Source organism: Thamnophis sirtalis, unplaced genomic scaffold (genome assembly GCF_051295495.1).
Source record: "Thamnophis sirtalis isolate CommonGarterSnake01/CBP01778 unplaced genomic scaffold, rThaSir2_p1.2 scaffold_11, whole genome shotgun sequence".
Taxonomy (NCBI): domain Eukaryota; kingdom Metazoa; phylum Chordata; class Lepidosauria; order Squamata; family Natricidae; genus Thamnophis; species Thamnophis sirtalis.
Genome location: NW_028261391.1, coordinates 26,756,696 through 26,900,874, shown reverse-complemented (window position 1 = coordinate 26,900,874; position 144,179 = coordinate 26,756,696). Strand labels below are relative to the sequence as shown.

The following is a 144,179-nucleotide window of genomic DNA, read 5'->3' as shown; positions in this document are numbered from 1 at the left end:
TGTTCTCTTGGGAGTGGAGCATGATCTCATTTATAAATCATTAATTTATTAATCCAGGTTGCTGGTATGTAACTTTCAGTGGTCACTCCAAATTCCTATCTCTGTCAAAATAAACATAATTATTAATCCCTTCAAAGTCAGAAGTTCTGTTCTTGGATTTAATGAAAAACAACTACAAAACTTTTTTTTACAAAAAAATCCTGTTCAGCTGTGATATACCTTGCAACACACACATACATACAACTTCCGAGATTCATATATACTATAGAATAGAATAGAATAGAATAGAATAGAATAGAATAGAATAGAATAGAATAGAATAGAATAGAATAGAATAGAATTCTTTATTGGCCAAGTGTGATTGAACACACAAGGAATTTGTCTTTAGTGCATATGCTCTCAGTGTACATAAAAAGACATGAAAAGATACATTTGACAAGAATCTTAAGGCACAATACTTAATGATAGATATAGAGTACAAATAAGCAATCAGGAAACAATCAGTATCAATATAAATTGTAGGGATATTCGGAAGATACACTGGTATGATGTAATATTTTTGAAAAAAGATATTGAAACAATATTCTGAAGAAAAATAAGAACAAACTATTTCTGCATTGTTGCAAAGATAACTCTATGAGTATGGCTATGTGATTACTTGAAATCAGCCTTGAATTAAATTTAACTTTCCTCTTGGCCAGGAAACTGTAAACATGTAGCGTTTACTGGTAGACTTTCACTTCTCTTCCTTGACTGTTTCTTGTCTTGTTCAGTCACTAAGTCGTGTCTTACTCTTCATTAGCCCATGGACCATAGTATGCCAGGTCTCCCTATCCTCCACTATCTCCTACAGTTTGCCCAAATTCATGTTCATTGCATCGATAACACTGTGTCTAACCATCTCATCCTCTGCCATCCCCTTCTCCTTTTGCTTTCAATCTTTCCCAGTGTTAGGATCTTCCATTGATTCCTTTCTTCGGTCAGCTTCTAGTGTTTGACATCTACCTACCTGATGTATCTGCCAGTGGAGTACTTGAAAAGAGGAATGGCTTTACCATCTTCTCATTGTTGGGACTTGAAGAATAATGGGCAAAACTCTTCTCAATTTCACCTGGTCTAGAAAAGAGGGAGGAAGGCAGAGATTGGCTGGTTGATTGTGGCTTCCATCAATGAATTTATTTTTAAAAGCCCAGCCTTGTTGTGTTGTGCAATAAACATAGATAGGAAAGAAGCCCTTGGGCACCAACTTGCACTGAGATGCTTCCTACAGCATCTAATGTGTAACACTTTTAATAAGCAGTTGCCTAAGTTACCAACTTCAGTCATATCCACAGCCCATTCAGCATTTCCTGGTAATGATAAGATCAAATTCAATCATTTCTGGCATATTTTTGCCAATATTTCATAACTACAAGCAACAGTTTAAGCTGTCTGCCCATGACAGTTTATGCAAAGTTATTCTGAGGGTTGGGTCTGCCAAGGTTAGAACCAAGCATCCTGAAACCAGAATGATCTGTCACACTAATAAGAGATAGGTGATGGATTAATTGCTCTTCTGGCCCCAAAGCAGGAACATCTTTGTGGGTGAAAAAAAGAGAGGCAAGAATACCTTGCTTTTCCTATAAATACAGCTTTTATTTTATGCTTAGTAATTGTTAGATTAATTATTAAATTGTTTATTGAGAGTTTCAATAGAGTTTACTATTTGTTCTTGAACCTCCATTTGAAAGTCTAATTTCACTACCGTTTGGGTGAAGCCTAAGTGTAGGAACTCTAACCTAAACACTAATTTTAAGTTAATACAATCTTGCATTCATCTCATCAATAAGGAAGTAAATGTAACATGCTAAATACACTCAAAATATAGAATACAAATGTACAATACAAGATTTATTTTTGCACCAATGAAATAATTATATAGAAAAAAAAATCAAGTAGAACTAAAACTTGATAGCACAAAGTAATTGGCCATACTAATAATTTTAAAAATGCTAGTTCTCATTGGCCATTTAGTTGTTTTTTCAGAGATAACATTTCTGCATTTCAAGTACATATTCACCTGTAATGTGCCCAGAGGAATTAATTCAGAGAAATGCATAATATAAAAGCAAGGGGAAAAAAATGAGGAATATTAAAATTTAACCATTCTTAAAACAGATCTGACGAAATCAGTGAAACCGAAGTTCACTAATATCAATGACTCAGTTCATTTGACATTCTTGGATGGGAATTAAACAAGTGTGGCATACAAACCCACACAATGGGTTCCCTTGTGATTAAGATGGATCTTCATGATAGATTGACACATGATTCATCATAGGTTTATTCCCGTCATCTTCCAGGAGAGAAGGTTAACATGAAATTAGCTGTTCCTTCTGATCTCTGAACACAGGGTCAGGAGACCAGAATGTCTGCTAAGTCCAGCATCTTTTCTATTCTCATTTTCCCACACACACTTACCAGGAGTCCCCAACTCCAGTATTGATCCATGGCCTGTTAGGAACTGGGCTACCCAGTTGAAGGTGAGAAGCAGGTGAGCAAGAGAAGCTTTACGTCTTCCTAGAGCAAGCAAAACACCTCAGCTCCACCTCAGATCATCAGGCATTAGATTCTCATGGGAGCATGAAGTCTACTGTAAACTCTGCATGTGAAGGATCTAGATTGCACTCCTGCTCTCGCAGTCCATGGAAAAATTGTCTTCCACAAAACCAGTCCCTGGTGCCAAAAGGTTTGGTGACTGTTGCCCCACACTTCTTCATAGATATTAAGAGAGGGGGAATAATTGGAACAACATCTTTCTCCTACCCCCTTCTTTAATTCCAATTGGTCTGAATAGCAGCTGATCAACCACCTCAACCATCGCTAAGATACTACCTAACCATTGTGACTACATGGCAAATCAGGACTGACTTTGTTTTGATATGTCATTGAATATTAAATTAATGAATAAATAATTGACATGCTCATGCTCTTCTGTAAATATGAGTAAATATAAGTCAAGATGCAAAGTAGGTTCATCCATTAATCACATTTTATATTTAAAACAAAATACAATTTAGCTTTGCTCCTTCCAAACTAGAAAAAGAGAGAAATATTTTCTTTATGATAATGTTGCATTCTGTACAAACAAAGCTGAAAGTTGAAGGTTGATAATCGGCGCGGTGAACAGGAGCCCAAGGCGCCCCAGACTTTCTTCACCTCCATAGACGCGGGACGCCTCTATGTCGGACACAGTGCCGGGGCATCCAAAAACCCCGGCGCTGTGTCCGCCATAGAGGCGGGATGCCAACCCGGTGCTAGAGGCAAAAGCCATCCTGCCGCTATGTTCAACTTAGAGGCGTCCCACCTCTATGGTGGACACAGCGCTGGGGCATCCAAAAGCCCTGCCGCTATGTCCAAAAGCCCTGCCGCTATGTCCAAAAGCCCTGCCACTATGTCCAAAAGCCCTGCTGCTATGTCCAAAAGCCCTGCCGCTATGTCTGACATTAAAAAAGTACCAGCCCGTGCGCCAGCAGAGGCGGGTAAAACACACATACACACACAAACAAAAATTACTTACAATAATACAATTACTTACAGATTACATTAATTTTGAATTCCTCCCCCTGTAAAAGGAAAAAGGCAAGAGCTGCTGAGGTCAGGCTGGGTTAGCTGCTGCCAGAGTCTCCAATGGATGACTCTGTTTAACTGTTTAAAAAAGCCTCTAAAAAACGCCCTCTACAGGAGGAGGCGAAAGAACCACGTGCCTCATCTACATAAGGAACTTTTTGGCTTTTAACCCTTGCTTAACTCTGCTCAAGTGATCATAAAATCAGACTAAATGAGGCACATGGTTCTCTCGCCTCCTCCTGTAGAGGACACTTTTTTATAGGCTTTTTTAAACAGTTAAGCACTAAGCAGAGTCATCCACTGTGACTCTGGCAGCCTTTTTCCTTTTAATTTTTTTTTCTTTTCATGATGACAGTGGTGAGGCCCTGTCTCCCCTGACTGCACGTCACTGGTACTGTCAGATCCACCATCTTCAGCTTAGTGCCTCACTGGTATCCTGCCATCAAAGCACTGGGGAAGGGAGGGGGAACAAATGGGCTATAAAGCTGTATGTGTCTGCTGGAAATTTTTTTTGGGGGGGAGGGGAATTGAAGAAGGGCAGAGCATTTTGGAATCCGGTTCATGCCTGGCATCTTCAAGGCCATTTGTCTTGAGGGTGGAATTTCATCAGCCTAAACACGTCAGCATTTCCCAAAACATCTTGGCGATGTTGGATTGGCTAAAGATGGATTGGTCATGGGCAGAGGGATGGGAACCAAGCTGTTGAATATCCAGGATATTCTTAAAAGGCCAGCAACAGCCTATGCTGCGCCCTGATTGGCTGGGACGCAGCATAGCCTATTGCTAGCCAGCTACCAGCCCCTGATTGGTTCTGGCAGTTCTAACACCTGATTGGTTTTGACAATTCTGACAGTTACAGTTGCTAGTATAAATACCCTGGCGCGTTACCGGGCGTTTTGAATCGCTGTCATCTCTGTATTCAATAAACATCTTGTTCTTGAACATCCTGGCTCCTGCGTCTTCCCTCAATACACAAAACAAGCGACATTTTTTGTTGTTGTTGTGTGGGAACTTTAGATTCCACCTGGCCTTATGCAATCAGCATCTCTTAGTAAAAGTACCTTTTGCTTCAACCAAATGAAATTGAGAGTTTTCCTTCCCTAAGGGTTCAGACTGGGGCAGGTCTGATAAATACATACATTCTGTTCACTCAAGGTTGGTCTAATTATGGTTTTGTGAATAAATTACATACAACACAAACATTTGATAGATGATCCTAAACCAAAGTGTCCAAGCTGTATTTACGTAGGATGACATTTCCACAGGGTTGTAGTCCACCTTTTTAGAATAAAGGTTAAGAAATGTATAGATATTCTTAGCCTTCTTTTTCAATATAAAAATTCTATTGGACCATGTAGAAAAAGTACCTAACAAACCTTTGATCTGCTTACTCAATTTCCCTATCATTCTTTGCTTTTACAGCTTTTATCTTGTTCTTCTTTCAAAGATCCAAGAGATTATTAGAATGCCACCCATTAAAATTAGTGAGTAATGTAATGATACATGAAGTAATCATTCATTTTTATTTGCATTGTGGATAAGAATCTGATATCTTTTCCTTTTTTTCAATCTAATGAGAGAGAAAGTTCGCCAGCCCAAATCTTCTATCATCAGCGGGAAGAGAAGTTACAATCATCTTCCAACGATTGACTTTCTTGGGGTGGATAGTAGAATATTAACAGAGCCTCTGGTTGTCATGACAAATTCAGAGGCTGTTCTGAACATAATCTCATTAGGGAGGGAGGGATGCAGAAATATGAGATCATGACATTGTTAGGCTTATAAATTGTCAGAGCTCTGAGCTGCTGGCAGACTGAACTCTATGAAAGAAAGTGGAATCAAAAACACAAGTGGGTTGAGGCTATAAAATTATAAGAAGACCATAAGAAACTTCTGCTAAAAATTACATCAAGATCCAAGGAAAAGTCTATCTTTTTAGTGGACTTTGCAGTACAATTTTGAAATATGTGTTGTGGAGGATGTGCCAAGTGTCTTGGAGTTACTCTCATTCCTTTAACTATACTATGCGTTCTTGCCAATATTCTATTATTTTTTCCTGGAGGAACAATTGAAATTAGCGACCATATTTCAGATGAAGTTTGGTACCTTGGAGGAATTTTGGGTTCTGGTGTACTGGTAAGTATATCGAGTACCCTGTTCTTTTTCTATTTATCATCAAGAGTTTACAGGCTTTATAGAAGTTCATCTATGGATACACAGATCTTTGTTGCGATCTATCATTGGAATTAAATTATTATCTGATGAATAAACCGGATTGAAATTAAAAATATAAACTGAATATGAATTAAATCTGTTATTAAGAGAACAGATGCCGATCTGATGATGCAGTAACAACAACATATATATCTAGATGTTTTTGATGAATAAATAGGTAAACATCATTTTGTTAGATCAAACCAACACTTTATTAGCCTAGCATTGTTTTGTTAGAGCAGTAACCAATGCAGATTAGAAATGAATATAAACAGATTTCTATAAAATGTATTACTGGTTACCTTTCCTCTTTTTTCTATTTGGTTTTTCTTTGTGTGTTGGGATATTTCCAGTCAGAGGCTAATCGTTAAACTTGAAAGTGATTCCCATTGCATTCAGTGGCTTTTTCCAGTTCAATGTGCTTACGGTGACCACATCATTGGACTAGAATAATCCTGTTGCTTACACAATTGTAAAGCTGTTGGTTGCAATGATGACATTTCAGCAAGAAAGAAAAAATAATATTGTAGCATCCAGATTAGATGCAACTAACTAGAGAAAGATTATGGCCTCATTGTGATTTTCTGTTTTATCCAGATGGTGTTTCCTGCTTTGGTCTTTTTGGGTCTTAAGAATAATGATTGTTGTGGATGCTGTGGAAATGAAAGCTGTGGAAAAAGATTTGCGGTAATTATGGAAGGAATAAGAACCTCCAATCCCAATCTAATGATTAAGAAGAAAATATATATTCCATTCATCATTACACTACCATTGTAGAGGATGGCCTTGATAATTAGGCTCCATTTGAGCCTGTTTCACCCAAAGAAATACTTAAGAAAAAAGCATTTTAGATTTTAGATAATATTAGATTTCTTAGATGCACTCTGTATTTGGAAGTTTTAGGATGGCAGAAAATTCTATAAAGCAATGATGTGGGGTAAAATTCCACATCCCTTGTTAATAAATTGGGTGAGTCTCCATTGTATTATCATCATAGAAAAGGGATTTTATAAATCCTTTTTCTAACCATTTTCCATGTTGTATCTATGATTTTATTATCCTGGATCATGGTTCTACGCCTTGATCTTTTTGCTGTCTTTTTTCCTAAAATAGATTCCATAGCCTGACTCTTTTTTGACCCTTTCTGTGACCCCCAAAGGGATTGGGGCCAGGACAAAATATGATTTAATTAAATGGAATACTGATAGTAATAAGCTAATACATTAATTAGCTAGTTAGTACAGTTTCCCCCTATATGCTTAATCATTTCCCCCTTCTGTTAGATTAACAATTGTAATCTAATTGCAACATGTGGTGGGGCTTTATGGGTTTACACCAGTGGTGTGTTGCCAATATTTTTACTACCGATTTGTGGGCTCAACACTTCTGTGCATGTGCAGAAGTGTTTGGGCGGGTGAGCAGAGCCTCCCACCACCACTACTACCAATTCACCTGATCTGGGCCAGACCAGGAGCAACCCACCTCTTTACATCCAGGACGTTGAAGGTTAAATTGGTCAAACTATCTTAAGAATTATTTTTGGGTAAAACGAATTTTTATGAATCATAAACATGATTCATTAAAAGCAAATCAAATGTTAAAACTTCTGGACTGAAGCCTTGACTAGAGTATACCACTCAGCTTTCTTATAATGCCAACTACTTTAGCCCCTTGAATTTAATTTGTAAAGATTTTGAAGTTCATGCCTTATCGTGAATTTCTGTCATTAAGTTCCATATGATCCCCGAACTAAGGAAATTTCAGTAGATTTAGAGATAGTGATTTCTTACTTTTTCATATGCCATTTGTGACAAAAATAAACCAAGTAATTATATAAACCTGCAAGAGTCAGATTTGATCTAGTCTTTTCTTTTTGTTGGCAGATGTTTAGTTCTATAATATTTGCAGCAGTTGGAATTGTGGGAGCTGGATACAGTTTTGTTGTGTCAGTTTTGGCTTTGAACAGAGGCCCGAAGTGTAACACTGACTCCAATGATAGCAACTGGACGTATCCGTTTAATAATGGGTAAGATACTTTTAACCCTGTTATTGTTAAGTACATGTTTCATCACATAGTCAGCCAGATGTTCAGGGTGGGTTTAGCATTTTTGCCAGCCTATGGTGTCTTTCCCAAGGATTTGGGATAGGCACTATTATTATTGCTATTCTTATTTAGCCATTATGTAACAACATGATTGAGATTGTGTGATATTATTGAAAGACAGCCTTTTTCACTCAATGCTCTTCACATATGTGGGGCTACATCTTCCTCATGAGGGAGGTATCGTATTCCTACTAATCTGAGGACACCTTGTTGGGGATAGCTGTGGAAGGCATGCTTTAAATTCACTTAAAAAAATAAAAAAATTATGAGACTGTATAGAAAATATTGGTTATCATTCACGAGTCAGTGTTGACTTTTAATGACCACATAGATCAGGGGTGTCAAACTCAAGGCCCGGGGGCCAAATTCAGCCTGCTGGGTGCTTAGATCTGGCAGGCAGGGCCACCCTGGAAACAGCAAAGGACTAGTCCGCAGTGCCTCTGCCAGCGAAAATGGAGCTCACGAAGGCTGTGTGCTGCCCTTCCGAGCTCCGTTTTCACTAGCATGGGGTTGCAGGAGGCTGTACTAGCCAAAAACAGAGCTCAGTAGCCCGTTTTCACTGACAGAGTGCTCAAGCCATCACAGGTGCCCCCCCCCAATACGAGTGACATCATGTTGGCCAGGCTCACTACCCCGGCCCCCTGAGGTCAAACACAACCCTGATGCAGTGCTCAATGAAATTGAATTGACACCCGTGACATAGATAGACCATGTCTAGGATGTTCTATCAATAAATTGGCCCTTCAAGTCTTACACAAATGTGTCTATCACTGCTGTAATTGTGTCCATCCACCCTGCTACTGGTCACCCTCTTCTTCCCATTCCTTCCACCTTTCCCACCATTAAAGACTACTCAGGAGACCACGTCTTTGCATAATATTTTCAAAATATAGTAATTTGAGTCTGTTAGTTTGTGTTTTAAGTGACAACTCTGGATTGATTGGTTCTTTGAATATAGAAAAGAAGCCATAACAAAAAATATGGAATGGCAAAGTACATTCTGTGTTATGTGTAACACAGAAAAAAATTAATAAAAATGGCTAGTACCTTCCCTGAAATTTATCATTCCAAAACGACCTTTTGGTAGAAAAGTATCATTATCTGAGTTCTGCTGATCGGACAAAATAAGGTTATGCTAATCGGACAAAATTTTAAAAGAAATACATATTTCCATACAAAGTCAGAAGTACTATGCCAGTATTGTGGACCACAAGATTATTCTCAGCTCTCAAAATCTGTTGGAAACATTGAGCTATAATTATTTGCAAACTCCAGGTATTGTTTTCTCTTATTGATAATGGCTTCACGTTCCCTGTCATTGTATCTAAGTGAACATCATTAGATATAGCCATAGATTTATTTAAAATATTTATTTATTTTAGCTTATGAATTTGCCATTATTAAATCCCTTAAAAACTTTATTAGACTGTTTCATTCTTATTGATAAATAAATTAAGAGAATAATTCTGGTGAATCCTTCAGCCAGCAGACCATCCCATTTTGACAATAAAGGAACTTTATTCCTGTTATTTCATTGCAGCAGTCTTTCCCTTGTTACATCTTTTCTATCCTGCTCTACAGAGCAGAGAGTTGGTCTCTGACAGAAAACCACTTGAAGAAACTAGAAGCATTTGAAATGTGTATTTACAGATAGTTGTTACGTATAAACTGGGTTGACAAAATTACAAATGAGGAGGTGATAATTCACCTGGGAAAGCAAAGGAAAATCATCAAAGCCATTAAAAAGCAAAAGAATATTTCAGGTGTGATATCTAGAAAAATACAGCATAGTTCACTTAATCCTCCAGGGAAAGATTGAAGGCAAACGAGGTCCAGGCAGAAGAAGAACATCATGGCTTCAAAATCTAAGGGACTGGTTTGGACAAAACTCAGCAGCCCTTTTTCATGCGGTTGTTGATGAAAATAGGATTGCCAACATGATCACCAATGTCCGATGGTGGATATGGCACAAAGAGAAGAAGAAGAAATCTTTCCCTGACTAGGCACTTTCTTTTCAGATTTTATGGGCCGCATTTTTCATAAATTAAACTTGGCCAAAATGTCACTGAAGTTTTTTTTTTTTTTTTAAAGATCTGTTCCATGCAGACTATATGGAAACAATTCTCAAAAAAAATTGTTGAGGGGGAGGGAGATATTTCACCAGTCATATACTTCTGGTAATCCATTATGTCTAGCAAGATACAACTTAATCCTTTCTTAAATGGGTATCAGTTTTATTTTATTAGAACCCAGGGATTACCATTAGATCAATACTATTTTATAATGTGCATTGATCTGTCCTGGGTTATGGCACATGCATATGCTAGGAAAGTAAACATAAAATGTAGGCAATGGCTTCTATAACAGAGACATATTTTTTTTCTTCCCATAGGGATTACCTTGCGGATCATAGTTTATGGGAGAAATGCCGGTCCCCAGAATCCATTGTGCCCTGGAATCTGACACTCTTCTCTCTGCTTCTAATAATGAGTGGAATTCAACTGGTCTTGTGTGCTATTCAGACAATCAATGGTCTCTTTGGAGCTATCTGTGGTGACTGCAAATGTTGTGGGTGCTGTGGGGTAAGAATGCTTTCATATTCCAGTAGGCCAGCTTCTCATTTTCCCTGTTGAATTGCTATTATTTACTTATTGTGTTTTCTTAAATACTTATGACAAATTGACAAATTGATACTCTTTGAGTATCAGAAAAGACCTTATGATGGTAAATTCAAATTATGGTGGAATCTAAGAAACTGAAAGCTTCTCTTTCACTGAGTCTATCAACTACTGGAGTCATCTCTTAGTAATGCTTTAATTTTTATTCTTATAGGATGAAACTCAGTTGTCTAGATGAGAGTTCTAAATCTATAATTCTATTTTCAGAGAGAATACTTAAGCCAGAGCGCAACCACTTTCTTGTTGCTGTAGCTTATAAGTTGCTAAGTTGTGTAGAAGTGTTCTAAGAAAAAAAATACATATTTGCTGCCACAACTTTGCAATAGAATTGTTATGTTATTTATCAGACTTTTTTTAAAAAAAGGCATTTGAAATTTATACACATGAGAAAAGCCAAAATGAGTAATTACTGCCAAGCATGTTCATCTGCATATATATATTATTTGTGCCATAATTAATGATCATAATTTAGTTTGTCAGCCTAGGTCTTAAACGAACTTCTAGTACTGTAGTCTATTTTAATGGCATTCTGAGTAGCCATTAGTATGTGGCGGTGCTTGATCTCCTTTCACACAAAACGTCCTTTTCCAATTTGTCCATGCTAAGCCTCTATCCAAGAGAATTCACAAGGCAGGTTTACCAGACATTAAGAACTTGTCCTCATACCACCTGGGGGCCATCCTGCTGCTTAATCCCAATCAGAGGAGCATTAGAACTCTTTTCTTTACTTTTTCACCCTATAGCAGTGATGGCGAACCTTTTTTGGCTCGCATGCCATAAGCGGGGGGAGTGCAGGGGGGTCGTGTGTGGACATACCACACCCATAATGCAATTTACGACACACACCCCTGGTGGGCATGCGCGCATGACAGGCACTCCCCCCATTTTTGCATGCTTTTTTTGTCCTCCCCAGGCTCCAGAAGCTTTATATTACCTGAAGCCTCCAGAGCACAAAAAAACAGCCCTAGGGCAAACCAGAAGTTCGGGAACATACTTCTGGTTTGCTCGTAGGGCCGGTTTAAGCCCTCCAGAGCCTTCAGGGGCCTTCCGGAGGCTTCCGGAGAACAAAAAACAACAAAAAACAACCGGAAATCCGGTTTGCTCGTAGGGTCATTTTTAGTCCTCCAGCGCCTTCAGGAAAGCTCCTGGTGCCTCCGGAGAACTTCTGGGGGGAGGTTGTTTTTGCCTCTGGAGCCTGGGGAGGGCGAAAAATAGCTTTAAAAAAGGCAGAACTCAGCTGGCCAGCTGACAGAGATATGCCTCGTGTGCCGTGACAAATGACCCCATGTGCCACCTGTGGCACACATGCCATAGGTTCGCCATCCTGGCCCTAGAGCAATATTGACTTATTCTGCAGGGTTGATTTTCCCACCAGTAACCTCTGCTGTCTCTTTCCACAAGAATACCTGTCCTTTCTTCCATGCTTTCTGGAAAGCATTGGGGTTGTTATGGTGGAAGGTGGTAAAGGACCCATTCTTGGAGGTTTTGGTGGAAAGAAGCAGCAGCAGAAAGTGGACAACACTTCACTCCCCTGACCCCCAGTGGTCAAAATCATAACCCCAGCCCTTGTGTAAGGATGTCAACTTTGCTGACCTCATTTTCAAGGCAGGATGAAGGAACCACTGGGAAGACAAGGTTTTGCCACATTAGGACTATTTTCACATTGGAATTTGACCCTCAGACTCACATTTCAGGCATAAAAGAGGGCTACTAAATTAGGACTTACAGGGTGAATTTTACCTGGGTTTCTTAGTGCAATAAATGGTGTATAAATGTTAAACTATGACTAACAGTAGCCAACATTTATTTTTCTTTGTTCTTTAGGGAAATGGAACAGTTTAAAGAAGATGATTGCAGAATACCAGCTATTATAACACAGAATATCCCTTTTTGGACTTTCCTCTTGATATGAAGGGCCACATGTTTTTACCTGAAACAGGCCCAGAATGAGGAGTCTTTTCCCATGATGTAGCAGAACCACGTTTTCCTTTCTGCACTTATTTTTCCTCACATATTTAGCACCAGTTGGGCTAGTGCATATTTATTTTTATAATAAATTCTTCTCCAAGACAAAGTCTTTGAAACAACACCGGTTGCCATTTTTGGCTCCTTTCAAGAAGCAAAATTATACATCATTTGGCTATGGTTTATGGGAAGATGGTCTATGTTGGAAATAAGTCATATGAATGGAATAATAATAATTTGTAATTACAGTTACATCCGTACTGACCATATCTTTAATACCATTAAACAACATCTGCTTAGCCCTGATACTTGGAAAGGATTCGATAAATGGATAAAAATACCACGTGCAGTCTAAACATTTGGATGACTGTGCAACCAACCATAGTAATAATAATAATTTATCGGAATATGAGATAGAAGCTCATATTTGGAATGTTTATAGATTCTGGAGGTTTTTTTAAAATTCTCCATTATTGCCTATTGTTTCTTAAATACTGTTTTTAAGAGTTGTATGTTAGTTTGCGTTCCTACAAGTCAAATGTTAAACTCCATCATAGTTGTTTTTGTTTGTTACTATTATGTATGTTAGTATATAGAAATATTTTGTTTTTTCAATGAACATTACTTTGAAACAAATGATATAAAAATAATAAACCATAATGGGATTAAAAGTTTGTGGTAGTATAAAGTGGACTGCATCTGCCTAGAACAAATCAGAAAAATTGAGTGGCTGGTTCATTAGCCATGTAGTTTGAAATAGAAGATTCAGTGGTTGCAAATTCATGCTACTGGGCTTTTAGCTTAGCAAACATTTTCGTTTTCTGTCAACAACTCTGTTAATTTGTTTTTTCAAGGCTGCTATGATCACCCTATTCAGAAGTAATATAGGCCCAGTGGTGGGATTCAATTTTTTTACTACCAGTGCTATGGGCATGGCTTGGTGGGCATGGCAGGGGAAGGATACTATAAAATCTCCTTTCCCTCCCCACTCCAGGGAAGGTTTCTGCAAAATCCCCATTTTCTCCTGACCAGCTGGAACTTGGGAGGCAGAGAATAGATGGATGCGGGGCCAGTCAGAGGTGGTATTTACCGGTTCTCTGAACTACTCAAAATTTCCGCTACCGGTTCTCCAAAACGGATCAGAACCTGCTGAATACCACCTCTGCATAGGCCTTATTGCAGTTAGCTAATTAGAGTTGCAATGTAGAAATCAAAAGATGTAGCTTTGCTTCTTTCTCACTTTTTTCCATTTTTTTCTTCTTACTTTCTGTCTCATGTGAAACATACCACAGGATAGAGGTCTTAGCATTAAAATGGTGACAACTTTCAAGTATCTTCCTCTTTTCCCTTCCTACAGTAATGATAGTATTTTTAGAAAATATATAAATGTTACACTGAGTTCTGTATCACTCTGCAGCATAAATATGACCAATATTGGTTTATCAGATTAAAAAAAACCAGTGACTGTTATTCCAGAATTTGTAGGCTTCCTGCCTGCACTTGGCATAGCTCAATAACTAAGTTAGTTTGCCCCATTTGGAAGTAAAGCCATGGCTTATATTCTACTAGTCGCAAGTTTTGGACAGCCTCATATTAAGAGAATTTGGCAAAGATATCCTCATCAGTCAAAAGAGAAGCCAAGGCCCCTGAACCAAACCTATCACTCTTCTTGTAAAGACATAGATGAATTGAATTGCTTTTGGCTCAAAAGAAAACCTTATTTATGATTTGCTCTGTTTTCAAATAAGAAACTTTTAGCTGCTTAGTTTCTTTGTCTTGAAATGACTTTCAAGATACAAGAACAAGGGCAGATATGCTGACAATCTCCAACCAGCATTTTGAATTAACACTGATACAACTTCAGTGTTGTATGGAATGTATCTGATGGAATTATCAATATCCAACCTTGTGTTTTTTATCTAAATATTTCTTTTTTTTTTACATACCCTTTCCCCCTGAAAATAAGATCTCCCTGGATAATAAATTCAATTAGGCTTTTGAGTGCATGCACTAAAATAAGCTCTCCCCTGAAAATAAGCCATCCCTGAAAATATTGCAACACAGCAGCAGCCATGAGGTGACCATGCTCGCTGCCTCCTGCACCTCAAAAATAATTAGATCTCCCTGAAAATAAGGCCAAGTGCTTATTTCAGGGGTCAAAAGAAAATAAGACCCTGACTTATTTTCAGGGAAACATAATACATATGAGTTTTATTGAAGCTTTTAAAAATAAGATAAAAACTAATATACAGGACAGAAAAAAGAGAAAGAAATAAAAAAAAACAAAAAGTTCAAGACAAGAAAAGAAATTGAAGAAAAATAGAAAAGAAAGAAAAAAAATACAATGAAGTGGTTTTCTATTTTCTTCACAGCAGTTATATTATAAGTCCGCTTTCTAAAGCTATGCCATATTGCCCTTCTTTCTATAATCTGTCCCATTTAATCATCATTTTTTATCCAAATATTTCTGTGTAAATTAAGAATATTGTGCTAAAAAATATTCTGCAAATTATTAAAGTGGTATTGTTGTTTTATGTAAATTGGTTATGTGCGATAGTTATACCTTGTGATTCAGGTTTTCCAAAAACAAACCCCACTGCTTGAGTTTGAAAACTTGTCAAAGGTCATTGCATATTAGTCCAATAGAGTTTTTTAAAAATATGGTCGATTAATTTCAGTGGACCATATTTCCAATTGCATTTCAAGTAAAATTATGGCTTTAATATCCCTATCCGTCATAAGTATGCATTCCTTGCTTGCCATCATGCATTCGAGAATTGGATCATTTTGGGAGGAAGATATACTGTTTGTATGCACATAGAAAGTATGTACATAATTAAAAATACATGTGATGGAAGAAAATTCATTTTAGCATGTTGTGAATAGTGTTCTTCTGACTTGGCCCTGTATCTGTTACTAAAATCTGTACACCTTAATAAGGCCAATATTTTGAAGAAAATAAAATCTCCAGTTTTACAACTCTGCTGTACATAGTTATCTGTTCTTTTTATTTGCACTATTTATTTGGCTAGCCTGAGTTAGCTATGCTTGATTCCACAATTTCCTACAGAATATTACCTAACTACTAACTGTTTTTATGCAAACATGTTTCAAAGTCCTTGCTGTAACAAACATTCCTAAACGTGGATAACCAGAAGTTCAGTACCTTCAATGACGTCACCATGTTAATATTTCAGAAAAAAAACCTAAACTTCTAAGAACACATCACAATAGAAACTTTGTATTAACTTTACAACTATTTAGATTTCTATATTTCGTTAAAAGAATCTGGGTAGTTTGCAGAGGGGCCTGGAATTCTGTTAATGGCTTCTAATAACCTGTCTATAAATCTTTCATTATTACTTCCCTTCTGGTTGGGGCAGCTCTTAGTAATTTTGGCTCATTCCTATATGTTGAGACCACAATTCCTGGAGTTCCTAGCTAGCATAGCTAAAGACTATATGTAATTTAAACCGGAGGTGGGTTGCTACTGGTTCGCACTGGTTTGGGTGAACTAGTAGTGGAAATTGGCACTTGGTCACTGAACTAGTAGGGATGGCAGGCTGGACACGCCCCCGAACCAGTTTCCCGGTTGCTGTGGCTGTTGCCAACTTGCTTTTTAATCATTTTTTGATGTTCTGCACAAGTGCAGAACATTAAAACATGATTAAAAAGCAAGCTGGCGGAGGAGCCTCTGACGTCACAACAACACGACATGGATCTTGGAACTCCAAGATCGCAATTGATACTTCTGCTGCTGGACGGTCCTTTTGGACCTAAACTGTCCCGAAGAGATAGTGATAGGGAAGAGTATGTCCTGCTGATCTCAGGGACTCCACAAAGTTGCTGATTGATCCAGGAGAATCTCTTTTTGCTGGTGACAGAAGCGCAGCCATTGAAGCTGCTAAAGTTGGGACAGATCCGGAACGGGAGGAAAACGGAAAGAGAAAGTGTGTCCATCTGGTAAGGAAATCTTATTATTATAAAAGAGACTACCCCTCCAAAAAATTAAAGATAAATTAAATTTGAAAACAGAAGAGAACAAGTGGCAAAATTAAGCTACATTAGACAGTGTGTTATCCATTTTTTAAAAAATTTCTTTTACGGATGGAACTTTTGCAAATGTTTCCCATTCTTTAAATTGAATGGATTAGTTTATCTTCTTCTTCTACTACTACTACTACTACTACTATATATATTATACCTATGGATTAAAATCTTTTTCTTTATTTTTATAATGCTGGATTGGATGGTTTGTTTGTTTTTTGCTCCATTTAAGAATTTTGTTTTCTTTAAGTCTGGAATATAAAGAAGATACAAAAGGAATACAAAGAAGGCTGTAATAATAGAGGGAAAGGAAGTAACACTGCCACTTGGAGGCTGGAGGCTTGGAAAGCTTGGAAATATTGTCTTTTCTTTTTCTCTTTGATTATTTGATTTTGCATTTCAAGGTTCCTCAGCTTGTTTACAGAGAGTGATAGTGAGAAGAGCATGGGTTGTTTATACAGATGCTTTTCGGGAGCTTCATTGGCAGCTGGAGTGGAGTGAAAACAAAGCCTTGTCTTGAAAGATTATAAATGAACTTGCTTTAAATTTAATAAAAAGTTTTGAATGCCAGAGTGGCAGTGTTTACAAGTTGGAAGAATGGCACAACATGAAAAAGAAACCTTAACATTGCAAAAGATTATGTTTGAAATTCAAAAATTATTAGAAGTAACAGAGAGAATTGAGAAGAGATTGGAGAACATAGATCCTAGAACAAAATTTGATGGAAAAATTGAGGCTGTTCATCAAATGAAGGAAGTGGAGGTCAAAGTTCTAAAAACTGAAGGAAAAAATAAACAAAGAGATAAGAAAATTGTTGATACTGACAGTGAACTGAGCATTAGAAATGGAAAGAGTGGAATATGGAAAGGGGAGATAGATGGACTGGAGCACTACCCCAGATCTCAAAGTATAGAAGAAGAAAAGAGAGAAGAATTGATGAAACTAAGGAGAGAAATTTTGTCAGAAGCACTAGTGATAGCCAAAGATAAGCTGATTGAAGAAGCAGATGGAGGGTTTCGAGCTTATACAAGATATGCAATAAGCAATAAATTGCGAAGAGAAGTCCATACAAAACTTACTAAGGAAATAATCAGAATACTAATGCCACAAATGGCAAGAGACATAAGACTGCACTATTACTGGAAAGACACTGGAATTACTGGAAAGTTTTTGTAACCAATCGACACACTTTCTACAATTTGTAATGGAAAATGGTTTTGTGGGTTTTTGGAGGTTTTTGAGGGTTTTTGTGTGTGTTTTGTCTGTTTGTGTTTATTCAAAAATAAAAATAAAAATTTACAAAAAATATTCAGATGCTTGGCAACTGACTCATATTTATGATGGCTGCATATCCCAGGATCATATGATTACCTTTTGCTATTTTCTGACAAGCAAAGTCAAATGTGGCTAGATTTACTTAACTGTGTTACCAATTTAACAACTGCAGTGATTCACTTAACAACTGTGTTGAGAAAGGTAGTAAACTGGGGCAAATTTCACTTAACAAATGTCTCACTTAACAACATAATTTTTGGGCTCAATTGTGGTCATTAAGTCAAGGAATACCTGTACATGTTGTTTCTTTATGAATATATTGGTTCAGCATCAGTAAAGACATATTTCTATCATGCCAATATATTACAGAATAAATTCACTGTTCCCATATTCTGTCTTTTGAAATAAGCACCCAGAGCCCCCAAAACTCAACCCAGTGCTTTTTCTCAGTCTTTCTCAAAACCACGATCTGGCTTTTGTATGTCATCATTTTAAATCCAAAGAAGAAAGAAGGCAAAACTTTCCATTCCTCTGAGGCCTCCTGGCTTGATAACATAACCAGATCTTGAAGGACTTGTGGAATGTTGGGAAGGATGGAGCTAATCTCACTTCCAGGGGAGAGAAGATTCCATAAGGTTGGCACTATGGTAGAGAAGACCCATCTCCTGCCATCTGTCAAATGTAATTCCCTGGCAGTTATGAACTGCAGCCTGATGCAGCCTGTTCTCTGCCAGACCTGATGAGGACGATGCAGATGTAATCAGAGAGAGGTAATCTGAAGTAACTGCCATGAAGCAGTTAGCAGATAGAGGTGTAAGGTGTACTGTAATAGGGACACAGATAACTGCCTGTGCTGATGCATTTTGCACCAGCTGAATTTTTTGAATATTCTTCAAGGGCAACCCCATGTGTGGCGCATTATGGAAATCCAACTAGGCGATGACCCCAAGGGCATAAGTGAGATTTCTGCTTCGTATTTGTTCTGCGCACATGAGACTGTGCTCTGCTGACATGAAGGCATAAATAATTCCCTCTGGATCTAGAGACTGACTAGATCTGATGCCATACAAACACATACATTCGTGATGCAAATAACAAATGGAAAGCACCGAAATGGTATAAAAATACAGTCTGACCATTTGCAATATCAGACATGCCATCATATCCAGTGGTTTTGGTAGAAAGTGCTTCAAAGAAAGACATTTACTGCCCTCTTGTGACCAGTTCATAATCCTAGTTGTGTTGAGAGCATTTTATGATTCTCTGGTAGTTGTGTGTTTTACGTTGCTTTTTATTTTAGCAACTTTATGCATTTTTTTATTTATTTCAAAGGGGTTTGGGGATGCTGTATTCCATGTATAAGATGCACCCAGATTTTCAGGCTCTTTTTTGAGGGGAAAAAAGGTCTGTCTTATACTCTGAAAAATACAGTATTTCAGTTTTATAAACCAAACAGAAAAAAAAATGGAAGGCGGGTTTGCTGATCCACCACCAGTGGCAAAGGACAAACTGAAGTAATATTTTGCTGAATCCTTCAGGGAGGGGAGCACAAGGTGGGTTGGAGCCATTTAAGGTCAATTCTACTTATTTTTCTTTGAAATTAGTGAGAAATGAGCCATAAATATTCAGAGTTATTTCAGTGGGTCTCGGCACAAACCAGCTGTCAGGATGGAACCAGTGGCGGGAATTCAATTTTTTTTTTACTACTGGTTCTATGGGCATGGCTTTGTGGGCATGGTGTGGCTTTGTGGGCGTGGCTTTGTAGGCGTAGCAGGTGAAGGTTACTGCAAAATCCCCATTCCCTCCCCACCCCACTAACTTGCTTTCCAGCTCTGTTCTCCTGTGCAGAGCAACAAAAGAAGGTCAGCTGGGAAGCTGAGAGGCATTGGGGGCAGAGCCAGCGTATTTGCCAGTTCTCCAAACTACTCAAAATGTCCGCTACCGGTTTTCCAGAACCTGTCAGAACTGGCTGAATACCACCTCTGGATGGAACCCAGTGTCCTTCCTTTTCTTCTATTTATATAGCTTTGATAGGAATGCAATTTCATTAGTATTTATCCCAGTGATGAGAATTTGTAGTACTCCGGATGAAACAATGGCTTCTGATTTCAGCTGATGTGCATAGGATTCAAATATAGATTAGCATTGTGTCCAAGTAAGTTTCCATTAAGACATTACTATTTTGGCTCATTCACCTTGCTCTTCTCTTCTTTATCTCATGCTTGATAATGTCCTAAACATGAGATGAACAAGAGAACAGCAAGAGGATTGAACCAAAATACCATGTTCTTATATGGATTTTTATATGTGTTTGTATAACCCACTTGGCAGGAAAGCTTTGATCATGAGCTTTCTATTTGTAAAAAAGTTACTACTCCCATCATGCAAGGGTTCTTTAACTAAGGTTCATGGTTTAATGCAGTGATGTGCAGTCACTGGAGGCGGGGCCTCACCAGTCAAGCAAGGAAAAGGAAAAGATTTTTAAAATAATTAAAAAGGCCAGGGTAGTTGCTGCCAGACTCCAAGTCACAGTGACTTTGAGTCTGCTTAGTGTTAACTGTAGGGGGAGGCTAGAGAACTATGGGCCTCCTTTGCATAAGGAATTTTTCGCCTTTTAAGAGTTAAAAAGTTAAAAAAAATTCGTATGCAAAGGAGGCACGTGATTCTCCCGCCTCCTAATCTGGGAGCAGCGAATCATGCCTTGCAGTTGAGTGACTGCACAATCTAGCAGCAGGAGCCTTGCTTGTAAAACGCGCCTGTGTTGGAAAAGTTCATACTCCGAGCAAGTTCAACTCTCCAGCGTGCAAGTAAAGTTTCTTTGGTTTTTCCAACCTTTTACCATTATGTCTACGGAGAGGTTCTCAATCATTCAGATCTGCGCTTTTTCCAAAGGTGAATGGACTTTCTGGGATCCCCCCCCTTTTCAGACGTTTCTCTTCTCACGCAAGAGGATAGAAGAACTGAAAGCTTCATGGATGAGAAGCGAAACGTTTTCAAAGGGGGGGGGGAAATACCCCAAGAAAGTCAACTCGCCTTTTGGAAAAAAAAGCACCTTTGGGACCACTTCTTCTTGGGTTAATGTGCCTGGCGTTTGGGGACTTTAAAAGGATACATGTTTCTCTCTTGCATTCTTTATATTTCGCTACGTCCTTTGTTCAGTGTATTGGTATTTCCATTGTCTGATAACTGCCAGGACGCTTTTAATGTTTTGTTACAGCCACCCATTCCAAAACGCGATATTTCACATATTTTAAAGGAATAGTCATGGCAAAGCGAGAGGTTAGTCCACTTTAAGCTCCAAGGTGGGGTTTTGCTGTTTTTGAAATGCGTTGCTGCAATCCGGTGGGGCGCATCATATTTCCCTCCCTGCCTGGGCAAACCATTAAACAGCATTTTGTCGGTGTCAGCTGACAGGGTGCATTGTAAATGGTGATCGACTGCAAATGGATGAACCATTAGGCTGGCGGTTGCTTTTCCCATTGGGCTTGCTCAAAAACACATGGTGGGTTTTTTGTTTGTTTTGCTTGGCTTGGAATAGCGAGGTGTACTCAGAAGGTTGGCTGCTTCTATGTCAGAGGCAATCAGTTTGGGGGAGACTCAAGTTCACATTAAAAAGAATTAGTAATATATCGTTGCTAAGACTGGCCGCCCACAAAGGACCTCCCCAGACTTGTTTTGATGAGTGTGGGGCGACTGATGGTAGTTTGTGCTGGCCATGCCCGCTCAAACTAGCCTCAGGCTAGCCTCAGTCACCCCGTGTTCAGTAAAGCAAGCCTGGGGAGGTCCTTTGTGGGCGGCCAGTCTTAGCCGCTTGTGCCCGGCACTGCAGCTGAAGTGAAGCCCCAAAGCCCCCGCTGCCACCGGAATATCTGCTGCCACCTCCTCCTCCTCCAACAGCACTGCCGGATTTGCCGCCCGACGCTGCGGCTGAGGTGAAGCCGGTAAAGGTCCCACCGGCACCCCCGCCCATGGCAGCGGCGTAGCCCCCTTCGCTTGGAGCACCTGAGCTGGGCTCCACGTTACCCCTGCCCCCTCCACCTCCGCCATGCTTTTGAGGAGCCATGAGTCCGTGGGAGGGACCGCGAGCAGGAAAAACGGTCGCAGCGCCGGGCAGCAAATGTGGTGGTGCTGTTGGAGGAGGAGGAGGAGGCAGCAGCAGTTATTCTGGTGGCGGCGGGGGCTCATCGGCATCTTCAGTGGCAGCCCTCCCCCCTATGAATAAAGCGAAGTGGAGCTGATGACATCATCGCAACATGACTGGAGGAGGAATTCTGGGAGTTGAAGTCCACAAATCTTAAAGGTGTGCCAGGGCTTCAGCGTGGCTTTCGTGCTTGCGTCACCAGCCATTAAGCTCACCGCACGTCACTGATTTAATGTATGGTTCAGAAATCCACTATAGCCACCATTCTGGATTGTTTTAATTTGCAACAATTTATAGTACACAAGTCGAAGCTGATGGTCATTTAGGATTCAAATGAAATGATAAGCCTGATGTCTTCATTAATGAGCTATGCATAGCAGAAATAAGGGTTCACACTCTTCTGCCATTCTTGGATTGACTGCAATCTGATTTTTGCTGGCCACTATATCAGGTTCAACGAACCAAAATGACACCATGAGCTGGTCACAGTTGCTAATTGTTGCTGATTGGTTTACAAGAATCTCACCAGCCAGACTGCATTCTCTTGAGAACAGCCAGATAAGGGTTCCAAGAATTTCCCTGCCCTGCAATGACTCTAAACTCACTAGTCTCTTCATTCCTTCCCCTATTTTAGCTGGAGATTCTACCATACCACCAGAGAACATACAAGCTGGGCATCCCAACACAAAATGACTGATAAAGTCTTGTATAGGAAAAGGTCAGAAAGCTGTAGCGAATCAAAGTTGGAATCATTACTAGATTAGAAGAATATTAAAGTACTAAAGACCATCTACTTGATGAGATTTGAGGTGAGTTGGGTTAGAAAAAGTTGAATTGGAATTTCAAAACATGGAATAGATTTGTGATAGTAATTGTAGTTATTAGTTGCGAAGTTGTGTTTGATCCATCGCAATCCCATGGACAATGTTCCTCCAGGCCTTTCTATCCTCTACCATTCTCTGGAGTCCATTTAAGCTTATGCCTACTGCTTCAGTGACTCCATCCAGCCACCTCATCCTCTGTCATTCCATTCTTCCTTTGCTCTCAATCATTAATGCCCTCCAGTATTAGTCTCTTCTCCTTCCTTCTCATTAGGTGGCCAAAGTATTTGTTTTATCTTCAGGATCTGGCCTTCTAAAGACCAGTCAGGGTTGATCTCCTCTAGGACTGACTGGTTTGATTGCCTTGCAATCCAAGGGACTCTCAGAAGTCTTCTCCAGCACCAGACTTCAAAGCAATGCTCCCTCTAATTTTTTTTCAGTGTGTGTGGATAAGTATATGTTTGAGCGGCACATTTACATGCCTGAGCACCTGAATTTTTTTTAGCCATAATTGCCATCAGAACAGATGTTGGGGACAGGAGCAAAGAGGAAAAGGGTCCCTTCCCTCTCCCTCAGACCCCCAGGAAGGAAGGGAGGGAAGGGAAAGGAAATGGGAAAGAAGAAAAGGAAAAAGAAAAGGAAATGGGAAAGGAGAAAGGAAATGGGAAAGGAGAAAGGAAATGGGAAAGGAGAAAGGAAATGGAAAAGAAGGAAAGGAAAAAGGAAAGGAAAAGAGAAAGGAAAAGAGAAAGGAAAGGAAATGGAAAAGAAGGAAAGGAAAAGAGAAAGGAAAGGAAAAGAGAAAGGAAAGGAAAAGAGAAAAGAAAGGAAAAGAGAAAGGAAAGGAAAAGAAGAAGGACAGAAAGGGAAAGGAAAGAGTAGAATGGATTGGTACTGCTCAAAAATCAAGTCTCAAGATCCTGTGGACCCCTTTGGCTCAGGCAGTCCAATTCCACGCTGCTTCCCTCTCTCCCCAAAGTGAAGGGATCGCAGAAAAACTGCCAAGCCCAGAACAGGACTTCAGATGACGCAATGCCTGAGAAACCCCGGATGTGCAGAGAAACGCAGGCTACAACCAGTGAATCCTGTTTCCCCAGGAACCGACGAAGCCCCAGAGGACCAATGGGAATTCTCCCTCTGCAGCGTCATCGGTCTCCGGGCAGAGTCTTCTTTGATTTCACCAATCACCAGATGAGGAGAGAGTTCGGTGGAGAGAGAGAAGAGAGGGAGGGAGGATATTTTCAGTCACATTTAAAGACATTTTAAAAAGTGCGCTGCAGTTTAAAACTTCTGTGGGTGTTTTCTTGTTACCTGCACGGCCGCGCAGGTGCACACTTAGAGGGAACATTGCTTCAAAGGCCTCAATTCTTTGGTGCGCAGCCTTCCTTATGGTCCAACCTTCACAGCCATACATTGCAACTGGAAAAACCATAGCCTTAACTATCCGCACTTTTGTTGGCAGGGTAATGTCTCTGCTTTTTGGTATGCTGTCTAGATTTGCCATAGCTTTCCTCCCCAGGAGCAAGTGTCTTTTAATTTCTTGGCTGCAGTTCCCATCTGCGGTAACCTTGGAGTGCAGGAAAATAAAATCTGTCTCCTGTGATGCTAATGGAGTAAACTAAAAGTGTGGGTTCCCTCCCAGTTCTTACCAGTGTTACATGACCCTACCCATTGTCTTTTTAATGGCAACACCCTTATCTCTATTCAGTAGAGTCTTTTTTCCCCTCTTTCCAAGGAATAAGTGAAACCAACACACAGGGCAGGAAGTTTAAATCAATTTCTATTTATTTATTTATTTTCTTGTACAATAATAAAGAAATACTTTGTTTTAAAAAAAGAAACAAACTCTGGATATAACTGTTTGTTCTGATTTTCAAGCATACACATATGTATGCAAATTATTCTACACTGAAAACAAATGCTCACACAAGATGGCATATAGCATAACAAACTGATGTAAATAAAAAAAGTAGTAAAGTATTAGCACATAAATGAATGTAGTGTATTAGGAAAACAGAAATATTGGTTTTACCATCCATTTCCATTCTCAAAAATAAGCATTTAATTTGTCCAGCTGTTAAAAAAAAAAACCATTGGCTTCTCCAATGCTTTATTTTCAGTTAATTTAACGTCCAATACAGCAGTTTTTAAACATCTGCCTTCAAAGAACTCATTTGCACTTGGCATATTAACTCCTTCCAGTGGTTTAGAGGGATAATTTTCAAGTGCACACACCATTAACACAAGGCACTGTCCAGCCCTGTGGGATCTTACTTTTCCCTTTCATGAACTTAAAACAAACTCCGCAGTACAGTCAATAGGACAGCCCCTATTACAACAGGAAATGTTTTGTTATTCTACTCCATTTCTATCCCACCATTTTGCCATGGAGTTCATGGTAGCATATAGCACTTTCCTTCCTTTAATTATCACAACCACGCTGTGGTGTAGGACAGTTAACAAACAGAACACAGCTAGATGCTCAAAATACATCATCAATGAGTATGAACCGGGATCTGAGTCTCCTGAGTCTTAGTTCAGGAATAGCCACTAGAGACCATGTTCATTGCACATCAGCAGGGCAAATTCATTTCAATGAAAGTTTATTTGAATTGACATTGGAATTCTTAACCTACTTCTAAGAAAGCTCAGAATTCCCTAGAACGCGGTTTGAAAAACAATGACCCCAAAACTTCCCCTCACTCAAGATTACAAGCTGTTATCCATATCCCACAACTTCTATGTGGTCAGCATTGAAGGGGGCCTTTCACTAACCTAAAATCCTTGAATGGCAGCATGATTGCTCTACTGTGATATATTTTTACTGCTGGCAAATGTAATTTAGTGTAAAACATGAAGTAATTAAATACCACAAATCATAGTCTTACACTGAAAATTTATGAAAAACTATTAGATCAGTAAGAAATGATTAAAAATTAAAGCAGGACTTTGCAACATAAAATAGACTTATTCATTTATTTCCCCCATTTTTGTGATGACTGGCATCTCCCACCCCCACCCCCCAATCTCTACTATTAGATGCTTCATTCCTTAAAAATCATATCTCTGGCACTTTAAAACAAGATTGGCTCCTTTGTTCTAGTTGTTCTTTGTTCTGCATGATGCCTTCATAGGTTAACTTATTTGCTCGATTTATCTGCCTTGTTCAAAACCAGCCTTGGATCTGCTAACTCCCTGAATTTTAATTGGTCCTATTGGACTGAATTCTGGAAATCAAATCCCAAAAGACTTACAGGGCTGTAAAGTTGTCAGGCAAAGTATCTATGCACACCTATTCAGAAGTGATTCCCACGGAGTACAAGAAGTCGTAGGGCTAGGAAACTACTGAGAGCCTTAAACATAAGGTATACTGCTAGTTACAATGCAGCTTCCTCATCCCCCCACAACATAGAATGGTTCAGCATTATTTCTATTAACCAGATCTGGGCTCCCAAAATCCACTTGGTACAAAATATACAGAAAACGGTAGCTCTTTTGCTGTCTGCTAGTCTTCTAGTTTTTTTTAGTGGGCAGCTAGATTTTTCAAACCTTGTTCTGATGGCTCTAAGCTTATAGCATTTACTTTCATCATGGTGAGGAATAAGGATATGAGTATTATTTTCTCATTGTGTCCCCCATTCATTTATGTACTTCAATTCCAGAGTGATCACAGGTGTGGCAATAACAAGCACCCCTAGTGATCTCTTCTAACAAGGAAGTATGCACAGAATTCCTTCTTCTATTTATAAAAATTATTGGCTTACTAGTTTACATTGGAAAAGCCTAGATATAGATCATTGAATGGTAGCCAAATATAGTGTTTTCCATATTTCCTTGCTACCATTTAATGGTCATTTGGATGTTTGCGGTTTGCTACAATTTTCTACAGTAATGTGTTTCAAACTGTGGAACCCTCAGTGTTCCATGAAGATGTAATGGAGTTATTTCTGTGTACAAAGACTGTGGTTAATCCCCTTCCCTTGAAACATTCAAAAGAGCCATTTTTTAAATTACTAGTGTCTCTTGATTTTTTTTCTAGGGGTTCTGAGAATTTTTTAAAATTAATAGGATGTGAGCCAGAAAAGGTTTGAAATTTCTGCTCTAATGCTTTAATTTTTGCTTCTCTGCCCATTCCTCACTCCTAGATCCAGCTGGGGCCTGGGTGAAGTTTAGTTCCTTCTCTAAGCTATTTTCACTTTAAATTGAAGTCATTCTAATTTGTGCAGGCTAATTCTGGAAAATCAATTCAAAGGAGGTAAATCATACCACTTACACAACTTGGAAGAGCTCCTTTGGTGGCTGTTTTTGGTTGTACAAAATGGAACACGATGTTGGCTACAAATATGTGGGAAATGTCACTTCAAATATTAATATACACTATTGGATCTGGTAATTTTTTAGAATAAGTGAGCTACCTTTGATTGAAGCCTATTGCCAGCTAGAAGCCCAGTCTGTCACAGCGAATATTACTATGTAATCTGTAAATCTGCAGAAGTCCAAAAATTGCCAAGCAGTCTGGTGCTGAGTGAACAAGAGATCTACGGCAGTGTTTCTGCAGTTTCTCGATGAGCACAAGAGCACTGGCCATACAACAAAGTAAGATTTGGATCTGCCATTAATAACTTCCTGTTTTTCTAAGCAGGTAAGAAAAAAAATCAAGAAAGAAGAAACTTGTTCACATAGCTAAAATAGTAAACATCGTAGGAGTGTCTGGTTTTCATATCATGGCTGATAACCTTTAAATAGTGAAAACATGCAATAACATTGCTTAAAGACAAATCTCTTGCTCTCTTAATGATTAATCCTATATGTTAAGTGAGCAAGCAAAATGAAAAGAAATGAAAATAAAAGGGAAAGAATGCCCATTGATGGAAAATATTTTTAGTAGGTGCAAGAATCTGCTAAAACAAACTAATCTACTTACTTATGTCTGCCTACCCATCCCTGCCTTTATAAAACAAACACAAAATATTTTCTGGGTCAAATATTAAAACTTCACAAATATTGGATTTTGTTTTTGAATCACTCATGATTAAAATATTGTGAAAAGAAAACTATCCTGGTGCATTCAGAACAAATACCTTCAAGTAACAATTCTACCACAAAATAGTGTTCGCCAACATTTAATTGATTCACTGGGGTAATCCCCAGAATTGACTTTGTAATACTCCAGCATTGCTATCTGCATTCTCTCCTTAGCCACTCTTCAACCTATCTTATTGACTTCAAACTAACATTTATTTCACCTGCATTTTTTCTTCACCAAGTACAGAACTGGCCAGTTCTGTAATACAATGATGACTGTTTATTTGTATGCTTGAAGCCTAGCAGTGTGCTTTACCTTTTTGTTTGGTTTGCATATCACTGATTAAAAGGCCTGTATTAATTATAATGCCTTCCATAAAAAGATATTTTTTTCAATATAAAAAAGCTTAATGTTCATAGATTATAAATAAAAACAATTTAAAATACTTAATCTTAGGACGTCATTTGCATTTCAGGCAAAGTGAATACTTGAAATCCTTGATGCATTCTCAGTCCCAGATATCAACTATTTAATAATCTTTATATGAATATAGCTAGGAGTACACCAACAATAGTCTTTTGTCTCATAGGCCAGAATTAAAAAGCAAATGGCTAAAAAGTTAAGTACTTTTGCTACACTGACCAAGAGATATTGGTTTTCACCTAACTGATAAAGTGAAGCTATTATTTCTAGCTTGTAAAATCTGATCAACAAAATGTAATATTGCTAAAAAGAAAAAATATATAATGAGGTTCAACAAAATTGTTACTGTATTCAATAATGTGAGTTTTTCTCCAGAATTCTGAAATTCGATTTTACTAGATATATTTTTTTGATTTGTGTATAACACAACAAAAAAAGTATTGTTTTTATGATTCACCTTAAAATAGTTTTTAAAACAGCTACATATAAAGTGTACTTCTTTAAAATGAAATTAAAAAAGAATGTAACATATATAATTGCATTTTTTCATTTTCTATATAGTTTAAAAATGGCAGCAATTAGTATCAACCTGGTTGATTTTATAATGTAGTGGTAGTGTAAAAACAGCAGCTAAAACATTTCACTTTTGATTACTAGAAACCATGTAGCAACTGAAAAAGTCTCAATGGTAATGTTTGTGCTTTACAGGTTTTTTAAAAAAGTTGCTCTCTGGTTGACTTGGAATTGAAAAGAAAGAAAGCTGTATTCCCTACAATGTGAGTTTATTTAAAATAATGATGATTTTTAAAACTCTTGTAAATAACAAGCATTTGGTGCAATTAAATATGACCACAGAGCTGTTATTTGAGTGTATGCTAGGTTTTCAGAACCAACCTAACTTCTGCAGTCTAAAACTTCTTACAGTCATCATGTCCTTAATTATACACTTAATTGTGTGTAACTGATGACCGTTCAGTTTAGACCTGGTGCAAAAAAAAAACCCTACCCCTTTGTGTCCTCAAAACACATCTAGGAGAAACTTACATTTAATATCTATAAGCAATTCTACTCCTTAAAACTAGGGATGTGTGTATCTTGTATGTGTGTACATTTCAAATGTAAGTTATTGTCAATGACATCCTGATCAAGATTCATTGACCTATAAAGGGGCTGGAAAAGTCAGCAAAGGATTAGGCTGGTTAGCTGAAGGACTTGAGGAGGCTTGGCCTTAAATTCTAGAGGGAAAGGAAATGTTGGGTTATCAGTTACAACCAGGTAAGAAAAGGTTCGTTTTTGTTGAGGACTGATTCCACATCACTAAGAATTGGGATCAGGTCTTCAGACTCTAATGTCCCAAGGTCAACGTTTGTTCCTGGAAGACAGTCAAGGAAGTCAGGAAAGCGTGTCTGTTGGGAGTTGATATTCATGGAAGTCTGCGCTACATTTTCTCCTGCAAAATAAAAAGAAATGAATTGAGTAATAGTGTCTAAAATCATAGGTTACTTGACCCAAACTTCATTACCCATATCTAGATTTCAGTCCAAAAAGCTAAGGGTTTTATCAAAAACTATCAAAAATCCCAGCAGCAGTCTTTTTCACTAAGGTACCTAGGAAATACACCTTAACAGTGCACAACTTAAAATTTCAAAAGGAAAGAGAGGATAAAGGGACTCTGTCCACAAATCTAAAACAATTCCTTGGTTGGTCACCCACACTCTGGCAGACACTTTTAGAAAGCTAAAAAGATTCAGGGAGTACAGTTTCAGTACAATGTAAGATTAAAATTGGAGGAAAATTGGGATGTACAGTATATAAACTTGAGGGCTAAAAATCAGGATCTTCTTGGTTGCATACTGAAGCATATGCAATATCAGTCTTACTGGGGATGTTGGGACTGCAGTTCTTGAACAAATTGGAAGGTAACGTTTATTCAATAGCTGGGCAATTGAGTATATAATTCAGACAAGTATAAAAGTGTCATTGGCTGAGCCTATTGTTTATAATTTTGTTAAGAAGAAAAATACACTTCTTGTTCATACCTGTGTCCATCTCATCTACATTGCTGAGGAAGTCTTCAGGTGTAGTCGGTATGCTGTAACATCCTAAGCCTAGGCCACTGTCTGTGCTCTGCTCCCTGGAATGGTATGGCCCACTATGAATTGAGACATGAAAAGTCCTTGGTCAAGACTGTGCCCATCACGTGTCTGTCCCCAGAATGGCTTACTAAATAATTGGCTAAAGTTTCTAGATAGCTCTCAATGTACTCCAGTATTGTGTGAGTTCGCCTGTGACAGGTTGAAAACTTCTATCTATCACAGGATTTGGCAACTGGAAATCTTATTTTTCTTAAACTAAAATTTATACATTACAAGTTATGGCATTATAATTTTAGCTCTCCTGACAATTTTGTAGCCAGTGTATCTCAAATCCCAAAGAACATAGGCCTAGATCAAGGAGTGGAACCATATCTCAGTAACAGAGTACACATTTTATATGCAGGACCCACAGATCAATCTCTATATTCATTGAAAAGAAAAAGCTTTATAATGAGGTATCAGTGTTCTAAACAAGGCTTCCTAGCCTTATCATAGGCTCCAATTTTTTATCTTTCAGTCTACTGATCCAACTACCTGTAGTATCCAACCCTACTCCCTTCCACTTCTCATCCTCTCTTTCTCACTGGTAGCTTTTGCATTGGCAAACTATGTTGACTTACATCTTTCATCTACATTTGTTCCCACTTCATCTTCTTGGCACCTGCTGCAATCATTGTGCATGATACATGATTCCCAATCACAATTTCAACTAAGGAGTGGCACCAGTGGTTGTCATTCTTCTACTGTCAAATGATGCCAGTTGTTTAAAAAGCAAATGGCAGTGTCAATCCAAATTTATAGTGACAGAGACAGCACCCATGTGAAGAGATGGCATCTAGCGTACAGGTGTTTTTCTTAATTATACATAGAATAATTAGGAAATTATCCTAATTTTCCTAATTATACATAATATACCAAATTGCCCTTCTCAGGCTAAATGTCAATTTAGTATCCTATAGCCCTCTCTGTCTGCTCCCATATGAGAAATACCTTCGGCCAATTTTCTACACACCACTAAAATGCAAATACAGAGTAAGCAGATCACAATTGATCAGAATCAAAAAGATTAAATGGCTATTTAATTAAAGCTTTTGTAACATACAAGCAAAATTGCCACTATGGAAATCTCTATTCACATGCTTTAATAGATAAGCAAAGACCTTTATTATAGAACATAAAATGGCTGGTGAGCAAACATGGTATTGGTATTGGTATTTTATTATTTGTATGCCGCCCTTCTCCGGGAGGACTCAGGGCGGCGAACAATTCAAAGGGGAAAAAGAGGGGGAACATAAAAGACAAAATACAAATAATAAAAGTAGACAACAGTCGCACAACCATACATGTCGAGAGGGGAGGGAACTCATCACCCCCAGGCCTGCCGGCAAAGCCAGGTTTTGACGGCTTTTCGGAAGGCCTGGAGAGAGGTGAGGGTCCGAATCCCTGTGGGGAGTTCATTCCAGAGAGCTGGAGCTGCCACAGAGAAGGCCCTCCCCTGGGTAATAGCCAGGTGGCATTGGCTGGTAGATGGCACCCGGAGGAGGCCAACCCTGTGAGATCTAATGGGTCTGTGGGAGGTAATTGGCAGCAGGCGGTCACTCAAGTACCCAGATCCAATACCATGAAGGGCTTTATAAGTTACGACTAGCACCTTGAAACGTATCCGGAGACTGATCGGTAACCAGTGCAGCTCGCGGAGGATAGGTGTAACGTGGGTGTACCGAGGTGCACCCACAATCGCTCGCGCGGCTGCATTCTGGATGAGTTGAAGTCTCCGAATACTCTTCAAGGGCTGCCCCATGTAGAGCGCATTGCAGTAGTCCAGTCTTGAGGTCACGAGTGACTGTTGCGAGTGCCTCCCGGTCCAGGTAGGGACGCAACTGGTGCACCAGGCGAACCTGGGCAAATGCCCCCCTGGGCACAGCCGACAAATGGTGTTCTAAAGTCAGCTGTGGATCCAGGAGGACCCCCAAGTTGCGAGCCCTGTCTGAGGGGCGTAGGTTTTCACCCCCCAGCCTGAGTGATGGAATATTGACCAAGTTTTTGGGAAGAAAACACAGCAGCCACTCGGTCTTGTCTGGATTGAGTACAAGCTTCTTAACCCCCATCCAGACCCTAACAGTCTCCAGGCACTGGCACATCATGTCAACCGCTTCACTGAGTTGGCACGGGGCGGACAGATACAACTGTGTATCGTCCGCATATTGATGGTGTTTTATCCCGTGCCGTCGAATGATCTCACCCAGTGGCTTCATGTAGATATTAAATAGCAGGGGGGACAGGACCGAACCCTGAGGAACCCCGTATTTGGTACTTGCCTGTTCAGAAAGGGATCTGACCCATTGTTTGTAATAGATCTCATATCCTGTGTCATGTTAGGTGTGCTCACAGCAGTCTGAACTGGGGCAAGGTTCTCAGATTCCATGGGAAGTTGTCTGTACAAATCAGCTTCCTAAAGTTAGAAAAGAACACATATTGTCAGTCTTGGTGAATGGACAGCCAGAAATGCAACGTACTGGAGGTCATTTGAGTCATTCAGAAACACACACAATCTCTTTCTCCCCCCCCCCCACTCTCTTTCTCTCTCCTATCTCTCGTCTATCTCTTTTCCTATTCCTCTGATTTATTAGCAGTAGTTGTTATTATTTCCTGAATAAAATATAGCAATCTTTTTATTATTCCAAATTTTGTTTGAGAAATTCATATACACTTTTTGGAAAGCAGTAAAAGCTAATGTAGAAAAAAGTAATTCAAGATATGGACTGCAGAATAAGCTTTTAAAGAAGATAGCAGGCAAGGAAAGTGATGAAATATCAGGTGGTGTGGTAAATAAAAATGTTTATTTCAGTCAGCAAAATATTCTAACATCTAGTTCTAGGAGTTTGGAAGGGTAGTTTGGAGAGATATCTTAGAGGGAAGGAAAGAAGGAGAAATAAATAAATAAATAAATAAAGAAAGAAAGAAAGAAAGAAAGAAAGAAAGAAAGAAAGAAAGAAAGAAAGAAAGAAAGAAAGAAAGACAGGCAGGCAGACAGACAAAGAACAAGGAGTCATAACTAACAAACCTACGACAAACAGGTGCTTGGAAAATACAAGAGGAAATTTGGAGGCAAGAAGAGAGTCTGATTTGGAAATATTTCTCATTGGATCATGCCCAGAGAAACCAAGAAAACGTCTTATAAATAAAGCCTTTTCTTTTGACCATCTGAAAGCGAAAAACCTAGGTCATTGGAAGACCTAACATCAGTTTCAACAAATATAACCAGCATTAAACAGTACATAACTTTGCAGTCAATTTGGAGATACCAACACTGTTTTTATATTGGAAAGAGACTATATGCTTTAGGTTTGGTATGCACACTATTGATTTGGCTATGGTAATAAGAAAGTGGGAAGTATGTTTATCCAAACTGCTTGAGTCAACAGATTTCTGTAAGAAATTTGAGTGCATTTATAGTTAACTGCAACCTACAGCTAGCAATTGGCAATTTGCTACAATAGATGGGCAAGAGTTTGTATAATTAATATGAAGATTTTTTGCTTTCTATATATTATCATGAAACTAATCAGGGAGGTATAAGAGAACACCTATAGCAGAACAGGTCTGTATATGTGGTAAAGGAGAAGTGGAAGATAATGCACATGTTCTATTACACTGCGAGCTATACAGAGTTTGTAGGTCTGCACATATTCTCCCCTTATTAGAGAAATTGCCAGGGAGGGCAGACAATTTTTATCTAGGCTTTCTCCTCCAGGACACAAACCAGTTACCACGTATGCAGTGGCAAAGTTCTGTGCTGCTGCAATGTCCATAAGGAAAAAAACTGGCTACAGAAGTATAGTACCATCTTGTACCAATTATCTGGACATAGCTCTAACAATCTCTGGACCATTGTGTTATTGTCCACTTTTAATATCAATACTTTTTAATTATATCTTAATGTTAGTATTTTTTTAAGATAATGTAAAAACTAATGTGTATTGCTGGTCTTTGACCGTAACAAAGATTTTACTTACTTACTATCATGAAACTAATCAGGAAGAAGCAATGAAATGGGAATAGAAAAGTCTATGATAAATATGTGGAAACTACCATGAGTTATTTTTCCCCCCTGTAGATGGCCTGAGAGTGACACCTTGTGGGGAAAAAGAATGGTGAAAGGGTGCAATCCTTATGGAAAAATTTCTACTGGAAAAAAGTCAGAGATAATGCCTTTCTGTCATCTTCCCAAAACAAAATGTTCAAAGAAAAACATATAAATATACTGCAAGTTTAAACATACAGCCATCCAATGTTCTTGGCTATAATCCAATGAACTTAATGTGCTCTTCTTCAGCTCCAAGTCTTTCAAAATATCAGGAAAAAAACCCCATTTGTTTGATTTTATCCAATTCCTAAAAGAAGAATACCTATTCCTAAAATTCTTCATTTTTTCAAGCCGGGAAGGGCACATTTTACATTTTGGAAAGATTCCAATGATATTCTGGCAAAATGGTTAGCATGGAGAATGCTTGCTCAGGGACAAAATGGCTACTATGTATAGTAAGCCTGGTTGGTGAGAAAATTCCCCTTTACCAGCAGGTAAGTGGGTAGAGGTGTTTTCCATCCAAGACTCCTAAATGTAAGTACTTCCTACACTAGTGTAGATACTACTCTAAGTAAGTAAAACACATTTTCATACAAAGCATTTATACATTTTATAAATGCTTTATGTAACTAAATGAATTCATCACTTTCAATTAAAGCACTTCTTAAATAACCAGGGTGTAAAGCAACTCAGTCTTCAAAGATGTGAAAATTGAACAGGGTGAGAGCAGATTAATACTTAAATGGGAGACACCCAGGAAATCCCAGGCTGTAGGCTAGATTGGTAAAATGAAAAATCTCAGAAGCAAAGGTAAAACTGAACTACATTTTGCCAAAAAATAACAATGATTGGAGCATTTTAAAAGAAGATTGTACTTTGATCAAACGTATTTAATTTTGTAAATCATCAGATCTCAGCTGGATGACAAAGTGACCTTCTCAAACAGGTCCCATTCATTATCATCTTCTGCACTGGAGATATCCAAGAATCTGAACAAGACCTCCTGTAGTCTTTCCCCATTGTGATGTAGGCATTATCAACATATATTGTTTATTTTAATATTAAAATAAAATTTTTATTTTTTTAAAAAAATTAAGAACTACCAAGTTTTCCTAAAAATAAGACAGGGTCTTATTTTCTTTTTACACACAAAATATGGCTTGGGCCTTATTATGAGGGGAGAGTTTATTGTTTTGGTGTTGCTGGACGGCTGCTCTCTTGCAAGCGGGCTCCCAAAGAGCCAGGCAAAGCCTCAGGGGCGCACGACTGTGTTGCGCTGTCGCAACACAACAGTAATGAAGCAACCATGCTCACGAGCAGCCACCCTGCAAACCCCCCTTTCCAGGAGGGCACAGCGCCATTCTCTGACCTAGGCGTATTGCCAAGCTATGTGAACGCCTGTTTGCCGTCGCCCGGCTCCCGCAGCTTGGCGCCTTCAAAATGCCAGTGAATGGCACTCTGCACGGCTGGAGAGGGGGGTTGGGCAAGTGGCTGTTCCGCTCTTGCTCACGTGCCTCCCAGCCTCACAATGCCCTGGCCCAGCTCCCTGCAGAGCCAGGGCACCTCTGCTGACACTGCCACCAACATCCCAGCATTGCTTTTTCGGCAGCTTCCAAACCGAGTCTTCTGGCAGTGGCTGCTCTGGGCATACGCTCTATGGTTGTACGCTCTGCCGACAGCCAGTCCACAACCATAGAGCGTATGCCCAGAGTGGCCACTGCCGAAAGACTCAGTTTGAAAGCTGCCGAAAAAGCCAGTGAATGGCGCTGTACCTGGCTGGAAAGGGGGTTTGCAGGGTGGCTGCTGTACCCGGCTCTTTGGGAGCCCGCTTGCAAGACAGCAGCTGCCTGGCAACCCCCCTCTTCAGGCACAGCGCTGCTCACCAACCTAGCAGTATCCCGAAGGCACCAAACAACACGATCATCTTTGCCCCCCCTGGTTCCCGCGGCTTGGCATCTTCGGGATACCGCTAGGTTGATGAGCGATGCTCTGCCTGGTCAGAGGTGGGGGGTTGTCCAGGGGGCTTATTTGCGGGGGGAGGGCTTATATTTTTGCCCACCAGAAAAATGTGGCATGGTCTTATTATCAGGACATGTCATATATTCGGGGAAACACAGTATTTCTGTAAATTATCTGGGGAAAGCTGTTCTAATGGGCACCATATATTTTTTAAGCAGATATATAAGCTAGCACATTGCTGAATAAGTCAACTTTCTTTTTTAAGTCCACTTGTAAGAAATATTTTATATATTTTTCCCCAACTAGTTCTATTGAGAGGACCACTATCAGCGATGTGCCCCAATGACACTTTGGCACTTACCTCTTTTTTTTTTAAAGAAGCATATAATTAAAAATAAACCAACAGGAAAAGGTCTTGCTGGAAAACAAAGCACCAGTCCTTTTGAGAAAAGGTATATCCCGCATGGTTCTTCTCTATGTCACTCGATTTACAGCTGCACCCTCTAGGAATGGTGAGCTCTAGTCCTCCCTTAGGCATGGAAGCCAGCTGGGTGAGTTTGGACCAGTCTCTCTCAGCCCAACCCATCTCATAGGCAAGTTGTTGTGGGATAAATAGGAGGGAGCAGTGAGTACACTGCCTTGAACTGTATAAAATAAAAATCAGCATGCAAATATAATTACAGTTAATAGTTATGTTATCTTTATATTGATTGTGGTTTACTCTTCTTTTTGTACATAACTGAAGAGTCACATGGCTTGAGTTGGGCAGCAGATAAATGCTTAAATAAGTCCTTGGAAATTCCAAATATGCCCCCAGCCCCAGCCCAAAATGCTTGTCTGCCGCTGCTTCAGAGGGCTTCAAAAAGCTCATATTTCCACCATTTTTCCAGGTGGACCAGAAAAGACAACTGCTTGTAAAATGTTTGGAGGTTGCTACTGCAGTGCCAGGCAAATGACAGTCTCGAGGCCAAGACAAATCACTTTGCTATGGCCAGCAGGTCATCCGGCAAAGGGGTTGCCTCCCACAGCCCATCCTGACACGCTCACTGACATTTCCTTACAAATAAAGCCACTGATACCTCGGGAGCCTTTTGTGGTCTGTTATCGTTTGGGCTGTTGCTGTGCACACCATGTTTGGTCAAAAATAAAACAAAACAAAATGAAAACAACCCCCCCCCCAAAAAAAGAAAGAAAGAGAAAGAGAGAGAGAGAGAGAGAGAAGGGAGAACAGCCAGTGGAAACAAAAGGGAGGATCAAGGCAACTATTTGACATTGCTACAGCATTGAAATGCCTGCTGTGGCAGCAGCTCCAGAACGCCTTCTCCTTCAGAGGTTTCTGTGAAAGCTGCCAAAATGTATGCAGGCTTGAAGTACACTAAATTATTCACTGTCTCTGCACACACATACAGGCCCTTGATGTAAACCTTAAAAAAACCCCGACATGCCAAATGATTTTAGAAATCTCCGAAAACACATTTCCTGGAACCTTGCTGGCAGAAATAGCTTGCTGCACAAGCACAGCTGCTAAATTGCCCCTTTAGAATGCGGGAAGGGTCTAGTTTCACCCTGCCCCTTATTAAACTTCCGTTCCTTGGATACTGTGATGCACAGCAACAACTGAACATCCAGGCCCTCCTTTGGTATTCTTTAGATGGCTCAGTTTCTAAGATTGCTCATTTCTATCAGTAGTAATGCAAAGTAACTGAAGCCTCATGTAGTCTGTAGCCAAGAAACATCCACTTTTTACTAAAATGACATTTCAAGCTTGCCTAGTTTCAGGCAAAAACAAGTTACGACATCTTGAATTTATCTAAATTTTATTTGTGTGAGTTTACTTATAGAAATATCTATAGACTGAATCAATATTCATACTGACTCCTTATTACTTCTCCAGAGGAAACACCCACTTGAATTAGTTTGGGGAGGATGATAACTGTTTTGAACCCATAAATTTCCAGATCAAACTCTAATAGACTTTTGACTTGAAATCCTAGGGAGGATCCACCACTTAGGGTAGATGTTGTTGAGACAGATGGGCCATAGAAACTAATTCCCTATATGACAGTTTCCTAAAATATCCATCCATTTCATGAAAAACAATGTTACTGAGAACGATTACTGTTTAAGGTAACATATGTGCTAGTTGCACATATGTGGTAGTTGTTCCCGACTCTAGGGGGCGGTGCTCATCTCTATTTCAAAGCCTAAGAGCCAGCGCTGTCCGAAGAAGTCTCTGTGGTCATGTGGCTGGCATGACTAAACGCCGAAGGCGCACAGAATACTATTATCTTCCCACCAAAGTAGTCCCTATTTTTCTATTTGCATTTTTACATGCTTTTGAACTGCTAGATTGGCAGAAGCTGGGACAAGTAATGGGAGCTCACTCCGTTACACAGCGCTAGGGATTTGAACCGCCAAACTGCCGACCTTCTGATCGACAAGCTCAGGATTGTAAAATTACTGTAAAAGCAAACTATGGCAACACAATAAATCAAATAGCAAAACTGAACACTCAGATACTATTAGTGGACACCAATTCCACATGTGACAATAAAAGTAAGATTTTTACCAGATAGCAAGGTAGACAATGCTGGAACCAGCCTTTCCTGCAAGGGAAGGCAATTCCAAAGTTGGGATCCCACAATAGAGAAGATCCTTTACCCTCTCCCACAAAACAAGCCTCTCCCAGTAGCTGCCATCCTTGCATATCTTAATGTCTGAGCACGTTCATACTAGGACAGACACTCCCTCAAGTATTCACATTCTTATTATTAGCAAACCATTTAACTTGCACTTTCTTCTTTTGACTCCCCCTGACACCACTTCAAAGCTTACTGCAGGCCCCTCGGACCTTGATCTTTCTACTTCTTCGGTTTTGTTTGATACAAGGCAAAGGCAAACACTGCCATTAATTTTATTTCAGGGTTTCTTGACTGAGGAGAGGCCTTGCCCCATCTATATCTTACTATGGTAGAAACATCTCCTGGTGACTCTTTATTTTGCATGCCTCCACAAGGTTGCCTTCCTCTTATTCCCAATCCAAGCCTTAAGACATGGTTAGCTGTACCATTGTTAAAGCAATATTTCCCCCCATTAAACCAACCAGGAAAATTTCAAGGTATATGTAATCTGCCATGCTCTGAGGCTCAGAGTCAGAGGCCTGAAGGGTGCAGGATGAAGATTCGGGCTAATGAGTGTATGTTTCTTCCTTTAGTTCGGGGGGTCCTCTGATCCCTATTTCCTTCTGTGGCAGAGTAGGAGGGAGAAGAGGGCATAGCTGCCAGCTGTTGCTAAACCTGGGAAGTTTTTTAGGACAAAAATGTCAATTATGTCAACAAGGAACAGGTGCTCAGCTTCAAGGCCACAGCAAAAAAGTCCATTAGACCATGGGAAGGATGGATATACAAGAACTGGAACTACACTACAACAGATATAAAAAGATAAAGCCACTTTATGTTGAGAGACAATAATCAAATTATTTTGGGAGCAACTTTCAAGTGTTTACTTATATATGTTTTTATGTCTTTTAATACAAAATTTATATTCCAATCAAATCACAGCACTTTCAATGGTTACATACAATCCCTCCTCACCCCCAAATACAACAGAATACATGAATCCCTTTAAAAATACTCTTTGAGGTTTGTTACTTGAGTCACACATTTCAGTTTGACCACCAAAAGCCAAGCTAAAATCCACACAACCCTTCTGTGCCTTCTTTCTTTCCACTGCTGACGGTAAACCAGGCTCCCCTAAATCTTGCTGCCCCCACAGCATGCCCTAAACCACACAGTCAATATGATTTCATTTTTCATTCTTCTCCTTTCAGCACTATTGCGAAGTAATGGAAATTCAAGGCTTTTGCTTTCCTTCTGCTGGAAACCCATCCCTACAGGACCTCAGCAACTCCATCACCACTAATCAGAGGTCAGGGGCCAGAAAAAAGTGAGTAGTCTCATTGGGCAAACACAGAATCAGTAAGGATCAATATGAGGCAACAACATGCAATTTGTCACTTCTTTCCTACATGCTTAGTTATGCTCTACATTGCCTGCATGAAACAAATTGAGCCAAGGTAAGAAAGAAGGAAAGCACTACTTCCAGAGTAAAGCAACGGAAACAGTCTTCAAGCGTAGGCTGAACCTGAGACAGAGATAAAAACTTAGAGATACATGCTCTAGCAATGTTTGATTGGACATGTTTTTAACAGTGTTTTCAATTCTCTTGATAGATCCACAGATAACTTAATAAGTAGCCTTCCTGGAGCTGGCACAGAGCCCTGATTGGAAATGATCGGTGTAATCTGAGAAATTTAGAAGTTACCAGGCTGGCTAAGGCAATTCTAGCCTCATTTCTCTCATTTCCAATCTAAACAATCTGTATGATATATCAAAGCCCTGCAAGCCCAGAAGAGTTCCAAAAATCCAAATTATCTGGGCCACATTTGGATTAACAAATACATTTTAAAAACCCTTAAAACAAAGCCTGTTATACCAATAGAGGAGAATATATGTAGCTCAGGTCAACTATTTTTTTTAAAAATTGTATAGCTGCCTACTCACTCATGGTAACTCTAGGCAGCTTACAAACAATAAAAAATCCAATATGGAAAAATAAATATTTTTTTTTTTAAAAAAACCCAACCATCTACCGGACAACAACAGACAGTTAAATAAGCCATTTGATAGGCTCCATCACCTTTGGGTTCCCCAGCTCCCTGGCAAAACCAAGTCTTCAGGGCCTTAAGAAAGATTGTCAAAATCGGGGGTGGGGGGAGAGTCTAATTTCTGCAGGACTGATGTTCTAAAGGTAGGGAGATACCAGGGTGAAGACCCTTCTTCTAGGTCCTGCCAGATGTACCTCTGTTTGCTTGTAGACATTTAATTACCCAACTAGGTAACATCATCAGTGCCTAGGCTGCTGCTTTAGAGGGTATTGTAGACATAGTGATGAAGGTACTGATGGTGTTACTTAGTCAAATAACAAAATGTCCGCAAGAAAACAATCAAGCTCAGAGAACACTAAGGTCTCCACAAGCCTGTTTCTGAAAAAAAAAACATTTGTTTTGACTTCCTTATGTAAGGTTCTGAGTCAGAAGCGGGTTCCTACCAGTTCGGACCAGTTCAGGGGAACTGGTAGTGGAAATGGAGACTGGGTCTCCAAACCGGTAGGGATGGAATGCTTACCACGTCTCTGAACCAGTTGTTGTGACATCTTTTTTTGACCTTTTTAAGTGTTCTGTGCATGCACAGACCTAATTATAGGCTACTGCGCAAAATTGTGCGGGCACCAAACCGATAGTGATACCAGCAGAAACCCACCCCTGTTCTGAGTGCTGTATGAATTTAAGCCAAAATTCTTACTTTATTGTACAAAATGTTATCAGGAAAACCGTATTGGCATTTGTAAACAATGCTAAGCCAGAATTATTTAGTTTCCTACCTTATTGTGAATTGAGCGTACTAGCCTAAACTGCCTGATTTTTTCCATTTGGCTCTTCCCACCAATAAGTCGAAGCTTATTCTGTACTTTGCTTAGTAGTACATGTGAACCAGGAATTTTACTTGTTGCTCACATTTGAGCTAGGAAATGGAAACCAAGAAGATTAAGAGGGGGGCATGAATCCTGTTAAATGAGAAAGGATTTATTAGTTAAGAGTTCTTTCTTGAAATAGAGAAAACTGGGAAAGCTGCAGTGGGCATATTAATTATCCACAATGGATCTAACCAAGATGCACATAAGATATGCAGAGTGGTTTCCTCCCCCCCAGATGTTTTCAGTTTATTGTTTTTTTTAAAGAAAAGAAATTAAAATGTTCAATACAAGTGTGAAGCACATTTCATATTTTCATTTAGACAACTAAGCCAATGTTCTTGTTCTCCCAGCAGCCAGAAAACAAAAGGTTATTTTCTAATCTTCTAAAAAGGAAGATAACCCAGAAACTCCAGACAGTTGTGTAGTGTTTGGAAGTGTCATTCTGTAAAAGGGCTGCTGCAAATGTCCCAAATCTCTACAGAGAAGCCAAGCTGCTGTCAACCAGATAAGTCTGAGAAGAGCCTGCTAGAAACTCAGAACTTTTTTTCACCCAAACCCTCTTCATCTACTTGGGAGTTGCTTAGCAGTAGATGCAAACGTATTTTTTTCTTAAAACAATTTGCAGCAACAGCAGCAATAGCAAAAACAGCAGCAGTACTAGTAGGAAAGGATTAGGGCAGCTAGAAAATTGTTTGAACAGTGATACCCTTCTGCCATGTTTTCAGGCCTTGGTATCATACCGAGGGCTAACAGGAAGTTCACAGAAATTCTAACAGATTAAGGGCTGTATGCCAGGATTGTTTCTTTAAAAAAAAATCCTGGTTATATTTAGCAGCCAAAACTGCAGGACCACAGGACTTGATGGTACAAAGGAGGTGTCTTTTCAAATCGACCTGCTTGTGTATTACAATGATTCTTTGCAGTTTTTCATGATGTGCAAGGGGACGGTTTCATAAAGCAGATGCAGAGACCTCTAGAGGACAAGAAATTTGATGCCGAGTTACTAAATAAAGATGGCAAGCATATTGTCCAATCCTGATGCACCAAGAAAACAAACCATTTTCACAAAAATCAGGAAAATTATTGTTTTCAAAAATCTTATCCCTACGGTACCTATATTCAAACTTGAGTTATTCCAGGCATTTGATGTATGCATCAAACAGCAATCTATAATGAGTTTTGTTTAAAAAGAAAAATTAAAATAGTACAACTAAGATTTTATAATGATGCATCCATCTGCGCAGCTTGCCTTCCAGATATGCTTGAATTACAAGTACCAGATTTCTCAGACGCTGGGCTGAGAATTAAGAGACCAATTTATTTGGAAAATACCATGCTGGAGAAACTGTATTATAATACTGTATTGAATTTTATTTCCACTTTTTCTCTGTGCTTCTTGTTTTCAACACCACATCTTCCAGCTCATTGGATTTTCAAAAATGAAGAGTGGAAAATACCATGCTGGAGAAACTGTATTATAATACTGTACACTAGAGGACATAGATAGGGATGTTCCCTCGGCAGCCTAATTATATTTAAAATATTAACTGCTATATTAGACACTTTTATGTTTCATATTAATGATAAGAAATTAATATAAACAGACCTTATTCATAAGGACCTGTTCCCAATCTGGACATTTCTCTCTACCAATGCTGCACCCATCCTCTTCTTCTCTTTCCTTCCAACTATCCCAGCAGCACATACCTCAAGAGAGCTAGGTCTTCACATAACATCTCAAAAATATGGTAATTTGAACCTGATCATTTGTGCTTCAAATGAGAATTCTCACTTGTTCTATAATCCAATTGTTTGTTTCTTAGCTATCAATGATACTCTCAGGAGTCCTTTGTGGTAATGAGAAGTGTCCATATTCTTTCTATCTTGCTTCTTCAAAGTCCAACTTCGAACCTCCCTAGAGTATCACAGGGGAAACCACTGTCTGAACAATTCTGACCTTTCAGATCAAAGATATTGTAAAGAAGGTCTTAGAAAAGATACTTGGATGTCAGAGCGTCCAAGTATCTTTCCTAAGGCCTTCTTTACAATATTACTCTATCAAGGACTAGTCTTTGGTGTATTTCTTCATCTCTTGTTACTTTACTGTTGATTGCTGATCCTAAAAAACACCACATCAGTATCTTCACTGTCAATTCTAAGAATAGTTGCTAAACATACAGGCACTAGTTTGGTGTTCTTTATATTGAATTTTATTTCCACTTTTTCTCTGTGCTTTTTGTTTTCAACACTACATCTTCCAGCTCATTGGATTTTCAAAAATGAAGAGTGGAATTCAGGGCAATACTAGTTATTATGCTGAATTCCACTCTTCATTTTTTTGAAAACCCAATGAGCTGGAAGATTTAGTGTTGAAAACAAGGAGCAAGGAGAAAAAGTAGAATTAAAATTCAATATAAATTTGATGTTTTAATAACTAGTATATTTTAAAATAATCCTCATCTTTCAATTCATGCTTTCTTAATATAGATTCAGAAAGTAATGGGAATGTCTAAAGTGCATCATTTAAAATATTTTGGTAGGAAAACCTCTTGTTCTTAAAGTATCTGTGAATAAAGACACAACATACTGCAGCAAAATAATATCTAGAAAAAAATATTTTATATTCATATCACATTTCTCAATTTTATTACTGCCTTTAAGAGAGATGAAATGTTTTCATTTTTTTCAGATAGTTACAAGCAATCAAACAATAAACAAAAAATAAAAAGGAGGAGATTTCAAGGCACAAGCTTTGATATAACCTGCTGGGTTCATCGTATCTTAAAACATCTCACTGAGCATTAATAAACCTTTAGAAATTATATGCCAACTGGTGTCATTACACAAATAGAAAACATAATTCATTCTGCTGCCAAGAAATGTGAGACTGTATTACTAAATACAGTATAAACAAATGCTACCCTGGAATAGCTGAAGGAGGTTAGATCCAAATCCCAAAGGCAAAATAACACTGTAGATTTGATAGTTTACTCCACCTCCTCCTCTGCTTCAAACGTTTCACATTCTGAACTTACTTATGTTTAGTCTGAAATCATATCTATCCAGTTCAGTCGGGCTTACTCCCAATTAAAAAGCAAGCAAACAATTTTGCCTACCGGCTGCAATCCTTTAAACAATTTGAACTCTAGTTGGTAGATATTCACAGAGTCTTTTAAAAAAATGTCTTCTAGACAGGAGAAACATTATTGGGAAATAGTGTGCATTCATGTGTGTACACATAGAAATCACATTAAATGTGATTTTAGGATTAAAAATTGCTTTGGCTTAAAAAAAACAAACAGAATATTTTAAGGACAAGTTTCTATTTATTTATTTTTTATATTCTCTCTCTCCCTCTCTTCCCTCCACTCTCTTTTAGCAACTGTCTTCAACCTTCAACATGGCTGGAGGCAAAGTAACTGGCTAACTGTTTTTCTGAGGAAGCTGATTAATATATTGACCAAAGTGGAACCATATAATCATACTTTCATAGTACATTATCAGTAGGGTGGAATATTCCTTTTCCCTATGAAAAACATCCTTTGCAATTGTTCACAGTTCTTGCTTTGAAGCCAAGTACAGGAAGCACCAGATCTGTTTTGAACAATGTGAGTCACAATAAAAGCTAACCCTTCAAGCCTAAGCAAAAATACACAACCCAATGAGAAAAATTTCCAGCCAGAGAATAACTGCTAGCAATGTTAAGTCTAAGAGTTCCTCTTTGCAGCTGTCTTCAAAAGCGTTCCTCCAGGCCTTGAGAGGGTCAGAAATTGGACAAATGGACTCTCCCAGCATGAAGAAAGATGAAAATCAGATCAAGAGAGTGATAGGTCAGGATTTCTCCTGACTGTAAGATTTAGCCGTGCATAAAAAGATGCTAATCTTCCAGGGTTGGGTGGGTGGGGGAATCCCTACTCAGTGACCTCTCACTTGGAGTACTAGGCAACCTACAGAAGGGAAAAGATACCTTCCCACATTTTTGCAATACCTGACGCATGAGTTCCTCCTGACGCATGCGAATCCTTTCCCTCTCCATTTGGATTCTCTGAAGCCTCAGCTTCTGCTGCTGTTGTTGCTGGGAAGTCAGAGCATTTGGCATGTTCAATAAGGCAGCTTGAGGGTTTGGTGGAGGGTGATTCTGCTGAGATATAGATGCAGTGGGTGTCATCTGTGGCTGGTGCTGGTGATTCATTACTACGGAATAAGCATATTTTTGAAATTATGAGAATGCAATTATTTGTCTATTCATGCAATCAAGATTCCAGTTGTCTTGTAACATTTGTCTTCAGATATGTGGAAAAAATAGTTATCCAAAAAACTCCCATCTGTATACACAAATTAAAAACAACTGAGAATATCCATAGTTAAAAACAAGCAGAAGTTAAAATCACAACAAGCAAACTAGCATTTAGACTTATATACTGCTTGATAGTGCTGTACAGCCCTCTATAAGCGGTTTACGGAGTCAGCATATTGTCCCCAACAATCTGGGTCCTCATTTTACAGACCTCAGAAGGATGGAAGGCTGAGTCAACCTTGAGCTAGTCAGAATCGAACCCCTGGCAGTGAGCAGAATGAGCCTGCAATACTGCATTCTAACCGTTGGGCCACCATGGTTAAATATTCAGTTTTAAAAACTACTAAACCTCATAATCACATACAATATGCAGATTTTTAAAAACAAACACCAAAAAACATCCCTCTAGGGGCCTGCTGGATAATTGTGGAGATGTCATTTTTAAAAAATGTTATGAGTCTATCATGCAATGCCCATTTTTATCGAGTGACTAGCTGCCATATTTCAGGAGATGAAAATACTCAGAACGGGACCTCAGTTTAAAAATCTAAGGGGATGTTAGGAAGTAGAACAAGAAGATAGGAAACAGCAGTGCTTTGAACACAAGAATGTGTTCCCAGCTGCATTTTTGCCACTATGTTTCATTTAGCTAAACCTTTTGGATTGTTTTTGAAGGCAGTTTCATCCACAATGCATGGACAGTTTCTAAATGGGGTTCACTTCTATTCTGCTTGAAGACAACAGGTAAGGCCATCTCTTCAAATGTACAGCTATTCCTGACAATATGCCTAACAGTTAAGCGCAAGTAGGCATAGGTAAAAAAACATACCGTGTTTCCCCGAAATTACGACATGTCCTGATAATAAGGCCATGTCACATTTTTCTGGTGGGCAAAAATATAAGCCCTCCCCCACAATTAAGCCCCTGGACAACCCCTCCTCCAGCCAAGCAGAGCGCCGCTCACCAACCTAGCGATATCCCAAAGGTGCCAAGCCACGGGAATCAGGGGGGAGGCAAAGGTGATTGCGTTGCTTAGCGCCTTCAGGATACTGCTAGGTTGGTGAATGGCTCTGTGCCCATCTGAAGAGGGGGGTTGCTGGATGGCTGGTCTCTTACGAGCAGGCTCCCAAAGAGCCGGGCACAGCAGCCACCCGGCAAACCCCCTTTCTAGCCGGGCACAGTGCCATTCACTGACCTAGGGGTATCACCAAGTCACATGAGTACCTGTTCGCCACCGACTGGCTCCCATGGCAATAGCAATAGTAATAGCAATAGCAGTAGACTTATATACCGCTTCATAGGGCTTTCAGCCCTCTCTAAGCGGTTTACAGAGAGTCAGCATATTGCCCCCAACAATCTGGGTCCTCATTTTACCCACCTCAGAAGGATGGAAGGCTGAGTCAACCCTGAGCCGGTGAGATTTGAACCGTTGAACTGCTGATCTAGCAGTAGCCTGCAGTGCTGCATTTAACCACTGCGCCACCTTGGCTCTAATGGCTTGGTGCCTTCGAAATGGCTGTGAATGGCGCTCTGCACGGATGGAGGGAGGGTTGCGCGAGCGGCTGTTCCGCTCTTGCTCATGTGCCTGCCAGCCTCACGATGCCCTGGCCCAGCTCTCTCTGCAGAGCCAGGGCACCTCCACTGCTGCCACCGCTGCCACCGCTGCTGCCACCACCGCCACTTGGCTTTTTCTGCGGCTTCCAAACTGAGTCTTCTGGCAGTGGCCGCTCTGTGCCCTATGGTTGTGGGCCAGCTGTCAGCAGAGCGTACAACCATAGCGCATACACCAAGAGCGGCCACTGTCGGAAGACTTGGTTTGCAAGCTACAGAAAAAGCCATGTGGTGGCAGCGGCAGCAGAACTGCTCTGGCTCTGCGGAGAGAGCTGGGCCAGGGCATCGTGAGGCTGGCAGGCACGTGAGCAAGAGCGGAACAGCCACTCACACAACCCCCCTCCAGCCATGCAGAATGCCATTCACTGCCATTTCGAAGGCACCAAGCTGCGGGAGCTGGGCGGTGGCAAACAAGCGCTCACATGGCTTGGCGATACTCCTAGGTCAGTGAGTGGTGCTGTGCCCGGCTGGAAAGGGGGTTTGCTGGGTGGCTGCTCATGAGTGTGGTCGCTTCATGGCTACTGTGCTGTGCTGCTGTGACAGCGCAACATAGCCATTCGCCCATGAGTCTGTGCTCTGCTCTTTGGGAGCCCGCTCGCAAGAGAGCAGCCACCCGGCAACCCCAAAACAATAAATCCTCCCCTCATAATAAGGCCCAAGCCATATTTTGTGTGTAAAAAGAAAATAAGACCCTCTCTTATTTTCGGGGAAACACGGCATAACTACAGATACCTTTATTTTACATAATTAAGCAGAGAAACAATTTTCGTGTATTATTCTGTTCATTCTCTTTGTAGTCCTAAAAGCATACCAGTAGTCCATATAGGGCCATACACATTTTGAAAATCATTGTAAAAAGTACCTCAGGGAAGGACTGCACCTATTAATGCAGCTCGTCCTTCTTAGGTGTCTACACAAGCCTGAAAGAAAGTTGTAGCTTCTTTAAGAGTTGCATTATGATCTACTTCCATGGTATCTTTTTTCAAGCTTGCATGGATGACTGAACAAGGACATGAGCCCAAATACTTCCTCTGAATTATTCTTGAAGCGTACATAGCACAAATAGTACCTATTCTCTCTGTTCAGGCTGTGCAATTTTTAAAAATCCAGCATTAAAGACCAAAGCTTAGCCGGCAACACAGAGCAAAGCAAAATACATACCAATGCTGACTTTGCCAGTTCACTAATTTCCAAGATGGATTCTAATGTAACTTTTTTAATTCAGGAAAGACTTAGAAAAACAACATAAGGGTATGATTTATTTAAGAATGTCCTTCTATTTGGACTCCTTTTATAGAATAAAAAGAGAGTTTTTATTCTACATGAGAGAGTGCACTAATGCAGCCTTGGTTGCACTTTGTGGTGTGTTCAGGAGAAGGCGATAGTGTCCTGGTGTTGATTTTTGAGTGATATGCATCACCACTGGCTGTGGTATTCTTCTGACCAACTCAAGGGATTGGGAGTACGTGGCATGGTGTTGCCCACTTTCTCCAGGATTAGATGCAATCATTGTTGGTGGGACGAAAGAAGGGTGCATGCTTTAAGAGGTGCCTCAGGGCTCTATCCTCTCTCCACTTTTGTTTAACATCCACATGAAGAAACTGGATGAAATCATTGTCGGCACAGAGACAAGTATCATCAGCATGCTAATGATGTTCAGTTGTACAGTTCTTAGGAAAGGGAGGGTTTGATATTTCCAGCCTTGCCTATGTGAAGGTGTTTTTTTTTTTTTTGTTAATATTCATTTTAAGTATGCTGCCTAGAATTATAAATTGTTGGTGGGCAGCCTTATATATATCCTATAAATAACAAACAAATAATCTTAGGTCATGGCTTTTCTTGAAAACGTACAGGTCCATAGAAACCATAGAAAAAGCTAAGGTGAACTTCTGATTTTGAGCACCAAATAAAACATAATACAATTGGTGCACAGGCTGTTGGGAAGATATCAGCCATGTTAGAAAAAGCAAAAACGGAAAAAGAAAAAAGGAAACAAAACCAAAAATTTCCCACACAAAACATTTCTTTCTATTACAATGTCCCTGCCCTGTTCATTGCAGTCTTTAGGAAAAGAAAAAAAAACCTAGAAACTATGGCTCCCAAGCCATTGCTCTTTTCTTAGCACAGAGATACAAACTTTGGCCAATTCAGAGGTATCAACGACCTCTTGGTTGAGGGTTACATTGCCCCCCCCTCTCCGAAAGAGAAAGGAGAGATCAGGACCACAAATGGCAAAATCATTGGAGAAAAATATAATGAAGTTGAGCAGAAAGTGGAGTTTTATATTGGATTCAAATCAAATGACTGAAACCCTCTTAAAAACTCTTAATTTGTTTTGGGGTTCCACTGATAGTGTTGCAACTCATAGCTGCTTTTCCAGGTTAATTATCAGTTAACCATATCACGCTTATTATGATAGGCATTGCATGAACATGGCTTTTGAATAAATTACAATAATAAATGAACTTTACATGTTGAAAATATTCCTCAAGCTCTTGAAGAGTTCCTCTAAAAATTCCTCAGCTTAGTGAGTGGTTGAATATGCTAAATGTGCCGGGAAATAGCTCAATTTAATATTCTTTAGCTTCACTTGCCACATATCCTTCAGTGACATACATAGATACATAGATACATAGATAAATAGATACATAGATACTTACATACATACATACATACATACATACATACATACATACATACAGTGACCCGACAAATGCGCACCCAACAACAGCGCGCTGACAAAACCACGGCGATAAAACTGCAACGTCGACAGCGCGCCGACGAATGAGCACAGAAGCGCGCCGACAAAAGAGCGCCGTCAGAAGCACCATTACGGTTAAGGTAAGGGTTAGGGTAAGGTTAACGGTAAGGGTTAGGGTTACGTTTAGGGTTAGGGTTAGGTTCAGGGTTAGGTTTAGGGTTAGGTTCAGGGTTAGGTTCAGGATTAGGTTTAGGGTTACGTTTAGGGCTAAGTTTAGAGCGCGCTTCTGTTGGCGCGCTGTTGTCGGCGCGCTTCTGTGCTCATTCATCAGCACGATTTCGAACTCGCGCTTTTCTCCCCGCGGTTTTGTCGCCGCACTTTTGTCGAGCACGCATTTGTCGGTGAACCCATACATATGAACCCAGATTGGTGTGCTGCATAATGTAGTCGGAAATGACAGCAAGGATCCCAAGCTGTCAACCCACTTTGAATGATTTATCTCAGTCTTTGACTTGACTTTGTTGTCTGTGGAAATTGGTAATTCATCTTTCAGCTCGTGTGTGTGTGTGTGTGTGTGTGTGTATTGGAATATCTGACCTCATCTCAGTCAATAAACATCACAGCAACACTATATATCAGATCATCATGCAACTATCCAATTCCTCCAGTATGTTCCAATACTCTTCTTTTATAAAGTTAGCATTTTTACTGTCAAGTTGAAGCAGGGTAATTGTACATAAAACTGTAATGGATTGTTATTGAGCGTGAAATACCGATTTTGAGATGTTCTATTTCTTTCTTCAGTAATGCCACAAATCTCTCCATAAATCAAATTGTAGCAGAAGTATCATCAGTATCCCACTTTATCCTTTGATAGGGCAGCAGTATAAACTGCTGAGAACATTTTGACAAAAATATCTTCACCTCTGGTTGTGACATGCACTGCTTGCAGAGACAGCACATCTCCTCTTATCTAAAACTGAGGTGTGACTCCTCGCACAGATTGCTAGTTGAGCAATGCCACTTAGGACTACAATCTGATCTACAGTAAAAGGGATAGAAAACAATCTATGCAGTTACCCTCAGAGACTGTGAAAACTCAACAGCCATGTCAGCAATGTGATGGACCCTCACTAATATCTTATCATTTTGCTGGAATAAGACTGTGGCTTAATACCAAAGACAGCCGGTTTCAAAACAAGCCAAATGGCTTTCAAAGCCCTCATCCCACCCAGAATTAGATAGAAGCAATTTTATATCCATGTATAACAAATGGAGCCAATTTAGGAAATATTTTCTGAACTGTGCTATCCCCGGCCACCACTTTGCAAATGAAACAGAAGTCAGCTTTCAATTTATCTCTTTAAAAGTAAATTAAATTGTAAGCCATAAAGTCAAAGTTTATGCACTACACCACAGAGAACATTTTAAACATTACTGACAATGTTTGGAGGACATTATGGCCTTATATACACAAATAGCTCTCTGTTAACTAAGAATATCCACAATTTGAGAATTAATCTGCCATGTGCTTGTCCCAAAATAGTTCAGTAATAATATCTTAATTTCATACAAGTCTGAATGTAACATTCTGCTGCACTAGTCTAAATTTTCTTAAAATCCTAGATAGCCCATATCCCCCTGGACTTCAAAGTCTGGATCTGACCTTGGGATTGAGGATCCCTCACATATATACACCCTATCTTGTGGTGGATCTGTTCCTATACAGATTGACAGAGCTGGTAAATGAAGCATTGTACTCTCTGGTAAGCACAACATTTGAGCCCCCATGGGATTCCAGAGTGGTGATAAGCAGATATCTTGCTATTAAGGATTACCAACTTCTGGCTGCAGAATTTAAGCCAGGCCCCAGAATTGAGATTCTCAGTCATTCAGGTCATGGCTGTCTCAAAGGTGCTTTTTCAAAAGGCAACTGGACTTTTTTTTTTCCTTGAAGATGTTTCACATGTCCTGTAACATGAATTGCAGGAATATCTGAAAAGCTCAGGATTTTCAATCAAAACCATATACATTCACACTTTAAACCCCAAAATGCACTAAGGCAAAAGCTTGTCCATCCCAGGGCTAAAACACCCAGACACAAACTGAGCAATATGATATATGCATTACAGTGCAGTTAGACATGTGCAGATCTGTACATGGCAGAAACAGACCAACCATTTCATAAACACATGGCACAACACAGGAAGACAACCCCATCAGGACAAGATTCAGCAGTCCATTTGGAAGACAAAGTTCATTCTTTTGAAGACCGCAAATTCCACATTCTGGACAGAGAGAACCAGTCTGAAAGAGGGGTCAAAGAGTCCATCTACATTAAGACTGAACAGCCCTCTTTTAACAGATGGAGAGGGATACATCACCACTTATCTCCTGTTTACAGCACAATCCTTTCAGCAGTTCCAAGAAGGTTCCACACCCATTCACACAATACCTTGAGGGCGTAGATAAACCTCCAAGTGACCTCAATGACTCCCAGAAAGAGTGCTGAAGACCAGACGATTGCAAGGAATATAAATCCTTCCATTCTCCACCCTTCACTCCAAACTGAAGAAGCTTCTTGGATGAGAAGTGAAAGGTCTTCAAGGAAAAACAAAGTCCAGTTCCTTTTTGAAAAAGCAGCTTTGAGACAGGTCCCAGAATGTTACCTGACTGTTAATTTTTTATTGCAGAGTAGGCAAATTATTAAATATGTGGGGAGTGTTCATATTAGCCTTACTAATTAAATTAATACAGAGATTTAATTAAATTAAAATTCATTTTTGCCCTGGCCCTACCTAGATTTTGTCAAGACCCCTGACAGGAAGGTGTGGATTTCTGATAACTATGGTTGATCAGATGGCCGAGGTAAAGGCCAGGGGAAATTTTGGGGGGAAGTGGGCCTCCAAATCAAAATTAGACAATGCCCACCTAAACAACTCAAATACAGGGTTTAACAGGTTGGAGAATAAGAAAAGGAATGGAATACATCATGAAGGGGCACAGGTGGTTATTTATTATTGGTGAAAAAAACCACAGGAAACTTTGTGTCCCTTTATTTCATGTTTCAAAAGTAGTAAGAGAGTAATAAATTCAAAGCAAGAAACCTAATCTGAATCTTCTCTGCTTTCATTAACAGCAAAAGGAAGAAAAATTCACAGCTGGCTTTTTGCAAACTTTTTTCCTAGGAAATCTGTCTATACCATTTAAACAAAGAGTGCCTTTTCCTCCACAAACGGCCACTGTGTTTTTGGCTTTGTGCTGCAGTAAATGGAAATCAGGCCATCTGTGAATACTGTAATGATATGAATATCTGAATCATATACTTTCAAAACCGCTGTTACATTATACTAATTATTTTTCAGCGTCGTCAGCATTTCTTTATAGTTCCTATTTCTTACATCACTGATATTAATTACACCAATTGTAGTTTTCCTACCCCCACCCCTCATAATTTAGAATAGTTTAATTTAACTTGAAATTTCTTTTTCAACATAGAGGAAATAAACAGAAAACTGCAATATAGGATGGAAAATATACAGTAATGCAGCAACGTTAGTGCAAGGAAAATATAAGAATAATAGAATAACAGAGTTTAAAGAGATCTTGGAGGTCTTCTAGTCCAACTATGCTGAAGCAGGAAACTCTATACCATTTCAGACAAATGGTTGTCCAATCTCTTCTTAAAAACGTCCGTTGATGGAGCACCCACAACTTCTGGAGGCAAGTCATTTTATGGTCAATTGTTCTAACGGTCAGGAAATTTTTCCTTAGTTCTAGGTTGGTTCTCTCCTTGATTAGTTTCCATCCATTACTTCTTGTCCTGCCTTCTTGTGCTTTGGAGAATAGGTTGACCCCTTCTTCTTTGTGGCTCCTCTATTATTGTGGGTGATAAATGTTTGCTAGATTTCTGTCTCTATTTGTGATTTGTGCATATATTCTATCTATCTATCTATCTATCTATCTATCTATCTATCTATCTATCTATCTATCTATCTATCTATCTATTTACCTACCTACCTACCTACCTACCTACCTATCATCTATCTATCTACCTACCTACCTACCTATCATCTATCTATCTATCTATCTATCTATCTATCTATCTATCTATCTATCTATCTATCTATCATCTATCTATCTACCTACCTATCATCTATCTATCTATCTATCTATCTATCTATCTATCTATCTATCTATCTATCATCTATCATCTATCTATCATCTATCTATCTACCTACCTACCTACCTACCTATCATCTATCTATCAATCATCTATCTATCTATCTATCTATCTATCTATCTATCTATCTATCATCTATCTATCTACCTACCTACCTACCTACCTATCATCTATCTATCTATCTATCTATCTATCTATCAATCATCTATCTATCTATCTATCTATCTATCATCTATCTATCTATCTATCTATCTATCTATCTATCAACTATCTATCTACCTACCTACCTACCTACCTACCTGTCATCCATCCATCCATCCATCCATCCATCCATCCATCCATCCATCCATCCATCCATCCATCCATCTATCTATCTATCTATCTATCTATCTATCAATCATCTGTGGAGAGGAGGAGTGAAGTTTCAGTTGGGCGGTTCCAGCCACCATGTTGGTTTTTTGACATCCCCATAGATGCCCCTGCTGAGCATGCTATAAAAGTTTTACATGCATGCATGTATGCATGCATGCATACATACATATGTAAACTATCATATTGAGAAAGATGTTGATGTAAAAACTGAAGGGGAAAGGAAGTTCTGGAGGAGTTTCCGCATGGTTCGGGGGGGAATTTAAAGGATTGTAAAACAAAACCTGCATCACACCTATTTATGGCTTAATATTCTAGTTTTTATGTGCATCTTGCTTCCAAATGGCAGTAGATCACATAATAGCTTTTTAGGGGACTTCTGTGAGCCGTGTCTCTGGGTCCTTAGATTGCTGTAAAATCTAATCTTAGCCACTAATCTGTCAGTAAAACGGCGATATGTTCCCTATTATTCAAGAATCTAACAGAAAACTGTATCTTAACCATTAAAAAAGAATTTGATATAATTCTTATGACCTCCAAATTTATTGAATTCCTATAATTCCCACCTAGCTGAAGTCCAACAAATCTAAAAATTATCAGACTGGGGTCAGAGTGGCTTGTATTTTTCCTCTAAATATTTCATTTGCCACCTATTACAAAAGCCTTCACTGTCTGTTGTAATTTGTTTTTCTGACTCATATTCTCATAAACTGTCTACAGGCTAGGACAGCACAAGATTTTCCTTAACATGCTTCTAAGTGGGAAGACACCAACGAGTATAATGAGGCATAAATACTGATAAATTATAATAGTTTACTGAAGGAATAAACCCTGAATAATGATTTTGTTACTGTGCTTTTGATATTCTGCAACTTTCAGCGCTGAGCAGCTTTAAAAGTATTGCTATAAACTCTGGAAATTGTAGTTCAATATTAAAAACTCCAGTAGGTTTTATTAGGATCTCTAGTCAATAGTGAACTAGTCCAGGGTTGGGTTGCTCCTGGTTCAGCCCTGTTCGGCCAAACCGGCAGTAGCAGCAGTGGGAGATCCCGCTCACCTGCCGGGACACTTCTGCGCATGCGCAGAAGCATTGCACAAGCACACGAACGAGCCCGAACCAGTAGTAAAAATATTTGTAACCCACCACTGAACTAGTCCCTATTTATATATTTCATCCCTACTCCAGTTTGTTGCAAACTCGAGAGCATCAAGTGTCATGCAAAGCAGTCTGATGAAAAACATATGTTTGCAGAGATAGGAAGAAAATCCAGCCACATTACACTTCTGACTTAGTCACAGCATTATGAAAGGAAAGGGTGGGGGGGAGCAGTCTCTCTCCTCTCTTTCTCTTTGCTCTTGCCAACAAAGAACTGCCTGTTTCACTTATTTCCCAGAAACAGCATTAGTCTTCCAACAAGGTCAGCAAAAATACTGCTTTCCAGTTGAGAGTACACAGTGGTCCAAAAATCTGTAAAGTATTAAATAAAAACCCTGCACTGTCCTAAGTCAGTAGAAAACTTTTTGTTCAGGTTTGAAAAGAATGATAAAGAAATAAAAACATATAGTCCAGTAAGAACTAATTCATACCTTGATCTTGGATAACTAAAATTTAACAACACTTCTGGGCCTTTGTGTTTAAATCCTGGGAGAAACACACACACACACACACACACACACACACACACACACACACACACACGAACTGAGAGAGAGAGAGAGAGAGAGAGAGAGAGGGAGGGAGAGGGAGAGGTATAATGCCAGCTCCTTGAATTTTCACAAAATATGTTTAACTGAATTGCACCATATATAAGTTGGTCAGGAGGCCACAAAACAGAAAGAGGGAAGGAGGGAAGATGACAGGCAGGGAGTAATGGAGCCAAGCTATTTTAGTCCGCGACCCTTCTGCAGTTCACCTGTTTCCTGCTTATGCTAAATTGAGGTCTGACAGAGCAATCTTATACATGTCTACTCAAATAGACAGAAGCACTTGTGGATAAGCCTTATACTTCCACCTTCTCTTTTGTCAATTATATTTGCTTCTCCAAAAAAATTACATTAATATTTCAAATCCCAGCTGGCGCCTCTCTATTAATTTTAGGGTACTGAATAATGCAGTACAATTTGAAAGAGAAATAACTTTTGCAACCCAATTTCACCAAAGGGATGCCTCCTCTCCAGAGGCTGTAGCAAGTATCATCTCCGGCCTTGGTTTTCTCACCTTTGACATGTGCCAAATACATCAGATTCAGAACATTGCCAGCTTATATGCCTAATAATATAGTAAGGTTAAAAAGTTTTTTTTTAACTGTTGCACAGGTTTTATTTTGGGGGTTTCTTATGGGAAGGAAGAAAAGAAAAAGCAGACACATAAGTCCAAATGGCCCACTGCAAATGGTACTTACAGCATACATAAACAAGAAAAGACAAAAATAATCTGGTTTTTTAAATTTTTTTAAATGGAGCTGATTAATGGGACCTTCCTCTGAGTACCTGTACTTTAAGTAGCCATTTGACTGCAATTTACATAGGTGTGTCAGGTCTCAAATTCTTCTTTCTCCTGCCAAGAAATAATGGCCCAGAGCCTCGGTTTGACTACGTGGGTGGAAGGCAGAGGGGAAGATATTTTAATGAAGATAAAAGTCAAAAGATTGGCAATTTAGGCCTAAGATTGGACTCCTAAGCTGAGTTTTCAAGTCAACAGCAGACTGTTCTCTTCCTTTCCTTGATTCTTCTTGTCTGGAGTCAAGTTTGAACGTCAGACAAGTTTTCCCATTTGCCTCTCGTCAATCACAGTCCAGCAAAGACAGATGAGATCTACAGTTTCTCCAGTCAACCAGCAGGAAGGATCCCAAGAAGGGGATAGATAACCCAGGAAACTCTTTTCAATGGCACTGAAGAAGCTGATCATGTCTTAATGTTCCTGCCAGATTGCCTGCCAGTTTGGGAGGAAAGGTAAAGCAGCGGAAGCGGGCACATTCTGAAGCCAGAAACACGAAGAGAAGCAGTACAACTAGAAGAACAATACAGACATTTTGTCCTCCTAGTTGCTAGATCTTTTAGAGATGGAAAGAAGTAAAAATTCTACCAAGTCTATCATTTTCAGGATTTTTTTCTTCGGCTATATTGGATTATAGTTCCTTTGCTCAGCATACAGCAGGCCAAACTGCTGGTTGGTTAGGGAAGATGTTAACTAAACAATAGTGTATATGGAGATCACCTTGTTTGGACAAGTTATTTTAAAACAAGGTCAGGCAGCTTCTGGTGGACAGTACCCTGTTTCCCCAAAAATAAGACCTCCCCGGATAATAAGCCCAATCGGGCTTTTGAGCGCATGTGCTAAAATAAGCCTTCCCCAAAAATAAGCCCCCACAAAAAAAAATATTGCAACACAGCAGCAGTCGTGAGGTGATTGACACCTCCTGCACCTCAAAAATCATAAACCTTCCTCAAAAATAAGGCCCAGCGCTTATTTCAGGAGTCAAAAGAAAATAAGACCCTGTTTAATTTTTGGGGAAACACTGTATCTCTTTCTCTTAGCCTTTTTGTGGAAGAGCTGAAAGCTTATAAACATGTAGAAGACCCTCTTTAAAACTAATTTGTTGAAAAGTGTGCTAGTGAAAACTAGCTATTTTGCCTCCAGATTTTGTGATGTGATTTGTGGAGACACTAGGGACAACAAATTTGGGGCTGCAGGAGGCATTCAGGTTGCACACTTGTTCCAAAAGATTGGAACCTTCCCTAATATCTGGATTCTATTATTATTTTGAAATTAATTACAAAGATGTCTCTAGAACTAAAGAATTCCATTTCATTTTAATAACTCTCCTTTTCTAGCTTTTTCAGCCCTTGTGCAGTAAATTTAACTCTTGATTAGATAGTTGAGAAATGTAGAGTGCATAATGAAATTCACATCACTCAGATTAATATCACTCCGAAGGGAAAAGTGTGGGGGGGGGGGAAATGGAGGTAGACAAAAAAAAACAAAACACCCCACAGATAATCTACCTGGAACATCTTCCATTGCTCCTAAGGACTATCTGTTATAAACAGCTCTGTGGGGAAAATCTTGTTGACCTATGTTTCTATATTTGTATTTCGTTAATGCATTTTGATACTGCACACCAGCCATTTTGGGAATATCTGTATTGCTAAAAGTAATACAATGATAGCAGTAGCAATATACTAACAAGTGCATAACAAAAGAAGAAGTTTCAAAGCAACTTCACAATTCTGTGCAACAAGTAGTCCTCACTTCTAACAAAGGTAATGGGACTATTTAAGAAAAGGACAAAAATACAAAAGGAAAGAACATTTGAATTTAAAAGATAGGAAAGAACGACAGAACCTTAGTTTACTTTGGTGTTTTATCCAATAGAGTATTTTTCCTAATGTTCCTTTTGGAAGAACAATCAAACAGGGATCTACTTTAAGGAAATAAACTTGCCCTGAAAGTGTACATCTTGGTGCTAAAAATTCCTCTATTCTGCTTCTATGTTAACCTTACCTATCTCTGTATATAATTTCTCATCAACTTGAAGAAACTTATATTAGAGTACACTGTACACTGTGGTAGACACATGATATACAGTATGTCTCCACCCAAGCAAAAATAACTTGGCCACCACTTGGTCAATATCTCAAAGTCGCTTTTTCAAAAGGCAACTGGGCTGTTTTTTCCTTGAAGAAGAAGAAAAAATGTTTTGTTCTTCTTCCTCAAAGAAAAAACAGTCCAGTTACTTTTTTAGAAAGCACCTTTGAGACAACTATGACCTGGATGTCTGAGAATCTCTGCTCTTTCCCTTTACTCTTAAAAATCTAAATATGAAAGATAGTTTTTTATACTGTAGGAAGTTATCACCCAGCCCTCTCCCAGAAAAATGAAATATCCTAGGAAATATTGAAAAGGCAGAATATTTCTCTGGATGTGAAAAGAAAGAAACATGTTTTAAAAGACAGAATAGCTGCCTGCAGCTTCCTGCCCATCCCCACTTTGTCAATGGGCCATTAAGAAGGCCAAGCTAGTCCACTTTACTTAATAAAGGCTTCTCCACTTCAGCTCCAGGGGATGGGATTAAAGCATGATAATATTGGCCCCAACTGACCACATGGCACTTGAGAACTCAACCAAACCTGGATTCAAAACACAGCCTAGAGAGTTGCCCCTGCATGGCCCTATGGCAGTCTGACAACCAATCAGAATACATTTCTTACACAGGAACAGGAAACAGAGAGGTGGGACTAAACAGGTAAAAAGCCTAGCAAGCCCCTCCTTCAGCCCTTCTCTTCTTCTCCACCAACATTGAAGCATGTGATCACCTTTTCTGTTCAGGACTCAAGCAATGGCGGTCCTGTCCACCAATAAACCATCTTTCCAAGCAGCCTCCATGTCTCCAGTGTCTTTTTCCCCACTTGGAGCCGAACCCAGAAGGATATTTCTTTCATCAATACTATCTGCATTATTCCCAAAACAGATAGCATTTTTTCCCTATGACCTTTAAAAGGTTGGGAATATCTGATTTACCTGTAAAACAACCTCAAGCATTTCATTTGATTTCTGGTGTATACTTTTCTTGTAGAGTTGACTGATGAAAATTATCTGCTATCTCTTGGCATTAAATACAGCGAAACAAAGAATGATTCTACACATGTCCCTGAGGTGTCATCTAACTTATCTCTCATTTGTAAGGGGGAGGGAGGGAGAGAAGAAGAATAAAGCCTCCAGGTGCACAGAAACATTTATTAATCTCACTATGTTTTGGAATATTGTGTAGCCATAAATAAAAAACATGATGATAGAACTTCCATAATGCAAATAACCAGAATGAGAACAACTAAATTGTTTATTACAATATTTGGAGAGTTCCCTTTGAAACCTAAATCTCATTGTGGTTTAGATATCTAGTCCTTCTGTCTAACCATATTAGGAGAAATTCTAGACCTAACGTAAAACAGTCCCAAAATTGATATAAGATTCTTACATTGCATGCACAAGTTGAAGACCTTTTTCTCATCAATAAAGCAGGGATAGCGGAAACTATGTTCCTCCAAATCTGACTGAAACATACCTGCCAATATTGCCAACTATGGGAATTGTTGCCATTTTTAGTTTAGTTCAATAACATATACAAGTAAAAAAAATTGAATTACTGTGCCATTGTAGCAATATACCACAAAGATCAGACACAAAAAAGATGGAAGAACTAGAATTGGTTAAACACTGAATTTCAATTTATTTCCACTTTGTTCTATTTAATCAGAAATCTTTACTAATAAAACACCTGCCACGGTGTTTTGTACCCTTTCTTGAAATACAAGACGAAAAGTGAAGTAAAACTGGATAAGCTATTCAGGGAGTAAACAATTTTCCCAGCTCATACTAGGAAGAAGCACAACAGTAAACACCCACATAAGAACAGACCATGACATACACTTAGAAAAACTTTTAATCTCCACCTTGTTCATGGCACATTTTCCAATACAATTTTTGTTGCCTAAATATCTTAAGGCAAAAGACAGAAGTATATAATCTGTTTTTGAATAGATTTTTGCCAGACTATTAGATCTGTCTCCTTATCCAATTTCCATTCCATCTGTGTTGTCTGGGAAAATGTTGGCTCAGCAGGCCTGGTTTCAGGGCTCATGGGCTGGTCTAAAAAAAAAACCTGCTTCAAATTTGAACCAAAAACATTCTTTTTCCTTTGGCTACATAAAGGTGCTAAATGTCTGGGATTAACATGTGCTATCAAAGTTCTGGGAAAATATAATTTGCAATTAGGAACTCAGATTCACAAAAAGAAAAAAAAAATCTAATTTTGAACATGTAACAGGATTCAGAGCAGTAGTAGTATCAGTGGTATCAGTAGTGTTACCAGCTATGGCTGGGGAAAAATTACTTGGCGGAATTTTTTATTCATTGCCAATCTTTACAAATACAGTATATGAGGTAAGTATAATAATAATCAAATGCAGTAAAAGGCACACTTTATATTTAGATGCGTATTTCTTCTTCTCTTTCCTTGCCTTTCCTTATCAGTTTTAATCACAATTTGGTATTAGAATTATAATAGATATTAATTACTCCACAGATCTGAGGGAGAGGGGCAGTAAAAATAGGAAATATAAACAAACAAATAAATAAATAGGTTCCATCTTAGCCAGAGCTGAAATATCTATTTCAGATCCTAGTTCACCATAATTTTTAATTATAATGATAAAAAAATGCAGCACAATTATATGCATGCCTGTACAGAAGTAGCTTCAATTGTATTAATATGAGTTATTACAATTAAATGTGGAGTTAAGGTTAGTTGGAGTTAAATAAAGGTTTCTTTTAAATACAGTTAACTACCAAGTAGACAACACAAACTTAACTTTCCAAACAAAAACAATTTCATTTTAAATCTTGTAAACGTTTCTACAAGACATTCCCATATGAGACACAAGTGAAACAGATGTTCACAGATTAATTTCCTTAAGAAATAGTATATTTGATACAGTTAAATGAACAACAACTTGCTAGGCCCAAAAGGTTCCTACAAGGATCTTGGATATTCTTCAAGAAGCTTTCTGTATTTTCTGACTCACTCTAATTGTTGGACTTAGTCCTCAAAGTTTATTCATCATTATGCACAGTCAACCAAGTATATTGTTTGTCAATAAAAGAGATTAGAAGAAGGTCACAATTATTTGGAACTCTTGTTCCTTTTCCTATTACTCACCGAGGTTGGGTTGCGACATGGCCATTGAACGTTGTGATACTGGGGTGGAAGTGGTTGAAGGATGATGGCTCATGTGATTTAATGGCTGGGTCATAGTCTTTCGAGGATCTTGCCAAGTTGTAATTTTCTCTATGTGGCTACAAAAGAGAAAGTTGGGAGTTATTAAGATTGTTCCAATCATAGTTTCAATTACATGATGCTCATTTGTTTATGCTATCTATTAGTCTGCCTCCCTATTTTTTGTTGGCACCATAATATTAACACATATAAGTATCCAAAATTGCTATTTGTTCACTCTTCTGTCATATTATTTTACTACCAATCACGGAGCTGATAAAATATCTGTTTTTGAGATGAATAAACAATATGCCAAATTCAGCATTTATCTACAAGGTTATTCTCCAAAGAACTCATCAATCTGTCTATTGAAATTACTCAGCTACATTTGAATATCTTTGTATTATTGGATGTAGTCTTGCAAACAAAGATAGGAATATGCAAACTCTGAAAAAATTTCAAGGGCGAAGTTCTTGAGACATCTGAGAGTTCTTGAATCTTGCAAAAGTTAATTTTCTATTTACCTAAAAGTATTAACCCTTATTGCATTAATTACTAGTCTTTGTACAGCCTGAAATGTCTTAATTATTTTATTATTTGTCCTTTTCCAAATCCTTTTCTTTAAAACTGGGGTGTCAAACTTGTGGCCCACAGACCGGATACGTCACGTTCTGGCCCTGCCCAGTTTAGCAAAGGGAGTGGGAAAGTCCTGATGTCACGTGACACCGCCATGATGATGCAAGTTTGACACCCCTGCTTTAGAATTTCCTGTCTCCAAATATGTAGATATCCCTTGAACTTGTTTTTTACATTATTTTCCTATAACAAGGTCAATGAATTCTATAGTGGGATAGTTCCCTTCCAATCACTCCAGAAGTAGCTCTAACTCTGATGGTAATTCCTATCAGAAAAGATTATTCCATTCCCCTCATAAAATATCTGTTTTTGAGATGAATAAACAATATGCCAAATTCAGCATTTATCTACAAGGTGATTCTCCAAAGAACACATCAATCTGTCTATTGAAATTACTCAGCTACATTTGAATATCTTTGTATTATTGGATGTAGTCTTGCGAACAAAGATAGGAATATGCAAACTCTGAAAAAAAATCATTTTTTAAAAATGAAATTTCAAAATTTTAATTCCAATCTGCCTTCAAACTTAGGTACATATATAGTTAGTTAGCTACTTGTAACAGCTAGTTTCAATTACACACTTGGTGTTTTAGCAAGGCTTTCCTTCTATGTTGGCACCTTGAGGAGCTTCTACTAGTTTCATACATGATTTCATATAGATATGTAAAAAAACAACAACCATGCCAACATCAATATCAGCCTTGCAAGATAGTGCATACAAGTAATACATCCAGAAGAACAAGCTCTGTTTTATTTTAAGGTACATTAGCAAAATATTGCAAATCTGAAAGTACATTTCTTCTCCCATTGCCTTTACAGCCCAAGAAACTAAGGAGGGTCCCTCTTGAAATGTTCACCATATCCACCTGCCTCTTGTAGGCAGTGGTCACTTATCTGACTGTTGCCCTGGCTATGGCTCTTGTCCCTGTCTCCCAAAGTAGAATTAGTTCATCTGGCTCTGCTCCCTGTCTGGAGTACTTCACAAACTTGGCATTCAAATTGGTATGATTTTGTTTCGTAATAACAGCAGTAAACAGTAAAGTACTACAGGTAGTCCTGGACTTATGACAATTGAGTCCAACATTTCTGTTGCTAAGCGAGACATTTGTTATGTGAAATTTGCCTGCTTTTACAACCTTTCTTTTCACAGTTGTTATGTGAATCAGAACAGCTTTTAAGTTAGTAACACGGTTGCTAAGTGAATCTGGCTTCCTCATTGACTTTGGTTGTCAAAATTTCACAAAAGGTGTTCATATCACGTCAGGACATTGCAGTGGTCATAAATATGAGTCAATTCCCAAGCATCTGAATTTTGATCATGTGACCCTGGGATGCTGAAATGGCTTACGTGTGAAAATTATGTCCCTTTTTTCAAAGGCTGTTTGTAACTTTGAACACTCACTATATGAACTGTTGTAAGTTGAGGACTACCTGTACAGAAAATAGCTCCTAGCAAAAAATTAGGTTTTCTCCAGGATATTACCAAACTACAGAATTCCGTAAGTCTGACTGCTGCAGAAAACTTAATACTGGCCATACCATGAAGGTCCTTTTTCTGTATCAGAAACAAGGCACCCAGCCCACCTAGGTACTGTGCCAGGCATGAAATCCTCTTACCTTTGCTATTGGTTTGGAACTGGGAGCGTGCACACTCACTTTGCTCAAGGCGCTTCTGCACATGTGCAGAGCGTCCATGATGACATGGGTGGGTGGGCGGAGCCTCCCACCACTGGTTTGTGCGAACTGGGGCGAACCAGCAGAATAGCACCTATGCACTGTGACCCTAACATGATATTGGGGGGGCGGGGGGATATTCAATTTCAGTTACCACTTGTATCTATTGTTTATTTTTATCTTTCTCATGTGGGCTTAATTTGAGTTTTCCTTCTAGCTTAGAATTCCAAAACTGGAGGTGGAGCTATCTCCTCCCATAGAAAGACCATCAGAGTCTTCTAGCTCTGCCTACTGTTTAAGATGAAGGGAGCGATCAGAATGCCCTGTATCTACTCAAGCAAAAAGATACCCAAATTCATTTTTGCTTGTGCTTTATTCTTTTCTTTATCATTTTATACTTGTAAGCTTGCAGACAACTAGATTTTTTTTTAAAGCACAATGAATGCTTTTAATTTTTTTCTTATGAATAATAATAATAAAGATAATAAAGGTGGTAATGAAAATAAATAAACAAATAAAAAAATGTTAGCATGGAAGTGGCACAGATTCTGATGCAACTTTTAAAAACTCTAAAAGTTTAGGTTCACCTTTATCCCAGATTTTCAACTCTGCAGCTCCAAAGCCACTTTCAATTCTTCTGTATCACTTGTGCCTCCCTTTCATCTAGTGAGTCATTTCCTGACTTCAAGGTTTCTCTCAATTCTAGTTTTGCTTTCCAGCGCTTTTTTCTCTTCTATATTATGAAACATTTTTTCCTCTTCTTTTCAACTCTGTGCTGTCTAAACATCTAAGTTCTTTTTTGTTCTATAAACAAAACATTGAAATGTATTTGATGCCTCTACATATGTTGGCTATCATCTCCCACAATTGTTCAAGAGATTTAGGAACTATGAATGCTGTGGTTTAACATATATTGTATAGAAAAGTTGTTGAAAGTGAGCAGACTGGAATCTCAACAAATTCCTTTCTAAAAAAAAGGAGGGTTAACAACATGTAAAGTATTCTGGGCTTAAGGATAACAAAAAGATTTTAGAGGAATATGATCAATATTTACAAAATCATGCATGGAGTAAAGAATATAGATAGAAAATTATAATTAAATAAAAAAATAATTTAATATTATATTATATCATATCAATATTTCTAAAAATTGACTATTCTTCCTTAATGAAAAAAACCTTGAAAATCGACCCATTTCCCAAGTTTGTCCTTCCAGGATATGAATTTCAATTTAAGTATTAAAATTGGACAGTTTTAAATCACTCCTACCCCTTGTAATAAAAAAATATAGTAAGAGTTTTGTACATCTGCCAATCAGTTCAGCAATTCTATGCATGTAGTAGCTAGATTATTTGCATTTTAAGCAGCATAAACTCTATGTGGCGTTGAAGTTTTGACTGACATAAAGAGTATATGACTCACTTAAATAATATAATTTATTAAGATGGAAGTGATTTAAAATGTTGAAATAAACTGTTTCAGCAAATTTCAAATAGAAGTAAACTGAAATGCAAACAGAAAATTAGATATTGAAATTGGACAATAAGAAAGTTTTCTCACACAGGAAGACAACATAATGATCAAATAATAATCCTAATCTATCAATAAAAGAATGTTTATATGAAATCCCAATCATTTTTAATAATAAATGCTTTATTGTGCAAAAATCTAATGTCACATGGGGCAGTTACACGTAACTGTGGCTTTGTTGATAGTTGATAAAAAGGCATCAAAAGACATTTTTTGTGGCATGTAATGGAATACTGCAGTCTAAAGAAATGAGAACTTAAATATAAGAAAGGAAAAAGTGGAAATATGGGGAAAGAAGGAAAAAATATGGAACAGCGTGTTTTTTTCTTTGTAGCAAAGAAAATAACAAAAATTAAACCACCTTAGAATCTAATTCATATACCACACTACTATATGCCATCACTGCTTTTTTTGTTGTCTAAGCCATAATTAGAAGAGCTTGTACATCCTGCAAGGTATGATTTATAAATCATAGGGTTCATTTATGTGGTAATCACAAACCAGACAAAACATATTATGGCGTAGTGAAACATGTGAATCCAGCCTATGGATTACATTGAAGTTCCATTTTTCTAAATTTTGACACAGTAAAATCAATACTAAAATAAACTTCACATGGATATCAGTGGGAACTAAATTCAACTAATGTAACTGGGTATAATCCGATATTGGAGTATTGGAGTACTGGAGTAGTTTATTTATATGCCGCCCTTTTCCCTGGGGGGACTCAGGGCGGCTTACAATTCGAAAGGAGGGGAAAACAAACAGATTAACACATAAGACAGTACATCTTTAAAAGCACAACATTCATACAATTCGGGTGGGTTACGGTCTTTAACCCCAGGCCTGACGGGATAGCCAGGTTTTGAGGGCTGTGCGGAAGGTCTGGAGGGTGGTGAGGGTATGAATCTCCACGGGGAGATCGTTCCATAGGGTCGGAGCTGCCACCGAGAAGGCTCTCCTCTGCGTGGTTGCCAGTCGACATTGACCGGCAGATGGAACTCGGAGGAAGCCTAATCTATGGGATCTAATTGGTCGAGTGGAGGTAATTGGCAGTAGGCGGTCTCTCAAGTACCCAGATCCACTACCATGAAGGGCTTTGTAGGTGACAAGTAGCACCTTGAAGCGTACCCGGAGATCGACAGGTAGCCAGTGCAGCTCGCGGAGGATAGGTGTTATGTGGGTGAAACGAGGTGCACCCACAATCGCTCGCGCGGCCGCATTCTGGACTAGCTGAAGTCGCCGAATACTCTTCAAGGGCAGCCCCATGTAGAGCACATTGCAGTACTCCAGCCTAGAGGTCACAAGGGCACGAGTGACTGTTGTGAGAGCCTCCCAGTTCAGGTAGGGGTGCAACTGGTGCACCAGGCGAACCTGGGCAAATGCCCCCCTGGTCACAGCTGACAAATGGTGTTCAAAAGATATGGTCTATTTTCATAGCAGTACAAAAAGTGAGGAACACATGTATTTATTTTATCATCACATACAGGCACAATGACTTTAATACCTATGAAATACATATATGATCCTCATTTTGTTAGCTGAAAGATGAACATCTAATAAACGACTAAACCTGACTCAGATTTAAATGGAAACTTCTTTTATCGGATAAACTGGTAATTTAAGATGAGAAAATGTATAAATTACTTCAATGTATGAACAAAGCAATGAGCTCTTCTAAGAAATGACAGTGACAGCAAATGAAGTTGTTTATTTTAATAAGCCTACCGCTGAAATAGGCACCTATTGTTTCCAACCATGCTCTATTCTCCCTCCTGTTACTGGCATGCTGTAAATATCACAGTGCCAAGTGTTATCTACTCTTTTGGGAAACACATTTGTCACAATACTCCCTGTTGCAGCAGTTGCTTTCTTGTTCACCAAATTAGAATGAAGGGAACGGCAGAGCCTGGTTTTCCCCTTGTTTGTTTTGTCAGTCATTCCTCCATTCCTTTCCATTGTAGCCATCAGAGATGCCCAGCCCTAAAGGGAGACTCCTGCCATCTGCTTCTTGTCCTTTCATATAACTATGAGCTTGATAACAACTATCTCCAAAATAAAGACGCTCTGAAGTACCCTCTCTTGAAGTGAAGCTGAAATGTAAGGAAGCCACAATCCCATGAAAATGGGAGGTGCATTTCTGCTTTTTTGAAAGCAGAGATAAACTGGAGAGAAGGAGCTCACAAGATTTGCATGCAGATCAAAGACAAAAAAAAAAGTGAAACAAGGCTGGGCAGGTTGAGCCCAAGACATTACAGTGTCTGAGAAGACTGGAGATTGTATTGTTCTCTCCTTTGATTGGCAAATGTTTGGCGACTGTTTAACAATAGAGTTCATGCCACCCTAAACCCTTTCTTAAGTCAGGTGAAACCTTTTGGTGGCTGAGGGCAACATTTAACATTTCGAAAGAGCCCAGGGCAACAGGGATGGGCGGTGATGAAAATGGAAGGGGCTGGAACCTATATTTTTTTTGGGGGGGGGTTGTTTTCTTAGTGTGAGTTTGAGGAATTCCTTTGTTTTCTATAATTACGTTAATCTGATGTTAGAGATTATGCTACAATAGTAATGTCTTTTTTCCCTTGTTGGGGCAAAAAAATGTTCCACCAATTACAGCAAGAAACCGTAGGGCTACAAGAAAGAAACTCTGGAGTCACAGGTTGATCCTCGCTCTCTTAAGAACACAAGACAGGGCAGATGGCTTGCAGTTCTCTTCTCCAGCACCAGATGCAGCTCTCAGCAATGGATTCTCTTCCTTTGCTCCAAAACAGTCTGGGTAATTGTCTGGTCAAATATTGGTAAAGTCTGCATAACTGTATTGTATCCCTCAACAGATGACTATCTGTTTGTATTAATTAGCATTAATTATATCAATACATTTAATATTTGGGGTCAAAACAAAATTGGAATGAATTACAGCATTCTCGTTTAAAGCTGGGTCATTTTTCACTACATCCAAACAATTCACTTAAAAGTGAATTCTCTTAAAAGTATTCTTAAAAGTACTTAAAAGTATTCTCAGGCGTAGAGAATGTACTCTTGTACTTGTAATTTCAAAAAGAGATTAAATAAATTTGAGGTAAGTAAAATATTTAAAAAAGGAAAAGGGGAAATAAAAGGAAGAACACCTTACTTAAAAAAAACACTATAAAGATTGCATCGTCAGACATCATTTGATAATATTTGACTTATCAATCAAAGGGCATCCAATATGCAAATGCTATCCAATTGGTAAGATCTTCTTGTGATATTATTCAAGGTGTTATGGAGAGATGAATATTGAAAGTAGGAAGCTACTATAGATAATTATAGATCTATAGATCCTTACAGATCTATAGATCAAATCAGATCATTATTCCATTTCCACACCAGCCTTTCTGAACTTAGTAGCTTTCACATGTGATAACTGAGCACAACACTTCTGGAAGAAATGAGGTTTTGAAGTCTAATTCTTACTAATAAGTAGCAATATCTAGATCAGGGATGTCCAATCTTGGAGACTTTAAGACCTGTGAACTTCAACTCCCAGAATTACTGAAAGCAACATTGAATGGGGAATTCTGAGAGTTGAAGTTCACAAGTGTTAAAGTGCCAAGGTTGGATACCCCTCAATTAGAGTTTCAAATAGGTGTGTCCAATTTTCCCGGTCTTAAAGCATTTTCCTTGGCATGCTCTATTAACAAATTACAACCGAATATTAAAATCATTAATTTTCATGGTTGTCTAAAAATGTGAACATTGCTCTCAGGTTTTTCAATAGCAATTGATGTAGCTATATGACCCATAAGATTTTCTGCTTTTAAATTAAATATATACTTTTTAAATCCTTGATTTAGTAGTGAAAAATCTGAAAGTGAATAAGTTGTGGTTCTTTTATTTTATATGCAGAAACTTCATTACCCTCTATTAGTCAACCCAATGACTCACTGTTGAGCATATAAACTGCTTCTACTGGAAAGTCCTACTAAGTGAATGACCCTCTTTGGATCTTCTTTCATGTAAATCATCGCACTTCACTAGTAGATGACCACACTTATATCAGCAAGGTTTTGGTTTTCAACCATATTCTGGAGAGCCCTCAAAAATATGCAGTGCAGTTCCTATTGTACAAGCAATCAATTGCTGCTGTTCTGAGTTACACATGAGGAAATTAATAGAACCGTGATTCAAAACCTATCTAGTGAGCATGCAAAGATATTAAAATTATGCAGAGTTTGTAGGTTCTAAAATGCTACAGCTTCATTTGGGGGAGAATGTGCTGAATTTGTTTTAAGCTAGAAACTTAAGCTTGTCCTTCTTAGTACCATTATGGTGAAAAGAAAGCCTTTCGATTTCATTCAAGAACATGACAAGAAAGTCTCTACAGAGGGATGGCTTTATTGTGGCATTTTTATTAGTGTGCTCAGCTTCAAGGAATTCAAAGAAAAGCTCTTGTTAGCAAATGCTACTTGACTTCATAAGGTGAAAAACTAACTTATTTTTAAACACTAGTACTGGTTTAAAATTAGCATTTCTATTTCAGTTGGTCTTAGAGAAGAAGAAAATATAATACTAAAGACAAGAAAGCTACATAAGATAATAAAATAGAAGGATTTCTTTTCTATATTTTGATTCAAAACAAACTGCCTTATTTAGTGACTGTTTACAATGATGATGACAAAGTAATTTCATGACCAATCCGTGCATTTTCAACCTCCACAGGTCTGTAAAGCAAAGGAAAGGTGAAGTAAGATCAAAAGCACGAATTATGATTTCACTTAGTGAGTGCTTCACATAACACAACTTCCTGTTGCAAATTGTGTCACTAAGCAAGAACTACTTATGTCTGATACTTGCAGCCCAGAGGTTTTCAGACTGCAGAACCTGATAGTTAAAGAAAAAAGAATTCCTGATCAAGAGACAAAGCTCTGGTGATGGAAAACTAGCTGCATTTGAATATTTTTTTCTTGCCTTTAATTTCTCACAGACTTTATGAAGTTATTGTACAACCAGAGTTATGCTGGAATTCAGTTTGAAAAACCCTACTCTATCCTATATATATATATATATATATATATATATATATATATATATATATATATATATATATATATATATATATATATATATATATATATATATATATATATATATATATATATATATATATATATATATATATATATATATATATATATATATATATATATATATATATATATATATATATATATATATATATATATAAGGTATGTGCGTATTGGAGCCTGTCCGGAGCACCGGATGCTGTTCCGGTGCTCCAGAGGGACCACCCACTCGCCCTCCTTACTAGTCTTTTAAGTCTTCCGCGCATCCATGCACACGCACAATGCATACAGCACCTGCGTGATGCTCTGCTGAGCAGCTGGAGGATCGTATAGGCTCACAGAGGATGTAAAACGCATGCACGTGTATGCTGTGCACATCCATGTGGTTGCCGCCGGGCCCATTCCAACCATACTGGATGGAACGGGATCCAGAGCCCACTACTTGTTAGCGTTCCAAATACCATGTAGAATCAAATCAAAGTCGAAGGCAAAACTATGCTTAAAGTTCCAATTTAATAAAACAGGCATGTTGGCACATAGCTGTGGGGATTCCAACTGTGGAAGTTACATCAGAATCCCACCCAGTTAAAAGTTCATGATCTTGTCCCCACACCCACAATCTATCACATAGTCCAATCTTCCTTTTCCACACTGGCATTTACGCCTAACTGCTTCCGGTCAGGTGTAAAGGTTTGGGAGACAAAAGATGACCTTGAGCTTCTAGGAAGGAATTTTTTATTTTGAAAACAACACATTTTACCCTTTGCTAAATCCCTCCCTTAATAAGAGTGTGGCAGGCCAAAGATTCTTAAAGGAACCGTTGCAGGCCTGACACAACTGATATATATATTTATTTATATTTATTTATTTATAAACATTTTTGGGCCTTTTGTAAGATCCTGAAGACTTAACCGTGTGCTTGAGAGTATGTGATGAAGTCTGCTTGTTGGTTCAGCTGACTCTGATTGTTGCTTCTTTAATTTTTCCTGGCTGCTATGTGTTTTATGTGGGATGTTATATACTTTTAACATTTTGTTAGCCACACAGTTATATATTTGAGATAGGTAAAAGTTCCCCTCACACATATGTGCTAGTCGTTCCTGACTCTAGGGCAGTGGGTTTCAATCTTCCTAATGCCTTGACCCTTTAATACAGTTCCTCATATTGTGGTGACCCCCATCATAAAATTATTTTATGTTTTCCGTATTTTTCAAAAATATGTGTTTTACGATGGTCTTAGGCGACACCTGTGAAAGGGTCGTTCGAACCCCAAAGAGGTCGTGACCCACAGGTTGAGAACCGCTGCTCTAGGGTGTGGTGCTCATCTCTGTTTCACAGCCGAAGAGCCAGCGCTGTCCAAATATGTCTCTGTGGTCATGTGGCCGGCATGACTAAGGCACACGGAACACTGTTACCTTCCAACCAAAGTGGCACTGATTTTTATACTTGCATTTTTACATGCTTTTGAACTGCTAGGTTGGCAGAAGCTGGGACAAGGTTGGCAGAAGCTGGGACAAGTGAGCTGAGAGCTCACTCCATTACACGGCACTAGGATGTAACTGCTGAATTGCCGACCTTTCTGACGACAAGCTTAGCGTCTTAGCCACTATATCCCATATATTTAAGATAGGGAGCCGTATAAATAGAATGAATGAATTAATGAATAAGATCACTTTAAGGTTGGGGTGTGCAAAGCCAGGGAACTTGGGCTATTAATTGGGAAAGAAAAATAGAAAGTCAAGGGAAGGAAGTAATTAAATGTATTTTTTTAAAAAACTTAGTTTAACACACAGGTCAGGTTGCAAGCCTATTATGCCATGATGGAGACATTGCATAGACTACTATATTGTGTTAATTTTTTCATTGCCATCAGCACTACTTTCAACACACCCAAGGAGAGGAAAGGGAGAGCAGTAATAGTAAGAAATCATAAACAATCATAATGCTAATGAATACAAACACTACCAATTGCACATTAGATCCTCCTGGCTGGTTAAGACCATCCAGGTGGTATCATGTGACGGGGTCCAAATGATGGTGAATTCATCCTTGTTGGAGGGGGTATTTCTGGCTCCTTTTAAAGAGGTGCCAGTGTGTCCCCTACTCAAGAAGCCATCGCTGGACCCTACAATTATGGGCAATTTTCATCCAATATCCCACGTCCCATTTTTGGGAAAGGTGGTTGAGAAGATGGTGACGTTGTAACTCGAGAGGATCTGAAGGAAAATGGATTATCTGGACCCTTTTCAGTCAGGTTTCAGGCCTGGATATGGGACTGAATGAAATGGATTGTTCTCATGGATCTCTGACAGGAGCAGGAGGGGGTGCATCTATCTTTGCTCTTTTTGAACTCTTGGCAGCTTTCAATACTATCAATACTATACTTTTGGGCCAACTTATGGAGTTGAAGCTACATGATAGTTTATGGCAACTAGTCCTAGAAGATATAACAAGCATTGTTACTATAAGTTAATGAAGAGAGAAAATATAAGCCATTGTGCACCTCAACTTTGAACATCACAATTAAAGACTAATTGTGAAGTCTTTAGGATCCTTCTAGATCAATTTCTCTTATATTTGGGGGAAAGACAGGAACAATAGGGTTGCTTTTAGAGAGATGAGTAGCATATAACTTTAAAAAATAATAAAATAAAATAATAAATCAATTGGGGAAGGTGTCTAGAATAGGGTTTCTCAATGTTGGGAACTTTAATATGTGTGGACTTCAACTCCATGCTGGCTGGGGAATTCTGGGAGTTGAGGTCCACACATCTTAAAGTTCCCAAGGTTGAGAAACCCTGACCTAAAGGGTTAAGAATGTTTTAGACCAGTTTCTAAACTCCTATGTGAAGCTAAATTTCCGTTTGGAGTATTTGCATTCCACTTGTAAGCTCATATATTCACTGGCATTTTTGAAGTCATATAATAAATTATGGAATTTGAAAATGGGGACTTATTCCTCTCATTTTGAGTGCATTCTTGCTGAGAAACACTGTTACTCACTCAGTTAACAGGAGCAGGAAAAATCTTGCCTTCTTTCTCTAGCAAAATAATTTCTCCATGTAAATTTTGGTAAGCCACTTCATCTGAACTGTATACTGTAATTTTTATATCCCTGTATAGTAAAATTCAGTTGGATGACTACTAATCTACATGGTCAGGTTTCTATTTTGCCACTTAATTTTATTGTGTCATCTGCACACCTAGATGTGAAAACCTGTTAGCTGAATAAAACACTGAAATATTAGATAGGATAGATAGATAGATGATAGATAGATGATAGATAGATAGATGATAGATAGATAGATAGATAGATAGATAGATAGATAGATAGATAGATAGATAGATAGATAGATGATAGATAACAATTATAAATCATGCCTGGATCTGCAAAACTAGTATTTTTGTTTATAGATGTACATGTTAGCTTTTCTAATACAGAGTTTTGTGTTCTGAGAACAGAAAAGAGAATGAATTTTATGGCTGAGCTGAATCAAAGAAAGCCAGTTTTAGACCATGTGAGAAATTGATGACTCATCAGGTCCAGCAACCTACATGTTCTCAGTCATTTACTGCTCTTTGAAGGGTGACAGCTTACATTGTCCTGTAGAATATCCGGTCAACCAGTACCATTGCTACAATGCTACGATTAAACATTGAGGTCTATTATTATAGCATTGTTATCATCTAAATAAAACAGTAATTGCCCTGCTCTTAAAACTGTATAGAAGAAATATCAGTTTTTCCTGCCTCCCCCACTTTTCAGATTTTATTTCTTGATAGATTTTCCCCCCTACTTCATCATATTAGTATTTGTCTTTGTGCTGGCATGTGTGTGTTTTGTGTGTATAAAATAGCAATTCACTTAATGCCATTTAAAATCAAATTATCCCTTGAAGTTTAGCCCAACAAGTTTTATCATGTTGATCTTATATCATGTGTGATATTAGATGTACATTATGCATCTAAATGCACTAATAATATTGTACAATATTGGGAAAGTCTGATTTGCAGGTATTTTAAAACAATTATACAATGTGCCAAGCATGTGATAAATTGGACATCATAAAATGCAATATTTCAGAAGTCCTATAATACTATTAATATAGGACAAAGGGGGTGTGGTAGCTCAGTGTCTAAGACGCTGAGCTTGTTGATCAGAAAGATCAACAGTTCGGCGCTTGGAGTCCCTAGTGCCACGTAATGGAGTGAGCTCCCGTTACTTGTCCCACCTTCTGCCCACCTAGCAGTTCGAAAGCATGTAAAAGTGCAAGTAAAAAAATAGGAACCACCTTTGGTAGGAAGGTAACAGTGTTCCGTGCGCCTTTGCCATTTAGTCATGCCAGCCACATGACCACAGAGATGTCTTTGGACAGCGCTGGCTCTTCGGCTTTGAAACAGAGATGAGCACCGCTTCTTAGAGTCGGGAACGACTAGCACGCATGTGCGAGGGGAACCTTTACCTTATAGGACATTACAATTTCTATCAAATCCTGTAGCTCATATTGGATGCAGAATCATAGGAGATTCATGACAGAATTGTACATGGCAACTGAACAAGTTAGCGGGGGGGGGGGGGAGAAGACTTGAGGAATTACTTCTTCTAGAAAATAATCTGTGAACTACCTATTTAGCTGCATCCTAGATATCTACTAACAGATATGCTACAACCTGCATATGCTTTAGAACCCAAGCCCTTTCATTCCATATGGTATGTTTTGCTGACCTTTCAACAAAGTTCAAACTCCTTTCTCCTTTCCTCAAGACTTTATCTATCATTGTTGAGATAAGAAGGGAACTGGCATTGTCTGGTTCCCCTAATGGTGTTAGTTTTGCAAAGCAAGCTTTAGCCTGCTCTGGCTCATAGGCCTCCAGGCCTTGTAGCCACACCTTTGACTATGAAAGGCATTCAAATTCAGTCAATTTAGGAGCTAATCTTTACTATTTATCTATACAGAGAACTGCCCCTCCCCTCTCAGAAGGAAAATACAATATTGTATTTTCTAGATTGTCAAGAACAGACAGTGATGTATCATTTGCTGTTATGTCAGAATTAAAATGCTTTTCTGAAATTTTAAATAAGCACTCTCTCATTCTTTTTGTTTATGGTATTTCAATCTCATAACAAACCAGAGATATCACCCCTAATTATAAATTGCAGGAACAATTCACACACACACACACACACACACACACACAGACAGACATATACATATTTACATGCATAGTTTATTATACTATACTATACATTATATACTATTATATAATATTAGTAGTGACACATGATGAAATTTCTTTGGCCTTAGAAGTTAACTCAGGGCAGACCTGATTAGTATTTTGATGGGATTTCTCTAAAAAAAAACACATACAGAAATTGTACATGTGTGTGCAGGTAGCTAAGATATTAAGATTGGTTCAAGAACATTATTATTATTTCCTTTTATTAATAGAACTGACTCCGGTTTCAAGAAGATCCTCAACAATACAGCCTTTAGTTAACCTTTTTTAATCTGATGGATTTCCTTCAAAGCATTTTTAAATGGGTGACACTACAGGGAAACACACCAAGACACAGTGAGGATTGCTATGGTGGTTTGTATAAACAAAAATATAGTGAGAGGCCCCTTCTACAAACCAGATTGTGTACTAATGTCCAAGCATTCTGGCACCAGTTATCACTACTGTAGATATTTGATAATTTTCCACATGTAATCTGGAGAAATTCTATTAAAAAATCCATTAATGATTACGATACATGAATCTGAATAGAGCAGGAAGGGAACTTGGAGGTCTTCTAGTCCAGCCCCCTGTTCAAGCAGGATATTCTATACCATTTCAGACAAGTGACTGTCCAGTCTCTTCTTAAAACCTTAAAACCAGCGATGAAGCACCTGCAACATCTGAAGGCAAGCCATTCCATTGGTTAATTATCCTCACTGTTAGGAAGTTTCTCCTCAATTCCAGGTTGCTTCTCTCCTTGATTATCTTCTGAAAAAAACTATAACGCATAATGTTTATTGTAGAGAAGGATCTATTATTATATTCACTCAAAGTAGTACTGTAGGTTAGCTTAAGAGATGCCCATGTCCAACTAATGTGACTCTCGATGAACCAGAAAGAAAGTGTATAATTACTTTACTAACAAACTATACAAGAACATTAGCCTTTAAACTGAAACCAGAATCCATGTGGCTCAAGGAATATGATTTCTTATTAATTTATTGAATAAAACTGGGGTTAAACCCATCTCTTTTAAAGCAGACTCTCATGTTTTCCCCTTACCAAATCCAAAATAAATTATACAATAAAAAAGAACATTCAGTTGATGTTCTGTGTTCTGTGACTACAATTCTCAGAATTCCAAGGTTGGGGAGGACCAGTTTAATTATTCCGTAAGAAATGTCCTTCCCTTTCTGAAAATCGCACACATGCCTTAAAGTAAAAGATAGGCATCTTTTCCCCCATTAAGGTATGCATTCCCTCTGGGATGGAAGGCACTCTGTGCATACAGTTTAGGTCAGGGGTGTCCAAACCTGGGACCTTTAAGACTTGTGGACTTCAACTCCCAGAATTTCCCAGCCAGCATTGCTTCAACTCCCAGCATTGCTGGCTGGGGAATTCTGGGAGTTGAAGTCCACAAGTCTTAAAATTCCCAAGTTTGGACACCCCTGGTTTAGGTGAACTACAGGCCAAAAGTTATTAAGAACACCCACAAGCTCTGGCAGCCGTTTTTCTTCTACCATTCTCTTCTTTCTAAACAGCTGGCTATAGAGAAACAACAGACAACTCAGCTTTGGGGGAAGGGAGGACAGAAATTATTTCAATAGCTCTACGGATTGCAGATTGCTCACTCCTGAAATGAAAGGAAAAAATGCCTTCCTAAATTTATGTTCATATTTTCCTTCACAATACTGAGATCAGCATGCCTTCTATCCTAGTAATTCTTTATTAAGGTTCCACCGATCCAGCCTGACAAGTTATGTATATTGAGCTACATAGAGAGCATTCAGATCATTTCTCTGGGCTTGCATCAAAAATAGACATACAAATGAAACAGTGATGTAAAATCATAAAGAAAGACTTGGTGGGAGCAACAATGAGGAAAATACTTTTTTTTCCCTCTTTCCAGTACTGTGATCCCCAAAATAGAAAAGATGTTTTGATAAAGCCCTAATTATGGTTCACTTTATCAAACCTAATGACATGTTAGGTGCTTGCCACAGATAAAATGAACAGGCAATACCTGTTTGGTGCCTTTAACAACTAAGAAGTTCTTATTTTAAACACTTACTCAAAGAGCTCAGCATTAACTTGTTAGCAATTTTTTCTCCACTTTAAGATCTAGAGCAGTGTTTCTCAACCTTGGCAACTTTAAGTCCTGTGGACTTAAAGTCGCCAAGGTTGAGAAACACTGATCTAGAGAGTTGTTTGGGATAAATGACTGTATGTCTTCTATGATTAAATCTTGAGTTTAAAAAAACCAAGCAAGTAAAGACATGTCATATCAGAAAGCTAGAATAGTCTTGATAAAACAGCACTCCAAATAAGCTGCTAGCACACAAAAATATTCAGTATATTACTTGCCTCAATGGACCTAGGTCAATTATGAATGTAAGACAAATATAAATATCAACGTGATGCTTATCAGGCTTCTCTCAGTAAAAGAATCTACCGAGAACATCACTAAAATCATCTTCAGAAAAATATATCATATCATATCAGAGTTGAAAGGAACCTTGGAGGTCTTCTAGTCCAACTCCCTGCTTAGATAGGAAACCCTACACCACTTCAGACAAATGGTTATCCAACATCTTTAAAACTTCCATCTGAAAATTGGTTTGTTCCTGTGAATATCATTGGATAATGTGTCTTTTTATAGACAAGAACCTTTATTCTGTAACATTAATACTGCTATGAATCTAGCTGTCTGGTTTATCAGTTATTGGGGGGAAATACCGTATTTATCGGCGTATAACACGCAGTTTTAAAACTAAAATTGGAAGCTTAAACCCTGCCTGCGTGTTATACGCCGATCTCAGCCTGGCGGCAGCGTCACACAAACTGTGGAAGGAGGGGGAGGAGGAGGGAACCAAAGAGAGCTTTTACCGAGTCTGCGCCCCACAGCCAGGACCGTCCTGGCGCCTCCAGCCGCGTTTCTTCCTGCAAAGCCATTCGGGCAACCCGAGAGTTCCGCTTGACGCCAGAAGGGCTTTGCAGGAAGAAACGCGGCGTTTCTTCCTGCAAAGCCCTTCGGGCAACCCGAGAGTTCCGCTTGACGGCCTCCCCCCAGCCGCCGGAGAAGTTCCCTGCGCGGGGAAGCCGGTGCGCGCCGCTGGCTGCCTGGCCGCGCTTGGCTGAGCTCGCCGCCTTCCTTCGGTTTTTAATTTGCGAGGCCGTTGCGGATTGGCGGAGGGCGCCGGCTAATGGGGAAAGTCGCTCCTTTTCCAGCTGGCTCCGGCGGCTTTTGAACTTTTCTCCCCCTCGGTTTCTGAACGGCGGGAGCGGCATTCCCGGGGACCGGGTTGTGTGGGTGGGGGTTAGGCGTCGTTCCCGTCCCCCTCTCCCCCCCACCCCGGCTTCTCAAAGGCGCAGCAGTCCTGCAAGGTGTAGAGGTTGGGGATGGCGGAGACAGACAGACAGACAGACAGACACACACACACACACACACACACAAGAAACGCCGCGTTTCTTCCTGCAAAGCCCTTCTGGCGTCAAGCGGAACTCTCGGGTTGCCCGAAGGGCTTTGCAGGAAGAAACGCCGCGTTTCTTCCTGCAAAGCCCTTCTGGCGTCAAGCGGAACTCTCGGGTTGCCCGAAGGGCTTTGCGGGGAAGAAACGCGGCTGGAAGCGCAAGGACGGTCCTGGCTGTGGGGCGCAGACTCGGTAAAAGCCTCTCTTTGGTTCCCTCCTCCTCCTCCTCCTCCTCCTCCTCCTCCTCCTTCTTTCTGGAGCCCCTTCCTCAAAGATTTGGTACCAAAGCAATGGCGGTGAGGAAGTTGTGTCTTTTGGATTTTGCACTGTTGTCTTTTCAATGGTTCTCAGACTGGTTGAACCTTTAGCAGCTGGGGTGATATTCTTTACTGTTAAGGTTACAATTGGATGTGTTGGACAAATCTTAAAAGATGAAACTTTTATTAAAACGTTTGACTTAACTAAAAACGTCTTCCTTTTTCTTCTTCTTCTTAAATATGATTTATTTATTTATTTTTACTTCAGAAGTTTGATGACCGTTGTACAAACTAATCCAACCTAAATGTAGAGGAGGAGAAGAAGGGGGGGGGGATTTAAAAAGAGCAGAGGAAAAAGAAAAGAAAGCATGAAGAAAACATAAAGAAAGGGATGGGAGGGAGGGAAGGAAGGAAGGCACTTTATGTTGAAACAGAAAATATTATATAAGGAAGAAAATGGAAATAACTTTTTGCTCAAAGAGGTGTTTTTTCATTTCATATTTGCCTTTTAAGAGGAGTTAATGTTATAATTCATGTTCTAATGTTATAAATTTTAATCCAACATTAAGTTCCGAGCTTCCAAGTCATTTATTTTTAATGAAAAAAATTTTTACTCAAATTTTTGTGTTAAAATGGGGGATGCGTGTTATACGCCGGTGCGTGTTATACGCCGATAAATACGGTACTTTGGCTTCAAAAATTGACTTATTTCATTTGAAATAATTATTTCTTGATCTTGAAAAAAGATACCCCTTTTTATTGGACTAACTAATAATTAAGACACGTAGTGAATGTTGTGGAGATAATATAATTGTATGTTGCTGAGATTTAGTTCTGAATATTATCCTCCACTACTGCATTTTTAATCTGTGTGGCAACCAAAAGCTAATAAATTATTGATTAAATGAATGAATTCAAAATAATTCCAAACCACCGAAGACTGTGTTTTTACACTTCCATTGGCGAACTTCTACAGATCTATATATCTGCTTCTTTTAAACTGGCTTGAGACCTTTTAAGGGAGAAATGAGTTCAAGTTTACAACTTGATGAACTTTTATACTGTATATAGTTTATATGTAAAAACATTTCTGACAGGCAAATATAAATAATATGATAAATAGTAATCATGTTATATGGTTATTTCCTTGAGAACGTCTTCAAATGTCCTGTCCAATATAGACACTAGACTAACTGGTTTATAATTTCTCTGGATCCGTTTTATCTGATGATGCAAAGTGTAGTATGACACTGTCTGTCTTGCAGGACTATTTCTTTAGAAATCTCCAAAAAAAAAAGATGGTGTGAAATGGGATAGTTAATGTAAAAATACAAATGAGGTGTGTGACCCTAAACAGAATACCTATATTTAATTTAATCTGATAATGGAAAAGAATGTTAAGAGTGTAATCATAATTCATAAGTATAGTCTCAGACCTAGACCACTGGATGCAGGAGTTTTCACAGGAGCTCAAAGCCCTCACAGAGACTAGATCAAATTAATCTTGTCATTCATCAGAATAATCCAGGGTGGCTGGGTGAAGGATTCTGAGAGTTGAAGTCCATAGGTCTTAAAGTTGCTAAGATTGAACACCTCTGGATTTTACATCACACACCTACTGTATCTGTTCAAATAACGGACTCTGGTTGGCATGTCCATTATTATTATTACCATCATGTTAATCCAGGAAGAATCAAGTCAGTAATATATTCATTTGAATATTCTCTGCAAAATAGTCATGGTGGATGATACACTACCCTAATTATAAAATCTTATTGGACACCTTAATCTCCTTCATTTTTCTTGATTACAAAATTAAGTATTGTAGGTGCACAACCTGTTAGGAAAGTCTTATGTCGGAAACAGCAGCTTTCTCCACAGATTATGGAGAAATAACCCTAATAATCTTCAAAGGATTTATTACAAATTATTAGCTTATTTTTTAAGAGTACAATTTGGATATCTTTAGGTTTGAACTTTTTATATTGTTTTTTGTGGATTTAGCATACTTAATCATTGTGATCTTACTGTTATTTTTTAAATTTATTATTAACTACAATGGCAAGGTTTTTCCAGGAGAAAGTTGGTTATAAATGTGCTAAATGAACAAAAACCATCCTGTTCAGTAACAGCAGAACATTTGCTATTTTACTTTTCCTTCTAAACTGCAGACACTATATAGTGCATGGCATGTAGGCCTCAACTTACAACCAATCTCTTAGTAACCAAAGTTATGAACAATTTTCTCCGAACTACTTACAACTCGGGTTCTAAATTCCAATGGCTGCCCCCACCCAGGCACTATAGAATTTTTGGACACTTAGCAACCGGCCTGCATTTAGTATCCCATGTAGCCAGTAGTATCCCATGATCATGTAACCATGACTTTTGGCAAACCTTTTTGTGCCTTCCCATTGGGTATAATGGGTTTGTTTAACAACAGTGGTATTTGTTTCATGTCCTTGATGTCGCTTCATGGCTACTGCAAAAAGGTCACAAAATTGGGCATGATCACATGATGGTGGCTGTAATTATGGCCATAAGTCAAGGACTACCTATATATGACAAACTGTTCTGACAACCTGCTCCCAGGCTTTATAGGTAGCTTATCTTGGGCTAAATCCTCACTTAGATGCCCCAAAGTTGATATATTCTACATGAATATCCATTCAACAAGATAAAAAGTAGAATAGGCATTTCACGCATGAAGTAGTTTCATACCATACCTTATAGCAATAGCAATAGCAGTTAGACTTATATACCGCTTCATAGGGCTTTCAGCCCTCTCTAAGTGGTTTACAGAATCAGCATATTGCCCCCACAATCTGGGTCCTCATTTCACCTACCTCGGAAGGATGGAAGGCTGAGTCAACCTTTGAGCCAGTAAGATTAGAACCACTGAACTGCAGAATACAATCAGCTGTAGTGGCCTTCAGTATTGCACCCTAACCACTGTGCCACCTCGGCTCTCTCATTTACTCTCATTTACTCAGCATTTTAATTTTAGGTATAAATATAAATATAATGTTTATAAATAATAAACTGAGATAGTAACATTTCAGACCAAAGTAAAATAAAAGTGTTTCTTGAAGCATGGCTAATTTTGTGAATGCATTGCCAGCCACTAAAATGACTCTGGATGATAAACAGAAGGGTACTTTCATTTTGTCAAATTCATTCTTAAACCCATAGAATAGTTTAGGGGTTTAAGGTGCTCTGTGTCTGTTTTCACTGAAACTAACCTGAAGCACTACAAAAATCTGAACGGAACCATTATCTCCTCAGGCTTTTGGTAATCACTTGATTACTACTGGGGGTCTCCAACAACTGCCCATGGCACCCTTGTCCTGTCCCAGGCAAAGAAAACAAAAAAGTACGAAATAATTGAAAGCTAAGAATAGTCCAAAAGCCTGAAGTTCTAGTAATGAGAAAACAGCCCAAAGCCGAGCTCTATCAAACTTCAGCATCTCCATCTGAAAATCAATATGTTTCCAATTTGTGCTCTGCTGCAGCCATGTCAGAAGTAAATGCAGATGGTGTGCAAATGGAGATGTGTTGTCTGTCTAAGAACACAGCTGAAGCCCTGAATAGGAGGCAAGGCAAAGTGAATCTTCCCTATTCCAAAGCAATACCCCAGGTACGTATAGGGAAAAGTTAATTTAAGATTTCCTGGAGACATCTGTTTAGTTCTGAGGAAACAGGATGCTGGTCTGGTTGAATTATTGCTTTGATCTGTCAGCTCTCTTATATCCTTAGAGGTGAAGTGGCCAAGGCATTTCAAAATCTTGGAACCTGAAATGCTCAGGAGGCCTTTTGCTACATTATATTTTAGTTCTTGGAACTCTTCTCCTGCAGGGTATAGATGTACTTATCTTTTTCCAGTTTTTAAATAAAAGTAGGAACTGCCCCCAAATGTTGCAATGCATCCCTCCCTCCTAAGAAGAAGACTAATCCAGTTTAGAGTTCTAGATAGCCATTCTCTCCCAACAAACTCCCCTTTGGGTGTTTTGGAAAAGTGTTTGTTCTGTTGAGACTTCTTCTCCAGACATTTTATATTTCTAACAAGCTGATTATTATGGACTGACCAAGGGTGAGCTGCTACAGGTTTGCTTGGGTTTGGGAGAACCAATAGCTAACATAATGGCCGGTTCGAAGAACCTCCAAATCCCACTCCTGGCCCCGCCCACCCCTCCCCTCCCAGGAGTCTCCATGCGGTCCATTTTGGATGCAAGGTAAGTGCAGGGCCCGCGCAGAGGCTCGGGGAGGAGGGAAAAACGGGCCTCCTGGAAGGGCTTCCGGAGTCTAGGGGAGGCAGTTTTCGCCTTCCCAGAGGCTCAAGGAAAGCTTCCAGAGCCTGGGGAAGGCAAAAATGTGGTCCCGCCCCCGCCATGGTGCAGGAAGCCAACTAGGCCATGCTCACCATGGCCACACCCACCCAGATTTCGGGCAGAGAACCCATTGCTGACATTTTTGAAGCCCTAGGTCTGCCTTCTCCTTAACCTTATGTTGGCTCCATGTCTGTTGACACACATACCTTCAGTCTACTGTAAGGGAAAGCAACTGAAACTGGTCCCATTTTAGGAATAAATGCTGGCTAGGAGGCTTTGGTTAAGTCAAACTCTTTTCTAAGTATAAGTATAATCTTTATTGTCATTGTACTTAAATACAACGAAATTGGTTTTAACCTCACTGGTGCAAAATTATAACAGAAATGAAAAAAGAAAGAAAATGAGAAAAAAACTAGCATCTGCATGGAGTGATTGTGGTTGTATTTAAAAGTCTCACAGCCCAAGGATAGAAACTATCTTTAAACCTGTTTGTTCGGCTGGCTATACTTTGATGTCTTCTGCCTGATGGTAGAAGTGCATAGAGATACTGACTAGGGTGTGAATCATCTCTGAGTATCTTCCTTACTCTGCTAAAGCAGCGAGATCTGGTGATGTCATCCAGTGGTGTCATAGGGCAACCAATGGTTTATTGTGCCGAATTGATCACTCTCTGTAGTGCCTTCCTGTCTGCAGCTGTTAAACCAGCATACCATACTGTAATACAATATGTGAGGACACTTTCTGATAGAAAGAAGTCATCAGCCGTTGTTCCACCTGATTTTTTCGCAGGACTCTAAGGAAATGAAGTCTCTATTGGGCCTTTCCAATCACCAGAAGACATGTTGTTTTTCCATGTGAGATCTTGACTAATAAGCACTGCCAAGAATTTAAAAGACACACAGACCCCTCGATATACAGTGGGGCAGGCTCCTCTCTGTGCTTCCGAAAATCTAGCACCATCTCCTTTGTCTTACTAGTATTTAGATGTAAGTTGTTTCTTGAGCACCATACGGATACCTTCTGGACTTCTTCCCTGTATGCTGATTCGTCCCCTCCAGTTATGAGACCCAGCACTGTTGTGTCGTCTGCAAACTTATTATGATGTTGGATGGATCAGAGGATATACAGTCATATGTATACAGCAAGTACAGTTAGGGGCTGAGCACACAGCCCTGAGAGGAGCCTGTGCTGAGCTCAACTCATCTCACAAGATTGTTGTTGTAGGGAAAAAGGCAGAGGAAGGAGCATTAGATATGTTTTCTGCCTTGAGTTATTTATAAAAACAATAAAGGTAGATTTTTAATCTATGTTTGGTGGAGCATAGTCTAATATGAAAATAGCATGCTTGCATAATATATGGCTTAAGAAGTAGCATTTTAGCACCGTGCCACACACCATTGTATATGTTTACCTAATAAAAAGCAATTTATTGCTTTTTGTAGACTTTGTTATAGTTTATTAACTTTTAATGACAACAAAGAAAAGGTCTTTTTGCTGATACTATGATTGGTTTAATGTTGCAAGCACAGCAAACCTTGGGCTTGCTTGCTTATATTCTTTTAGCATCATTATAAGGAGTTTGACAGGCTTTGCTTACATTTAGAATAGAATAGAATAGAATAGAATAGAATATACTTTATTTGTATGCTGCCCTTTTCCCTGAGGGGACTCAGGGCGGCTCACAATTCAGGGGGAGGGAAGGACGAGACCCTGAACTACCTCTTGTAGTATTATTAAACCCAGAAAAAACTGCAATTAAACTTGATTATGCTTGGTTAAAACAAGCCAATGCTAAGCCATGGTTTCTGAAACTGGCTTATTTTCAATCATCACACTCTAGATTAGACAGTCTAAAATAGATGTTTCAGCATTGTGCTCAAGAAGAGGAGATGGGATGGGATTGGAAAGAGAATGGTTCTGTGTGTACTTACATGTGTGAAAAATGTGTCACTTTTTTCAGTGCCATTGTAACTTTGGTCACTAAATGAACTGTTGTAAGTCAAGGACTACCTCTATATGCTATAATTCCTATTTCACTATGTTATGAACTGCCTAGTAGTTTTCTTATGCTGAAGCTAGAACTTTACGATTTTAGCATCTATTATTTTATACAAATTGCTAAAAAAATATTCCTCTGCTTAAATAATTGCCTTTTTTCCTGAATTAGTTTCCATGGTGTCTATAAGTACACAAATAAGTTTTTAAAGAATATCTTTCTAAACTTCCTATTGATTTAGTTGTTTAATTGTTAGCATATGCTAGGACTTAAAAAACATTAAACTAGTCATACAATGGAAACAAAACACTCTTAGAATGGTATTGATAACTTTGAAACATTTGGATGAAATCCCAATTTCTGAGAGCTGGGGGAGGAAAAAGGAATTGAATTACACTGTATAGCATTGTAGTGGGGAAAAGTTAAACGCATTTAACATAGAAGTGTATTATTTTTCTTTCTTTAGCTAAATGATTTTGCGTAATACATTTAAAAGGAGCAGTATTGTCACTTGTTTAAAAGCCATGAGTTCATTCATTAGTTAAAAGCCGTGATTAATCTGCTCAATTTTGCAAGAAATTTATTCTGCTTGCCCACATATTCAGCATATCTAAAGTCATTTTATTTGGTTTCACTTGTGGCTTGGATATTTGGATTATGTATTGTACATTTTACAATTCAAAATTTGCATTATATTGGTGAATGGGGTTTTTTACTATTAAAATTGAATACATAGGGCTTTGCAAACAAAATAATAAACTTTAATATGAGTAAAATTATTAGGGAGGTGTAGAAAGTATTTGTCTTTTCTCTCTTAGTTATTCATGAAAATATCCTAATAATCATCACCTTAAAAAAGGCATTTCAACTAAGCAGGAAGAGAAGAGAAATTTAATCTAAGATGTTTTTTTAATGAATTTCAGCAGCTTGGGGGTAAGGAAATTTTGATTATACATCCTTATAGGCTGGTGCCTACCAATAGAATTGGCTCATTTTCTGTCTATTTTCCTGAAAGAGGCTGTTTTGGATTCCTATATTAGGTTCTTAGGGAAGTCCCCCTTGTTATAGGATACCTTTTCCCTTGATAAAAAGGAAATCTCCATTTTGCTTGGATATCACAAACTTGTAACATCCATCCAATTCTGATATACTTTTGGCCTAAGTAGTGGACCTGGTCTGCTATATGATTTTTATATCCTCTGATGTTTGCTTTCTCTGAGCCATGACAGTTTAGGACAGTAGAGAAAATTATAAATTTTGGCTGAGAACCCTGTGTATTCATAGTTATATGAATACCATGTCCTACCACGTTCAAAATTTAGGGTATCTTATTTAGAGAGCAGATCCTTTTATTGGTTTTTGCAGGAGAATTACTGGAAAGATCAAGAAGAGAAGTCATGCATGCCTTTTAATTTAAAGTTCACACTGAGGACACCTTCATTTTTCTGTTAGGAAAATCACAGAAAGAGTTTGCATACTAGTGAATGTTCGTGTTTTTCACTGCCACTCGAATTCCCATTCCCTCTCTCTGTTTTAAATATCCACCCTTCAGAGTTCACTGCTAACGTGTGGTGATTTTCCCACCAAATGCTGGTAGTGTGATTTTGTGGGAAAGCCACAAACACTTTGTAATTCACACCCAATATGCTGTGAGCAGCCTGAAGGCTGCCCACCAATTTTAAGCACTGTTAAGTCAATTACAGGTAATCCTAGATTTATAATCAATTGTTTAGTGATCATTCAGAGTTAAAGGGCCCAGAAAAAAGTGATTTATGACCAGTCTTCTCGCTTAACAACCATCACAGCATCCTCACATTCAAAATTCAGGCACATGGCAACCAGCATGTATTTACAATGGTTGCAAATCCAGGAATCATCTAATTGCCATCTTCCCAACTAGGCTCTGACAAGCAAAGTCAATGGGAAAAGCCAGATTCATTTAACAACCCCATGATTCACTTAACAGCTGCATAATCGTGGCAATTTTTTTTTTAAATTGGGAGCAACTCACTTAACAATCTGTTTATCAATGATAGGCTCCCAACTAAACCCACAGTTACAACCACTTAGATAAAGCAATAATTGAGTAAGCAAAGGCAAGGATTATGGCTACCGAAGACTACTCTACTGTGCGGATCCGTTAACAAGAAACTAACCATAAACCTCTGAAGATCCTCTTGGCTTTGCAAACTGCCTAACAGAAAAATTGTACAGTTTATTGAGTTTGGTAGATCACTGACCAAGAGTGTCACCAGAGGGACAACAAAACAGGCTTCAGAGGCTTCCATGATGCTTCTCCTGCAAGCGTGCAAAGCACGGCTCAGACTTTCCAATGACAAAATCCCTTTTCCTTCCAATTCTAGTCAGAGTTTCCAAATGTCAGCACAATGGACTTTCATGAATTAACTTCTCTAGCAAATGTTTTTACTTCCCTGAAAGAAAAAAACATTACCAGCAGCAGTTTATTTCTATAAGCCTGGGTTACTGTTTCTTTGCTAAGCCACTTTGTCTTATGCAGAGCCAGATTTCAAGAGGACCCAGAGTCAAATTAAAGTTTAAAAATTTTAAGTAAACATGTGGTATGAAGATCCAGTCAGGAGCATAACAGAACTTTTGCTCTCTATTGTAGCCCCAATTTGTACCAAAACAGTAATGGAATGTGAAAATACAAAAATCAACATCACTGTGGAAGCAGATAGAGAGGTACTGTAAATGTTAATGTATTTTCTCTCCTTTGTTAAAAGTCCCAATCCAGAGGCTCATTCTCACACTTACTTTTCAGTAAAGTAGAAAGTAAGTGATTGTAGCCAGAAGATTTCTCAAGCAACGTGCTATTCAGTCCCAGCCAAGAAATATCTAACCAAACACTGGGGTGGGGGTGGGGTGTTGTGTGTTCAATTTTATGCTAACCTATAATGTGCTTTCAGTTTGGTTTTTGCAAATGTGGAAATCCAGACATTAAAATTTGTAAACAGTTTTGCACGTACAAGCTAAGAGAACTCCCTCTTTGGAAGTACTAATTGCTCATGGTTCTATAAGCAATACAGAGACAAATGCAGAGTCACTAAAAGAAAGACACTGCTGACATCTATGCATTACAGTCGAAGACATCTGCTCATGTAAAACTTTACTGTATAAGACTTTATCAAACTGGACAACTTCCTGATACATGCGATGGTATATCTAATATGCCCTGGGAAAATGGGGGAGGAAACAAGATAATTGTAGAAGAGACAACTCAACCCAGGAGAAAGAGAGTCTGAGAAACACCATCTTAATTTTGCTAGCTTTGAGCTGTGAAAATTGGCTCTGACTAGCTTTCAGGATTCTCTAATTAGAAATAAAAGTTAGTCCAAAAATATAAGTGGTCCTTGTTTTCTGAGATTGCATACCCTAAAAAGGTTAACATATGGATTTTAATCTGAAGAATTTCCTGCCCAATAGGGCCATTGCTATGTATTCTTGGAGCAGTCCACACAACTAGAACACCTCAAGGTTAGAAAAATGGGCTTCCAAAGCATATAGCTGTCAGAAGTAGCTTAGGTTCTAAACTATATAGATTTGCCTTCCAACCAGAGGTAAGGAAAACATTAACAGGGGAAGTGATGACAGGATAATCATAATGATGCTCTCTTATCATTCCATAATAGTTTGAGATTCTGGGAGCTGCAGGTCAACATATATGAAGGGCAGAAGGAAGTTTGGGTTGATGGACCAATTTCCCGTAGAATAACATAAGACTGATTAGTAAAGGAGAAAGATGAGATGAACTACAGTAATTATTTTTTGTAGCACTGATTATGTTACCGAATTTGGATAATGAAATGTTTGCAAGAAAACAACCGATCTTAGAGATCACCAAGGACTCTTAATTACTTTTGTTTTGGTTTACATATCCTTCTTCCCCAGCAATGAGCTTTCTTCAATAAGAAAAAAAAAGAGACTATGCAAATAATTCAACCAATCTGTAAAGATCAGAATGCTAGCCTTTCATAGTCTAAAAACTACTATGTATCCAGGAAATCCTGCCAGACAGTCAAGGCTTGAAAATGACTGAGAAACATGGTATTTTGCCATGAAAAACAGAAGACAAGCAGGCTCTGGTTAAAAGGCTAAGCTTTTGCCCAAATGAAACCTTTCCAAAATAAAGAGAATGTCTGCTGGCTGCTAGTTGACCTCAATTGAAAAAGGATGGCAAATCAGTGCCAATGCCAAGCCTTACCTAACTCAAACCCATGAATCAAAGAGATAAGAGTCGGCAAGAATTACTGAGAAGACACAAGAAACAATGCCAGTTTTGGCATAATGGTTATGATCCATCTTTAACTTACATTCTTCTAACAAAGAATAATTATATTACAGAGACAATCTAAACATCAGAGAGGAGCTAGTATAAAGGAATGAGACTAAAAATGGGAAATACTGATACTAATGTATCTATAAAATTTAACAGGCCTATTTTTTCCATTGTGTGTCAAATGCAAAAAAAAATATCCTATGTTTCTGACCCTATACATACTGAAGGAATCTGTGGGAACCATAAACAGGGTGCTGGTAGGTCTCTTAGAATATTTGGGCATCCTTTTGGTATCCTCATTCCTTAGACCATCAAAAGTCAATTTGGATACTTGACTTTCCAACCTAATGGAAATCATAACTACATATCTCAAGACTTTAGGGATTATATGGTATGAAAGAGGTTAATACCAACCAAGATGGAAACTATCTGGTATTCTATTGGCTCTGACTTTAGTTCCACATGGGATGTCATTTCCCCTGAACAAGAATGACTTGTGAGTTATCCTTGTAAGCTAGGTTGTATTTGCAGGAGGATATCATGGCCAGCGAAGTCTTCACTAGCACTCAGCTTTAGCTGGTGTGTTAGCTGTGGCCCTAGCCAAAGTGAGACATCCTGGTAATCATCATCAGAATACATAATTGCAACATTCTTTGCATGTAGCTATCTTTGAAGACCACTTTAAAACTGTAATTAATACAGAATACAGGAGCCTATATGCTAACTGGAGATACGCTACTGCAATGTAACACTGTATTCCGATAGGTTTCAGAGTACTGTTTAAAATGTTATCCTTTATTGCTTGGCTTCCAGACAACTAGTTGATAGAGGATCATAACCATCCTCATCATTCCATATAGGTCCAGTTATACTTGTGGTCATATCCTACAAGTATAACTGGACCTATATGGAATGATGAGGATGGTTATGATTCCCTATCAACATAAAAGGGGTGGGAGGTTTGAGACAGTGTTTTCCATGATCCTACCATTTTATAGAGGAAAAGTATGGAAGCATTTTAAGTCTAATGGAGATTAGTGATTTAGGATTGGAGTCATAGTTTTTACAATTTATCATAACATATTTTATCATTTTAAACTGTTGAGTGTATTGAAGTTGTTTAGAATGTGCCCAAAACTTCTTGCCTATTCCTCGACAAAGCCAGAAGGAAGCTGCTCCAAGAAGCATTTTACCCACAAGAGAACAATGCTAAGAGCAGTAGGAAAATCAACAAGTCTCAATGGATCATTTTTCTAACTAAACACAACAATTAAGTGGAAAATAACTGGTATTAATTAGATGGTAGAAAGAGATATCAAAAATAAGTCTGCTGATTTTATTTTTCCATGGTTGCATATATTCTTATCAAGGAAAACTTAAGAAAACTGCTGTTTTTAGTACTTGTTGATTTTGTCTATTAAAAAAACAGTATTCCCAAAATACATCTATAAGCAATATTAAGTAAGGATAGCCAAGAATGTGAAATTGTCATTCAAATGTTGTTTAAATTAGGTCATTAAATGACATTAGTCTCAATCTTCACCCATAGCTGTACAATATCATATATTCTCTTGGTGGATATGTAGATTATTTAGATAATATAGAGAAAGTTTTGAAATATTCTAAAGCAGTGGTTTCCAATCTTTTTTTTTGCCATCTCTAAAATCCTGATGCCCTCCCCCCTCCGCTTATGACATATAATTCTTACTTTACTCAAAAAGTGAACTCTACTCACACGAGTGAAGGCTAAAAGGCCATTAACTTGGTTTAAACAAGGTTCAAATTGCCCCCATTAAAAATCAAATTGCTCCCCTGTGGGACATGGGACCCACATTGGGAATCACTGTTCTAAAGCTTCATAAAATTCTTGGTATTTTTCATAAAAATTTAAGCAGGTTTGTGTCTGGTTTGTATTTGAATGGACTGTGAGCTAGACTGGAAAATATAAAATAAAATAAAATCTTGGAAGAGGGCACTAGATAGCACTTCTCTACTGTTGCCAAGGTCTACAAGAAGTCATCAGGGGTCATGCTCAACGTAAAGGAGATTTTGCACAAAGGAGCAATTCTATATGGTAGCTTTTAAAGAATGTGCTCCTCTGTCAGTAGTCCTAAAACTACAGAAAGCGTCTTTCTTCAGCTGTATGCTTACCAAGACTTGGAAATATACATAATTTTCTGTGCCCTGAAGGCTGTGGTCTTCACTGGACATAAAGTCACAAGTGCACTTACATTACAAGTGCATTTCACATTGGCAGCATTATATTATGTAGGGTTTTCTGAGATTTCTTCCTTAAAGGTACAGAACTGACATTCTATTCTAATAACTTTCAAATGAGGATATTAAATAGCTATGCAATAAAAACTAATCGCTAGAGACCATCTACTGCTGCATCTTGGGGGCAAATTTTCTGAAATGCACTATACCTCTTGGCAATAAAACAACAAATTGAATGCAGAAATGAATATAATGCACCTATATTAAAAACTTTTTTTCCAGTTGCAACCTATTATTTAGCATCATACTAGGCCAGACCATGCACTGCAGAATATACTCCAAAATTGGACAGAGTCAGATTAGAAAGTGATTCCAATTTGAAGAGACTCAAGATTTAAGGAGTAAAAAGTGTGCCTTAAGGCACTTCAAATTCTTCCCATCCCCCAATGAAAAGCTGGAAGTCAAGTACTTTTGCTCCTTCAATTCTTGGGAATCTCTGTTGACTAACAAAGGAGCTACTGTAGGCCAAATGAAAGTAACTTTGTGCCAGTAGATCTTCTCTAGTGATTAACACTCCACCTGCATTGTTGTGTGGGAAACAGGAAACAGAAGAATTAGGTATGTTGATCACCTTGAGTTGACCTAAATAAATGAATAAGATAAAAATCTAATAATTGTAATAATAATACATGGAATCTAGGACTGTCCTTTTTGTTTTCTCTGCTCAGTCCCCCTCTCTCAGCCAATTCACTTCATAGGATTGAAGAAAAATTGAAGAAGTATTATATAGGCTGCCTTGGATCCTTGCGAAAAGTTGGGATACATGTCCAAAAAGAAAATAAATAAAATTTTGGAGTAATAAGTATTTACAAAAAGTGATCTTTGGAAAATTAGAAGTTTGTTGCATATTAAAAATTTGTAGAAATAATTCATGCTGTTTAGATCATGCTTAGATCAGTGCTGAATGTTTGACATCGTAATTCTGAACGAGAGAAACCAAAATTCATTTTGCTTTTGCATTTCTATTTCTACTGATACCAGAAAAATCATCAAAGGCCTCAATGTAGTATGTTGAATTTTCCATGAGCAGAATACATAACTTGGCTAAGTCTAACCTCAGTTCTAACCCAGGTTTAAGGTCTTGCTGCTTCAGGCTGCCAGACAGCTTCCCTAATCTGATTTAGTAAGTCTAATAATTCCATCTTTGTGGTCTGTCAAGGCCAACTAACCAGCTAATCATGGTTTTTGGCATAAGAGGAGCTTTACATCACTCTTGTTTTCACCACGTTAGAAAGGGATAGCATTCAGTTTGAGACCTTGGTGGAACACAATAAATTATTAGTTGGCTTTATTTTGACTTTCAAATCAGACGTTATGCAGGCCTTTTACAAACTATGTCATATCAAGACTCCATATGTATTTTGTTTCGTGCATATAATAAGGGAAGGAAAACTTCATTTCATTTTAGTCCCCAAATATACCATACATGCCAACATTTGACAAAAGATAGAGGTCATCATTTTGTCCCCTTCTACAAGGGAATCAAAGGAAATGAGAAACAGGCCATTTTGCCTGTAGATCACATCATACAAAGGATTTCAAAAAAGAAATATAGAACTTTTGCTCACACCTTTAAAGGTGTAAAGACTGAACTCTAAAAAGATTCTACTTGCTGCGTTGTAATTTTGGGGCAGAAATTCTAAGCAATGTACATGAAAACTTGGTAGACCTATGTAGAATTTACAGAATACTGTTCTGAGGACGAGCGCAGATATGAGTTCTCTCCATGTATAAATCCTAAAATTTGGTCAATATACAGAGAAACAAATTTAATAACTGAGTAAGTCGACAAGTATAATTGCATTTTATAGGGCAGGGGTGTCAAACTCACAGCCCGCGGGCCAGATGCATCATGCACAGGCCTCGCCCACCCACGTTTTAGCGAAGGGGGGTAAGTTGCGATCTAGTTTTGTTTCATCCTGAACGTCTTTTATGAAGGTTTATGAAACAGAAATCAATGTTTTCCATTTCATTAATTTTTATGTGCATTTACTAAGATTACCATCTAAGACTACATATTTGTTTTAAAATTCTATTTAATCTTTGTTTTAAAACGTATTACATTTTCTTACTAAAAAAATTCTGGCACATAAAGAAAGAATCTAAAGGCTATTTTGCATATTGGTTTGCATTAATGAATGTGACATTATTTCCTCACATCGACATATGTGCATTTGGATTCTTAACAATGCATATCAGTTTATGTGCAATGTATCCAAACTTTGTGTAACAATGCAATGTCTATGCCTCTTGTAGGAACTGTAATCTAAGAAGCTGCCCAAAGGGCAGAATAATTTCAACAGACTTCAAACCCAACTGATTGTCACAGATTTCAAACCCAACTGATTGTCAATTAATTCTATTTTGTATATTAAGCACAAAAATCTTACCACAGGCAAATATTTGCAAAAAAAAATAGCGATTCAAGAATTTTATCAATCTTTGTAAACTTCTAGAGCTACAACACAAGAACTGCAAAAATGTCACTAAACACTAAATGGCAGTACTGAGTTGAAAAAAAATATTTTTTTCTATTGCCATCTAATATATCTTCTAAATAAATAAATAAATAATGGTTAACTTTTTCATCATCATACATCACCTATTCAAAATCTAAAACCACAAAACGTTTTCAACTGGAAAGATTCTTCCTAAGTATTAACTTAAAGGGAAATGAATATATTTGAGTCATTGGCAGCTGCTTCTCCAGTAAGACTATCCCAATGAACTTGCCCTCATAAAAGTGTTAGCTAGACCCATATACACTCTTTAAAAACTAAAACGAGAGTTTTTGGATCTCAGACAACAATTTATTTGAAGTGGTAAATGAAACAATATTTTAGATGGTTTTTTTTTCTACAAAGACCCTTAGCCAATGCATAAATTTACTCAGAAGTAATCCCACCCAACAAAGTGACACTTGCCTCTAAAACTACATGTGTAAGTTTAGAACAACATTTCCTGCCTGATACTCTCCAGGTGGCTCCATTAGCTATGGTATGATGGAAGTTATTCACACATCTGGAGGGCATTAAACTGGGGAAGCAAAAGCTAAGGACTCAATGAATCAGAATGTCTGTGCTTCAAGTGAAAAGCCCTTGGAAAATACAAGAGATTGCATTAAAATTTCTGGGTGGGTGGAGACATTCCACAACTACCATTTTTTCCAGCAATTTCTCTCTGTCTTCCTAAATATCCTTGTATTTCCATTGGGGCATCTTCAGGATGGATGGATAAAAATATCAAGAGGGGACCACAACTGTGTGATCAGTGCCCTATTTTTTTAATGGGCAGGACAATGGATATGTGTACGACTGTGAAAATAACTTTGGGAGATAGGAAAAAGAGTTGCAGTCTAGACAAGAGTTGGATAAGAGTTGACTCCAAAACAGGAATGGTGATGGAGAAAATAGAACTGGCTCTAGGAGGCAGAAGCAGGAAACTGCTTTCAGACATCTAGGATTCTGTTATGATAACTATGTCAGGGCGGACGATATGATTGTGGCTACCATAATAACTTTTTGATCCCATTGCAGACCAACTCAGATCATTATCCATGTTGTTATTTCTCCTTAAAATTTTTGCTTCCTTTTTCTTCTTCTTTCTTAATCCTCTATTTCATGGTTGTCAAACTGGCGGCCTGTAGGCGGGCTGCATCATGCGCTAGCCACGCCCACACCTAGTTTAACAAAGGGGAAAAAAGTCACTATACGTCACATGATGCCGCTGTGATGATATGACACTCCTGCTCTATTTCTTTGATTATTAGACACTTGACCCTGTGTCTCCAATGCTCTGCATTTTCTGACCTAACCCAACTGAAATTTGAGTTCTCTGAGCATGGTCTTGCAGGTGTTTTATTACCCACCTTGGTAACATCTTCAGCACTACCAAGTTGAAGGGTGTTGGTTAACTGTGGAATGTACAGAAATTTTATTTCCATCATTAAAAAAATAATTTTGTCAAGACTTTTGCTGCAGATTGCACTGACATACCATGTTCTCGCAGCATCTTAACAAATGATCTCACAACAACTTGCTGACTGGAGGATGTGGTCCTGAAGATTATCCTTTGTCCCTTGATCAAGATGTTCAGAGATGGAACAACTTTAGGCCTCACCATTTTTAATCACATTGTGCTTGTTCCTGATTTGCATCTGTAATTTTAACTTCAATAAAAACATGGAAATATTAAGAGGGAAAAAAGGAGATTGCGGAAAACTTGCAAGAGGAAAAAGAGGTTACTACATCACTACATATTATTATTAGCTTACTTTTTCTCTCATTGTTTAGAACCTATAGAAGTATTACTGTCAGTAATAGCTATTGTCAGGGTGCTCTACAGCATCCTGTTTTTCTTAGGAAAATGAATCAGACATCTGTGTTTCACAGATAAAAAGACAGAAGTCTGATAACAATACTGTTATAATAGCAGCCATCCTGATACAAAGAGGAAATCTAAATGAGGTAATATCCGTACCATGCGAGACATCCATTTGGAATTAGTTTTTATCTCTGACAACTACTATATAAAAGAAATACACTGATATCATTTAAAAATGGTTAAAAAATTACAACACTATAAGCTTTTAAAATTTTTATCTAAGCATTTTTTTTGTAAATTACCACCTTTTCTGGCCTTGGTCATTATAGCGATAGCTGATTAGTACATATGGACCAGCTACATGAACTGTCTAAGATTAGATGCCAAACTCACAGGAAATCATCTGTTTCTCTTGGTGAACTGGAAAAAGTAGAATTTTAGGTTCATAAAAGGCTCAACTGATCAAGATGCTTCCATTTCACAGTTTTCATCTGAGTACCTCATTTTGCCTAATCAGTTACAACTCTAAGAATTTGATAACTGAAAAATAAGGAATAAACAAGGAACATTAGTAAAGAATAAACAGGCATGAAATATGCTGTAATATATTTGCACGAATACATGTTTGATGAAAAGGTAGAGAGCTGTAAAAATCCACATTATTCAAATCCTCATTTGCATCAATTCATCTGGTTACACATTTTTTTTTGCCAGATTCACATTTTCTAAACCCATGTTAATTAGTTGGTGAGTATAACTAGGCATGAAAGCATTTCCTTGCATAAGCACAATCAAAATTTAGGATTGGCTGGAAAAGCTTTACACTAAGCTTAGGAGGCCAGTATAATATAACATCATAGACATACTGTAAGACCAGAGAGCTCCAGTCCAATCATCCCTGCAGAGCTGTAGGTAAACAACTGGAGGAAGGAATGGTATGTATGTCTCTTGAGCTCTCAAGAGATTAGTCAACATAGAAATCTAACAACTGTATGACATTTATTATAAACTAACAGGTTCGGTATATTAGAAAAGTATGGGTGTACACTTTTTGCTTAATAAACTGATAGTTTTGTGGTGCTGAATATTGGGGAAATTATTAGAAAGATAAGTACTATGCTGAACTGAGTTTTAGATTCTATTATCTACTGCATTATGTTCATGAAATTTGTCTCATTTTTCTGAAACATTCGGCCTACGTTCATCCAAACTTCAAGTGCACAGCAAAACTGCAGGAGAAATTTTGGTCTATCAATTAAAACTTTATCTTCTATACCCAATTTACCCTCCAGACCTTCCGCGCCGCACTTAAAATCTGGCTATCCCGGCTGGCCTGGGGTTAAAGATTCTAACCCCTACTCGAATTGTATGACTGTTGAGTTCTTAAATGATGTAATGCTTTATGTTGTAAATTGTTTGTCCTTCCCCCACCCCTTTTGAACTGTGAGCCGCCCTGAGTCCCCCCAGGGAAAAGGGCGGCATACAAATAAAGTGAACTGAACTGAATTTTTTAAAATAATTGTACAATTATAATATATAGTACAACATCTGTTATATTGTTGTTATTGTAAAATATTTCTAACTCATAGCCTCTAAGATTTAATTACACATTGTCCGAATAAGATTTATCAAGTAGATTCTTGATAAAACAGTGGGGGAAACACCTTGTCTATCAAGATCCAGTTCAAAAATATTGTATACACTTTATTTTAAGACCTGGCCTGTTGCTCTAGTGGATTTAATGTTACTAATTTCTTAGATTATTATCCTGCTTTGATTTTTAGTCAAATAAAGCTGCTGTGTATCCTTGATGCTTCATCCTGTGAGGAGGGTTGGGCTGGAGAAAGTGACTGGCCCAAAGTCACCCAACCAGCTTTCATGCCTAAGGGAGAACCAAACTTAGATCCTTTTGGTTTCTAGCCTAGGTTCTTAGCTATTGTACTAAACTTACACTACTATCTGGTGATTACAATTTAATGTTAAAACTGGAGGCATTTTGAAGACCTCATTTTGTTTTTACCACCTCCAACGTATGAATCCCACAAGGTATTCAACTAGCTAAGAACCCTATCCTTCATATTATAAAATAGTATGAACTAGTTGCCTGCTATTATGCTTTTCACATTCCTACACTTTTGTTTCAACATGCTGTTGGCACATTTTTAATCTTGCTCTCCACCATTCTTCTACAACGCTGTGATAATTGCAGGGAACCTTGTAAACAGAAACTATATACATAATCCCACATCTCATTTTCCTGTGCAGTGTTTTATTACACAGACCTGAATCTTTAGCTACTCTTTATTAGAAGACTCTGTAACTTCTAGAGATGGATCAATTGGAGTACCTTGTACCTGAACAAGAGAGGACTGGGACTGTACCAATATACAAGATTTGCAACATTACCATGGAAAGTTGGCCCTGTACATATCATGGGCAAGCAAAGATGCTTACCTTTAAATATGTATAACTTTTTTTCTGGGATGAAGGCTGCTTTTGGCCATGATATGGTTTTGGTTTATTAAATGGAAAGTGGGAATAGAAAATGTCTTCATTTTATGTAAATTTATATAAATTATTTATAATTACAGCAGAAGTGTTTAAATACTTACAATGAATATTAACATTAAATCAAGGTAGCATGATTATTCATCAATAAAACATTAAATAATTTTCTCCTCTTTGAGACCACACCCAATGTTTTTTGGGGGCTACAACTGGCTCTGGATGGATTCGGCTGTGCAAATCTGCTTTAAATTACATTTTTTAAGAATGTGGTCACTGAAAAACAAATGCCATTCTGTTGGGAGTGGGCACCTTGTGAAAAATGTAGAAATTCAAATATAAAATTGTTAATAATTATCTTAGGGAAAAGCACTATAAAGTAAAAAAAAAAAGCAAGGGTAGCATTGAATAGAAAAAGCCATGTAAATCGGTCTTTTTAAACAAGTAGGGCAATTAAAAAAAAGGAGAGTTGGGTGATAGACCAGTATTTGCAAAATAAGAAGCTATTTTGGGAGAGATCAAATCTTGAATGGGTATTTGTTAGGAAGACACTATTGAGATTCCTATTTATGGGCACAACGGTCCAACATTCACAATCTTTCTCTTTTCAGATGCATCTGGCTATGAATTCTAGAAATTGTGAGATCCGTAGTCTGAGCATGGTTGACTCCACAATTAGACCCTGAGCTACATATGTTCTCTTTTATTGGATTCTAGAAACAGTAATCCCTTTGTACCTGAAGGTTATCACTGGGTTAAGATTAGTAAATAAACTGTTACATAAAATCAGAAATGTGTGGTTAAAAATAAGATGGAGGTATCAGCACGTTCTGGGGAACTCCAATTATAGTCATAGTAAAATATTTAGAAAAAAAATAGGGACAAATACACTCAAGTTTTCTAAAAAAAATCTAATATAGTCCCATCATACTGTTTACACTCAGTGGACATGGGCTGCTGACTAATGATTGAAGGTCATCAAAATGGACTTCAATGCAGCCTTTCTAGGGAAAATGCAGGGTATGGTCAAAGAAGGCAGATGTTCACCACAATAGTGCTATCAAAGTTCTGCCTCTGTCAAAAACTCCACCCTACTGCCAACTTCTTGGTGACACAATTACTTCCTCCTGCAAATCTTTGTCACTGAAAATAGGCTACTTTTAAAGTGAAGCTCCCACCTGCAGAAAGGCCACTGTCACACTGATTTAAAATATTTCATCTTTTCTGGTAGTACTTATGAACTAAATAGAATTATTTTTATTCCCAGTTTATATCATTCTCAATCACCAAGATCTCTGTCTACAATGTCTGAAAATGGAACTGTACCTCTACATACCAGGAGAATATCCAATAAGAAAGTTTATAACTTAATTTGGTTGGGAAACAAAAGATCCACAAGGCTCTTCATTGTTTATTGCGGGGGGGTGGGGGGGTGGGGGAAGGAAAGCAAAGGAAAAAAGGTTGAAATTTAACTGGGTAAGGTTTATTTAATAGGGGTAGATGTCTACATTTATTATCTATATTCATTTATGGGGAAAAATTGTAGGAAAGAAAAGGGTTCCTAAATCAGTTGCCTATGTATATTCCAAAACTAACATAAAGCAGCTCTTACAATTGGCCATTCTATAGAGCTGCAGATTCTCAATCCAAGGGATAGGTTTGAATGTAACACATGTGTGTCACATATTGAGGAAAGTTTATTATTATTTTTCTCTCTCAAAATACCAAGAACCCAAATGAGATCATCTTTTGCTAGGCAAACTCCTGAAGTAGATTCGCTATGAATCAAGCATCACTTAACTAAATGAAATGGTTGACATCAGATATTTGGGACTGGAATAATGGACTGAAAGTGAATCCAAACTAGAAATGTTCTTGCAATTAAAAAAAAAAAGTTGCAGAAATCCCTATCTTTTTATCATCTCCTGAAAGTCTATCATGTGGGCCTAACCATTTAAAAGGGTCTAAAACCAAACAAAAGTAAGCCATTTCTTTCCCACTTGGGCTGTCTTCTCTAGCGCAAGGCTTTGTCCAATTACCTATATAAAATTCCTGATGGAAAATGCAGACACAGCAGGCCTCAGCAGCTGAAATATGAAAACTGAGCTCTGCATGCTCAATGCAGCACGGTTTCAATTCTGAAGCACTGTATCTTAGCATATACTCAAAGGTCAACATTTTCAAGTCATCAAGGCCAGAATCTTAGTGTGGGAGTTCTACACAAAAGCTCTTATTATTTCCAGGCCTAGCTGTCTCTGACATTTTACTTATCCTACTTACTTGACATCAAATACAATTTAACATAAAGGATGGTAATGGTCACATTTACTATATTCTAACAATTTGTGCAGGACAGGAGACTATAATTCATGTTTTGCTTAGTATCATCTGCATAAATCCGGACTGTTTATCCACTTAATTGTAAATTACACTTTTCAGACCTTAGTGGCTATGCTCAGGTACTGTAGGAAAACAGAGAATGTTGTGAATGATTTGTGAATCCAGTCTTAGGCTGGAGCAGTTGACATTAGATTGTAACCCTCACGTGCCTTCTATAGGATTCCAGGGCAGGGTTCATAGAATGCATAAGGTCAAATGTGTGATTTGTTTGTGGCATAGCATGTGGTCTGAACAGACATCTCATAGGGCTGGAAAAAAATAACATAACATGGTGCAATTAGAGTAGATTCTGTGGCAAAGTTTAAGGTCCTCAGTTTTCATGCATTTTAGAGAAGAGTTCACACGAAAGGAAACTTTCAAAGAACTTCTGAACTGGCTTTTACTGTGAAGGGACTATTGGGCCATCTTTTGTTTCACCATGAGAGTAAGAATTGAATTTCACAAAGAAGTGGAAACACTGCAAAGGCTCTACACAGTGGAAATGGCTGCGAGTTCAGAACCAGAAGGCAGAAAAGTAGAGAAGCCTTATTCACAAGCAAAAGCTCCTTGGAAACAATACAAAACAATTATTTTTGAATGGACCTTTTGATCAATTAAATCCAAATGAGCTCTGCAAAGTTTAGATGATGGCTCTAAAGATAAGACTAAAAATTCTGCTATATTAAGAAATTACTGCTGAAATAATGTGTGAATTCACAATATATTTAGCCAGGCCAACTAAAGATTTAGCTGCTGAGTTACTACAATAAACTAGGCAAAAATATTAGTTTAGATTGCAAGATATTGAGGACAACAATTCTCAAAGACATCATAATTCCTTCTTGCAATTTGGTACCACTGCACTTTTTTTTTTCATTTGACACTCTGGGTCCATAGAAAGTTCAAAATAATTTTGACTGAAAACAAAAATGCTAGGGTTTTTGCCCTAATCCCAGCACCAGGGCCAGGGATCTATGAATTCAGTAACATCTAGGGCTTCTCCCGCTTCTCCTTTTCTGCGGGCAACCTATTCAGTGGAATCGTGATGTTAAGAGTGGTCTAATTCATCTAGATCAGGAGTGTCAAACTCATGTTGTCACATTACCGGGCGTGGTCAGTGTTTGATCACCGGCCCGTGGGCCGGGAGTTTGACAGCCCTAATCTAGGTGGTACTCTGCATCAGGAAGAGCAGCCTATGAAATCCAACTTGCAATAAGAGCCCTGGTGTTTAATGCTCAGGTGCTAAGAGCATTGAAGTAACTTTTCCAATAAAGATAAATGCTGGAACTAACTCAGCCACTAATACCACACAGGCTTTCTGGGACACTTATCCATGGTTAGGTCGAAAGACTTAAAATTCTTCTTTGCTCTTTTTCTCAAAGTCCTCCCTATCTTGCTCAGGTTTTACTTCCAAATAACCCCTCCTTATTCATTTCAAGACTTCTTGAGGGACAAATATAAGTCCTGCCAAGAATAATTTTACTGGGCAATCCTTAAGCACAGGCATATGGATGACTTTATAAACAAGCTGTTGAGGGGGAAATGGTATTAACTTTTCCTATAAAAATGAGAAGGAAAAAAGAAAATAAATTAATCAATACCACAAGTCTGTACATTTAAATTCTGCCCATATGACGTTTCCTTCCACTTAAATTGCTTCCATACAATTTATATCTGCTAGTCACGCTAAGCTCCAGAGTGCTCTATCCCTCTCTGCAGCAAAAAAAAGTTCTTGTCCTATAATAACCTCAATAATCAAAGTGAAACAATTATGAGTAAGACAACCAGAATAAAATAAACAAGTTTCCAACTACATACAAAATGTAATTCACGTTTCAAACAGGGAGCAAGTCTAAGGATACCACTGCTTCTTCTATTTGGGCATAGGGAATTCAAAAAACACAGCATGTAACAGTAAACCACTACATAGCTCCTTCTATGTGTTTAGATAGAGCTTGGATTAAACAGCTTTATCACCATCTGAGGACAGTTTGGATTTCCTTCAAAAGAAACTTGCCTGTCCTTTAGATGGAAATCTTTTTAATGAGGTTTTTGAACCAGCAACATGCTACAGGCTTATAGAAACCACCTGGGAGATGTTGTTGCTCAAAGCCACTTGATAGTTACATCTTTCTTTCATATGTTCAGCAATACTTCTACTATTAGTTAATGTTGCATTTTGACTTTTTCCTTGACTGCTCTTCCTGCCTCTCCCTCGAAAATTAAAATCAGGGAGTGGGCCATTCTCATGTCCTTTCATGTGACCATGTCATTTCAGGGCAAGCTGCTTGTTCATCCTGTTCAACTGAAGCGGTGTCTTTTGTATATGAAGCATGTAATTTATCTGACTGGGTTCTCCTTTGGCACACTACCAATGTCATACCAGCCGATACACACAGGTTCTCCAAAGCACTTGGTTTCAAGTTAAAGCCTGTTATGTCTGGGACTGGAAAACAACTACAACCAGCAAGAAGGCTTTGTAGAGCTACCTGTGTTAGGCCTGGAAACCATCTTTTGCATTGGGCCTCAGACCTGCCACATTAAATGCTGTGGGAAATTGGGAGGGGAGGAATTATATGGAGTGGGATAGATATAGTCAAAATAGCATTCTTTTCTCAGAGAATCAAGAACATTTTGCCCTGCACCTGGAGTGGTATGACTGGGAGGCATCACCATGTGATGGACACGGGGGTGCTGGGCAGGGACTTGGACTTTCGTTTGTGTGGGGAAAACCTGGAAACTTTCAGATTCAGGTTTCCCCAGATGTGCCAATATGACATTTGTAATAAAATGGAACTTTGAGGAACCTCAAGCCTCGGACTCTTCTTTCATTAGGGGGTGTTACTTGGAACCCTGACATTCTGTCATTTTGCCTGTTGAATCACTAGGGATTTTCAGTGTGACTTTGTTCAAGTTTGGCAAAGGGCACTATGGAGATTCAGTTACTATGCTTTGCAAACCACAATTTCCTTTGTTGTTTATACCTAGAACTCAATAAGTATAATATATATTCTACGTACTCAGTAATATAATAATATACTCAGTAAGTAGTCAGCAACTGTGGCTTATTCAAATAAATTAAAATACTTCAGGTTTTTGCATAATATGGGATCCATCTATCTGATAACATTCAGAAAGATTTTATAAGTATACCAGATTTATAGATAGGCTATATTATTTACATGAAACCTGTGAATATGAACAATTATATTAAATAATTCCCATACCTATATATTCTTAAGTTGGTATGTTTCATTGTTTTAAACTTAAAAAGACATGCAGATGTTTAGAAACATTAATATGTTTTTTTTTAGTTAAGAAGAAGCTTCTGAAAGTTAGCAGACATTGTAGTTTTTTTTCTGTAAAAAAACTAAATTATTTAATTGGCACACTGTCTTTTTTCAAACAAATGAAACTCTCATGTTATCTGCTCTCAGTTTCTTCTATGAAAGAATATCGTATTTTAGTGGAACTAAGCATTGCTTTTGGATTGTTTTTGTGGGTTTTTGTTGTCCTGCTTTTTTGCTTTTTGTTTTACGGGAACTTTGTAATTGCACTTTAAGCCTCACATTTGGCAGGCTATGAACACAAAACAGACAATGGAAAGAAGTGTCCACTGGAAATAAGTGTCATTAAATACCATCAATCATCTCAACTGCAAAAGTTCAGGACAATCAGTTTATAAGACACTGCTTTAAAATGCCCTTTTCTGCTCTTTTTGGGTGCTCTTTATGCTAAGATTGTATAGATGCTTGTTGATCAAGAAGATGTCAAAAGGCTCTCAAATGGGCCTTACAAATATTTTCTTAACTTTCAGCCCATCTCAGCTGGTATAAACATATAGTCTTCTTTAAGACCAGCTCATCTCCTTGTGAGTTTCATTTTAAGTATTTGTACTTTTCAGAGTTCACAAACAGTCCCAAGCTCCTAGAGTGATAAAATAATATATGCAGTACTTTTCCATAGTTTTAAAGAAAGCATGGTACTTGGAAAATGCAGGGCCAACCAAATCTATTCCCAATATCTCATATTAAAGATCCAGGTCTGCATTTAAGGAGCAGCTTCACTGACTAGAAAAATCCTTAATGATTGTTAAGACATTACTGAAAGTTCCTTTTTTACACAATAGTTTGCCCTTTCAAAGAAAAGCACTTTGGGTTGTTGTTGTTTTCTGTTTGTGTACAATATTCCGGTATCCATCAACTTTATCTTTATGTTCCCCAACAGGTTTAACTGAATTCTTGATTGGGCTGCTTCAGCTGTGCTTCTGAGCTGATTACATTTTAAGAAAATCAAGGCGTTTCCATTTCCATTCCCCAATTCTTTTAAATAGTTCTGAAGCAAGTCATGTCTCTTTAGCATCACAGCACACAGAATTGGCAGAAAACATCCTGAACCAACCATGCCCCATCGCAAGTTTCTGCAGTCTTGAAAAGCAAAAATGGCTTACTTCCCAATTCATGCAAAATCAATTGCTGGTGCCCATAGGCATCCCATATTCATATTTTCAGAATGTTTTTTATGTAAAAAAAAGATCAGGCCTTGACCTTTTTCCATTATGATATCTTTCCTGAAAGTCAAAGAATGCTATCATATTGCCCCCTCATATTCTTCCTCAGTCATCTTTTATCAGAGCTACATTTATTCATCTAATTCAATTTCTTTTAATAGGAAAGAGTTCCTAATCCGATGAAAATACCCTATTGCCCTCCCCTAAATCTATTCCAGTTTCTCTGAATGCTGATACCATGGTTTGGATTCAATACTTGAAATGGGATCTGACCAGTGGTGGGTTCCTACCGGTTCGGACCGGTTTGGCTGAACCAGTAGTGGTTTTAATTTTAATTGCACTGCGCATACACGCATGAGCGCACTCAAATCACACACACACAAGCAAACCGGCAGTAGTGCGTGCCAGAACCCACCCCTGGATCTGACCAAAGCAAAACAAACTATTTTTGAAGCAAAAAGTTGTCAGCAAGAGAAGTCAGACATTTCTAAAAGGACACACATAGATTACCTCCCAAGAAATGTTGGAATAATTAACAGTTGGGAGTTTTCTAGCACTATGAATTGATGTCCCTTTTACAGATACTCTTTACTTGGGATGATATAATCCTGGTGTCTGCATGCCATATTCCATATTGATGTGATGGGGATGGGGAAGAGAACTCTTGTCAAATTTTATCCTAGTTTCCCTGGTTGGACTCCTAAAAGCACGGAAACTATTGTAAAAGGTAAAGATTCCCTTGCACATATGTGCTAGTTGTTCTCGACTCTAGGGGGCCATGCTCATCTCAGTTTCAAAGCTGAAGAGCCAGTGCTGTTCGAAGACATCTCCCTGGTCATGTGGCCAGCATGACTAAACACAGAAGGCGCACAGAACGCTGTTACCTTCCCACCAAAGGTGGTTCCTATTTTTCTACTTGCATTTTTACGTGTTTTCAAACTGCTAGGTTGGCAGAAGCTGGTAACAGGAGCTCACACTGTTACGTGGTGCTAGGGATTCAAACTGTCAAACTACCGACCTTTCTGATTGACAAACTCAGTGTCTTAGCCACTGAGCCACCTTCTTGGACATGAAAGCATGGAAACTGTTGTAAGAATCAGCAAAAAGTTAAAATAGCCCATATCCCTTTAAACATGGAGTTAGCAGGTGACACAGATTTCTCTTGCCACCTGCAAAAACATTTTAGCAGTTGCTGGAAAGGGCCTTCCGTGAAACCATCAAGCTATATTTCCCATGTGAGGACCCATGAAGATAATGTTATGTCAGCCATAGCTTTAGAGTCAAAAAGTGCAGCAAGGCAAGAATTCCTGTTGATGAAAAAAAGAGAGAGCTCACAAAGATTGGTAAAACTTCACCAATACAAATGCTTAGCTGCCAAATTGCAAATGATGCCATAACAACAGAGTCCAGATCCAATTCTTGATAGGAGAAAGAGTCCTTGTGGAATAGCCCTGATAGAATATCGCAACTTTAAATCGATGACAGAATAGGAACTGCTTCAGATTCTTTAATAAGGCAATTTTGGTCAGATGAAATTGCTTTGTTTCTATCTAAACAAAGGTAAACAGTAGAAAGGTAACTCTTAGGACCAGGACTAAGCTAATCGGCTACGGTAGGCATATACCCAGTTGTGTAGCATATGGAAATTATGGAACCGCTACAAAATCCTATCAATTGTTCTCCAAGAGGAGGCACTTCTGCCACCCTAAGACCATATGGTTGGGAGCATGTTAAAAGGATTATTTACATCAGAGAAGGTCAGAAAATGTATACAAAATGAATTGCTTGGATTACAGCTGCATTTTCCAGGATGCAAATTTAAGAGTTTACACGAAACTTTCCCATTCATTCAATTTACAGTGTAAATCATTGCTTTAGATTATATTGTCAAGATAGGCAGATACTCTCAGAAAGAAGTCTGAGGACTTAAACATCCCACCTCAGGCTGACCTTTATGGATACTTAATCCAAGTAGCCATTTGGAATAGCACGTACAGTAATAAAAAATGTTAAAGCATTATAATAGCAATGTTGACTCAAAGCTCAGGTTATAGTCACTTGAGACAGCAAAATGTCTTGGCCCAGGGACATTTACAAGGCGTATATGAAATAGTTTGAATTAAGCTCCATTTGTTTAGCTTGGAGACCATTGCAGTGATGGGAAAACTCAGGCTGTGAGATTTGCAGCAAAACATTATCCTTCTAACAAGCTACGGTATTTCAGCAGTTCCATTACTGGTCCTCATTTGGAATTCCTGCAAGATCTTCAATGTTTCAGTTGTCCTACCAAAACCTTCCCAAAAGGGGACTATAAAAACATAAAAATGTAATTACTGAATCAAACTAGCTGTCCATCTAATTTGTGTTCACACACAATTGGCCAGATACATTCAAGAAGCTCATGAATAAGAGGTCAACAGCTCTCTTCCACTGTTGCTACCCACAACCAAGGCAAGTGACACAACTGCAACTCTGGCAGGGTATTGACAAATTAAGTACAGGGATGTCAAACTGGCGGCCAGCAGGCTGGATGTGTCACTCACATGCCACACCCTCTCCGCAAAGGGGAAAAGCATCATGATACATCACATGACAGCAACATGACGCCACGAGTTTGACACCCGTCAACTAAGACATCTCAGCTGATATCTTATTCAATCTACCAGGGCAGATGAGCAAATGGATCTAGTCTTCAAATCAGATCCACTTCATCATTTTTCATCCATGTTTAAGCCAACCCATTTTCAAAATAAGACATCATAGCAAACTATGGAATTGGTCCAAGAAAAAAAGGGGGAGGATTAGAAGATTTTAGTCCAGTTCATTTCTGAAAATCCACCAAATATAAGTGATCAGATACAAATGTGGGCCACTTGGAGAGGAAAATATTAAAAAATGAAATTATAGAAAAATTCATTTAACAAAATATTTCATTGCTTGTTTTATTATATTTGACGTTTATTTCAAAACATAATATGCTTTGTGGCTAATTCATTGCTTTTTATATATCTGGAAATTCTAAAGACAGTATAAAGTACCTATCAAATTCCTACCCACAATCATGAATGCAACCATTTAATCTTTTGTAAACATGACAAGTTAATAATCACCCATAATCAATGATTATTTAAGTTCAAGTGAAAAGTAAATATAAAATACAATTGCATGAGTATGTGAGGCACTCATTATGTTTGCTCAACATTTCTGTAAGTGCTGATTTTTTGAGGATCTTTTCCGGTTTTCGATGCTGCAACATGCTCTGATCAATTTCACTGTAATACACTATCCTTCATTCACTGTAACGAAATTCTATGGGAAATATTAAATATTAACCTTAAGACATGTAATTCCATGGTGTCACTAACTTCATTCCTAATGTCCTCGCTAACATTTCCTCATTGCTGCCCTCCTCACTATACTGACCACTGAGTTTACCATTATTTCCTCTAGCTGACCATGCACATTCTCCTATCATCAAGTTTGCTTTTTGCAAGAAAGAAAACAAAACGCATGAGGAAGCAACAAAACCACCATTCAGAGTGATGCAGAAGAACAGGGGGGAAAGCAACGAAGAGTCACTATTTTAGGAAGACTTTGAGAACTCTGAGAAGGCTATTAGGATGAGGCAGAGGTTTTTGCCAATAGAAAACTCCTGCATCTCAAGAACATTTCAAAAATTATCTTTATACCGTATTAACTATAGCTATATAGGAGAAGGACAGGCATGGGGAGGAGTTAAAAGAGGCATAAGTTTAGAATCATTGCATACAAGAGAACGAAGTCCAATGCCCCTTGAATGCCATTGATTCTTATCAATCTCTAACCAGGTGCTAACCATTAGTCTGAGAAGATTTCTGTGCATGGGCTTCAGAAATAAAACTGTCATTTGGAACTTCTGCATTTGGACCTGCATTTTTCATGCTTGACAAGACCTACGCAAGTCCTTCAGCATGAAGATCCTAGTATCTAGTCAGTGCAGCCTTGTAAGTAGAAATGGTTTTAGTTATCATTACTCCATTCCCTTGCCTTGCCGCACAGTTTCTTATTCTGAATGGCCCAACTCATCATTCTGGTGAAAACCAAAAATGTTAGTCATTTTGTTTTCTGAACTTTCTTCTGAATCCAGACATCACTGTTTCAAATCCACGCATCAAGGTAGTTTGGATTCTCTGTAACCTGCCAGGATCAAATCCCTGTTGTTTTCATAACTCAGCTATTCTTTCCCTGGCCTTAGAATAATCAGACTTTTTCCATGTTTATATAACAATTTTGTCTGACTTGAGAATCATTGCCTTCTGCCTCAGGATGGATTAGATTTTGTTGTTAATTATTAAGAATTATCAAAAAGAAGCCATGCTTAATTGCCTGCAATATAAATTCCTGGCAAATCAGATATAATTATTGGGGTCCCCCCCTTATTGTTAAGGTAAAAGAGCACTGTTAATGAAATTGCACAGTCCAGTGAATCTTGGCTTCTCCAATTATTGCAACTTTTAGCTAAACACTTACAAACCATAAGGCAAAAGTTTTATTTGGAGATGCTGTTCTCTCTCTTAGGTCACCCTTCTAATTTAGCACATAGCTAGATTTTGGAGAAACTAAGGTATAACATAAAGGATGGTGCCAATTGGGGAAGGCTGGTTTAAAATAATGCATAAATAGACAAGCTTTTTAAATAAAAGTGTATAAAATAAACTTTTTTGTTGTTATTTTTGGGATATGGTACATGTCTTCATTCTGAACCTTGGATTTCCTGACTTCATTCTTGCAGATTCAGGATGTTTGCTGGTTTTCTGTTCTAGTTATATGCTCCTTTTTCCATTTTTATATTATTCATTTTTGTCCTCAGTTTATCAGACTTCTTTATGCAACCATGACATCTTATAAGATGCAACAGATGTCTTATATGATGTCTTGTTTTTCTTTCTTTGCAGTGTTGTTTTTGTTTGGACCTTTATTGTCTTGTTTTTCAGAGTTTCTCAAGCATCCTGAACTGTTTTTCCCTCTAGGATTTCCATCCATGGAATCCTTCATATTCTCTTAGTTTGTTGAAGTCATTTGTCTTAAAGTCTAAAACAATAGTCTGACTTTCTTCAGTTACCTGAGCCTGGATTTTAGTGAATTCTAGGGTGACATAGTCATTCTCTCTCAAAGTTCTTACAATGCCCATTCCTTCAAACATTTCATCTCTATTGGTAACAATTAAGTCTAGTAGAGCTGAATCTCTTGTTCCCTCCTCCATTATTTGGAGAATAAAGTTGTCAGCTAGACACATCACAAACCTGCTCAATCTCCCACTCGCTGCAGAATTTGTTTCCCAGTTGATGTCTGGATAATTAAAGTCCCTTGTTACTACAGTAGTGTGTTTCCTGCACACCTTGGCTTCACTGATTTGCAAAAAGTTCATCTACTGCCTCTGCTTGGTTGGGTGGCCCAGTCACCTATTGCAATGACATTTCTTTTCCCCTGAAATATTCACCTATTCTCTGCATTTTCAACATTAGCTCGGTTAAAACATTAGACAACTTGATTTCAGGAATCTGAGCAGTGTAGAATTAATGCCTGCTCGGTTCTATTATTCTTGACCACTCCTGCTGAAACTACATGTTTGTACAAGACCTGAATGCAACCAAGGCAATGCATCCCTTCTACTTTGCATGATATATCAAGATGACCTTTAAACAACAATTGGGAGAGGTAGTCAGAACTTCCAGAAAATCAGCTTTTGGGGAAAAGACTCAGATCTACCAGAAAGTCAACTTTTCTTTAACCTGTCAGGAGTGTGAGGACCTAAGAAATTTCTATGTCTATATAAAAGTTTCATGTTTTGTCTGTGCACCATTTATTAAGTGATTACCTATATCCCTCTAGTATGGAATCAATTATAATTAAAGTATTTTTTTTAAAAGCCTTGATGTGTATGCGTGCTTATACATTTGCATATACATTACAACACACGTGTGTTTATAACATTACAGTATACAGCATATAGTTTCTGGGCAGGACTCAGAATAAAAAACAACATGAAAGAGAATTCTTGCCAATAAAAGTTAAGGAAGCATTCTCTCTGTTATGCTTCTGCCAGCAGGCAAAAGAGTTTTTATTCACTCTGCCTTATTGATTTGTTTTTGAATTAGGCTTTAATATGACAGGAGTTACTACTTCTTACTCTTGAGGAAGTTGAAGATTTTAATTATCAGGGTTTTAATGTTTTCATTCTAGCTTATGTTATCTGTATGTAATCTTATGTTAATTAGCTACACTGATTTCTGTGAAACAATTTATATACTTGCTTACAACTAGCATTCCACCAAATGTAGTGCTTAATCACTCAGAGGGGAGCCAATATGGAATTAGAGCTTTATTAGAGGCTACACTAAATGAAGAGAGAATGAAGGGATTACAGAGTCCCTGACTTATGACCACAACTGAGCCCAATCGAGCTTGCTTAGCTCCATTGCAAAGCAAGACAGTTGTTAAGTGAGTTTTGCCCCATTTTATGACCTTTCTTGCTACAGCTGTTGAATCATCACAGTTGCTACGTTAGAAACATGGTTGTTAAATAATTCTGGCTTCCCCACTAACTTTGCTTGTCAGAAGGTCACAAAAGGTGATCATGTGAACCTGGGACACTGCAACCATCATGAATACATGCTATTATCATGTGACCCTAAGGATGCTGCAACAGTCAAGTGTGAAAAAGATCATAACATTTTTTTCAGTGCCATTGTAACTTCACTAAACAAATGGTTGTAAATTGAGGACTAACTGTAATATTTTTCTATATTTTCTATATATAGGAAATCTACAGAAAACTTAGCAACTTCTCAGAACAGTATCCTTAGCGTAATAAGTGAGCAGTTCAGAAATAGACAGTACATTGCATCTAGTATCTAGTAATGTAATGAAATGTGTATGCTTAACTATATATAGCATGCTACAATGTTACGTCATACTCATGGCACAAAACAGGGCCCTGTATTTTCTGATATGTGTGTCAAGAATAGAAATAGATAGTGGATATCAGACTTGTGAATAGCCATTCACCTATTTCCTAATTATAAATAAGAACTGCTTCCAAGAACACTATTATGCTAATTTCCTGTCTTTTTTAGTTATCTCTATAAATTAGCTAATATAATCCACACATCATCTAACTTCTAACGTGTGAATAAATAGGTGAGCATTCCTCAGTTTCTTTGTGAAGCTGCACAAACATACATAATTTTTATTCAGTATCTAGTTAATCATGTTTGTTTCTCAAAAAAGCAAGTTAATTATTCTTACACCTTTGAAAAAATAGTCTACTTCTGCCTATTTAGCTGTGACGCATTTCAATGAAGCAACTTGAGGAAACAGATAGAATTTCCTGTAATCTTAGCTTAATCCTGTAAATTATCCTCTCTTTTCTTGACCTGCAAAAGCTGATCAAATGAATTTAAAAATGGTTTATTTGCATATGTGATATCAGAATTCAGGTCTCCTTAATATGCTTTGGATCACCTTGGTACAAAAGTCATACGTATCTTGAAGAATTTTCAGTCTTGAGATTAGACATTTTCAAATGTGCCATTCTTGCAAACAATTGGTGGATCTGCATTGCAGAATGAAGCATGAAGTTATTGGAACTCACACATTCTATAGAAGCTGAGCTTCTTGAGTTTCTTGAGCTACTATCTCAAGTAAATTTCTGATTTTAATGGTACACACTTTTTTTTCAGGTCTGGGACTGCATTCTTAGGGGCAGGAGCAACATGGCATGGACGTTTCTAAGCCTTGTATGTCAGCTACTAACATTACTATTGTAGAATCATGGAAATTGCCTGTGTTGCTGGCTTAAGGAGAAAACATCTGGCAAATTCAGAAGGAGGGACAGTTCCCATGGTGGCAGAGCAGCAGGGCAATGATACAACTTAAGACAGAAGTCTACAAATTATTGTGTAATCTGTTTTAAAGGAAAAAAAATAAAATTAAAAGATGGCATATAATTATTTAAATCAATAAAAATACGGGACAATTCTACCCAAACATACTTTCTTGTTGCTGATCAGAGAATAGGAGCAAGATGTTAGAAAGATATTCTACAAAGGTAGAAAGGAAAGTGTGTGTGTGTGTGAGGGGGGGGGGAATAAAGTTTCTACATCACATAAGAACTGTCACATATTCCTCAATACACTATAGCCGTGATAGTGTGCACAGGTGGCAGAGCATTCTCTGTGGGCATGTGCGCCATCACCAACTGGTCTTTGGGTTTCCGGCACACTCATGCACGCTGGCCAGCTGGTCTTTGGGTTTCTGGTGCACGCATGTGCGTGCAGATGTTCTGGTTTGGGCACTCGGTGCCGAAAAGTTTTGCCATCACTGCACCATAGCTTCTTGCTTGAATTTGCTTAAATGAAACAGGTTGGACATTTGCTTGAGCTGATAGAAATATAAAGAGAAGGCTTTCTCAAGAATGAAAGTATACCATCCATGCCAAATGTTTGCTAATAAATGCATAAGACATCCTTGAATCTTGGTGCATATCTTCTCAGTTTCTGATACAACTGGAGGTATCTGCCTTTTAAAAGCCCCACAATTCTTTGGATTAATGTATCACTGGAAGTTACCTGTTTTTGTTGGAAATTTAAAACAAGGAGTGTCTTCCAGCTGCCTATCAAGGATGCCAACAGCTGGTAAACTGGACTGATGGATGAGCTCAGCACTGGTACTAATGAAATTTGCCAAGATTGTTGGGCCCTGGTAAATGCCTGAAGATCCCAAGTGGCATCAGCTTTAAGAACTATTGTTACAGCAAATGGACACCACTCTCTTCCCCCGACTGCTTCTATCCCCCCTTTCAAAAATTTGTATTTTTATGTGTGTGATTTGCAATTCTGCAGCAGTGCATAGTATAGAAAGTGCGGGGAAGAGAATTCACCTGAGACTTTGAGAACAAAACAAGCCTCTAGCATTTATGGTAATGAAGAGAATGAAAACACAGTGGTAATGACTGTTGGAATCTCAGCAGCCAGGAGTATTTGCATCCAACTTTAGCGCACGAGAATGTCAACATCCTGCCTTGTCTGATATTATCAAAGTTAAAAACAATTCACATATCTAAGAATCAATCCCTTTCAACTCAGTGGAGAATATTTTTGAGTAGACATATATAGGACTACTGTAGGAGTGACTATATTTTTGTTTCTGCTAATTTTAATGAGACATAACTCATCAATATTTTTTTCTCATTGATTTTGGTGGCATGGAGGAAATTTAGGATACAAACCTGAATACACTTATTAGCGACCAAATTCTATTGAATACTGTGAGGCAGTCTTCTGAATAAATATGCGAGAGGTGGGACAGCATCCCATACAGTGGTTTTCACCAGGCTTTTCAAAGATTACTTTACTTCTTTATTACTTTTGGCAATATATCAATTCAGTTTTGGGTTATTCACAATCTGGTGAATATTAAGTCTCACTTTACTTTAGAAGCGAGCAGCAGTAAGTCCACTGTAGCAAATTCATTACAGGACAGTAGTCCTAGGCTTACAACAGTTCATTTTATGACTGTTCAAATTTACAATGGCACTGAATAAAGTGACTTATGACTGTTAAGTCATAAAGTGATTTATTTCATACTTATGACTTGGCAGCATCTCCACGGTTACATGATCAAAATTTAAAAACTTGGCAACTGATTCATATTTATGACGGTTGCAGTGTCGCGGGTTCATATGGTCAACTTTTGCGACTTTCTGATAAGTTAAGACAATGGGGAGGCCAGATTCACTTAGCAGCCCATGTTGCTAACCTAACAACTGCAGTGATTTACTTAACAACTGTGGAAAGAATAGTTGTAAAATGGGGTAAATTTCACTTAACTGGCTCACTTAGCAACATACCTTTTGGGCTCAATTGTGGTCATAAATCAAGGACTACCTGTAGATTTTAATGATGCTTAGGTCCAGAGCTTACATTATCTTTTTCTGCACCTATGTATACATTTCTGTCCTAATTACACATGATAACTCATTTCATCTAGAGCAGTGGTCCTCAACCTGTGGATCGGGACCCCTTTGGAGGTCAAACGACCCTTTCACAGGGGTCGCCTAAGACCACCGGAAAACACATATTTTCAATGGTCTTAGGAACCGAGACACCAATTTTATGGTTGAGGGTCACCACAACATGTGGAACTGTATTAAAGGGTTGCGGCATTGAGAAGGTTGAGAACCACTGATCTAGAGGAATGATTCTACACAGGCATTAATATAAGGGTTAGCAACACCATGGCACCCACAACCCTCCCCCCCACATATAATATTCAAGGAATATGATTTAAAAATAGCCCCAAATCTTGAAAATTAACAAATTTCCCAACTTTTTCATTAATCATACATTTGCTAAGTCCTACAATAATAAATGAAATTAGGTTTTTAAGGTGCCACAGGTATTTTGCCAGCATGCTCTCATCTTCTTGATGCCAGAATCAAAGTGGATTGCCATTCTCATACTCTAGGGTGCTTTTTTAAACTTTAGCCTGCAGTTTTTGAATTTTTTTCTCCTTTGAAAATACTGTATATACTCGAGTATAAGCCTAGTTTTTCAGCCCACTTTTTGGGCTGAAAAAAGCCGCCTCGGCTTATACTCGAGTCAGTGAAAAATTTGCCCGAAATGGAGGAGAAAAAGGGGCGGGGCCATGCCGCTGGGTGACACTCGTGAATGGCCCAGTGCCCCTGTGAGTTTCCCCTCCCTCTGTGTCAGTTTGCCGCGCAGTGCGCACCGCACCATCCCCCCTCCTCACGTTCTAATGTAATGCAGGGCTGTCTTACGATTCCCCTTCCTCCCCCTCCTGCCGCTCTGCAACGATGTCCCACCTCCTCCTTGTTATGGCAAGCAGCCACATAGCGATGTCCCACCTCCTCTGGTACAGTGATCCAATGATAGGAATCACTGTGCCGTGTGTCATAGGAGGCGGGACATCGCTCCCGCGGCTGCACGGGACATCATCATCACAGCGGGACATCAGCATCATGAGGTGAGTGAAGTATTTCATTGAATACACCGTTAGTTTACTGTTTTTCTTTGAAATAAATATTCAAAAACATTATTGGTATCTATTTTTATTTTTGAAATTTACCGGTAGCTGCTGCATTTCCCACCCTAGGCTTATACTCGAGTCAATAACTTTTCCAGTTTTTTGTGGTAAAATTAGGTGCCTCGGCTTATATTCGGGTCGGCCTATACTCGAGTATATACGGTAGATCATTTACAAATTGAAGCCCAAATCTCAGTTCTGCTTTATATTCTATTCTTATCTCTCAAGACATTTTTTTTCTATCCTGGAAGAGATCAATAGGTGAGTGTGAGTTGGATTTTTAAAATCAGAGCCATCTGTTTCCTTGAATTTAGGCTGCTATGATTTTATTTCTCCCAATTGTCTCCTTGGATACCGAAAGCCTTGGAACGGGAACATTCACTATCATTACACAAGAGTTCCTACAACTTTTTCCACATGCTCTCCGAGGTCCAAAAAGGTCCAAACTCCCTGATCTACCCTAACTATAAGGTCTCTGGTAGGGTTTGCTAATTGTGTTTTTATTTATTTAAAATAAATAAAAGATGGGAACTGATGATCTTTTTATTGAGAAAATATGCATACTTTAAAAGGCCAAATATGTTCCGCATTACCACACAACTTTCCCTAAACTTTTTTATACCTCTAAATTTCTCTAGCACTATTCCCCCTCCCTCCCCAAAAAAGCAGTTGGCTGCCTTTTTGAATTTAAAATCTTACTGAAAATGTGGCATACACCCTAAAATGTGCTTCAAGTGAGTTAAAAGAAAAGACTCCTCCTCCACCCTATCTAATAGAAAACAGAAAGTCCTAGATCTATATTATATACTTGTTGTACCATTACAGGCCCATTCAAACAACTTTAGATGAAATCTTCAATAGATTGCCAGTTTTGATAGAGCAGGATATAGATACTTTGGCAATTTGTAGCATACAAGTCAATTTGTGACTTCAGCTACAATTTCTAGGGCCAGCATATGAGTGCTTAAGCACAGAGTAATTCTACCTTACCAGGAGAAAGGGAAAGATGGAGACACAGGAACATTCTGTGGAAAAGCAAAAATCACATTTTCGGATTGCAAGAAATCTACACCAGCAAGAAATCTACACCAGCAATATTTCTCAATCTCAGCAATTTTAAGATGTATGGACTTCAATTCCTACAATTCTGTCCTCCAGGAAAATACTTTTTAAGGGGAATATCGAAAAACCTCTAGAGCAGGGCTGTGAAATATGTGGCCCACGGGCTGGATACATCACGCGCTGGCCACACCCATGCCCGGTTTAGTGAAGGGGAAAAGGTTGTGGTACGTCACATGATGCCGTGATGACGTGAGTTTGATACCCCTGCTCTACAGGCAAGTGTCCCACAGTTCACCAACAAATGCACGCTCGACAAAAGCGCGGCGACAAAACCGCTGGGGAAAAAATGCGAGTTTGAAATCGTGCCGACGAATGAGCGCAGAAGCGTGCCGACAACAGCGCACCGACAGAAGCACGCTCTAAACCTAACCCTAAACCTAACCCTTACCCTAACCCTTAGCTTAACCGTAATCACGCTTCTGTCAGCGCTCTTTTGTGGGCGCACTGTCGATGTCGCGGTTTTATCGCCACGGTTTTGCCGGGCGTGCTGTTGTCGGGCGCACATTTGTCAGGTCATGGTGTCCCACTACATGCATTGCACCCTAAGACCATTTATACAGCCCTTATTTGCTAAATAAGGAGTAAATTTTATTACACCATATTACCAAGAGAAGGAGAAAGGGCCCTTCCCTGGATGTACAATACATAGAGGTAATCTTCAACTTATGAACTGAGTCTGGAATTTCAGTCACTAAATGATGCAGTCATTAAGCAAGTCATCCCATGAATGGGTCCGATTTTATAACCGTTTTACCACAGTCGTTAACAGAATCACATGGTCGTTAAGCGAATCTAGCTTCCTCAATTTACTTTGCTTGCAGGAGCCATTTGGGAAGGTCACAAATTGCAATCATGTAACCACAAAAAGCTGCAACGGTCATAAATGAAAGTCAGGTGCTAACCACTCAAATTCCAATAACATGATAGCAGAAGTGGTGCAAAAGTCTAAGTTTGGGGATGAGATGTAAGTCACTTTTTCTGAGACTGTTGTAACTTTGAACTGTTTATTAAACAGACAGTTGCAAATCAGGAACTACCTATAGACACCCAATCCATCAAGAGTGCTTTAATTTGGATTCCTGCATTGAGAAGGGGTCAGATTCCATGTCTTATTTTTTTCTGAGTCCTGCCATCCTCATTTAGTTTTTTTAAATCTTTCTAGACCCCTTTCACCATATACATCCTATTGATGCTGTCAGTAAAATGTGTCCAGATGTATCCACAGTATTTGAACGTATAAAGCAACTTACACGTCTTTACAAGCTGTGAAAACAAAACATTGCCCAACAAAAATTTGTTTTTCCTCCCTCCTTCCCCCGTGGAACGGTTTTGCTAAAGTTCCTTTTGATGTAAGGGGCCCTAAAGGTTGACTTTGATCATTTCTCTAGTTTTTTCAGAGAAACATATTTTAGAATTCATCCTTATCCACAAATGCCACTATTCTATTTTCCAAATAATTCTGTCACTTCACATACATTCATTTATTATTATTTATTATTTCTTCCATCTTCTGGACTCCTTGTTTGAGGACATGACTAAATTCTACCATGGAAAATAGTTCTAAATTAGTTACAAACTAAATCCAACCATAGACAATAGTTTTTTTAATTGACATTTGCTAACATTATTAAATTCCTGTGTACTGGGGAGGCAGTTCTTAATTAGCCTTCACCTTACACTCATCAGATTTTAGCTCCAGAACCAATTTTCCCTGACACAACTCCCTCCAAGCATGCATCATTCATGTAGTAACATCTTGTTCCAATCCTCTGACTTTTGAGGTAGTTAGGACAGGAAAAAGCAGGAACAAAATGCATTGTAGGCATTTCTGAAGAACCATATAAAGAGCTGCAGTGGGTCAACTGTGTCACTGCTGACACCATCCAGGTCTCCTGGCTTGACTGAGAATAGCATGTATTTGCAAAACTGTCCTTTTCTGGTTCTCACAAAAATACAAAGACACCTAGATTTGTTTACATACTGAACCATAAGAGAATTTGGTTTTGACTTAGAAAAATCCATACAAACCATTCCAAGGTAATTTGAAAGATGTGACTTAGAATGAAATATGAATCAGGCCACTGACTTTGGTTGTTAGCTGGACACTAAGGAGGGGTTAGGATGGTCTGGTGAATTGGAAAGTCAGTGTAAACAGTGAACTTGAATGCCCCTGTTCAAGTCCGTCCCAACCAGGGACCTAGTGGAGATTGTGGTCAGTTATTTTATGACAACTGAGCATCTCTCATAGGTTAATATTGGAAGGATAAAATGAAAGGTGATCTTATGAACACCATCTTGTACTTCTTAGAGAAAAGGTAAGATATAATCATAATAAAAAGTAAAAAAAAAAAGAATACTTGACTCTGAACACTAACCTTTGAAAGAAAGGTAAAATACACATAGGCTGTGTTCAACAATAGCCTTGAAACTGAATTAACCCATTTTTGTTCAATGTATTGAATAGTTAACTAATCCAACAGCCTTAATTCACACAATGCATTAAGCATAAAAATATCTAACAACATTTAAAACTTCTCAAGGTTGATAATTTGTGCAATTTGGTTATGAAAACCCAACAATGGAGTGAAAAAGTTCCTCTGAGCATATACAAAATCTTTCTTTATAGTGAGCCACATCATGCCATCCAAAATGGGTTTTGCAAGGCATTCCTTGAAATGTCTGTACAATTTATTAGATACAATAAAGGTACCTAATAATACTATTCTGTCCGCTGTGAAAAGAAGAGTTACAAGTACACTCTAACACAATTGAAAATGGGATTCTTTCAACTTCCTTGGCAAAGCACTTTCATCATTGAGAAAATTGACCTTTGCTTATTTCAGGGACAGCCTCTGAACTGTTCTTAGAAAATACTTCACAGTGGTTTTGTCCAGTGGTGGGATTCAGCCAGTTCGCACCACTTCAGGAGAACCGGTTGTAAACTTTCTAAGAGGTTTGGTGAACTGATGGTTGGAAGAAATCATTAGGGCAGAGAACCGGTTGTTAAATTATTTGAATCCCACCATTGGATTTTGTCCAATCTTCCAAATCTGGTCTACAGTCCCAGGATTTTCTTGTGGTCTCCCATCCAAATACTAATGAGGCCGGATCCTCAGATTCCAGATCTCCAAGTTTTCTAGAGACTGCCACTTACCCAACTTTCAGCAGGAAAGTTTTTGCAATTAAAAGGAAATGGCTTTCTTTCAAATGTGAGGGGAGGGCACCTCTGCTTTCCAAGTTTGCATGCCAACTAGGCCTACCTGGAGTCGCCTCCGGGCCTCTTTCCCTTCCCAGACTCAATAATTACTCTCAACCTTTTGTTATGCACCGACCGGCAGGTTAGCACCTGGCCCGCCCCTCCACCGTACACTCTTACTTACTTGAGGAAGTATCTCTGACCCGTGTGCGTGAGCGCCATCTCCCAGCCGGGAGGAAGCGGCAGCTCATCCGTCACGTCGTAGGACTGCTGGCGGAGGTGGGCATGCTGTTGAGCCGGAGTCGGGGTGGCTCCCGCCCCGGTGCCCAGCTGCAGGGAAGCTGGCGAAGAGTGAGAGCGGACGTGGTGGACCCCGACGGCACCGCTGCTAAGCCGGGGAGGGTGGCTGCCCGAGTCGGTGCTCGATTGGCGGGAATGAGATCCCGAATCGGGCTCCTTAAAAAAAGATTCGGGCAGGATCTTTTTCCTCCACGAGCTGGGCTTAGGGTTCATGACCGAGTTGAAGAGAGCCTCTAAGTCAGTGTCCAGATCCTGGGTGACATGGATCACTTGCTGTCCCGGCGGGGGAGGGACGGCCGCAGGATTCATTTCTTCTTACCTCGAGCCAGAAAAGTTTGCCGCGGGACCTCGCAGAGAGGGAGAGGCAGGGGGTGGGTGGGGGCCAGAAGCAGGAGTTAATCAGAGCCGGCAGGCCAGGATTCCTCCTTCTAAAGTTGTCTTGCAGACGTTCCAGTCTCCTTTGCTCCGACCGAGACAAGATTCCTGTAGCTGGAATCGGTCTGCGGCGAATTAAGTTTCCGAAGCAAAACTCTCTCGACCTTTCTCCCCCTACTCCGCTCGTTTGCGAAAAAGGCCTCAAGCAGAAAATGCAAGGCGGTTATCCTCTCCCTCCCCAAAGTGTCTCTTTATCTCGCAGGATCTCCAAGAACAGTTGAAGCAAATCCAAGTCAAGCCCCGAAGGAAAGTTATGCAACTCCCCTCCCCCCCCTCAGAATTTGGGAGATCTGCTACAACTCCCCCTAAAGAAAACAGCTCCTTTAAAGGACTAAGGAGAGAGAGAGAGAGAGAAGGATGTTCTCCCGCGGCTGTCACGAAAGGCAGGGAGGAATTCAGAAGAGGGCCTGGGACTCGAAGCGACGGGGGATCCCGCGGGGAGGGACCGGTGTGGCTTAGAACACTGAGAAGCGAACGTTCGGGTTTGGAACGTTCCCCTGAAATCTCAGCCGCGCTCTGCTCCAGGCCTGGCGTTCTCTTCGTCCCCCCCCGCCTCGCGCGTGCAGAGGGCGGCCCGGCTCAGTCACTTTCTAGCATTATTTCTCTTGTCTTAAAAGATGGGCGAAGGAAGGAGCGACTTTTGCGGGACGGAGGGTAGTCGGTCCCTTTTCTTTTCTTACATACCCATCCTGTAGATCTTGAAGGGCTGAGCGCTTCCACGGTGGCGCCGCCGCCGCGATCGACTATACTAAACAAACTTACCCAAAACTCTCAGAGTTAGGGCGGCGCAGAAAGTTTGGCAGCTGCATTATTCATGAGCTCAGCGTCTGGGACCAGTCCGATTACACGGTACACCCACTTGCCAGTTCTCCCTCCCACAGCTCGTTTTTTGGAGAGCCGGACCCTGCTGGATTTTTCAACTGGGAAACAGGAGCCTCCTGGGGGTGGGCTGAGGGAGTTTACGGGAATCTCGGACGGAAATCAAGTAGGGTTATGACTAACAAATCAGGCAAAACGCGTGCCAGGGCTTCCTTCAGCTGCTCCTTTTGGAACTTTAGCTAAGAAGTAATCCAGAGCCAGGATGCAACGGATTTAGGACGGAGACAGCCAACTGTCTAGATATTCCACTTAGATTGGCTCTTGTGGATGCCAAATCCGCTTTTATACTTGTTTTCAATTGGGGAGAAGGGAACTTGATTGTATTGCACAGCCAAGCTGTAAGGAGACATATTCCCAAAGCCCTAGTCCCACTATGTCCATTACTCTACATATCTACAGACCCCTCACATCCTGGACATAAAATTGTTCCAACTCCTACCCTCAAATCTATAGAGCACTGCATATCAGAACAAGACACAAAAACAGTTTTTCCCCTGAATGCCATCACTCTGCTTAACAATTCTCACAACACTGTCAATAATTTACCAAGAATGTACTATTCTTCTTCTCTTCCTTCCTAGTATCTATCTCTCTGCACTTATGACTATAACCATGTTGCTTGTATCTTTCAATTTATATTGTTTTTATTGTTTCTTAGTACGATGTTATAGCTTATTAGTAACCTTGACTATCACCAGGGGCTGTATCTTTTTATTCTTGAGGAATGTATTTTTAGTCTCCTTATGTACACTGAGAGCATATGCACCAAAGACAAGTTCCTTGTGTGTCCAATCACACTTGGCCAATAAAGAATTCTATTCTATTCATCTCACTCCAAATTTCCACTTTATCTGCATCTTGCTCCCAACCTGAGTGAAGCAGCATAGCGGTTACTGGGTTAGTATGATCCATGTGTCGGAGCAGGCACAAAATAAAACTAACATAGCAGATTCATGTCACGTATAAATACAAAGCAAACCAACCATAATTGACATAATGGGTAAATCCAATTAAAGAAATATCCCTAGTTGGTAGATTTAGCTTAGTGAAAAAACTTAAATATTAAACTTCCGCTGGCCATGCTTACATGGTCAATGGGAACTTGAACAAAGTAACTACAAAGCCAGAGATTTGCCAACATATTCAGAGTTCCCCAGCCACCTTTTCTTACAGGTGACACATCTGAATAAAAATCTCAGCAACACCTTACAAGACACATTAAACTGAGACATCAATGAGCCTTTGGTTGCATTCTAGAAACTGCATTTCAGTCCTTACAAGAGAGCACCTCTGCCATCATATGTACTTTAATATTCACTTGAGACTTTATGTTTCATCAAAATTATATTTAAACAAACTCTGATAAATGAGAGCCAATGGGAACATAGCAATTAAAATACTATTTATTCAGCACTCACAGTAGTTAAACCTAAATTAGAATCAGATTTAAATATCTGCTCAGCCATGATACTTACCAGATGAGTAAGGTCAAACCATAAAAAACCCTAATGAAGCTTAAAACTTAACATGCGGAGCAAATGGAATTGATTTTTTAAAATTGTGATAGGTTAGATGTCTAATAGGATGGTCAGTACAATTACAGTAGAAGGAAACCACCTGCCAAATAAAAACAAATATGCAATTATTTTAATTTTATAATTTACCTGGTTCAGGAATATTCAACTGGAATTTTTAGGATTGCAACCCTAACAGACTTCCATAGGAATAACTCTTGAGTATGTGGGGGGTGGTGGTGTAATTTTAAGTAAATGAACCTATGGTTATATTGCTGTCCTGTCTTAACCAAGTTAATTTTTTAAACAAGTTTTCACTGAAGAGTCATGCTAGTTAAGATGAAGATTATAACCTGGAAAGACAGTGAGCAGCTTGGGAAACAGACTGGACATATTACATAATGAGGGACAAGCCTTGTACATTCTTAGGACAGAAATGTTTTCTCCCATCTTAAACCCTAAAATCAGCCATCATATTCAATACCCAAATCAGACTATTAATTTGTTTAATACAAGCCCATCCAGTATTTCCCAAACTCTCAGCCCAAGACCCCTTGATTAATTTTTCTCCTGTATCTGGAGAAGACAGAGACTTTGGGTACCTGGGACTTTTTCATTCCGAATATTTAAAATAAATACAAACTAGTGACAATTTCCACTAAAATAATGTATACACATTTGTGACAACAATCATTTTTAAAGGATTCATTATTTGCTCTGATTTATACTTTTTTCTTCTGTAAGCCCAACTGCCCAAATTATGCACATGTGGATATACAAACAAAAGTAACTCGTGCGAACATTCTTGTTTTAATGAAGTAATTTTTAGAATGCATGATTGTAATATTGCTTTTTACATAATATCAGTTGACATTTACAGCATGATAAAACATTAATTTGCTGAAGAAAATAATACAGTAACTGTAAGAAACAAGTCTGAAGTCCAAAAACATATACAATGTTAATATGTATGTTTTATTCTTAAAGATTGGAAAAAGAAAAAAATGGTCAAAAACCTTTATGTTATACATAGAACAGAAAAAGCTCACATAATCAATATTTATGCATGATTAAAGTTTATGACAGTTATTCTAACTTGCATCCGGCAACATTATCAACATAGCACCCAATCAACTTCAACTAGTAAACATTGTTTTATGTTCTTGGAATACTGCTCTGACAGGTCCAGATGCACTGCTTCCTATAATTATGCAGATTTACTGTAATGAAAATACTATTTGATGTTGCGCACTATTCGTCTGCAATGATTTGTTTTCATTTCCCCCAATGCTTGCTCCATTTGTTGAATTAAATGGAGCAATGTGGCAGGATCAGTTTGTAGTATCTTTGTCGTTTGATTTTCATTCTCATTAAGGTGTAGCTTCAAAGTTACAGCTGGCTTAATTTGTTGTCTCAGACTTCTGCTGGCAAGCTATTTAAATTATGAGATGGGAAAAAATGATAAATATAAGGATGAATTAAGAGCAGCCATATTCATAGCAGTCATAAAGCAAATGTTTACAAAAATGTAACCTTGTTACAGTAAATACCTGTTTCTTCATGATAACTGCCCATTCATGTTTTACTGATACTCATTCACTGCAGTTTGAAAATTTAAACCAGAACTAAATAGTATCTTGGGCATTCATTTGTGTACAATATTGTATGCTCAAGAAGGCAAATGTAAAGTAGGGTTTTTGCACATCTGTAGACTAAGTGTTTTTTTTTCATTGCTTTATTACAGGTAGTCCTGACAGGACAATTGGAAACAGAATTTCCATTGCTAAGCAAGGGAATTAAGTGACTCACACCGGATTTCAGATTCTCTTTTACCATATTTGTTAAGACAATCCAGCTTCCCACATTGATGTAGCTTGTCAGAAGCCAGCTGGGAAGATCACAAATGGCAATCGCACAATCCTGGGATGCTGCAACCTGCTGACGGATTGTCAAGCCCCCAAATGTTGATTACATAACAGTGGCGATGCTGCAATGATCATAATGCGAAGACTGGCTATGTCAGATTTTTCAAAGCCATGGTAACTGTAAACAATGGCTAAATAAATGGTTGTAAATTGAGAATTACCTCTATAGTCCTTGAGTTACAACCATTTGGTTAGTGGCTGTTTGATATTACAATGGTACTGTACTTATTTGATTGCTTTAAAACTTCATGGATAACTAAGGCAACCAGAATATATTGCAATTCCTTTTTCTGGAATCTAACACATTTTTGACATTTAACAAAAAGGCAATTGAATTATTTTATAAAAGTCAAATAATCCAAATGTTATGGTTGTCCAAATATAACCCATTAGGGTGGAGAGAATGCCTATTAAATCCAAACATCCATTGAATTTGAATTACGTCATTTGTTTCAATTTATTTTTTTTCTGTGTGTGTGTGTATTCTTTCAAGCCTAGTATTTTCCATGCATGTTCGGGTTCTATGGTACTTTTTATTTCAGATCAATCAAGTGTTGATTTATTGATTATGACAGAAATTCAACAAATAAGATTGTCTCCTAAAAGCCAGCCCTGACATTATGGGCTAAAAGAGAAAGACTGGCCCAAAGTAATCTTGCTGGCTTTTATGTCTAAAGTGGGACTAGAATTCACAGTGTCCTGGTTTCTGGCCTGATGCCTTAACCACACCACCAAACTGGCTCCCATGTGAAGCTCTTGCACTACCGTGTTTCCCTGAAAATAAGACAGGGTTTTATTAACTTTTGACCCCCAAAATAAGCATTTGGCCTTATTTCGGGGGAGGTCTTATTATTTTTGAGGTGCAGGAGGTAGCAAGTGCAGTCACCTCATGGCTGCTCCTGTGTTACAATAATTTTGGGGAGGGCTTATTGTCGGAGGTGGGCTTATTTTAGCGCATGCACTCAAAAGCCCGATTGGGCTTATTATCCAGGGAAGTCTTATTTTTAGGAAAACATGGTACCTTTATAGGAAAGACTTCAATGGGGCCTGACAATTGGATAATCTCTCCGTCACAAAACACCCCTGCACACATTTATGGTATGTATTCTTTACATTGTTTAAATATGTTACCACAGTTCTAATTTCAAGAATAGGCTGCTAAGGTGATTTTTATTGAACTAGACTGTGTACATAACTTTTTATGATCGCCCCTAGAACCTTTAATTTTCTTTAAACTTTCATGAAGCTACTTTGAATAATTGATTACATTACCATTTAAAATGGCCAACATTTATTCCAAATTTTCTGTTGCAAAATAAGAGGCAATTTGAATAAAATTCCAATAATTTGCCTAGAGCAGGATATACTATCGCACTAGTAAGATGGGAATGATGGAAATTTATAGTATTTTTTAATATGAATAGATTAAAGGTGCAAATTGCATTATCCTAATGAATAAATACAGTTCACTTTATTGTATCATTCTGTGAATAATTATATGACAAAATGCATGATTTCATAATACTGCTACCTCTATCTTCTGGAAAGAATGAATATTTGCTAATTTGAAACCAATAAACAAATTTGGTTCATACTGAAGCTGATATGAATTAGTAAATCTCTACTAATTCTTGTAATCTTACCTGCACATCTAGTCTCCACTCCAGATTATGATAACTAGGAAGCTTTGGTGTTAGTTCACTCAGAATATTCCTGATCTCCTTTCTGTTGTCAAGATAGAGCTGAAGTAATAAGGCATTCAATTCTTCAGGAAATTGTAATACAAGTATTGAGTCTTGAAAATCTATTTCAGATATCTAAAAAGTAGTAAAATGCAGAACATTTAAATTTTCAGTTGCTTTTATTACATTTTTTTCTTGTTCCAAATATATTTCTTGCTCCAAAGATTACATTTCCCACTATGAAATAAGATTGGTCAGTAGAAATCAGCATGTAAAAATTTTAAAATATGTAGATAATCATCAATAAGTGCTCTTAAAGTCAGTGAAACCTGAATAAGTGGAAGAAATTAATAACTAAATAGTAAATGCACCAAAACCAGAGGAATGTTTAAACTTTCATCTGAAATACCACACCTTCGTAGGAGTGACACATTCTTAATTCTCCCCCACAAAACAATCTGAAGTATATGCTTATTTCTCTAAATAGAACACATTGTGTAACCACTTACCATGAGTTTTGAGCTCTCAGTCAGAAGGTATGTTAATCCCTCTACTCCATGCTGAATTGTCTCACTACTAACATTAAGTTTTCCTAAAAAACGAAAAAGTCCACAGAATGATTCAACATATAAATGGCCAATAAAAGAAACATCATCAAAATAAATAATAATATATAGCTATAAAATATAATTTAGGTTGCAAATATAAATGCATTTATTAAAAGCAAGCTCTCTTGAATTATTCATGTAAATGATTAACAATGATTGAAAATAGAGGCAGGAAAAGATCTTCGGTTTACAATATCAACTGAAATTCCTATGAACGTCCTACTAGAGAACACAGCTCTTCTAAAGCTAACTCTTCAATTTTTCATAATTTTCAGAAAATAAAATGAAAAAGGACATTAGAAAGGCAGGCCTTTGCTGCTGAGAATGCAAACTACGAATTATCTGCCTATATGCTTTATGTCAAATATTCCAAGCCTATGGAAAACATGCTTGCTTACTGTATGTGACATCTCCATAACATGGCATATCATGTTCAGATTGTGTCTCCTTTTTTCAGAGTATGCATTCCTAAATTAAATCCAATTCTAAAACTGCTGCACCAATTCTGATGACATCCCAGGACAAGTGCAGTGGTTTAACAATAACAGAGAAAAAAATTTGAACATGGTTCATGCTTTTTAAGGAAGTGGAAAAAGAATTTGAACACATTTATAGAGATATACCTTTCATTATTTACAGATGTGATTTCAGAATTTCCTCGTTGCTTTACATTTGCAAGCAAGCTTTATGCCACCCTATCTGGAACCAGAGTAATAAACTATATAAATAAAACTAGATGAACATATTTTTTCTGAAATTATAGATGTAAGCATGCATTAATATTTACTTTTTGCTTTCTAAATTGCTTTGGATTTTCAGCACATTAGAAAGTTCCTTAATAGTTTATTTTGATAATTTCTAATTTCTAATCTGGCTAATCAAGCCAGATTCCTATTTAAGCACTGATTTAGCAACCAGGTATTAAAGAAAAACAAGTAAACAGGCTGTTGAAAGAGATATAAAATGCCTCATCTTTTCTAAATAGAAAATTGAACAGTTTATTAGAGAGAAAATCCTTCCTCGGCACGTAATATGTAAATTAACTATTCTCTCCTCCTTTTGTCATGTTCAGTAAAATTCTGATATTGTTTTTTAAAAAAGGATTAAAACATTTGCACATGTGTACTTTCAGAGGTCTCATTTGCAAGATTGGAATCAGGCCTTTTCTCACTGAGAATGACCTTTGCAACTTTTACTGTTCTCCTTCAATGTCTTAGTGGTTTTTTACTGCTTAACACAGACATTGATATCTGAATTCCAGGCTTATTGGTTTAACGGTGGATGGGAAAGCAAAAAGTTCCCTCCTTTTTTTCCATTTTAGGAATTTTGAAGGAGAAAAAGTACCTCTTAAAAACACTTTCCATACTCTAAAACCACATCCAAAAAATCTTTTTTGTTTCCCTGTAAATAACAAAAAGGACTAATTTCTCTTCTTCACTTTCACTTTATTTGAACTTAAAAAAAAGTTGTAGTGTCTTCTCTTTATCAATAGGGGAAGTTAACAATGAAACAAGTCTCCATAGATGTAGAGAATCAGCTATGGTTTATGGGAAGGAAAAATCTGTTATTACTCCCTCCCTAATAAAATTTAAACATTAAATAATTTTCTAACTTTAACAATTAATTAATAAAAGCTTTAAAATTAAAGGAAAAAATGGTTACCCCATTTCTTTTGGATGGTGGCCTTTAGCATACTACACAAGCCCTCAAGCTGAAAGATGTTGCATTTTCTTATTTTAACTTCCTCAACATAGTTTCCTATGCCAATCACCCTGCTGAGTTAATTTACATTTTTTTGTAATTCATGATACTAAACTATTTTGGAGCAAGGTACAAATCTTATCCCTAGTTCAAATTAATTGTTTATTGGAATAACATCAGAGGTGGTATTCAGCAGATTGTGATTCTGGAGAATTGATAGCAGAAATTTTGAGTAGTTCAGAGAACTGGTAAATACCACCTCTGGCTGGCTCCGCCCCCATCTATTCTCTGCCTCCTGAGTCCCAGCTGATTGGGAGGAAATGGGGATTTTGCAGTAATCCCCCTGGAGTGGGGAGGGAATAGATTTTACAATATCCTTCCCTTGCTACATTCACAAAACCACGCCCACAGAACCCGTAGTAAAAAATTTTGAATGCCACTACTGGTTAACATCATTGTTTTTCATCAACAGATAGTATCAATAATAGATGTGTCATCTATTTCTGCCTGTAGCTTTTATAGCTAGTAAACATACTGTTCTTATACTTACTTGCTGCTCCTTCGTAGACTTTAGGGTTTGTGCCTTTTCTTAAGAACTCAATAGCAATACGACCAAATTCATTGACAACTGAAAAAAGAAATACCATGATGGAATTATGGTGGGGACATAGAAGTAATCAATTTGAATACAACATATCTCCATCCACAGCAAATTATGAATCTGCTTCTGAATTTACAGAGGGAAATTTAGAGAGTAATGAATGTGGGCAGAAATGGACAAATAAAAGGAAGTAGCAAAACATTATGGACTGCCAGAGTAAAATTTCAATCCTTGTTTTTCACTTATAAATTTTCCCTTTAACAGTGAACTAGATTCTAAAACATTCTGGCTTGGGAATAAATATTAGACCAATGCACAATACTCAAACATTTATGTATAGTTCATTCTGTTAGCTAAATAAACCTGAATGGTACCATCTGTGGTTTGTTCAGTATGTGGGCCTTGCCCTTCTCTCAATAAACCCTAGTCTAAAAAGAATCCATGATTTCTGATGATGTTATTAAGGAACAAGGCAGGGCTCGGGTTCATAACATTAAACCAATTTGCATAAAGTTTATTTAACTAGGAGCAACAGTCAAGTAGCAGCAATACTGCAGAGTGCCCAAAACTGCTTGTCCTGAGAAAAACAGAATTCCTCAGAAAATCATGTTAGAAATATTCGTCATATGATAAATGATATTTTTCATATGATAAAAAGGCTATCACACTATTAGAATCACAAAATGACCATGTTTCCTTGAAATGATAAGCCACAATACAGCCATAACGTATGTCAGCAGGCACAACTAGCCAATTTATATTTAGATCTGTGGTTTGTTTTTCTTGTCATATGATCAAGGAATTCTTATTCCTCTTAAAGTATTAATATACCATACTTTATAATAAAAGTATTATATTATCATTTATGCAGCATTTTGTTTTAATTCTTTGGCTTTTCCAAAAAGATAAAAATAAGCAAAGTATCAAGAAAAAATGGTTTTGTTTGCTCAAATGTTATGTAGATGCAAAAAGTCTGTTATTGATTCCAATTATCCTAAAAGAATAGTTGATCTATCACTGCAGTTATAATCTAGGAAGAGTGGTTAATTTATATATGAATGAAAGTAATAGCAAATAGGGGTTTGCAAAGCATTAAAAAAATGAAGCTTTCCAACTCCTTTGGGGAACTTTACAGTAGTCATATGGTTTGCAATGCTTGTACTGCTGCTTTAATAACTGATCTTCTTGGCTATCTCTATATGAATCACTTTACTGGGATGAAAATAAACAGCTGCTTTAGCAGTTCAAAAATAAATGCTGTATGTACATTCCTGCATTTTATAAAGCACTTCTGTATGTTTTACCTAGTCCACTAATGAAAACATAAATCACATGTTGGACATAAATCAAATTGTTAAATACTTAATCAGTTGGTATATAGGTAACATTAATCTCTATATGATTCCACACACAAGTTTCTACAATTGGGTATAGAGTTAGCGCTATCAATTTTTCATATCAAACTTCATATGAACTGAACCTGGATGGGGAAGCTTTGGCAGTTTCTGAAGTGTTTCTGGAGTGAGCCACAATGTGCTTCCTAATATTACTGTCAACTTAAACTCCAATGTGACCAGGAAAGTCCCTACCTCAAAAATTGGATATATTCACAAGAAATCACAAAATGACCCAAACATCACGAGATGCGTTGGGTTACTTCTGCTGACAACTTGGCAGTTCAAATTTCACCAGGCTCAAAGTTGACTCACTCTTCCATCCTTCTGAGGTGGGTAAAATGAGGAACCAGATTGTTGGGGGCAATATGTTGACTCTACAAACCGCTTAGAGAGGGCTATAGAGCACTGTAAAGCAGTATAAAAGTCTAAGTGCTATTGCTATCACACAGAATGCAATCTGAACTCAGTTTACAGTTAATTTGGTTCAATTTACTGAATGAATAAAATTAAGTTAATTGCAGACACAGGAACTGTCTCTGCTAGAACATTTGTAATTGCAAGCTAGCTACCTTAATAATCTGCAATATGAGGATTAGATCAATTTATTTAATCTAAAATTATATTAGGTTATGCTAAGTGATTGTGCAAGTTGGCAGACTTGGCCATGTTCAAACAACACAGAAGCAGTCACTAACTTGCTAAGATTAGTTAACTTTGTTAACTAGCATATTACACAAACCCAGGCCATTTAGCTATTTCATTCTTCAGTGTATTGTATGAACCTAAAAACAGTTTATTTCTATAAACTGGTTGATCACATTATGTAACCACAATATCAGTTACTAGTTTGTAAACTATGGATTATTGCTTAATTTGTTACATGAAACCAGCTAATTATGCTTCATTTAATTGTTAATCAAACCACATCTTAATCAAATATGTGAAGAAAAATTAAATAACTTGTTTCACTCGAAAAAGATTTTAATTGCAAAAAAGTAAAATACAAAATAAAATATCTAAGGCAAAGTCATTCTCAATATAATTTTTGATCAACTACAATTTTTACAATTTTTTCTCTTAGAATTTTTGCAAACATTTACCTTTAACAAAGATACTAAGATATATGAGTAAACATCATAGGAATCATTTTTTAGATTTATAGTTTGTGCTCTTCATTTAAAAATATTTACATAAACTTTAATATACTTTAATCTTGAAGATACAGAACAAAGTACTCCAGACACTGTGTATATAGTCTTTTTGGCCTCAAAAGCTATGCAAGATGTCCTAAAGCTGTCTTAGAAAAGCTTTCATGTTAAAACTGGAGAATTAACATAGGTCAAATTATAGAGTAGATTTGTATTATTTCTTGAAGCTTAAAAGTCAAAATGAATCATAAGCTTACATAGAAAATAAAGAGAGCACATGATGGAGAGGTTTAGCAGAAGGCTATATCCTTAGGCATCAATAAAACAACCATATTAGAATTGTTATGCTTACTTGCAATAAATAACTGCTATAAAAGCAGAGGCAGGACAATTATTTGCTACAAACATCTTTGCTGGCAATGCTGATAAAACCCTTTTAAACTGCGAGGGTAAGCATGGAAGCATACTCTAAGGCAGGTCTTTAAACTTGGCAACTTTAAGACTTGTGGAGTTCAACTCCCAGAATTAAAGCTCTGCTGGCTGGAGAATTCTGGGAATTGAAGTCCACTAGTCTTAAAGTTGCCAATTTTGGGGAGCCCTGCTCTAAGACTATCCAACGGGTGTTTTCAGCTGAGCAAAGGTATCCAGGGTGCTCTGAGGGTCGCAGCCCAAATATTCCGATACTCCCCACTGAACATTCCCAAATAAACAGGCAAGGGCTTCTGTAGTGGCGTGGGGTTCAACGTATCAGGATTAGTTCCGTGCATCCCAGCATGCGCTTTTCCATCTACACCCCCACCCCCCGCGGGATGGGGGGCGAGGAAGGACCCGCGATCCCCGGAGCCACGCAGGTCCCGAGTGGGCGAGGTCATAAGTAGAGCGAGCAGCCAGGCAGCCCTGCAAGCCCTCGAAGTGCTCCTACCTGAGCTCTCTACTTGGGGAAGGAAGCCCAGGTGTTCCTTGTGCTCTTCCGACAGCACCAGCAGCATCTTGCTCGCCTAGCGCCCTCCACCGACACAAGCAGCACTTCCCTGCTTCGCTACCCGCCGGGCAGATTTTCCCCTCCCGGCTGGTGTCACCGAGATAGCGCTTCGCCGGGAAGCAGCTCCCTCATCAAGGGTTCCCACTCGCACTCGTTGAAGACGAACGCGCTGCAACTCTGTTTATAGTCGAGGCGTTGCTGCTGCTGCTGCCGCCTGCTGGCAAAACTTTCCCACTCGCTGTCTCTTCTGTATCATGTATCTAAGACCATGTTTAAAATAAAATATTTTAATACAGATTTAATATTAAGCATAACTATACAGTACTAAGATGCTGAGATTGTTGATCAGAAAGGTCCGCCGCTCGAATCCCTAGTGCCGCGTAACGGAGTGAGCTCCCGTTACTTGTCCCAGCTTCTGCCAACCTAGGAGTTCGAAAGCATGTAAAAATGCAAGTAGAAAAAAAGGGACCACTTTTGGTGGGAAGGTAACAGCGGTTCGATGCGTTTAGTCATGCCGGCCACATGATCACGGAGACTTCTTCGGACAGCGCTGGCTCTTAGGCTTTGAAACGGAACACCGCCCCCTAGAGTTGGGAACTACTAGCACGCATGTGAGAGGGAAACTTTTACCTTTTATACATTACTTATTGCTAACACTTAAGAGAGTCCTCTTTAAAAAATTTGAAGGGCAGCGTTTTGGTTGAGGGGTAAAGTATCCTGAATTAAAATCTTTAGCACTAAAATAAGATTTATTGAACACTCCAAACTTAGCTGGGTTCATTGCCACTCAGGGCTATGAATCACATTTTCCGGAGCTTATGACAGGGTCTGCAATTAAAGAATAAACTTGTCATATTTTGTGTTGAAATCTAGCCACCTACAAAGATACAAGGTATGTTTGTCAGTCTCCAGAAAAGGAAGGAGGGAGAAAAAAATATGTAACAATTAATGAAGACGTGTTCTTGCTCTGGCTCCTTAAAAATAAACTCAGTGAAGTATTGCATTCAAACCCATCATGTGATGTCCTTCTGGAGTTAGCAATATCAGACAAAGCAAACAGAAAGCAAAACACATTAAGATAAAAGAAAAAGTCTATTTAGAGCAATGTGAGCTTGCTTCAGATAAAACCAGATTTTAGTTACACTTCTGATTTACTGGCTCAAATATGCAAAACTGACTAACATTGCATCATTGTTAATTACCCACCTGCATTTTATTATTTTTCCACTCCCTTCCCCCCTCCCATATTTTCTGTATTTTAAAAGTATTTGTATATATTTTTGAAATTATATTAGTAATAAATACCTGGTTTTTAAAAGAAATAATCTAATTCACTTCCCTAGCAATAGCAATAGCAGTAGACTTATATACCGCTTCATAGGCCTTTCAGGCCTCTCTAAGCGGTTTACAGAGAGTCAGCATATTGCCCCCAACAATCTGGGTCCTCATTTTACCCACCTCGGAAGGATGGAAGGCTGAGTCAACCCTGAGCCGGTGAGATTTGAACCGCTGACCTGCTGATCTAGCAGTAGCCTGCAGTGCTGCATTTAACCACTGCGCCACCTTGGCTCCTACCCACTGCTGAAATTTGGGACCACTGGACAACATCTCTACCAGTGATCACCAGGTCTATTTAAATACCTCCAAAGAAGGCAATACAAGTAATCCTTGACTTATTACAATTGAGTGCAAAATTTGTTACTAAGCAAGACAGTTGTTAATTATTGCCCCATTTTACAATAAGAATAGCAATAGCGCTTAGACTTATATATCGCTTCACTGTGCTTTACAGCCCTCTCTAAGCGGTTAGAGTCAGCATAGTCTCTACCTCCGATGAAGAGCCGTTGCCCAAGCTTTCCTCAACCTCCAGGACTGCCCATGCTCCTACTCAACCTCCTCACTGTCCGACTCTGCTGCTAGCTCTGTTGGCTGCTGGCAGGCCAAAACACATTGCAACTGTCATAAATATGAGTCAGCGGCCAAGTGTCTGAATTTTAATTATTTGACGTTGAGGATATTGTAGAGGTTGTGTGAAAAACAGTTACTTTTTTCAGTGCTGTTATAACTTTGAATGGTCACTAAATGAACTCTTGTAAGTTGTGGACTACCTGTGCACAACATGAAAAACAATTTGCTCCACAGTTGACTTGCTTTTACCACTAGGAATGTTTTCAGGATGGTTAACTGAACTGTACTTCCTTGTGATTTAAATGCATTGTTTATTATCCTGTCATCCAGAAGGTTAAAAATATTTTCTATCATCTTTATTACCTAAAAACAGATATAGTGTTTCCCTGCAGTGTTCCCCAGCTTTAAATACTCAGTATGTACAACTATTCTCTCCATTATTTAGTTGTCTTTGGATTTGACTGTCAATTTCCCCCCCTAAAATCAGCCTAGAACAAAATACAATACTCTAGGTGTTGTCTAACCAATGCAAAATAAAAGTAGTCCTTGACTTATAATCACAATTGGGACCAGAACTTCTATCACTAAGTGATACAGTTGTTAAGTGAATCACCTTTGATTTTAGATCTTTTTTGCTGCTATTGTTAAGCTAATCATCAGTCCTTAAACAAATTGCATGGTTGCTAAACAAATCAGGCTTCCCTCCATTGACTTTTGCTTGTCAGAAACCTCTTGAAAGATCACAAATGGTAATCACACATGGCCTTGGGATGCTGCAATCATCGTAAATACATACCACTTGCCAAGTGATCAAATTTTGGTTACATGACTGCAGTGACGTGTGGTGAGCTTCATGGCCGATGAGGCAAGCGTGAAAGCCCTGCTGAAGCCCCGGCACAGTTTTAAGATTTGTGGACTTCAACTCCCAGAAGTCCTCCTCCAGTCATGTTGCGATGATGTCATCTGCATGGATCTGCTCCACTTCGCTTTATTCACCGGGGGGGGGGAGGGCTGCCGCTGAAGATACCGACGAGCCCCTGCCACCACCAGAAAAACTGCTGCTGCCTCCTCCTCCTCCTCCAACAGCACCACATTTGCTGCCCGGCGCTGCGGCCTTTTTTCCTGCTCCCGCTCCCTCCCACGGACTCATGGCTCCTCAAAAGCATGGGGGAGGAGGAGGGGGCAGGGATAATGCGGAGCCCAGTTCAGGTGGTCCGAGCAAAGGGGGAGACGCTGTTGCCACGGGTGGGGTGCCAGTGGGACCTTTGCCAGCTTCACCTCAGCGGCAGCGTCGGGCAGCAAATCCGCCAGTCTTAGCCACCTGCAAAGGACTTCCCCATGCTTGCTTTGCTGAACATGGGGCGACTGATGGTAATGAGCGGCGCAGCCGGCACCTAGGAGGTCCTAGGGGACCTGCTGTGCCGCGTAAGCTTCTGCTACCGTCCCCGCGCCCGTGCTAAGTAGATTTTCTGAGACCCCTCAGCTTCTGGAGCCTGTGACCGCTCCTCGTCACCCAGGCTGGCTCAGCCGCCCGAGCGTCGCCTCTAGTCCTCCCTCGCCCTCTCCGCCTGCCGGGATGGAGCACATCAAGCATGTCCCGCTGAATGGCCAGCCCAGGAGGCATGCACTTTAAAGTGCATGCCGCCTTGGCCCGCCATAGAGCAAAACATGTCCTGGTTTGTGGCCGGGAGGCACGCTGGCACTTTAAAGTGCATGCCACCACCCCGGCCATATAGCGGGGCGGCGGCATGCACTTTAAAGTGCCAGTGTGCCTCCCGGCCACAAACTAGGACATGTTTCGCTCTATGGCGGGCTGAAAAATGAAAAATAAATGTGCCAGCCCGCCGCCAGCAGAGGCAGGTAAAACACACACACACACACAATAAAAACAAATTACAATTACATTACAAATAATATTGAATTCCTCCCCCCTGCCCTCTCCCTCTGACCCACATTCCTTCCAGCTGCGTCAAAAATGCCAGATTTGGTCTAGCCAGGGCCAGGCAGGCTAGGATAGTTGCTGCTAAAGTCGTCACGTGGATGACTCTGCTTAAATGTTTTTTAAAAGCCTCTAAACAAAGTGCCCTCTGCAGGAGGAGGCAAGAGAATCACGTGCCTCATTTGCATAAGGAATTTTTCCCTTTTTAACCCTTGCTTAATTCTTAAAAGGCGAAAAATTCCTTATGCAAAGGAGGCCCATAGTTCTCTCGCCTCCCCCTACAGTTAGCACTAAGCAAACTCAGAGTCACTGTGACTTGGAGTCTGGCAGCAACTACCTTGGCCTTTTTAATTATTTTAAAAATTCTTTCCTTTTCCTCATGAGACTGGTGAGGCCCCGCCTCCCCTGCCTCCAGTGACTGCACGTCCCTGCATGACTGTGGGGGTGTTGTGAAGTCGTACATATGAGGACTAGCCACCATTTTTTCCAGCACTTTGTAACTTCAAATGGTTGTTAAACAAAGTCATAAGTTGAGGACTATTTGTAAAGACAACAATGAATTATCTTGATCATGGCATTATATTCCTGTTGGTATAGTGCCAGGAGGATTCTTGTCCCTTTGCAGTAGCATTGCACTGTTACCTATGTTTAGCTTGTTTATTGCATGCTACTCAGAATGGTCCTAATTCTACATCCCTGCATTTAAATCAACCAACCAACCAACCAACCAGCCAGCCAGCCAACCTTCCTTCCTTCCTTCCTTCCTTCCTTCCTTCCTTCCTTCCTTCCTTCCTTCCTTCCTTCCTTCCTTCCTTCCTTCCTTCCTTCCTTCTTGCCTTCTTTGCTCACTTGTTATACATGAATGGGTAGCAGAGATGGGTTGTTCCTGGTTCGGGCAAACTGGTAGTAGTGGTAGCGGGAGGCTCCGCCCACTCACCCAGACACTTCTGAGCATGCACAGAAGCATCCATGGTAATAAAAAAATTGGCAACCCATCTCTGATAGGTAGCTAATAACCACCTAAAAACATTGACAAAGTAACAGAACAGCAGTGCAGTGTAGAATTTTTCAAATGATATGGAGACATTGATATGCATGCTTTGGATATGATTGTTCAGCCAGATCTGCATTCCTCCAATGATAGCATACTCCAGTCATATTAAACCCTTAAATAACAACGCATGGCCATAGAAGAAAGACATACTGTAGAACTTCATTCATTAGGTTTAATAGCAGCAAAGTAAGATACAAAATCTTGGAAACTGAATAAGTGAACCTCCAGCCCTCACTTATTAGATTTTCCTTTCTCTATTGCTATAGTGTAAGGGGTCATAGAAATAGCAGTCTTTGTGACAATAATGTTCCAGCATATCTTGCCTCACCCATATAACTGCTATAACTTATTGCTCTCCAAGTAGATTCAATAAATTAGTACAAAAAGATAATTAAATTAAGACATGTCAATAATGATTTAATAAATAGGAATATATGAATTCTAAGAAGTGGCAGAAATACATTTCAAAAGGATCAAAATGTTTTATAAATTAGGATCAATTATATCTGATTAATTTGGAATGGCATTATAGTAAAATTCAGACTTGTCAATTTTTAAATTAGGATGAGAGAATCCACTCCTCCAGTGATAGTACTCTCTTTACATGCAAAATACTTTCATCCACATAATATGTAAGCTAAGATCATTTTTTTAGTATTCTAAAGGATTCCTCTTAATACCAACTTCTTTGTCCAACACAATCTTTTTCAAGGTCTCCAATCCATCCATTTCAGTCCCATTGCTGGAGCTTCATAAAAAATAGTTTTCTGATTGCCTACAATGTTTCTGTTTAAAGAATCCCCAATAGGAGTACTCCAAAATATGTGTGTGTGTGTTTTCATAGATTTTCATGGGTGTAGGAATGCTGGTCTTGTTGCATTCGGGTCTTTTCCCGTGAAAGATTGAGATTGTCTTGGCAACGTTTCGGCGAGGTCTCACTCGCCATCTTTAGGAGACGAGTGAGACCTTGCTGAAACATTGCCAAGACAATCTCAATCTTACACGAGAAAAGACCCAACTACAACAAGACCAGCCTTTTGGAATGTGAATGGTATTTCAATAGCATCTGAAGGAGTGGAAAGGGGAAGATTGTAGGATTCTCAGAATATGTATGAAGATAGCCCAATGCAACTTTGCTTGTCAAGATGCATTGTTTCCGAAACCTTTTTGGTTAGTCTATTTATTATATAATCTATTTCATCTGAGTCTAGTTCAGTGGTCTTCAAACTTGGCAACTTTAAGACTTGTAGACTTCAATTCGCAGAATTGTCCAGTCAGCATAGCTGCCTGGAGAAATCTGGGAGTTGAAGTCCACAAGTCTTAAAAGTTGCCAGGTTTCGGGACCTCTGTCTAGTTAGTATGTAGGTTTACATACACTTTTTCTAGCTAGGGTTCTTGCAATGTCCAATTGTTGCAGCCAAGGCTTCTCTTTAAATTCACTGCAATAAAAGATATAGACACGTGTTACCTTTGCAGCCACATATAAGGTATCAATTAATTATACATACATGCAAAAGTAAGTACACCCCAACTATTCCATCATTTACAAAGTGATAATGTTGAGGCTAATAATGTTGAGCATTATTAGAAAACATACCCTGAAAATAAAGACAAATATCTGGGAGAAGTCCAGTCTGTGATATGTTATTTATGCTTGCATTCAAATGATACAGTTGGCTATTGTAATTGCATAGAGTTTGATAAATAGACAGTATATAAAGGTAAAGGTTAATCTTCAAACCAAAGTAGTACCTATTTATCTACTCACATTTGCATGCTTTCATACTGCTAGGTGGGCAGGAGCTGGGGCCAGTAACAAAAGTTCACCCTGTCACATACTAGAGCTGTCAGCTTTCCAGCTGACAAGCTCAGGGTTTTTAACTGCTGAGCCATCACCCCTCCTCAATATATGTCTCATAAAATAAGTAAAAATAAATTGGTTGCTAAATTAATGTATTTTTGAATTTGAGATACTGCACAGAACAGTAAACGAATCCATCCACTTTATTTGATTCCCTAACCTCTTCTCAGAAGCTTCTCCCAACAGGAAATGGTGGAAACTTGACAGAAATGTTGTTTAATGAAGTGGATCAAAAACATTTTTGGATCCACACTAGTTTTATTTAATAGTTTTTAAGATATATATATTTCATGATTCGGCAAATCAGCTAAAATCAACGTGCTCAGCCTTCACTTAAGACTCCCACTTTTCTGTGATTATAGTTTCCTGAATTTACTGTTGCCACTTGATGGCAGTATCTATTCATCAGAATGTTTATATTTTCAGCAGCTCCTCCAAATGATAATTATAATTGGCAATAATATGAGATGATTATAATTGGCAATAATACCCAATGATTAATTATGAAACCCTCCTCACTTTTTAAAAACATCTACATGAAACTGGTGGGATAGGTGACTCATCACATAGGTTCTGGTATCATCGGCATGCTAATGATGTCCAGTTATTTACCTTTGCCCCAGGTTGAACAGGTGATGTGGTGAACTCTCTATCATTTGTAAAATGTTTTGAATACTTCTGTCACACAAAAAAGGGCTCAAGGCTATGTAGACTGTAGCCTACATGCAGGCCTCTCAACATTTAGGTTGATGCCCCCCTGGCACTGTGAAATCACATTGTCAATTATGGCAACACATCACTATTTTTTTGCCACAATTTTTCAAGCTCAATTTTGGGATTGAGGCATCTCTTTAAGACTGGGAATGGAAGCATATGTCTCCATAAGAGGGAAAAAAAACATCTGATGCTACTTTTCAACTTATATATTTCTGAATAAAGACTGACACATACCTGGCTATAGCTAAGCAGTAGATTGCATTCTCTCTTGGAGTTCTTCCACAGTATTCTGAAAATGACTCCAGAGAAGGATTTAGCAGAAACTCTACATTAGGTATGGAATAATAGTAAGCTGGCTTGAGGAGAGAATTAGAAGGTAGAGGAACTCTTGCTAAACACATATTTTGGTCCATATATTCTTCATTAAGCTGTGAGTTCTTCTTTCTAGGCTTCTTTTTTTGCCAGTGTCTATCTTTGTTATCTCTCTTCTTTGCACCTGCCACTGGAGGTAATCTAACATTTTTCGCTTTGAGGTACATATCAGATATGGTCAAATGGTACTGAGATTGCTCATGTTGAAACTGATTCTTTAAATCTGGCAGTATGCAACCTCTGTTGCTTGCAGGTTTGAACATGGCCGAGCAAAAACCTCTGGAGGTCATTTCTGGTTTTGTGAAACCATCCACAAAGACAACATCCCCAACTCGTGTTCTGAAGACTGCAGCAGGGTTGCACTTCTTGG

The 144,179-nt window shown here is 38.5% G+C and overlaps 4 protein-coding genes across 5 annotated transcripts in view; 1 reads left to right on the top strand and 3 right to left on the bottom strand.

Moving 5' to 3' along the window:
* Nucleotides 1-5,417: 5,417 nt before the first annotated feature.
* On the top strand, nucleotides 5,418-14,146 carry TM4SF4 (transmembrane 4 L six family member 4). Its single transcript, XM_087725398.1, has 5 exons — nucleotides 5,418-5,745; nucleotides 6,421-6,510; nucleotides 7,707-7,849; nucleotides 10,320-10,509; nucleotides 12,430-14,146. The coding sequence occupies exons 1-5, from the start codon at nucleotides 5,575-5,577 to the stop codon at nucleotides 12,445-12,447; spliced, it is 612 nt and encodes a 203-aa protein (XP_087581524.1). The 5' UTR covers nucleotides 5,418-5,574; the 3' UTR covers nucleotides 12,448-14,146.
* A 10,470-nt stretch (nucleotides 14,147-24,616) lies between these two features.
* Nucleotides 24,617-124,254, bottom strand: WWTR1 (WW domain containing transcription regulator 1). Its single transcript, XM_087725397.1, has 6 exons — nucleotides 122,971-124,254; nucleotides 62,860-62,996; nucleotides 45,969-46,174; nucleotides 32,718-32,851; nucleotides 30,343-30,455; nucleotides 24,617-29,753 (listed from the first exon to the last, which is right to left on the bottom strand). The coding sequence occupies exons 1-6, from the start codon at nucleotides 123,393-123,395 to the stop codon at nucleotides 29,569-29,571; spliced, it is 1,200 nt and encodes a 399-aa protein (XP_087581523.1). The 5' UTR covers nucleotides 123,396-124,254; the 3' UTR covers nucleotides 24,617-29,568.
* Nucleotides 124,255-126,707: 2,453 nt separating this feature from the next.
* COMMD2 (COMM domain containing 2) lies at nucleotides 126,708-136,079 on the bottom strand. Its single transcript, XM_014059443.2, has 5 exons — nucleotides 135,899-136,079; nucleotides 132,381-132,458; nucleotides 130,031-130,113; nucleotides 129,483-129,656; nucleotides 126,708-127,346 (listed from the first exon to the last, which is right to left on the bottom strand). The coding sequence occupies exons 1-5, from the start codon at nucleotides 135,963-135,965 to the stop codon at nucleotides 127,149-127,151; spliced, it is 600 nt and encodes a 199-aa protein (XP_013914918.1). The 5' UTR covers nucleotides 135,966-136,079; the 3' UTR covers nucleotides 126,708-127,148.
* Nucleotides 136,080-141,849: 5,770 nt separating this feature from the next.
* Nucleotides 141,850-144,179, bottom strand: part of ANKUB1 (ankyrin repeat and ubiquitin domain containing 1) — a 19,808-nt gene continuing 17,478 nt past the window's right edge. For both annotated transcript variants that reach the window (XM_014059439.2, XM_014059440.2), the window contains exons 6-7: nucleotides 143,672-144,179; nucleotides 141,850-142,298 (exon numbers count right to left, since the gene is read on the bottom strand). The exon at nucleotides 143,672-144,179 is cut by the window's right edge and continues 422 nt beyond it. In XM_014059439.2, coding sequence (XP_013914914.2) covers nucleotides 142,214-142,298; nucleotides 143,672-144,179 — 593 coding nt within the window. In that variant the 3' untranslated portion in view covers nucleotides 141,850-142,213. The remainder of the gene's footprint in view (nucleotides 142,299-143,671) is intronic.

Excerpts from the sequence above, each read along its gene's own strand:
- TM4SF4 (XM_087725398.1), top strand. The coding sequence starts at position 5,575 with ATGTGTTGTGGAGGATGTGCCAAGTGTCTTGGAGTTACTCTCATTCCT. Across the intron at positions 6,511-7,706 it reads GCTGTGGAAAAAGATTTGCG|ATGTTTAGTTCTATAATATT; the intron begins GTAATTATGGAA and ends TTTTGTTGGCAG. Across the intron at positions 7,850-10,319 it reads ACGTATCCGTTTAATAATGG|GGATTACCTTGCGGATCATA; the intron begins GTAAGATACTTT and ends TTCTTCCCATAG.
- WWTR1 (XM_087725397.1), bottom strand. The coding sequence starts at position 123,395 with ATGAATCCTGCGGCCGTCCCTCCCCCGCCGGGACAGCAAGTGATCCAT. Across the intron at positions 30,456-32,717 it reads TCAGATCCCTTTCTGAACAG|TGGGCCATACCATTCCAGGG; the intron begins GCAAGTACCAAA and ends CTCAATTCATAG. Across the intron at positions 29,754-30,342 it reads TGTAGATGAGATGGACACAG|GAGAAAATGTAGCGCAGACT; the intron begins GTATGAACAAGA and ends TTTATTTTGCAG.
- COMMD2 (XM_014059443.2), bottom strand. The coding sequence starts at position 135,965 with ATGCTGCTGGTGCTGTCGGAAGAGCACAAGGAACACCTGGGCTTCCTT. Across the intron at positions 132,459-135,898 it reads TCCCCAAGTAGAGAGCTCAG|TTGTCAATGAATTTGGTCGT; the intron begins GTAGGAGCACTT and ends TTCTTTTTTCAG. Across the intron at positions 130,114-132,380 it reads AGTCTACGAAGGAGCAGCAA|GAAAACTTAATGTTAGTAGT; the intron begins GTAAGTATAAGA and ends TTCGTTTTTTAG.